This window comes from Ranitomeya variabilis, chromosome 2 (genome assembly GCF_051348905.1).
Source record: "Ranitomeya variabilis isolate aRanVar5 chromosome 2, aRanVar5.hap1, whole genome shotgun sequence".
In the NCBI taxonomy this organism is placed as follows: domain Eukaryota; kingdom Metazoa; phylum Chordata; class Amphibia; order Anura; family Dendrobatidae; genus Ranitomeya; species Ranitomeya variabilis.
The window spans coordinates 834,351,662-834,491,217 of record NC_135233.1 but is presented as its reverse complement, the minus strand read 5'-3'; the positions used below and the strand labels follow the sequence as shown (position 1 = coordinate 834,491,217).

At 45.3% G+C, this 139,556-nt stretch overlaps 3 protein-coding genes across 4 annotated transcripts; 1 reads left to right on the top strand and 2 right to left on the bottom strand.

Moving 5' to 3' along the window:
* Positions 1-30,242: 30,242 nt before the first annotated feature.
* Positions 30,243-31,844, bottom strand: LOC143809951 (uncharacterized). The gene is made up of 2 exons (XM_077292898.1): positions 31,544-31,844; positions 30,243-31,217 (listed from the first exon to the last, which is right to left on the bottom strand). The coding sequence occupies exons 1-2, from the start codon at positions 31,611-31,613 to the stop codon at positions 30,715-30,717; spliced, it is 573 nt and encodes a 190-aa protein (XP_077149013.1). The 5' UTR covers positions 31,614-31,844; the 3' UTR covers positions 30,243-30,714.
* Positions 31,845-33,898: 2,054 nt separating this feature from the next.
* On the bottom strand, positions 33,899-62,132 carry LOC143809950 (uncharacterized). Of its 2 annotated transcripts, XR_013222554.1 has the most exons (4): positions 61,901-62,132; positions 61,410-61,574; positions 56,996-57,169; positions 33,899-34,310 (listed from the first exon to the last, which is right to left on the bottom strand). XR_013222554.1 is itself a non-coding variant. In XM_077292897.1 (2 exons), exons 1-2 carry the CDS (start codon positions 61,968-61,970, stop codon positions 60,784-60,786), a joined length of 861 nt encoding a protein of 286 aa, XP_077149012.1. In that variant the 5' UTR covers positions 61,971-62,132; the 3' UTR covers positions 60,592-60,783. The 2 variants fall into 2 exon arrangements, 1 of the variants encoding a protein (XP_077149012.1); XM_077292897.1 differs by lacking the exons at positions 33,899-34,310; positions 56,996-57,169 and having other exon boundaries at positions 60,592-61,574.
* Positions 62,133-83,781: 21,649 nt separating this feature from the next.
* Positions 83,782-117,884, top strand: CLN8 (CLN8 transmembrane ER and ERGIC protein). The gene is made up of 3 exons (XM_077290066.1): positions 83,782-84,190; positions 107,592-108,226; positions 117,168-117,884. The coding sequence occupies exons 2-3, from the start codon at positions 107,681-107,683 to the stop codon at positions 117,483-117,485; spliced, it is 864 nt and encodes a 287-aa protein (XP_077146181.1). The 5' UTR covers positions 83,782-84,190; positions 107,592-107,680; the 3' UTR covers positions 117,486-117,884.
* Positions 117,885-139,556: the final 21,672 nt, after the last annotated feature.

The following is a 139,556-nucleotide window of genomic DNA, read 5'->3' as shown; positions in this document are numbered from 1 at the left end:
CTATAGTAGTTAGAAAACCCAAGGAACCGCTGAAGTGCTTTCAGGTTATCAGGACGTTCCCAATGCAGCACCGCTTGCACCTTAGCGGCGTCCATTTTAAAACCAGAAGCAGACACAATATAACCCAAGAACGGCAACTCTTGAGCAAAAAATACACATTTCTCAAGTTTAGCATACAGCTTATTCTCTCTCAGAAGCTCTAACACCTGCCTGACATGATCTAAATGAGCATCACGGTCGCAAGAATATATGAGGATGTCATCTAGGTACACGATAACGAATTTCCCCAAAACATCCGAGAACACATCATTGATGAAATGTTGGAACACTGCAGGTGCGTTAGTTAACCCAAAAGGCATCACCAAATTTTCAAAATGACCCTCAGGGGTATTAAAAGCCGTCTTCCACTCATCACCTTGACGGACTCTTATGAGGTTGTACGCCCCCCTGAGGTCAAGCTTGGTAAACCACTTAGCACCTGCCACCTGGTTGAACAAGTCAGGTATCAGTGGCATAGGGTATGGATCACGAACCGTAATCTGGTTCAACTCCCTGAAATCCAAACACGGGCGTAATCCGCCATCTTTCTTCTTCACGAAGAAGAACCCTGCTGCCACCGGCGAGGATGACGGCCTGATGTGCCCTTTGCTCAAACTTTCAGAAATGTAATCCTTGAGCGCTTGTCTCTCCGGACCGGAGATGTTGAACATCCTTGTTTTAGGCAACTTGGCCCCTGGTTTAAACCTGATAGAATAGTCATAGGAGCGGTGTGGCGGCAACTCTGAACAACCCTTCTCAGGGAACACATCCGCATAATCCTGAAGTGACTCAGGAACGCTTGAAGTCACAGCGGACACACGTGGCCAGGCAATTCTCCTGACAGAAAACACTCCACTGGATTATGTCCTGAGTTTTCCAGTCAATCACCGGGTTGTGTGTAGACAACCATGGAAAACCCAGAACCAATTGTGCCGGAAGACTCTTGAGCACCTTACATGTAACCTGCTCGAAATGAAGAACCCCAACGTGGAGTTTAACCTCAGCCACGAACTCAGTAATCTCCCCCTGTGGAAGAGGAGCAGAATTGATGGTGACCACACGGATAGGATGAGGCAGTTTTTCAATCTTAAAACCAGCAGTGCGCGCAAACTCCTCATCAATGAGATTTGTGGCGGAACCACTATCCACAAAAATAGTGATTGTTATCTCTCTGCCAGCGACAACAACTTTGGCAGGGAGCATGCACTGAGAAATCATCATGGAGGATATACATAAGCTCAGATTGGACTCCTCCACACCCTCTGAGCTCAGAAGTTTTCCGCCGTTGCGTTTTTCTTTAACAGCAGAGGACAGATATTAATAAAATGACCAGTTTTACCGCAGAAAAAACAGGCTCCCTGATTCCTGAGTACAGGGGTATGATTCTTAACATGTGACACCCCTGCGATTTGCATAGATTCCGTGGGCTCACCTGCAGCAACCTCACGTGAACCTAAACCTTCACCCACAGGCGGCGTCTCATGATTCCCCTGACGCAAACGGCGATCAATGCGGACAACAAGACTCATAGCGGAATCTAGTGAAGCAGGAGTCTCGTACATCAGGAGGGCTTTTTTAACCCTATTAGAAACTCCATGAACAAAGTGACTCCGCAATGCTGGCTCATTACACTGAGTGTCAACCGCCCAGCGGCGAAATTCAGAACAGTAATCCTCTGCAACACGCTCCCCCTGGCAAATAGTGCGCAACTTAGATTCTGCTGGAGCCATTCTGTCTGGATCATCGTAAATGTGTCCTAGACCAGAAAAGAAACTCTCCACTGAGTTAAATGCAACAGAATCAGATGGCAATGAAAATGCCCATGCTTGGGGATCCCCGCTCAATAATGACAACACCAGGCCCACACGTTGAGCCTCATTACCAGAGGAGATCGGGCGCATACGGAAATACAGTTTGCAAGCTTCACGAAAAGAAACAAATTTACTGCATTCCCCAGCAAATTTTTCAGGCAAAGGAAACTTGGGCTCATTATCTCCTCCTGTCGCTCCAGCCTGTATATTAGATATATTAGTCCCTGTTGCTGCACTGCTCCCTTCAACTCAGTGACCTGTAGGGACAGCGCCTCCAACTGGCGGGTTATGGAAGTCATGGGATCCATGACAAAACACAGAGAAGAGAAGAAAAAAGAACCCCTTTTTTTTGTTGTTGTTGTTAGGCCGATTATAATGTCATGGGGATACAAGGAGGGCGAGAGTTAATAACCCGGGCCCCTGCAATTTCCCTCAGACCAGGGAAACCCTGTCTGACCCTCTACCTGAAGTTTACACTGAAGGTGTGCATGTTCAGGCCTCCACCCTCACCCTGACTCCTGATTCAGCCCTAGACTGAACACCACCACCCACCACCCAGTGAATGCAATAGACCAATACCCACAGTTATAACAAACAAGGATAAAGGAAAATATACACCACGCCACAGTCAATCAGGAATACACTATAAAGGTGCAGGGCAAAATAAATACAAATATAGGAAGGAGTAAATAAGACAAAGGAAAATACACCACCAGCAACGATTCTCCAACAACCAGCTTTCCACTCTGGACCGAGATAACTACAGATAAGACAGAAGCTATAATCGGCGATGCCCAAAGATCAGGAGAACCATTTAAAGGAAATGGGCATGGCCCAGCTTCCAATCCGAGGATCAGATAAATTAACCCCGGAGCAGCCAGACAAAAACTAGCCGACGCGAATGAGCAAACAGTGGTAAAACGCGGAATTACCGCTGTCTGTCAGACGACCTGGTCTGGACAGTGTCCGACATGACACGTCGTGGTGTGTCTGGGCCTAGAGACCCTTATTCAAATCCACTCTGCATTTTCTTTCATCCTATGCCTGCACCTGCAGTATATGTGTTTGATACATAACTAGGTGGGATCTGTTCACTCTTACACTTGGTAGTCATAAGAGGACAGAAAAGGAAGTGCAGGTGGCAGATTCACTGCCACTGAAGTCAATGGGAGAGGGCGCTGCTATGGCACTTCCGCTCCTCTGACAGATTCTGACGGAATCTTACTTTTCTGCTGTGCCTTTTGGGCTTCCAGGACCATCTTTCTCCAGCAGCACCCTGCTTTTGGTGGGCTCCCACTGAGATGATAATGTATTAGATGTGACCTGCAGTCCCATGTAACTCCACTTATAATGCAGGGATTCTTTTGTGAGTACTGATAGCAGTGATGGCTCTTCTGGATCACACTGCTGCTGGTTGTGCATGTGTTGCTGTTCTGGGCTGGTGGGAGGAGTAAGGCACAATCAGTGAGAGAGGAGAGCAGACTAGATCTATATATTGCTGAGAATGACAGACTGCTACAAACCACAGGTCTTCAGCATGTTTGCAGTTTTGCACTAGGTCAGCTGTAAATCAGAAGTTGATCACACATCATGTGAGCATCCTCACCTTTCACCTCAAATATCATAGATCTGAAACATTGTGATGCTGCAATTGGCAATTTTCCATGTGGGCAATTTTCATGTGGGCAAATTTCCATGTTTGCAATTTTCCGTGTGGGCAATTTTCTGTGTGGGCATTTTTCCTGGGGGCATTTTTCATGTGGGCATTTTTCCTGTGGGCATTTTTCCTGTGGGCAATTTTCCTGTGGGCAATTTTCCTGTGGGCATTTTTCAGGGAACTGTATTCAGGGACCTGTCTAAAATAAGCCCCTAGAATACTGCCACCTCCGGTGAGGAGTGTTTGTGTGCTTCTCTGTGTGCGTGATCACTGACTGCCATCAGCTCAGCAGTTAGCCGTGTTCCCCTGTAACGCTAACAGGGCACAGCGAGTTCTTTTCTGTGTGACTCAGTGAAGTAACTGAGTTCACTTATACCGCCATATAGTGCCGTAATTTTCTAGCAGCAGGTTGTCTCCTGCATTGTGGACCCCAGGCTGCGAACGCACCAATTATAACATCCATATTAACTCGGTGCGTTCCGCCAGTCCTCACAGATACCTACCAATACTAATCCTATAGTTGGTAAAGGGTCAATAAAACACACATGTAGAATAAAGTATTATGATGAAATAAAACACCACACATTTTTCCCATTTTATTGTACGTTCATTCTTGCGACGCCCTCGTTCTCCTGGAAAAAAATAAACCAACAGTATACTCCCTGGTCCGACGCATTCCTTAATAACGAGTGTTCCACGACGAGTCCAGCTCTTCTACACCTGGATGCCTGACATCCAGACACAGCAGAGCTTGTAGATGATCACTGGAGATAACTCTCCAGCTATCACCTACATTCTAGCACTCACGGTCAGCTGACTGTGAGAACCAGCCCAGTGTGACCGGAGATAACCCCCGGTCACGTGCACGGCAGTTCTCGCGGTAAGTCAAGTTATCGCCGCGAGAACTGCAGTGGACGTGGACTTCTGGCGGTGTGACAGGTGAGAGATTATTTAACCCCTTAGTGACAGAGCCAATTTGGTACTTAATGACCGAGCCAATTTATACAATTCTGACCAGTGTCACTTTAAGAGGTTATAACTCTGAAACGCTTTATCGGATCCCGCTGATTCTGAGACTGTTTTTTCGTGACATATTGTACTTCAAGTTAGTGGTAACATTTCTTCGATATTACTTGCGATTATTAATGAAAAAAATGGAAATATGGCGAACATTTTTAAAATTTTGCAATTTTCAAACTTTGTATTTCTATGCCTTTAAATCAGAGAGATATGTCACAAAAAATAGTTAATAAATAACATTTCCCACATGTCTACTTTACATCAGCACAATTTTGGAAACAATTTTTTTTGTTTGTTAGGGTGTTATAAGGGTTAAAAGTTGACCAGCAATTTCTCATTTTTACAACACCATGTTTTTTTTAGGGACCACATCACCTTTGAAGTCATTTTGAGGGGTCTATATGATAGAAAATAACCAAGTGTGACACCATTCTAAAAACTGCACCCCTCAAGCTGCTCAAAACCACATTCAAGAAGTTTATTAACCCTTTACGTACTTCACAGGAACTGAAACAATGTGGAAGAAAAAAATGAACATTTAACTTTTTTTTGCAAACATTTTACTTCAGAACCATTTTTTTTTAATTTTCACAAGTGTAAAAACAGAAATTTAACCACAAATTTTGTTGTGCAATTTTTCCTGAGTACGCCGATACCCCATATGTGGAGGTAAACCACTGTTTGGGCGCACCGCAGAGCTTGGAAGTAAAGGAGCACCGTTTGACTGTTTCAATGCAGAATTGGCTGGAATTGAGATCAGACGCCATGTCGCGTTTGGAGAGCCCCTAATGTGCCTAAACAGTGGAAACCCCCCACAAGTGACACCATTTTGGAAACTAGACCCCTTAAGGAACTTATCTAGATGTGTGGTGAGCACTTTGAACCCCCAAGTGCTTCACAGCAGTTTATAACGTAGAGCCGTGAAAATAAAAAATCGCATTTGTTTTCACAAAAATGATTTTTTCGCCCACAAATTCTTATTTTCACAAGGGTAACAGGAGAAATTAGACCACAAAAGTTGTTGTGCAATTTCTCCTGAGTACGTCGATAACCCATATGTGGAGGTAAACCACTGTTTGGGCGCACCGCAGAGCTTGGAAGAGAAGGAGTGTCGTTTTACTTTTTCAATGTAGAATTGGCTGGAATTGAGATCGGACGCCATGTCACGTTTGGAGAGCCGCTGATGTGCCTAAACAATGGAGACCCCCCACAAATGACACCATTTTGGAAACTAAATCCCTTAAGGAACTTATCTAGATGTGTGGTGAGCACTTTAAACCCCCAGGTGCTTCACACAAGTTTATAACGTAGAGCCGTGAAAATAAAAAAATCACATTTTTTCTACAAAAATGATCTTTTTGCCTCCAAATTTTTATTTTACCAAGGGTAACAGGAGAAAATGGACCCCAGAAGTTGTTGTACAATTTGTCTTGAGTACGCCGACACCCCATATATGGGGGTAAACCACTGTTTGGGCGCATGGCTGAGCTCGGAAGCAAAGGAGCGCCATTTGACTTTTCAATGCAAAATTGACTGGAATTGAGATCGGACGCCATGTCGCGTTTGGAGAGCCCCTGATGTGCCTAAACAGTAGAAACCCCCCAAAAGTGACCCCATTTTGGAAACTAGACCCCCCATGGAACTTATCTAGATGTGTAGTGAGAACTTTGAATGCCCAAGTGCATCACAGAAGTTTATAATGCAGAGTAGTGAAAATAAAAAAAAAAATTTTTTTAAACAATAAAGATTTTTTAGCCCCCAAGTTTTTATTTTCACAAGGGTAACAAGAGAAATTGGACCCCAAAAGTTGTTGTCAATTTGTCCTGAGTATGCTGGTACCCCATATGTGGGGGTAAACCACTGTTTGGGCGCACGGCAGAGCTCGGAAGGGAAGGAGCGCCATTTTGGAATGCAGACTTTGATAGAATTGTCTGCGGGCGTTATGTTGCGTTTGCAGACCCCTAATTTACCTAAACAGTAGAAACCCCCAACAAGTGACCCCATTTTGGAAAATAGACCCCCCAAGGAACTTATCTAGATATGTGGTGAGAACTTTGAATGCCCAAGTGCGTACAGCAGAGCTCGGAAGGGAAGGAGCGCCATTTTGAAATGCAGGCTTTGATAGAATGGTCTGCGGGCGTTATGTTGCGTTTGCAGAGCCACTGATGTACCTAAACTGTAGAAACCCCCCACAAGTAACCAAATTTTGGAAACTAGACCCCCTAAGGAACTTATCTAGATATGTGGTGAGAACTTTGAATGCTCAAGTGCTTCACAGAAGTTTATAATGCAGAGTAGTGAAAATAAAAAAATATTTTTTTTTCCCACAAAAAAGATTTTTAGCCCCCAAGTTTTTATTTTCACAAGGGTAACAGGAGAAATTGGACCCCAAAAGTTGTTGTCCAATTTATCCCGAGTACGCTGATGCCCCATATGTGGGGGTAAACCACTGTTTGGGCGCACGGCAGAGCTCAGAAGGGAGGGAGCACCATTTGACTTTTTTAGCGCAAAATTGGCTGTCGTGTTTGGAGACCCCCTGATGTACCTAAACAGTGGAAACCCCCAAATTATAACTCCAACCCTAACTCCAACACACCCCTAACCCTAATCTTAACCCGATCCATAATCCTAATTACAACCCTAACGATAATCACAACCCTAACCCCAAAACAGCCCTAATCTCAACCCTAACCATAACACTAATCAAAACCCTAAATCCAACACACCCCTAACCCTAATCCCAACCCTAACCCTAATCCCAACCCTAATCCCAAACGTAACCCTAATCCCAACCCTAATCCCAAACGTAACCCTAATCCCAACCCTAATCCAAACCCTAATCCCAACTCTAACCCTAACTTTAGCCCCAACCCTAACCCTAACTTTAGCCCCAACCCTAACCATAACTTTAGCCCCGTCGTCACAAAAACATTTTTCTTTGTACGTCGCGTCCGCCATTTCCGCGCATGCGTGGCCGTAACTCTGCCCCCTCCTCCCCAGGACATAGACTGGGCAGCGGATGCGTTGAAAAACTGCATCCGCTGCCCACGTTGTGCACAATTTTCACAACGTGCGTCGGTACGTCGGGCCGACGCATTGCGACCGCCCCATACTGACGCAAGTGTGAAAGAAGCCTAAGGCTACTTTCACACTAGCGTCGTACTCGGCCCATCGCAGTGTGTCGGGCCGACGTACCGACGCTAGCGTTGTAAGCGCCGCACAACGGGTGCAGCGGATGCTGTTTTTTCAATGCATCTGCTGCCCCATTGTGAGGTGCGGGGAGGCGGGGGCGGAGTTCCAGCCGCGCATGCGTGGTCGGAAATGGCGGACACGTCGTACAAAAAAGTTACATGTAGCTTTTTTTGTGCCGACGGTCCGCCAAAGCACGACGCATCCGTCGCACGACGGATGCGACATGTGGCAATCCGTCGCAATGCGTCGCTAATGCAAGCCAATGGAGAAAAAACGCATCCTGCAAGCACTTTTGCAGGATGCGTTTTTTCTCCAACGACGCATTGCGACAGAAGCCAAAAAACGCTAGTGTGAAAGTAGCCTAACCCTAACCCTAGCCCTAACCCTAACCCTAAATTTAGCCCCAACCCTAACCCTAACCCTAACTCTAACCCTAGCCCTAACCCTATCCCTAACCCTAGCCCTAATTTTAGCCCCAACTCGTCTCTCCTGCCGGCCGGCAGATGGCAGCAGATGGCGGGCGCACTGCGCATGCGCCTGCCATGAGGAAAAAGCCGGCCGGCAGGAGGAGACGGAAGAGGACCCAGGGACACTGGGTGAGTATTATAGGGTCCCCGAATCCCCCTATTTCTCTGTCCTCTGATGTGCGATCACATCAGAGGACAGAGAATTACAGATCGCTTTTTTTTTTTTTTTTGCGGTCGTCGGTAAACTGTTAATTACCGGCGATCGCAAAACAGGAGTCGGTGCAAACCGACTCCGATCATGTTCTTTGGGGTCTCGGCTACCCCCGGCAGCCGAGACCCCAAAGATCTTCCGGGTGCCGGGCGGCGGGCGTACTGCGCGTGCGCCCGCCATTTTTTCCCCGGAAAAAAGATGGCGGCACCCATCGGGAGCCACGAGGAGCACCGGGGGAGATAGGTGAGTATTGGGGGGCTATCGGGGGCCATCGGGGACATTATTTCTCTGTCCTCCGATGTGCGATCACATCGGAGGACAGAGAAATTAAAAGGCAAATCGCGGGGTTTTTTTTGTTGCGACCGCCGGTAAACGGTTAATTACCGGCGATCGCAACTCGGGGGTCAGTAAAAACCCCCCGAATCATGTTCTCTGGGGTCTCGGCTACCCTCGACAACCGAGACCCCAGAGAAAATCCGACTCTGGGGGGCGCTATTCACTTTTTCCACAGCGCCGTTAATTAACGGCGCTGTGGTTTAAGTACCCTTAGCGGCCGCCGTTAAAAGGCGTATCGGCGGTCGTTAAGGGGTTAAATTAATAGACGTGTAGTAAGCTGCGGTTACGCAGTTACTACACATGTGACTAATCATTAGATGCAGTTTTACCACATCTAATTATTGTCTATGGGAAATTTACGGTGCGGAGATGGAGCGTCACCGCATTGTACACAGACATGCTGCGTTCTGAAAAGACACGCCGCATATCCGGATACGCAGGTTTGACGCCTGCGTCTTTTAGTGCATAATGGAGACGGGATTTCATGAAATCCCTTCCACTATGCTGTAACATCTGGACGCTGCGGGTTTGGCGCTGCGGCTGTACGCGTCAAAATCGCGGCGTTTCCTGACCGTGGAAACAAACCCTAATTCTCCCATGACATAATTCATGTCATTATAGTTATTATTCCTATAAAGGTAATTTATTTCATGTTTATTTATATATTCAATCTCCTTACTGTAGTATGTGTGAACGTGATAGGTCCTCTTTAACCCCTTAAGCCCCAAGGGTGGTTTGCACGTTTATGACCGGGCCAATTTTTACAATTCTGTCCCTTTATGAGGTTATAACTCTGGAATGCTTCAACGGATCTTATTAATTATGACATTGTTTTCTCGTGACATATTGTACTTCATGATAGTGGGAAAATATATTTGATATAACTTGCGTTTATTTGCAAAAAAAACGTTAATTTGTCGAAAATTTTGAAAATTTTGCAATTTTCCAACTTTTAATTTTTATGCCCTTAAACCACAGAGATATGTCACACAAAATACTTAATAAGTAACATTTCCCACATGTCTACTTTACAACAGCACAATTTTGGAAAAAAAAAATTTTGTTAGGGAGTTATAAGGGTTAAAAGTTGACCAGCAATTTCTCACTTTTACAACACCAATATTTTTTAGGGACCACATCACATCTGAAGTAATTTTGAGGGGTCTATATGATAGATAATTACCAAGTGTGACACCATTCTAAAAACTGCACCCCTCAAGGTGCTGAAAACCACATTTAAGAAGTTTATTAACCCTTCAGATGTTTCACAGGAAGTTTTGGAATGTTTAAAAAAAATGAACATTTAACTTTTTTTCACAAAAAATTTACTTCAGCTCCAATTTGTTTTATTTTACCAAGGGTAACAGGAGAAAATGGACCCCAAACTTTGTTGTACAATTTGTCCTGAGTACGCCGATACCCCATATGTGGGGTTAAACCACTGTTTGGGCGCATGGCAGAGCTCGGAAGGGAAGGAGCGCCGTTTGACTTTTCAGTGCAAAATTGACTGGAATTGAGATGGGATGCCATGTTGCGTTTGCAGAGCTCCTGATGTGCCTAAACATTGAAACCACCCCACAAGTGACACCATTTTGGAAAGTAGACCCCTTAAGGAACTTATCTAGATGTGTTGTAAGAGCTTTGAACCCCCAAGTGTTTCACTACAGTTTATAACGCAGAGCCGTGAAAATAAAAATTATTTTTTTTTTCACAAAAATGATATTTTAGCCCCCAGTTTTGTATCTTTCCAAGGGTAACAGGAGAAATTGGACCCCAAAAGTTGTTGTCCAATTTGTCCTGAGTACGCTGATACCCCATATGTGGGGGGGAACCACCATTTGGGCGCATGGCAGAGCTCGGAAGGGAAGGAGCGCCATTTGGAATGCAGACTTAAATGGATTGGTCTGCAGGCGTCACGTTGCATTTGCAGAGCCCCTGATGTCCCCAAACAGTAGAAACCCCCCACAAGTGACCCCATATTGGAAACTAGACCCCCCAAGGAACTTATCTAGATGTTTTGTGAGAACTTTGAAACCCCAAGTGTTTCACTACAGTTTATAACGCAGAGCAGTGAAAATAAAAAATCATTTTTTTTCCACAAAAATTATTTTTAGCCCTCAGTTTTGTATTTTCCCAAGGGTAACAGGAGAAATTGGACCCCAAAAGTTGTTGTCCAATTTATCCCGAGTACGCTGATACCTAATATGTGTGGGTAAACCCTTGTTTGGGCGCACGGGAGAGCTCGGAAGGGAAGGAGCACTGTTTTACTTTTTCAGTGCAGAATTGGCTGGAATTGAGATCGAACGCCATGTCGCGTTTGGAGATCCGCTGATGTGCCTAAACAGTGGCAACCCCCCAATTCTAACTGAAACTCTAACCCTGACACACCCCTAACCCTAATCCCAACCCTAATCCAAACTGTAAATGTAATCCAAACCCTAACCCTAACCCTAACTTTAGCCCCAACCCTAACCCTAACTTTAGCTCCAACCCTAACTGTAACCTTAACCCTAACTTTAGCCCCAACCCTAACTTTAGCCCCAACCCTAACTTTAGCCCTAACCCTAACTTTAGCCCCAACCCTAACTGTTGCCCTAACCCTAGCCCCAACCCTAGCCCCAACCCTAACCCTAACCCCAACCATAACCCTAGACCTAGCCCTAACCCTAATGGGAAAATGGAAATAAATACAGTTTTTTAATTTTATTATTTCTCCCTAACTAAGGGGGTGATGAAGGGGGGTTTGATTTACTATTCATAGCGGGTACTTTAGCTTATTTTTATGATTGGCAGCTGTCACACACTAAAAGATGCTTTTTATTGCAAAAAAAAGTTTTTACGTCTCTACATTTTGAGAGCTATAATTTTCTCTGTCCCCCATGACGGCACCACGGAGAGAGGGGATCCGCCCACCAAGGACAGGAAACCTACAGATAAAAAGGCGGTACCTCTCTCCCGCATCAGTTTGGTTTCCTGTCCTTGACGGGACCTGCAGCAGATCTTACCTCAGATCGTCGTTGGATTCCGGGGCCAGTCAGACCGGTTCAGGCAGCGGGGGTTCCCTGCCTCGGCTAGGCTGGGCCACCCGATGCGCCACCGCTGGGATCAGTAGGTCTCTAGGGTGAGCAGGGGACTGCAGCAGCAGCGCTGCGGCTCCTAGAGGAATCCTCACTGCGTGGGGGTTCCACATGGCACACACCCGCGAAAACCACGGTGAGGGGTCCCTCCATAAGGTGGTGCACGGCGCGACAATGCGCGCGTGAACAGCGCTCCAGGAAGCATCAAGCGGCATGGTGCCGCACTTCCGGGTTGGTAACGCGCATGCGCGGGTGCCGCAATGCCTGCTGGTCGAAGCAGGGCATTCTGGGCGGCGCAAAGCTTGCTGGGACGGCGCGGTGCATGCTGGGATTCGCGCATGCGCAAATCTAGCATCGGGGAGCGCGCGGGAACCGGCGCGCTGACTATTTAAATGAGTCCTGTCTCCCTGGCTAGTTGCTCTATTGGAGTACAGCCAGCGTTCCTCAGCAGCCATGAGTGACCCCGAATTGCAGGGCTCACCAGCGCAGCAAACGCAGGCACCGCAGCAGCAGCAGCAAAAACGCCGGCAGCAGGGGCAAGCTACCTCTCATGTCCAGCGGCGTGCAACTGGAGCACGGTCTGGATCTCAGCACAGCAAAAATTCTAGTGCTACATCCGGATCGAAGGAGCACCATACTGTCGATACGGACCATCCACAGCCGGTACTGAGGGTTCTCAGGTGGTGAGTGATCTCCGTGAATGCTCCGGCTAATAGAGCCTACCTTTCTTTTGTTGTTTTAGGGAAGGAAGAGCGCAGGGAAGTCCAAACATAGGATCTGCGCCCTTTGTAAAGAAGATTTACCTGCCTCCTGGGAAAAAAGATTATGTAAATCCTGTATGGAAGAGACTCTATGTGAAGGGCTTCCAGGGTTCGCCACAGAACTCAAAACATTAATTAAAACTCAGGTGGAAGATACCTTTAAGTCTCTCCAGGAGGGTAAAAAACGTAAAAAGATTAAACAAAATATCCCTATATCTGACTCTAGTCCCTCAGATAGTGGGGAGATTAGTTCAAATTCCTCCGATTCTTCTTCATCATCCTCTTCATCATCCTCTTCTCAGAGAGGTCGTAGTTGTTTCCCATTAGAAGAAACAGACTCCCTAATTAAAGCAGTCAGAAGTACCATGGGCCTCGCTGATTCCCACACTAAAAAATCAGTCCAAGACATCATGTTCGGTGGACTGGAGCAGAAAAAAAGAAGGGTGTTTCCCCTTAATGACAAAATACAAGCCTTAATAAATAAAGAATGGAAAAAACCTTTAAGAAAGGCCCTACTTACACCCAAAAGGAAATACCCTTTTGAAGACCCTGCATGCTCCTTTTGGGAAAAAGCACCTAAATTAGACGTGGCAATCGCTAAAGCGTCAAAAAAGTTTGCCCTACCTTTTGAAGACATGGGGGTCTTAAAGGATCCCATAGATAAAAAAGCGGATGCTTTCCTAAAAAGTTCCTGGGAAGCAGCAGGAGGGGGCCTAAAACCAGTGGTGTCCGCAGCTTGCACGTCCCGCTCCCTTATGGTGTGGCTTGACCAGCTGGAATCCCAGCTCAAAGATAAAGCATCCAGAGACAGTATACTGAATACCCTACCAGTAATGAAAGGGGCAGCCGCTTTTCTGGCCGATGCGTCGGCAGACTCAATCAGGCTTTCGGCCAGGTCAGCGGTGTTCTCCAATGCAGCCAGAAGAGCCCTCTGGCTCAAATGTTGGCCCGGAGACCTCCAAACAAAGGCTAAACTTTGTAATATTCCTTGTGAGGGAGAATTTCTTTTCGGCTCTACTCTGGATGATATTTTGGAAAAGGCAGGGGACAAAAAGAAGTCCTTTCCCGTCCTGCAATACCCATCTTATAAACGTCCTTTTCGGAGTAAAAAATTCTTCCGTAGGAAGCCACCTAGACCGCAGGACAGATGGGAAGACAAAAAGAATAAGAGCAAAGGGTTTATCTTCAACAAAAGCCCCACCGATCCCAAAAAACCATCACAATGAACTTTTGCCCCAGGTGGGAGGAAGATTGTCCCTCTTCCTTTCAGCCTGGGAAAAGATAACCAGCAGTGCCTGGATTCTGGATTTGGTACAGTCGGGACTAAAATTCAAATTTCTTACGTTCCCTCAGCCATCCTTCCTGGTGACATCCCAGAGAGCTTCTCCACAGGAGCGGATAGCTCTGGAACAGGAACTCACAACATTGTTAGACAAAGGGGTTCTTCTGGAGGTCCCCCCCCCCGAGAAAGAGGGAGAGGGTTCTACTCTCCGATTTTTCTCAGGAAAAAGCCAGACGGATCTTTCAGGTCGATTATCAATTTAAAAAATTTAAACAAACACCTGATTGTGGAACCTTTCAAAATGGAGACAATAAAGACAGCAGTCAAAATGTTGTTTCCGCATTGTTTCATGGTAGTGCTCGACCTAAAGGACGCATACTACCACGTCCCCATTCACAAAGACTTCCAAAAATTCCTCAGGGTGGCAATCGAAATAGGAGGGATGGTAAAGCACTACCAGTTTACAGCCCTACCATTTGGTCTCGCAATAGCCCCAAGGGTATTTACCAAATTGATAGCCGAAGTCATGGCAGACCTGAGGAAACAAAACACCCTAATCGTCCCATACCTGGACGATTTCCTGATAATGGGCAACTCTCCCCAACATTGCAAAAACCAGCTACAGTTAGTTATGGACTCTTTGGAAAGCTTGGGGTGGCTCCTGAATCTGAAGAAGTCCAAACTAATACCGAGTCAGATTCAGGAGTACCTGGGGATCACGTTGGATTCCATCTCCCAGGAATGTCGCCTACCCCAAGAAAAGATCCAAAAGGTGGTGGGGTTAGTGTCCAGGGCAAGAGAGCTTCCCTCTATATCACTTCGAGAGGCAATGTCTCTCCTCGGGTCCATGACGGCCTGCATTTCTGCCGTCCAATGGGCCCAGGCACATACAAGGGAGCTGCAATGGCAGACATTAGCGGAAGAAATTTTCCTGAAGGGAAATTTAGAAGGTCGGTTCACCTTCTCATTAAACACAATTCTCTCGCTAGATTGGTGGACAAAAGACAGCAACTTGGGCCGCGGTCTACCATGGGTGATTCCAGTGTCAAAGGTGGTAACCACAGACGCAAGTCCCTTCGGGTGGGGGGCTCACCTACACGATCTAGTGGTTCAGGGGACATGGTCAGACGACGTAAAAGAAGCATCCTCCAACATGAGGGAGTTACTGGCAGTAAAATTCGCTCTTACAGAATTCCAAAAACCCCTTCACTCACATCATGTAAGACTGTTTTCAGACAACAGAGTGGTAGTGGCCTACATAAACCATCAGGGGGGAACACACTCTCAACCACTGATGGAAGTCACACATTCAATCTTACAGATGGCCGAGGAAAATTTAGCATCTTTGACGGCACTTCACATAAAAGGGGTGGACAATGTCAAGGCAGACTACCTAAGTCGGGTCTGCCTAAAACAGGGGGAATGGGAACTGAACCAGTCCATATTCAATCGGATAACGGAGATGTGGGGGGTTCCGACAATAGATCTCTTCGCGAACAATCTAAATCGGAAGGTGACCCCCTTTTGTTCCATAAACCCAGCAGGGAACCCGGTGGCGCTGGATGCTTTCATGATTCCTTGGAAGCACAAGCTAGCATATGCGTTTCCCCCTATCACACTGATACCAGCTGTTCTGAGGAAAATAAGGGAGGACAGCGCCCGGGTGATATTGATTGCCCCTTACTGGCCGAAGAGAACTTGGTTTTCCTGGGCCAGAAGGATGTCCATAACAGACCCTTGGATACTCCCAGACCTGCCCAATCTCCTATTCCAAGGACCAGTAACACACCCGCAGGTAGCGAGGTTACACATGACAGCCTGGAATTTGAGAGGGGGTTACTGATAGAGAAAGGTTTTTCTCAAGGTCTAGTGTCAACCCTCTTAAAAAGTAGGAAATTAACAACTACTAGACAGTATGGTAAAATCTGGAAGAAATTCCTCTCTTCCTCAGGGGCAAAAATCTCCGAAGGAATCCCTCTCAAATTAGTGTTAGAATTTCTGCAAAATGGGCTGGAAAAAGGCCTAGCCACTAACACACTGAAGGTTCATATTGCCGCACTGGGGGCACTATTTAATTACAATCTAGCAAAGAATCGTTGGGTGTCCAGATTCATTAAGGCGGCAGAAAGATCTAGGCCTCTACCCTCACGTAGAGCCCCACAGTGGGACTTAAATCTAGTTCTTACGGCCCTCACCAAAGCACCCTTTGAGCCCTTAAAAGAACTTCCCTTAAAGATTCTATCCTTTAAGACCTCCCTTTTGGTAGCCCTCACTTCAGCCCGAAGAATTAGCGACATACAAGACTTGTCAGCCGGGCCACCCTTCACGCTAATATTGGAGGACAGGGTGGTGTTAAAAACTGATCCAGCATACTTACCAAAAGTGGCCTCCCGGTTCCATAGGTCCCAAGAGATCTCTCTTCCCTCCTTTTGTCCTAACCCTAAAAACGAGGGGGAAAAATCACTACACACATTGGATGTTAGAAGGTGTCTCATCCATTACCTGGAGGCTACTAGGGAGTGTAGAGAGGAAGGTTCTCTCTTTGTGTGTTTTCAGGGCCCTCGGAAAGGCAAGAAGGCCTCCAAGGGTACGTTGGCAAGGTGGATCAGAGATGCCATCAACCTTGCCTATACTTCAAGTGGGATGCCAGCTCCAGGGGAAGTTAAAGCTCATTCAACTAGGGCGATGGCGGCTTCCTGGGCAGAGAGAGCCGGAGCGACAATAGACCAGATATGTAGAGCTGCTACTTGGTCTTCACCCTCAACTTTCTTTAGGCACTATCGGTTGGACTTAAATTCTTCTTCAGACCTTACCTTTGGTAGAAGGGTTCTGGAAGCGGTAGTCCCTCCCTAATGTAGACAGTCTCTGCAATTCTCTCCGTGGTGCCGTCATGGGGGACAGAGAAAATAGTAGTTACTCACCGATAACGGTGTTTCTCTGAGCCCATGACGGCACCCGTACATTCCCTCCCTCACGCGTGGGTGTGCACACATTTATAATATTTAGTTATGTATATAATCTATAAGCACGCGGTATCTTTATTAAAGGTTTAGTAATGTAGTAACATTTGTGATCATTAACCTGATGTTCCCTTTATGCTCTGTAAACAAACTGATGCGGGAGAGAGGTACCGCCTTTTTATCTGTAGCTTTCCTGTCCTTGGTGGGTGGATCCCCTCTCTCCGTGGTGCCGTCATGGGCTCAGAGAAACACCGTTATCGGTGAGTAACTACTATTTTTCCATATTTTGGTCTACAGAGTCATGTGACGTCTTGCGTTTTGTGGGATGAGTTGATGTTTTTATTGGTAACTTTTTCGGGCACGTGACATCTTTTGATCGCTTTTTATTCTGATTTTTGTGAGGCTGAATTACCAAAAAACAGCTATTCATGAATTTCTCTTTGGGGGGGCGTTTATACCATTCCACGCTTGGTAAAATTGATAAAGCAGTTTTATTCTTCGGGTCAGTACGATTACAGAGATACCTCATTTATACAGTATCATTTTTTTATGTTTTGGCGCTTTAATACGATAAAAACTATTTTATAGAAAAAATAATTATTTTTGCATCGCTTTATTCTGAGGACTATAACTTTTTTTTATTTTTTCACTGATGATGCTGTATGGCAGCTCGTTATTTGCGGGACAAGATGACGTTTTCAGCGGTACCATGGTTATTTATATCCATCTTTTTGATCGCGTGTTATTCCACTTTTTGTTCAGCGGTATGATAATAAAGCGTTGTTTTTTGCCCCTTTTTTTTTTTTTACGTTGTTCACTGAAGGGGTTAACTAGTGGGTCAGTTTTATAGGTCGGGTCATTACGGACGCGGCGATACTAAATATGTGTACTTTAATTGTTTTTTTTTTATTTAGATACAGAAATGTATTTATGGGAACAATATATATATATATTTTTTTCTTTATTTAGGATTTTTTTTTTTTGTACACATGTGAAAATTTTTTTTACATTATCACATTGTCCCAGGGTGGACATCACTATATAGTGACAGATCGCTGATCTGACACTTTGCAGAGCACTGTGTCAGATCAGCGATCTGACGTGCACTGTTTCAGGCTTACAGGTGCCTGCTCTGAGCAGGCACTTGTAAGCCACCTCCCTGTGGGACCCGGTAGTAGCCACTCGGCCATTTTGGATTCGAGGCCTGCAGGGAGGAGACGCTAGGTACAAGGTGAGCACATCGCCTTGTACCGAGGGTCTCAGGGAAGCACAGCAGGGAGGCCCCTCCCTGCGCGATGCTTCCCTATACCGCCGCAACACTGCGATCATGTTTGATCGCAGTGTGCCGGGGGTTAATGTGCCGGGAGTGGTCCGTGAGCGCTCCTGGCACATAGTGCCGGATGTCAGCTGCGATAGTCAGCTGACACCCGACCACGATCGGCCGCGCTCCCCCCCCCGTGTGCGCGGCCGATCGCATATGACGTACTATCCCGTCACTGGTAATTAAGTCCTAGGTCACCTCAAAGGGATAGTACGTCATATGGGATTAAGTGGTTAAAGTACTGCTCCAACGCTGAAAAAACAAACCGCTGGAGTAAGTAAATAAAAATTAACTGATGTGGGGTGGGAAGTGTTATAGCATGTGGGCTGGTGGGATTTGTGTGGCAGGGCAGCTTTTTACTCCCAGTCCTTGGCCTGTATCACTGGTAATAGAAGGCTGCAGATAGATAGAGGGTGGAGGCATGTGAGTAGAGTTATCAATGGGTGTGATTGGTGCTGGCTTACTGGCTAGTGCAAAGCATCATGGAGCTTGTATTAATACAATGCAGGAAAGGGAAAGGAAGAGATGGATGTAAGCATCAGCGCTGCAGCCAGCGAAGAGAAAGTGCTGCTAACTACATGATAAAAGGTATATACTGCTAAAATAAGATTATAGATGTATTTAGTGTCACGTTCACGCCCTGACTGGTGGCCCCACTGTGCCACAAACCAGACTACCCTGGAAGGGGCGTGACTATGACAGCTGCCTGGGTTTTCACTGGAGCCTCTGATGGTGAGGTCAGGCTTGTGCAGCAGGCAGCTGCCAGGTGCTACTCCAGGGTGGTGTCTGGCTGTGGCTGCTGATCCCACTTGGGAGACAGGAACACCAGGATTGGTGCGGGCATCAGGCAGGAATGGCAGAAGAGCACGGCTGAAACTCAGACGAGTAGGCTGGCACGGCTGAGACACAGAGCTGGCAGAGTGTTGTGAATTCTGCTCTTGGGCTCCCTCCGGTGGTTATAAGTGGTAGCGCTGCTGTCTGTCTTTCACAGCAGTCATCAGGTGTGGCAACTTCGAACTGGGCTATTTAGTCTGGCTTCACCCTTTGGTCAGTGCCAGTTGTCCATTGTTCCTGGAGGATTCACATCCTTTCCTGGTCTCTCCTGCTTGCTGTGCAGTTCATCAAAGATAAGTTCTGGCTTGGCCTTTTGCTGTCCATATGCTGTGGACTTAATAGTTTAGTTCATTTTCATGTTTGTTTTGTCCAGCTTGGTCTGTGCAAGGATTTGTTCAGCCATGCTGGTATCTCTGGAGATGCAGATATACCCTCCATATCTTTAGTTAGATGTGGAGCTTTTGTATTTTTCTGTGGTGGATATTTTCTAGTATTTTAATACTGACCGCATAGTACTCTGTTCTTTCCTTTCTATCTAGCTAGTACGGCCTCCTTTGCTAAATCCTGATTTCAGTCTGCGTATGTTTTTTCCCTCTCCTCTCACAGTCAATATTTGTGGGGGGCTGTCTATCCTTTGGGGGTATTCTCTGAGGCAAGATAGTTTTCCCTTTTCTTATCTCTAGGGGTATTTAGATCTCCGGCTGTGACGAGGTGTCTAGGGAGTGTTGGGTACATCCCTCGGCTGCTTCTAGTTGCGGTGTTAAGTTCAGGGTCTGCGGTCAGTACAGGTCCCACCTTCTCCAGAGTGTTCCCCATGCTGCTCCTAGGCCACCATTTCATAACAGTACAACTGGCCAACAATGAGTTAACCGCATCTCAGAAGAAGGGAAAGAAAGTGCTGAGCCATTTTTTTTTTCTGTAGTCTGTTGTGTTTTTTTTCCCCTCTTTACCTCTGGGTGGCTCAGGAGTTTGGCGCTGACATGGATGTTCAGGGACTTGCTTCTCGTGTGGATCAACTTGCTGCTAGAGTACAGGGTATTTCTGATTATATCGTTCACACTCCGGTTTTAGAGCCTAGAATTCCAACTCCTGATCTGTTTTTTGGGGACAGGTCCAAATTTTTGAGCTTTAAAAATAACTGTAAACTGTTTTTTGCTCTGAATCCCCGTTCCTCTGGTGATCCCATCCAGCAGGTTAAAATTGTCATATCTCTGCTGCGTGGCGATCCTCAGGATTGGGCGTTTTCCCTGGAATCTGGGAATCCGGCCTTGCTTAATGTAGACACCTTTTTTCAGGCGCTTGGGTTATTGTATGATGAACCTAATTCTGTGGATCATGCTAAGAAAACCTTGTTGGCCCTGTGTCAGGGTCAAGAAGCGGCAGAATCGTATTGCCAGAAATTTAGAAAATGGTCTGTGCTGGCTAAATGGAATGAGGATCCTTTGGCGGCAATTTTCAGAAAGGGTCTTTCTGAATCCGTAAAAGATGTTATGGTGGGGTTCCCCACGCCTGCTGGTCTGAGTGATTCTATGTCTCTGGCCATTCAAATTGATCGGCGCTTGCGTGAGCGCAGAGTTGTGCACACTATGGCGTTGTCTTCCGAGCGGAGTCCTGAGCCTATGCAGTGTGATAGGATTGTGTCTAGAGCTGAACGACAAGGATTCAGACGTCTGAATAGGTTGTGTTTTTACTGCGGCGATTCTGCTCATGTTATTTCTGATTGCCCTAAGCGTGCCAAGAGAATCGCTAATTCCGTTACCATCAGTACTGTACAACCTAAATTTCTGTTATCTGTGACCCTGATCTGCTCATTATCGTCATTTTCTGTCATGGCATTTGTGGATTCAGGTGCCACTTTAAATTTAATGGACTGAGAATTTGCCAGACGTTGTGGTTTTCCCTTGCAGCCTTTGCAGAGTCCTATTCCTTTGAGGGGCATTGATGCTACACCATTGGCTAAAAATAAACCTCAGTTTTGGACACAGCTAACCATGTGCATGGTGCCAGCCCATCAGGAAGATTGTCGTTTTCTGGTGTTGCATAATTTGCATGATGCTATTGTGCTGGGGTTTCCATGGTTACAGGTGCATAATCCGGTGTTGGATTGGAAATCTATGTCTGTGGCTAGTTGGGGTTGTCAGGGGGTTCATGATGACGTTTCTTTGATGTCAATTTCCTCCTCCCCCTCTTCTGAAATTCCTGAGTTTTTGTCAGATTTCCAGGATGTTTTCGATGAGCCCAAATCCAGTTCCCTTCCACCGCATAGGGACTGTGATTGTGCTATTGACTTGATTCCAGGCTGTAAGTTCTCTAAGGGCCAACTTTTCAACCTGTCTGTGCCAGAATATGCCACCATGCGGAGTTATGTTAAGGAGTCTTTGGAGAAGGGGCATATTCGGCCATCTTCTTCTCCATTGGGAGCAGGTTTTTTTTTTGTTGCCAAGAAGGATGGCTCCTTGAGACCTTGATTATCGCCTCTTGAATAAGATCACGGTCAAATTCCAATACCCTTTGCCTTTGCTTTCTGATTTGTTTGCCAGGATTAAGGGGGCTAGTTGGTTTACTAAGATTGACCTTCGAGGGGCATATAATCTTGTTTGTATTAAGCAGGGTGACGAATGGAAAACTGCGTTTAATACGCCCGAGGGCCATTTTGAATATCTTGTGATGCCATTCGGACTCTCTAATGCTCCATCTGTGTTTCAGTCCTTCATGCATGATATATTTCGGAATTATCTTGATAAATTCATGATTGTATATTTGGATGATATTTTGATTTTTTCAGACGATTGGGAGTCTCATGTGAGACAAGTCAGGATGGTATTCCAGATCCTTCGTAATAATGCCTTGTTTGTGAAGGGGTCTAAGTGCCTCTTTGGAGTACAGAAGGTTTCTTTTTTGGGCTTCATTTTTTCTCCCTCATCTATAGAAATGGATCCGGTTAAGGTTCAGGCCATTCATGATTGGATCCAGCCCACATCCGTGAAGAGCCTTCAGAAATTTTTGGGCTTTGCTAATTTTTATCGCCGTTTCATTGCCAACTTCTCCAGTGTGGTTAAACCCCTGACCGATTTGATGAAGAAAGGCGCTGATGTGACGAATTGGTCCTCTGCGGCTGTTTCTGCCTTTCAGGAGCTTAAACGCCGATTTACTTCTGCCCCTGTGTTGCGTCAGCCGGATGTTTCTCTTCCTTTTCAGGTTGAGGTTGACGCTTCTGAGATTGGGGCAGGGGCCGTTTTGTCTCAGAGGAATTCTGATGGTTCCTTGATGAAACCGTGTGCCTTCTTTTCTCGAAAGTTTTCGCCTGCGGAACGTAATTATGATGTCGGCAATCGTGAGTTGTTGGCTATGAAGTGGGCATTTGAGGAGTGGCAACATTGGCTTGAGGGGGCCAAGCACCGTATTGTGGTCTTGACCGATCATAAGAATCTGATTTACCTCGAGTCTGCCAAACGGCTGAATCCTAGACAGGCCCGATGGTCCCTGTTTTTCTCCCGTTTCGATTTTGTGGTCTCGTATCTTCCGGGTTCTAAGAATATTAAGGCTGATGCCCTTTCTAGGAGCTTTCTGCCCGATTCTCCTGGGGTCCTTGAGCCGGTCGGTATTTTGAAGGAAGGGGTGATTCTTTCTGCCATCTCCCCTGATTTTCGACGGGTTCTTCAGGAATTTCAGGCTGATAAACCTGACCGCTGTCCAGTGGGGAAACTGTTTGTTCCTGACAGATGGACTAGTAAAGTGATTTCTGAGATTCATTGTTCAGTGTTGGCTGGCCATCCTGGGATTTTTGGTACCAGAGAATTGGTTGGTAGGTCCTTTTGGTGGCCTTCTTTGTCACGGGATGTGCGTTCCTTTGTGCAGTCCTGTGGGACTTGTGCGCGGGTCAAACCTTGTTGCTCCCGCGCCAGTGGGTTGCTTTTGCCTTTGCCGGTCCCTGAGAGGCCTTGGACGCATATTTCTATGGATTTTATTTCGGATCTTCCGGTTTCCCAGAGGATGTCGGTTATCTGGGTGGTTTGTGACCGGTTTTCTAAGATGGTTCATTTGGTACCTTTGTCTAAATTGCCTTCCTCTTCTGAGTTTGTTCCGTTGTTTTTTCAGCATGTGGTTCGTTTGCATGGCATTCCGGAGAATATTGTATCCGATAGAGGTTCCCAGTTTGTTTCTAGGTTTTGGCGGGCCTTTTGTGCTAGGCTGGGCATTGATTTGTCTTTTTCATCCGCATTTCATCCTCAGACAAATGGCCAAACCGAGCGAACTAATCAGACTTTGGAAACTTATTTGAGGTGCTTTGTGTCTGCTGATCAGGATGATTGGGTGGCTTTCTTGCCATTGGCCGAGTTTGCCCTTAATAATCGGGCTAGTTCTGCCACTTTGGTTTCACCCTTCTTTTGTAATTCTGGTTTTCATCCCCGTTTTTCTTCAAGGCAGGCTGAGCCTTCTGATTGTCCCGGGGTGGACTCTGTGGTTGACAGGTTGCAGCAAATTTGGGCTCATGTGGTGGACAATTTGGTATTGTCTCAGGAGGAGGCTCAGCATTTTGCTAACCGTCGTCGGTGTGTTGGTTCCCGGCTTCAGGTTGGAGATCTGGTCTGGTTGTCCTCCCGTCATGTTCCTATGAAGGTTTCTTCCCCTAAGTTCAAGCCTCGGTTTATTGGTCCTTATAGGATTTCTGAGATTATCAATCCTGTGTCTTTTCGTTTGGCCCTTCCAGCCTCTTTTTCCATCCATAATGTTTTTCATAGATCTTTGTTGCGGAAATATGTGGTGCCCGTGGTTCCCTCTGTTGATCCTCCTGCCCTGGTGTTGGTTGATGGAGAGTTGGAGTATGTGGTGGAGAAGATCTTGGATTCTCGTTTTTCAAGGCGGAGGCTTCAGTATCTTGTCAAGTGGAAGGGTTATGGCCAGGAGGATAATTCTTGGGTTGTTGCCTCCGATGTTCATGCTGACGATTTGGTTCGTGCCTTCCATTTGGCTCGTCCTGATTGGCCTGGGGGCTCTGGTGAGGGTTCGGTGACCCCTCCTCAAGGGGGGGTACTTTGTGAATTCTGCTCTTGGGCTCCCTCCGGTGGTTATAAGTGGTAGCGCTGCTGTCTGTCTTTCACAGCAGTCATCAGGTGTGGCCACTTCGGATTGGGCTATTTAGTCTGGCTTCACCCTTTGGTCAGTGCCAGTTGTCCATTGTTCCTGGAGGATTCACATCCTTTCCTGGTCTCTCCTGCTTGCTGTGCAGTTCATCAAAGATAAGTTCTGGCTTGGCCTTTTGCTGTCCATATGCTGTGGACTTAATAGTTCAGTTCATTTTCATGTTTGTTTTGTCCAGCTTGGTCTGTGCAAGGATTTGTTCAGCCATGCTGGTATCTCTGGAGATGCAGATATACCCTCCATATCTTTAGTTAGTTTTCCCTTTTCTTATCTCTAGGGGTATTTAGATCTCCGGCTGTGACGAGGTGTCTAGGGAGTGTTAGGTACATCCCTCGGCTGCTTCTAGTTGCGGTGTTAAGTTCAGGGTCTGCGGTCAGTACAGGTCCCACCTTCTCCAGAGTGTTCCCCATGCTGCTCCTAGGCCACCATATCATAACAGCAGAGACACGGCAGAGAACACAGGGCTGGCAGAGACACGGCAGAGAACACAGGGCTGGCAGAGACACAGCAGAGGACACAGGGCTGGCAGAGACACGGCAGAGGACACAGGGCTGGCAGGAACACAGGACTGGCAGGAACGGCAGGAAACACAGGACTGGCTAGGAAGGCAGCAACACAGGACTGGAAGGCATGGCAGGAACGGCAGGACTGGCAGGAACACTGGATTGGAAGGCACGGCAGAGAACACAGGACTGGTTGATGTGGTTTATGAAGGAACAGGTAGGGACCTGTTCACACTGGAGGTGCAGGTACGGATATGTAGTGTGGAGGAACAGGTAGGGATCTGTTCACACAAGAGGTGCAGGACAGGAAGCAAGCAGAAAGGAATGAGGTATGAAGGAACAGGTTGGGGCCTGTTCACACAGGAGATGTAGGTACGGAAACAAGCCAGAAGGAAAGGAGAATGAAGGAACAGGTTGGGACCCGTTCACACAGGAAGAGAACCGCAAGGCTGCTGATAGGAATGGTTGAGCAGCAAGAGAAAGTGTAGCAACTAAAGCTAAGCAGAGCAGAACCGCAAGGAATACGGAGAGGAGCTGCAGGGAGAGGTTTCTGCAGCAAAGCAGAGCGGAGCCACAAGGAATGTGGAGAGGAGCTGCTGCAAGGGATTACGGCAGCTACAGAAGCTAAGCAGAGTAGAAAGGAGCAGAACCGCAGGAGTGTGGAGCAGAGGTAAAGCCACAAAGGTACAGAGCAGGCAGAGCCGCAAGAGTGCGGAGTGTAAGCAAACTGAGAACACGAGGAAAGACACAGCAGGGAAGGAAGCCACAGACAAGGAGACCAAGATAAGACTAAGTTCAGACAAGGAAATGGAACAAGACAAGAAACAAGGACAAGGACACAGGGACCAAGATATTCTGCCTCCTGGAGGGCAGACAACAAGACCAAGGCAATGGCACAGAGAAAAGCCTCCAGAGAGGGAGTAACTCAGAGCAAGGCCTGGCAAACTCAGCAGCTAAACACAAACTGAGCTAACACATTGCACAGGCCCAGACTACTGGGTGGAGCTGAACTAAATACTGGAGGCCTCCCCAGCAATTGGTCAGGAAAAGATTAGACAGATGCACCTGATTCCTATAAGAACCAGAGAGTTCAGGCGCTGCCCCCCTATACACACAGCCATGAAGCATGCAGAGAGCAGAGACACAAAACATGGAGCTGGCATGAAACAGAAACCACATCATGACCTGGAGCAGTGGGTAAGATAGTGTGAGAGATGCGAGGCCATGCCGTGATGCCAGCAGAGTTGTTACAGTACCCCCCCTTTACGGCCTGTTGTGAATTCTGTTTGTGGGCTCCCCCGGTGGTGTTTTATGGTATTGCCACTTATTTGCCTTCTTCTATCCTTGATCACCTGTTGACACCCATTAGGGGAGTTTCCTATTTAAGGCTGCTTGGCTGCTGGTCCGATGCCGGCCAACAATGTATCAGTAGCATTCTGTTGCATTCTCCTGCCTCAAGATCCTGTTCAGCTAAGTTGAATTTTGTTTCTAGTTATTGCTATTTTTGTCCAGCTATTTGCAATGTGACTCTCTGTAGCTGGAAGCTCTCGTGGACTGAAATTGCCACTCCAGTGGCATGAGTTGTCACTGGAGTTTTAAAGTAATTTCAGGATGGTGTTTTTGAGTAGTGTTTTGAAGTGGACCGTGAAGTGACTCTTTCCTGTACTTCTGCTATCTAGTAAGCGGACCTCACTGTGCTAAATCTGCTGTTCATCCTACGTATGTCTTTTCCTCTTGACTCACCGTCAATATCTGTGGGGGACTGCTATCTCCTTTTGGGGTTCATCTCTGGAGGTAAGGCAGGCCTGTATATTCCTCTGATAGGGGTAGTTAGATCTCCGGCTGGCGCGTGGTGTCTAGGGCATCGTAGGAAACACTCCCCGGCTACTTCCAGTGTCGTGTCAGGTTCAGGTCACGGTCACTTTAGTTCCCATCACCCGAGAGCTAGTCCGTTGTTATTTTGATTTCCCTGCCATTGGGAAAATCATAACAACGGCCCCTCTTCTTCAAGCCCGCCAGAATAACTTGTAGAAGAAGGATAGGAGCACACATAGTCAGAGCCATCACAACATTCCTCTGGTAGAATGAGGTATATGAGACATTAGAGATCTCAGGTTGCCCAGTCTCTTTGAGTCCAGTAAGATCAGCTTCCCACTCAGAAGACACAAGGGACAGGACTTCTTTCACCTGGTTAACAGAAAGCAGGAACTTGGAAGCTTGCGATTCGACCACAACATAATCTGATTCTTTGGAAACTGAAGACACGTTCACTGGATCCAACTTAAGCCAATCATGACAAGAAAATTGAACCTCCTTTAGACTGGTGGAAAGCAGAGATGAGAACACTTCTGTCTTGGAATCTTCACCCAATCGCCAGATGGAAGCTGGAGGCATACATACAGGAAACATTTTCAGCCTGGAACCCTGAAAAAACTGGACCTCCTCTTCTGGATTAGAGGATGAGTAAGTCTCTGTCTTAATATCAAGTAGCCACTTGGAAGCAGAAGGCATACATTCAGGAAGCCCCATCAGCCTGTTACTCTGACAAAACTGGACCATCTCTTCCTCGGGATTGGTGAAGAACAGAGATACAAGAGCTTCTGCTTCAACTTCTTCATCCACCTGCCACATGGAGTCTGAAGGCATCTTTACAGGAAGCATCTTCTGCCCATAGTTGAGGAAAACTTTTAAGTGACAGGGATGTTCCTGGGAACAGGTCACTGCTATTGACACTGGAGGTGTGCGGAGAGGACGCCACTGCTTCCTTTACTTCAGTGAGGTCAGCACACCGTGATTCAATAGCCAGCAAATCAGATGGAGAGGATGTTAACACTGTAGACTGACCTTGCATTATAGGAACTAGAGACCTCTGGAGACTAGGTAGTTCAAAATGAAGCACCATGCTGGGTCTTCGGACCGGACAGGACAGTAGAGTACCCGGCTCGGAACGACCGATGGGCAAACTGGTCACCAAGTGAAAGACAGATTTCTTTACATATAATGCTCCGATTTGGAGCTGTAGTTGTCCCTTCGACACTGGACTGTTCATAAGTAGGACACGGCAATCACCAATCAACTTCACAGGATTCTGGAGCAGTGGAACAGGAACCACACTTAGACTCCGTCTGGTTTGCAGCTTGAACACATCTGCAGGACCGAAGCTCCCACAAGGCACTGGAACAGACACAGACTTTAGCGGAAGGGAGTTATTCTCACCAAGGGCAATCTCTCCTACTGGCCCGAGGTTTTGGAGCTTTAGATCCCCTGGACAAAGGCTATCCAGGTGTTCCTCACAACAGCAGCGACATAGTAAGCCCTTCTTACGACTGGTCTTAGACTGGTGGTTTGCCAGTCCACTCTTGACAGTCTTTTGGGTTCTGTTTGAGTAGCTGCTTTAGCGGGTAGAGGAACTGGAGGGTCACAGACGGTCATGGCTTGACGTGGAGGTTTCTTCACGGGTTTCACCCGTCTGGAGCGCCTCTCGGATCTAGATGGGGAAGACTTCACAGGAGCAGCAGGGCGAGGCTTGTCAAAGACTTTACGGAAGGCCACCAGGAAGGCCCCAAGACTTATGACGATAGGATCCCCTGCTTCCCAGAGGGGACAAATCCATAATAAAGCATCTCCTGCTAGGTAGGACATAATGTAACCCACCTTAAAGCGGTCAGAGGGGAAACAATCTGCATTCTGCAGGATGTAGTGCAAGCACTGTTCCAGGAAGCTTTGGCATTCTTCTGGATTCCCATAGAACATAGGCGGGTCTGCTGGGTCGTGCTCCTCCTCATAGGCCTGAAGTTGCTTGAATAGAGCATTAGAGACTATAATTGGGTCAGAAGTCTCTTCAAACTGAACCACCCTTGGTGGAACAAATTTTTCAGGTTCCTCATACGGGCAGCAAAAAAGTTCATCATGCTCTGCGAGCGGTAGGACATGGGATACAGCGGAGGCCATGGCCTGTGCAAACTGTCACGCTCATGCCCTGACTGGTGGGCGTGAGCTCGGGGGGTTTGTGGCCCCACTGTGCCACAAACCAGACTACCCTGGAAGGGGCGTGACTATGACAGCTGCCTGGGTTTTCACTGGAGCCTCTGATGGTGAGGTCAGGCTTGTGCAGCAGGCAGCTGCCAGGTGCTACTCCAGGGTGGTGTCTGGCTGTGGCTGCTGATCCCACTTGGGAGACAGGAACACCAGGATTGGTGCGGGCATCAGGCAGGACTGGCAGAAGAGCACGGCTGAAACTCAGACGAGTAGGCTGGCACGGCTGAGACACAGGGCTGGCAGAGACACGGCAGAGAACACAGGGCTGGCAGAGACACGGTAGAGAACACAGGGCTGGCAGAGACACGGCAGAGGACACAGGGCTGGCAGAGACACGCCAGAGGACACAGGGCTGGCAGAGACATGGCAGAGAACACAGGGCTGGCAGGAACACAGGACTGGCAGGAACGGCAGGAAACACAGGACTGGCTAGGACAGCAGGAACACAGGACTGGAAGGCATGGCAGGAACGGCAGGACTGGCAGGAACACTGGATTGGAAGGCACGGCAGAGAACACAGGACTAGTTGATGTGGTTTATGAAGGAACAGGTAGGGACCTGTTCACACTGGAGGTGCAGGTACGGATATGTAGTGTGGAGGAACAGGTAGGACCTGTTCACACAAGAGGTGCAGGAAAGGAAACAAGCAGAAAGGAATGAGGTATGAAGGAACAGGTTGGGGTCTGTTCACACAGGAGATGTAGGTACGGAAACAAGCCAGAAGGAAAGGAGAATGAAGGAACAGGTTGGGACCTGTTCACACAGAAAGAGAACCGCAAGGCTGCGGATAGGAATGGTTGAGCAGCAAGAGAAAGTGTAGCAACTACAGCTAAGCAGAGCAGAACCGCAAGGAATACGGAGAGGAGCTGCAGCGAGAGGTTTCTGCAGCAAAGCAGAGCGGAGCCACAAGGAATGTGGAGAGGAGCTGCTGCAAGGGATTACGGCAGCTACAGAAGCTAAGCAGAGTAGAAAGGAGCAGAATGGCAGGAGTGCGGAGCAGAGGTAAAGCCACAAAGGTATAGTGCAGGCAGAGCCGCAAGAGTGCGGAGTGTAAGCAAACTGAGAACACGAGGAAAGACACAGCAGGGAAGGAAGCCACAGACAAGGAGACCAAGATAAGACTAAGTTCAGAAAAGGAAATGGAACAAGACAAGAAACAAGGACAAGGACACAGGGACCAGGATATTCTGCCTCCTGGAGGGTGGACAACAAGACCAAGGCAATGGCACAGAGAAAAGCCTCCAGAGAGGGAGTAACTCAGAGCAAGGCCTGGCAAACTCAGCAGCTAAACACAAACTGAGCTAACACATTGCACAGGCCCAGACCACTGGGTGGAGCTACACTAAATACTGGGGGCCTCCTGGCAATTGGTCAGGAAAAGATTAGACAGATGCACCTGATTCCTATAAGAACCAGAGAGTTCAGGTGCCGGCCCCCTATACACACAGCCATGAAGCATGCAGAGAGCAGAGACACAAAACATGGAGCTGGCATGAAACAGAAACCACATCATGACCTGGAGCAGTGGGTAAGATAGTGTGAGAGATGCGAGGCCATGCTGTGATGCCAGCAGAGTTGTTACATTTAGAGGCAGATAACAACACGATTTACTAGAAAAAACAGTAACCGCTTAATAATCATACAATACATAGCTGTCTGAATTGACAGGCCACTGGAGTTTAGAGCAGGGCCTGACGATGGAGCTGCGCAGGTGAGTAACAGCACCCTGATCTTCATGTCCTTCCAGTAGCTTTCAAATGTACTTTTGGTGCTTTACGTGAAGCAGTTGTTCCGACAAAGAGGACACGTAGGGTTGGACTGGAGCCAAGTCAAGATGCAACACCGATGGTAGTTGTGGTTGCATGGGAGCATTGTCACCTGCTCCCCAGGCTCATACTCTGTTATACATATGACGCATGACCCAATGTCCTCCTTAGATGTTATAGTCCTAGTTGGGAAAGTGTCAACTTGCAGAGTTCTGCTGGGCTGAGAATGCCATCGTTCCTGAAAAGCAGAATTTTGTGCAGGTGGTGCTTGTGCCTGCACCTGTGGCATTGGTCTTCTCATTCCCTGTAGCCGAATGAGCATGTTGAGTATATATTGTTCACATTTGGTACCTCACTAAATCTGCCACGAGGTAGAATTAGATTTTCCAGTTCAAATTCAATGATGGTGTCTGCAGATCCAATTGTTTCATAGCCGTCATTCATGCAACTTTCTCTAGTTGTTCTGAATGGAGCTGGAAGCTCCCTGGTTGTGCCACTATGCAGGATGGTATCTGGCAGTTGGATTTCCAATGCAGTGGTGGTGGCTGAAGAATCACTTGCTTGTTCATCATCCCTGCTGCTGGGTCCTGTGATTCTTAAGGGTTCCAAAGGGACACGACCTTTTGGAGACCTACTTCTTCCAGTATTTCTTTCTTGTCTCCTATGATGTGGAGGGGCTCTGGCACATCTCCCTCTTCTCTCAGTGCCAGAGTTGCTGAACCTCTGTTGACCATCATTATTAGAGTGTCTTCCCTGATGTCGTTGAGATGACCTCAGTCTATGGACAATTGTTGCCTGACCTGCAATGACATTATAATTTAGTTAACAAAATCCCTTTTAGAAATTTGGGTGGGCCTTGGTATTACTATGTGGTTTACAGATATGGGAACTCTAACTAAAATTGTGTCAAACATGGGCTGAGGAAACCTGCTCAGTGCATGTCTTTTCTGAAGACATCACAAGACAGGGTTGGAACTGGGCATTTGGTAAATTAGCCCCCAAGGAATAAGGATAGAAGGCGGAGAATGCACTGAGACATTACCCAGCAAACCTCACGGATAACTCTACCTAGGAATGCTCAGATATGGGGAAAATATTGTTTTTCTACCCCAAATTGTTCACTTACCTTGATTTTGTGGTCGGCTCAACCATACTTCATTGTCCTCAATCAGCTGTCTTAGCTCTCGGGAACTCATGGCCTAGTTTCCGGAGGCTGAGATGATGGAGTAGTTGAGAACTAACTTCTCTGGTGGCACAGATATTATTGTGCAAAGATCAAAAAATAAGCAATGTAGGAAACACTAGATATGTAAAACAATCTAGAGTGCTTTCCAAAACCAACGTGATGTCTTAGCTTAAGCATAAACTCACAAAATGGCACTGAATCACTGTGCTCAGTGATTATCTATCCTTAGGACATTCTAGAATGCCATTGTGACATCACTTGTGAGTGTGACCTAAGAAGTGACTTTCATCCCTCATGATAGCTTTTTGACATCATGGCAGTCAGGCTTCAGTGCAGCTTGCTAACAATTGCTGAATTGCAGGGCTGAGAACTGTTCCTAACTGCACCATATTGTAATCCATGCTCTTATATATAAATTATGAATAGGAAATAAAATATTTTAATATTAACTGGCTCCAAGTTTGTACAAAGCAGATATTTCACCTATTGATATTATTGATATAAGGAATAATAAATGCTCTGCTATATATTATAAGTATATTAGTCATTAAATAAATGTGCAATTCCCCAGGTGACTCTTAAAATTCTTTATAAGTTATAACAGGGACTACATTATTTTCTATAATATCTTCTGCTGCATACGCAGTTCTCCAAAGCAACCTGTATCTGAATAGTAAGGCTATGTGCGCATGTTGCGGACTTGCTTGAGTAAAATTCTGCGTAGTTTCTGCCTCTCTAGGCAGAAAACGCAGTTGAAAATCCACGCGGATTTGATGCAGATTTTCATGCGGATTTTCTTGCGTTTTTGTAAATCCATAGAGCTAAATAAAAGATACATTATTAAAAAAAAAAAGAATTGTGATGTAATTTCCTTGTTCAACCTCCTCAGCCAGATACCCTCATTAATATTAAACAGAGACACCCACACACACCCACACCGACAATTACATAGAGACACACACACAAATAAAGAGACACACCCACAATTAAATAAAGACACACACAAACACACACAGTCACCAGGCTATGTAGGAGCATTAACATAATTAACATACATATGCTGTAACAAAACAGCAACTGTTATTAGGCTACATCCCCACGGTCAGTAATCGGCAGTGCTTTGGACTCAGCACATGTCCACTGTGTCCAAAGAGCACTGGCTTTTGAACGCAGGTATTCATTGAACCATGCAGAACAACCACTCCCTATATATTGGACGGGTGATATTTATCTTGCAGAGACTGAGTGTCTCCGCAAGATAAATACATAAATGTATACCGTGGCACAGCTGTGATGGTGCTCAAAAAGAGGTTCCCACACCAGAATAATAGTAGAATAACTTTTGCCACTCAACTTGTAGAATGGATGAATTTTATTAGCAGTCACAGGTAAACGTTTCGGTCAATACAGCTGACCTTCTTCAATTCACTGCAGAAATACAGATAAAACGTAAATATGAAATCAATACTTATGAGACTAATGACCATGAGTCTAACACCAAGAGGATAGTGTCAAAAAAATGTGCAAGGATGGTAAGGGATGGGGAAAGGAAAACTTGAGGAAAGAAACGGGAAAGGGAAAAAGGGCAAAAACATACCCAACTGCTCCTGAGGTGTCTGGGTGAACAACACCTATAATAATGACCAATGTGTATATTTCATAAGTAGCTAAAAGGGTAAGGTCTACAATAATCCAATGTAGAAATAACTTACATGGGAGATATTTAAAGAATTTATGACTCCCACCATGGATCATAAGAGGTCCTAAATGAGTCATAGAAAATAGCAGGATTACAGAGTCATGAAGGAGTAATGTAAAGTATCTAAAAAATGATACAAAGGTAGGATGACCAACCTATAGTTAAGCATTGGTCAGATGTGGCTCAATATGTGAGTCCAATCTTGATCTTATGTGAGGTACAGGTGTCTTTCATAAACAAGAATCTATAATAAGATCAAAAATTTATGATGGCCCTAAATATATTGAATAATAATGTCCCCCTCTGGTAACCTACCCTTTGTACATAATGTGCACCTCGATTTACATGTGAAGGCAATGAATAAGGTGGTGTGTTTTTTTCATAAAAACATGTATACACACCATATATAGTTGTGTGCAGCCCGGACCTAGATGGAGGACTAATTGGATATCATGACTATCTGTATGAGAAACGTTACTAAATAATGGTATCCACTAAAATAAGTAACTTCATTATTTCAAAAAGGGGTAGTAAGTGTCTTTTACCGGTGGTGGATAGTGGTGTCCACCGCTTGTTCCAGGGCAGTAAAGCAGCGTACCAGCGCCCTATTTGAGGGCTGGGGGTGGGATCAATGTTCCAGCCACAGCCAGGAAGTGCGTCACCGGAAGTGACACTACACCTTATTGTGCCGCTGTATGCGTTCCACAGGAATCAGGAAGTGGCATGGCAGTGCGTTCCACCGCTATCTGCCAGACACGATGGTTACCAAATGTCAATTAAGATGGCAAAAATGAAAGAAGGAGAAACTGAATGTGTGTGTGTGGAGTGGTGAAATACCACGGCTTTTATATGGGACATATAAACATGGAAAAAAAATTTTGGAGAAAAAATTAATTAAATGCAGGGCAGTGAGTAAAAGGTAAAAAAGGAAAAAAAGGGATGGGGATCCAAGAGGAAGGAGGATCAGGAAGTGAACAATTGCGTGACGTCATTTCAATATAGATGACTCTGTAAAGACAAAATAGCGTTTCAATACGTATATATGACCTGAAATCATGTGAACATATTGCTAGACAATATATTATGAACAACGAAAAAATCCCTTAACAATTTACTAATTCAGTATATATAAATAAGTCCACATAGCGCAATATAACATTACATCTTGACACATATCAAAGAAAGGACAACAGATCGTATTCCCTATTAAAACCCCTGGGTGATAGGGTCTCTAATTCATGTATCCAGAATGCTTCCCTCCTTTTGAGGGTCTGGATATGGTTACCTCCCAGTCTTGGTGGTGGGATCTGTTCAATCACTTGGAATTTTAGTTGGGGTATGGTGTGGCCCGCATTGATGAAGTGATAGGGTAAAGGTTGTAATTTATTATTGCATCTGATAGTAGACTTATGTTTACTTATACGGTCTTTGATGGGTTGAGTTGTATCCTCAATATAGAGGAGACCACAAGGGCACTTAATAGAATAGACCACATTAGGGTTGAGCGAAACGGATCGTTCATTTTCATAAGTCGCCGACTTTTGGCTAAGTCGGCGTCTCATGAAACCCAATCCGATCCCTGTGTGGGGTCGGCCATGCGGTACGCGACTTTCGCGCCAAAGTCGCGTTTCAATGACGCTAAAAGCGCCATTTCTCAGCCAATGAAGGTGGACGCAGAGTGTGGGCAGCGTGATGACATAGATCTCAGTCCCCACCATCTTAGAGAAGGGCATTGCAGTGATTGGCTTGCTTTCTGCCGCGTCACAGGGGCTATAAAGGGGCGTTCCCGCCGACCGCCATCTTACTGCTGCTGATCTGAGCATAGGGAGAGGTTGCTGCCGCTTCTTCAGAAGCAGGGATAGTGATAGGCAGGGTACATAAAGCTACAAACCGCTTGTGCTGTAGCGATTTCCACTGTCCAACACCACCTTTTGTTTGCAGGGACAGTGGAAGCTACATTTTTTTTTCCTCAGCGCTGTAGCTCATTGGGCTGCCCTAGAAGGCTCCCTGACCCTGATAGCTGCGTTGCTGTGTGTGTACGCCGCTGTGCAAACCAACTGCTTTTTTCAAAGCACAAATCCTGTTTTTCCTTCCTTTCTGCACAGCTATCTTGTGTGTTTGTCCACACTTTTGTGTGCAGCAGTCCTTTTTATAGCTGCCTGCCATACTTTTCTGAGATTACTGCAGGGAGATAAATATTGGCAAGTCTGCCTCTGTGCCATTGCTGTGGGTGGCATCTCTCTCTCATTGTGTGGCACCGAAAACCACTGTGTGATACTTGGCCATTTTTTTTTTTTTTTTTGCTAAATTCTCCCTTTCCCCCCAAAAAAAATAGCCGGGAGATAAATATTGGCAAGTCTGCCTCCGTGCCATTGCTGTGGGTGGCATCTCTCTCTCATTGTGTGCCACCGAAAAACACTGTGTGATACTTGGCCATTTTTTTTTGGGGGGGGTACATTCTCCCTTTTCAAAAAAAAATAATTAGTGGGAGATAAATATTGGCAAGTCTGCCTCTGTGCCAGTCCTGTGTGTGGCATCTGTCTCTCATTGTGTGCCACCGAAAAACACTGTGTGATACTTGGCCTTTTTTTTGTTTTTGGGTACATTCTCCCTTTTCAAAAAAAAATAATTAGTGGGAGATAAATATTGGCAAGTCTGCCTCCGTGCCAGTCCTGTGTGTGGCATCTGTCTCTCATTGTGTGCCACCGAAAACCAGTGTGTGATACTTGGCCTTTTTTTTTGGGGGGGGTACATTCTCCCTTTTCAAAAAAAAATAATTAGTGGGAGATAAATATTGGCAAGTCTGCCTCCGTGCCAGTCCTGTGTGTGGCATCTGTCTCTCATTGTGTGCCACCGAAAACCAGTGTGTGATACTTGGCCTTTTTTTTGGGGGGGGTACATTCTCCCTTTTCAAAAAAAAAATAATTAGTGGGAGATAAATATTGGCAAGTCTGCCTCCGTGCCAGTCCTGTGTGTGGCATCTGTCTCTCATTGTGTGCGCCACCGAAAACCACTGTGTAATACTGGGCCTTTTTTTTTGGGGGGGGGGTAAATTTTCCCTTTTGAAAAAAAAATTATTAGTGGGAGATAAATATTGGCAAGTCTGCTTGAGTGCTGCTCCTGTGTGTGCCATCTGTCTCAAATTATTGGGGCACAGAAAACCTAGTGTGTAACATTGGGCCTGATTTTCCTTTCAGTGTCAGGCACCTATAAAGGTATATATAAATCCTACAGAAGTTTGAGTTCACCTTATAAGTTGTTTTACAGTAACAAATAGCGTTACTTTGGTTACGTTTTGCAAACAATGAGGAAGTCTAGTGGAAGAGGTCGTGGCCGTGGGTGGTCATTGTCAGCTGGTAATAATGGTAGTGGTGGTGGAGCATCAGGTGGTCATGGTAAAAGCAGTACAGCACCTAAGTCTCGAGTTGTTGAGCCAAAAACATCGTCTGCCTACACAAGGCCTCGAACGCTCTCTTTTCTGGGAGTAGGAAAACCACTTTTGAAGCCGGAGCAGGAGGAACAAGTATTGGCTTTCATTGCTGACTCTGCCTCTAGCTCTTTCGCCTCCTCCTCGGAAAGTGCCAAATGTCAGAGCAGTGCATCGTCAGTGGATGCTCCCGGTCAGGAACAAGTCGCTTCCTTGTGTCCTTCACCCAGAACAACAGTGAAGGATGCATCAGTCGACACAACAGGTTACTCCATGGAGCTCTTTACACATACCGTTCCTGGGTTAGACAGTGAAACAGTTAACATGCCATGCCCATTAGAAGTTGAATCGGACATGGAGTGCACAGATGCACAGCCACAGCCAGATTACTATGCTGTTCCTTTGACTCAGACCAGAACATTGCCCTCGCAGTGTACTGAGCCAGAATAAAACCCAGCGGAGACTATGGTGCCCCGTCACGAACGCTATACCACCGGCTTACACGGTGACACAGACGAAGTTGCACACGACATAGAAGAGGAGGTCATAGATGACCCAGTTGTTGACCCCGATTGGCAGCCATTGGGGGAACAGGGTGCAGGCGGCAGTAGTTCTGAAGCGGAGGAGGAGGAGCCGCAGCAGGCATCAATATCACAACAGGCTCCATCTGCCGGGCCCGTATCTGGCCAAAAACGCGTGGCAAAACCAAAACCAGTTGGAGGACAGCGTGGCCATCCGGTTAATGAAGCTCAGTCTGCAATGCCTGAAAAGGTATCCGATAGTAGAAAGAGTGCAGTCTGGCATTTTTTTAAACAACATCCAAATGATCAGCGCAAAGTCATCTGTCAAAAATGTTCAACTACCTTAAGCAGAGGTCAGAATCTTAAAAGTCTAAATACAAGTTGCATGCATATACATTTATCCACCATGCACTTTCAAGCCTGGACTAACTACCAAACGTCCCTAAAGGTTGCAGCACCCTCGGCCAATGAAGCTAGTCAGCAACGCTACATCCCTTCCCTCACTGTAAACCCACCATTTCCCGCACCACCTGCAGTATCTGTGCAGCTTTCGTCGCCAGGCCAAAGCAGTCAGGGAATCACCAGGTTTGCAGTAGGAAACACTGCATGTAGGGCACCGGCAAGAATACCATCTCCAACCCTCTCTCACTCACCCATGTCCACCGGCACCACCGCTAGTTCCACGATCTCCAGCTCTCCAGTCCAGCTCACCCTACATGAGACTCTTGTTAGGAAAAGGAAGTACTCATCCTCGCATCCGCGTACACAGGGTTTGAACGCCCACATTGCTAGACTAATCTCATTAGAGATGATGCCCTACCGGTTAGTTGAAAGCGAAGCTTTCAAAGCGCTGATGGACTACGCTGTACCACGCTACGAGCTACCCAGTCGGCACTTCTTTTCTAGAAAAGCCATCCCAGCCCTCCAACAGCATGTTAAAGACCGCATCGTCCATGCACTCAGGCAGTCTGTGACTACAAAGGTGCACCTGACAACAGATGCATGGACCAGTAGGCATGGCCAGGGACGTTACGTGTCCATCACGGCACACTGGGTGAATGTGGTGGATGCAGGGTCCACAGGGGACAGCAATATTGGGACAGTTTTGCCTAGTCCACGGTCAAGGAAAGAGTTGGCTGTAGGCGTTCGCCCCCCCTCCTCCTCTTCCTCCTCCTCATGCAGAAGCGAGAGCTCGTCCACACACCGCAGTCGCACATCCACTCCATCCGCAGCTGCCACTGTTGCACACCAGGTGTGCGATTATGGGACAGCTAGTGGCAAGCGTCAGCAGGCTGTATTGGCAATGAAGTGTTTGGGTGACAACAGACACACCGCGGAAGTTCTGTCCGAGTTCTTGCAGAATGAAACTCAGTCATGGCTGGGCACTGTACATCTTGAGGCAGGCAAGGTTGTGAGTGATAACGGAAGGAATTTCATGGCTGCCATAGCCCTTTCCCAACTGAAACACATTCCTTGCCTGGCTCACACCTTAAACCTGGTGGTGCAGTGCTTCCTGAAAAGTTACCCGGGGTTACCCGACCTGCTCCTCAAAGTGCGCAGACTTTGCTCGCATATCCGCCGTTCGCCCGTACTCTCCAGCCGTATGCAGAACTATCAGCGGTCTTTGAACCTTCCCCAGCATCGCTTAATCATCGACATTTTAACAAGGTGGAACTCCACACTGCACATGCTTCAGAGACTGTGCGAACAGAGGCGTGCTGTTATGTTTTTGTGGGAGGATACACATACACGGGCAGGCAGTTGTATGGCAGACATGGAGTTGTCAGGTGTGCAGTGGTCGAAGCTACAAGACCTGTGTCAAGTCCTTCAGTGTTTTGAGGAATGCACACGGCTGGTTAGTGCAGACAACGCCATAATAAGCATGAGCATCCCCCTAATGCGTCTGCTGATGCAAAGTTTGACGCACATAAAGGAGCAGGCGTCTGCAGCCGGGGAAGAGGAAAGCCTTGATGACAGTCAGCCATTGTCTGGTCAGGGCCGTGTAGAGGACGCGGTAGCGGGCGAAGAGGAGGAGGTGGACGAGGAGGATGATGGGGATGAGTACTTTTTGAATGAGGAAGCTTCTCCTGGGCCAACAGAAATTAGTGGCGTAGCAAGGCCGGGTTCTGTTTTTTTTAAGGGAGACAAGTGACGTAGATTTGCCTGTAACAGCCCCTCCAACCAGCACAACCGCAGATTTGACAACTGGAACTTTGGCCCACATGGCGGATTATGCCTTACGTATCCTCAAAAGGGACACACGCATTATTAAAATGATGAGCGATGACGATTACTGGTTGGCCTGCATCCTTGACCCTCGCTATAAAGGCAAATTGCAAAATATTATGCCACATGAGAACCTCGAACAAATATTAGCAACCAAACAAGCTACTCTTGTAGACCGTTTGATTCAGGCATTCCCAGCACACAGCGCCGGTGATGGTTCTTACACAAGCTGCAGGGGGCTACATGGCAGAGGTGTTAGAGGTGCACAGATCAGAAGTGGCGTTGGACAGAGGGGTTTTCTGACCAGGTTGTGGAGTGATTTCGCAATGACCGCAGACAGGACAGGTACTGCAGCATCTATTCAAAGTGACAGGAGACAACATTTGTCCAGTATGGTTACAAACTATTTTTCTTCCCTTATCGATGTTCTCCCTCAACCGTCATTCCCATTTGATTACTGGGCATCAAAATTAGACACCTGGCCTGAATTGGCAGAATATGCGTTGCAGGAGCTTGCTTGCCCAGCAGCTAGTGTGCTATCAGAAAGAGTATTCAGTGCTGCTGGTTCAATATTAACCGAAAAAAGGACTCGTCTGGCTACCCAAAATGTGGATGATCTCACCTTCATTAAAATGAACCACTCCTGGATTTCAAATTATTTTGCCCCACCTTTCCCGGCTGACACCTAGCTTTCCTATAAAAAGGTCTTGCTTGTGGACTGGTCTTACTGAGTGTTCCAATCTCTTAATTTGCAGCAGCTGTTTGTCCAGCATACGACATGTTTACACCTCCCCCAATGGGAAAAATCCCCCCACGGGGCCGTTGTCTCGCCACTTGGCGCAAGCACCCGTTACAGTGCTGTTTGTCTGAAGAGGTGGGTGTGCCCGCTTTTGGTCGACGGCACTGCCACTGGGTCCCTCATAGTACAATGTAGTGTCTCTGGCGGTGGTGGTGCGCACCCAACATCAGACACACCGTTGTAACATGAGGGGCCCTGGGGCGGTACCGCCGGCCACAAGAGAGTTCCCCCCCCCAGCTCAAACTGTGCTCTACCACGTGCAAAATTATCTCGCACAGCTCCACCAATGTTTAGTCTATGCACTGACATCATTCAATGCCTGGCACTGACAAACAATACCAATTTGTTTGCATCTATGATGCTAGTTAATGTAGTCTGGGGCAGTGTCCTATATTGACACCAGTAAATACTAATTTACTGCCAAATTACTTTGTCATAAACTCTGCAGATGAGCCCACCCCTGTACCTAAGCATGCCACCCTTTTTTTACTTATAGTTGTTTTGTGAGACATTAACATTTTTATTTTTTTTTGGAGTACTAACTGTGTCAGACACTCCTTGCAATCCTCCTCCACTGACCGCAATGCTGCCTGCCTGTGTATCCATGTAACCGATGTAAAACTGCCATGAGCCTATTGTTTGTTATTTTAGGCCTTTGTTAGCCTGTCTGCGGTCCCTACTTCCATTACTCCTCCACTGACCACAATGCTGCCTGCCTGTGTATCCATGTAACCGATGTAAAACTGCCATGAGCCTATTGTTTGTTATTTTAGGCCTTTGTTAGCCTGTCTGCGGTCCCTACTTCCATTACTCCTCCTCCACTGACCACATGTCTTCCTGGAGCAGAACAATATTGTATCATACAATTATTAGGTTCTGTAGAAGGACGTAGATCTGGGGATTTATTATGATGGAATATAGGCTGAACTGGATGGACAAATGTCTTTTTTCGGCCTTACTAACTATGTTACTATGTTACTATGCTGCCTGCCTGTGTATCCATGTAACCGATGTAAAACTGCCATGAGCCTATTGTTTGTTATTTTAGGCCTTTGTTAGCCTGTCTGCGGTCCCTACTTGCATTACTCCTCCACTGACCACAATGCTGCCTGCCTGTGTATCCATGTAACCGATGTAAAACTGCCATGAGCCTATTGTTTGTTATTTTAGGCCTTTGTTAGGCTGTCTGCGGTCCCTACTTGCATTACTCCTCCACTGACCACAATGCTGCCTGCCTGTGTATCCATGTAACCGATGTAAAACTGCCATGAGCCTATTGTTTGTTATTTTAGGCCTTTGTTAGCCTGTCTGCGGTCCCTACTTCCATTACTCCTCCTCCACTGACCACAATGCTGCCTGTGCATCCATGTAACCGATTTAAAACTGCCATGAGCCTATTGTTTGTTATTTTAGGCCTTTGTTAGCCTGTCTGCGGTCCCTACTTCCATTACTCCTCCACTGACCACAATGCTGCCTGCCTGTGTATCCATGTAACCGATGTAAAACTGCCATGAGCCTATTGTTTGTTATTTTAGGCCTTTGTTAGCCTGTCTGCGGTCCCTACTTCCATTACTCCTCCTCCACTGACCACATGTCTTCCTGGAGCAGAACAATATTGTATCATACAATTATTAGGTTCTGTAGAAGGACGTAGATCTGGGGATTTATTATGATGGAATATAGGCTGAACTGGATGGACAAATGTCTTTTTTCGGCCTTACTAACTATGTTACTATGTTACTATGTTACTATGCTGCCTGCCTGTGTATCCATGTAACCGATGTAAAACTGCCATGAGCCTATTGTTTGTTATTTTAGGCCTTTGTTAGCCTGTCTGCGGTCCCTACTTGCATTACTCCTCCACTGACCACAATGCTGCCTGCCTGTGTATCCATGTAACCGATGTAAAACTGCCATGAGCCTATTGTTTGTTATTTTAGGCCTTTGTTAGGCTGTCTGCGGTCCCTACTTGCATTACTCCTCCACTGACCACAATGCTGCCTGCCTGTGTATCCATGTAACCGATGTAAAACTGCCATGAGCCTATTGTTTGTTATTTTAGGCCTTTGTTAGCCTGTCTGCGGTCCCTACTTCCATTACTCCTCCTCCACTGACCACAATGCTGCCTGTGCATCCATGTAACCGATTTAAAACTGCCATGAGCCTATTGTTTGTTATTTTAGGCCTTTGTTAGCCTGTCTGCGGTCCCTACTTCCATTACTCCTCCTCCACTGACCACAATGCTGCCTGCCTGTGTATCCATGTAACCGATGTAAAACTGCCATGAGCCTATTGTTTGTCATTTTAGGCCTTTGTTAGCCTGTCTGCGGTCCCTACTTCCATTACTCCTCCTCCACTGACCACAATGCTGCCTGCCTGTGTATCCATGTAACTGATGTAAAACTGCCATGAGCCTATTGTTTGTTATTTTAGGCCTTTGTTAGCCTGTCTGCGGTCCCTACTTCCATTACTCCTCCTCCACTGACCACAATGCTGCCTGTGCATCCATGTAACCGATTTAAAACTGCCATGAGCCTATTGTTTGTTATTTTAGGCCTTTGTTAGCCTGTCTGCGGTCCCTACTTCCATTACTCCTCCTCCACTGACCACAATGCTGCCTGCCTGTGTATCCATGTAACCGATGTAAAACTGCCATGAGCCTATTGTTTGTTATTTTAGGCCTTTGTTAGCCTGTCTGCGGTGCCTACTTCCATTACTCCTCCTCCACTGACCACAATGCTGCCTGCCTGTGTATCCATGTAACCGATGTAAAACTGCCATGAGCCTATTGTTTGTTATTTTAGGCCTTTGTTAGCCTGTCTGCGGTCCCTACTTGCATTACTCCTCCACTGACCACAATGCTGCCTGCCTGTGTATCCATGTAACCGATGTCAAACTGCCATGAGCCTATTGTTTGTTATTTTAGGCCTTTGTTAGCCTGTCTGCGGTCCCTACTTCCATTACTCCTCCTCCACTGACCACAATGCTGCCTGTGCATCCATGTAACCGATGTAAAACTGCCATGAGCCTATTGCTTGTTATTTTAGGCCTTTGTTAGCCTGTCTGCGGTCCCTATTTCCATTACTCCTCCTCCACTGACCACAATGCTGCCTGCCTGTGTATCCATGTAACCGATGTAAAACTGCCATGAGCCTATTGTTTGTTATTTTAGGCCTTTGTTAGCCTGTCTGCGGTCCCTACTTGCATTACTCCACTGACCACAATGCTGCCTGCCTGTGTATCCATGTAACTGATGTAAAACTGCCATGAGCCTATTGTTTGTTATTTTAGGCCTTTGTTAGCCTGTCTGCGGTCCCTACTTCCATTACTCGTCCTCCACTGACCACAATGCTGCCTGCCTGTGTATCCATGTAACCGATGTAAAACTGCCATGAGCCTATTGTTTGTTATTTTAGGCCTTTGTTAGGCTGTCTGCGGTCCCTACTTGCATTACTCCTCCACTGACCACAATGCTGCCTGCCTGTGTATCCATGTAACCGATGTAAAACTGCCATGAGCCTATTGTTTGTTATTTTAGGCCTTTGTTAGCCTGTCTGCGGTCCCTACTTCCATTACTCCTCCTCCACTGACCACAATGCTGCCTGTGCATCCATGTAACCGATTTAAAACTGCCATGAGCCTATTGTTTGTTATTTTAGGCCTTTGTTAGCCTGTCTGCGGTCCCTACTTCCATTACTCCTCCTCCACTGACCACAATGCTGCCTGCCTGTGTATCCATGTAACCGATGTAAAACTGCCATGAGCCTATTGTTTGTCATTTTAGGCCTTTGTTAGCCTGTCTGCGGTCCCTACTTCCATTACTCCTCCTCCACTGACCACAATGCTGCCTGCCTGTGTATCCATGTAACTGATGTAAAACTGCCATGAGCCTATTGTTTGTTATTTTAGGCCTTTGTTAGCCTGTCTGCGGTCCCTACTTCCATTACTCCTCCTCCACTGACCACAATGCTGCCTGTGCATCCATGTAACCGATTTAAAACTGCCATGAGCCTATTGTTTGTTATTTTAGGCCTTTGTTAGCCTGTCTGCGGTCCCTACTTCCATTACTCCTCCTCCACTGACCACAATGCTGCCTGCCTGTGTATCCATGTAACCGATGTAAAACTGCCATGAGCCTATTGTTTGTTATTTTAGGCCTTTGTTAGCCTGTCTGCGGTGCCTACTTCCATTACTCCTCCTCCACTGACCACAATGCTGCCTGCCTGTGTATCCATGTAACCAATGTAAAACTGCCATGAGCCTATTGTTTGTTATTTTAGGCCTTTGTTAGCCTGTCTGCGGTCCCTACTTCCATTACTCCTCCTCCACTGACCACAATGCTGCCTGTGCATCCATGTAACCAATGTAAAACTGCCATGAGCCTATTGTTTGTTATTTTAGGCCTTTGTTAGCCTGTCTGCGGTCCCTATTTCCATTACTCCTCCTCCACTGACCACAATGCTGCCTGCCTGTGTATCCATGTAACCGATGTAAAACTGCCATGAGCCTATTGTTTGTTATTTTAGGCCTTTGTTAGCCTGTCTGCGGTCCCTACTTGCATTACTCCTCCACTGACCACAATGCTGCCTGCCTGTGTATCCATGTAACCGATGTAAAACTGCCATGAGCCTATTGTTTGTTATTTTAGGCCTTTGTTAGCCTGTCTGCGATCCCTACTTGCATTACTCCTCCACTGACCACAATGCTGCCTGCCTGTGTATCCATGTAACCGATGTAAAACTGCCATGAGCCTATTGTTTGTTATTTTAGGCCTTTGTTAGCCTGTCTGCGGTCCCTACTTCCATTACTCCTCCTCCACTGACCACAATGCTGCCTGTGCATCCATGTAACCGATTTAAAACTGCCATGAGCCTATTGTTTGTTATTTTAGGCCTTTGTTAGCCTGTCTGCGGTCCCTACTTCCATTACTCCTCCTCCACTGACCACAATGCTGCCTGCCTGTGTATCCATGTAACCGATGTAAAACTGCCATGAGCCTATTGTTTGTTATTTTAGGCCTTTGTTAGCCTGTCTGCGGTCCCTACTTCCATTACTCCTCCTCCACTGACCACAATGCTGCCTGGCTGTGTATCCATGTAACTGATGTAAAACTGCCATGAGCCTATTGTTTGTTATTTTAGGCCTTTGTTAGCCTGTCTGCGGTCCCTACTTCCATTACTCCTCCTCCACTGACCACAATGCTGCCTGTGCATCCATGTAACCGATTTAAAACTGCCATGAGCCTATTGTTTGTTATTTTAGGCCTTTGTTAGCCTGTCTGCGGTCCCTACTTCCATTACTCCTCCTCCACTGACCACAATGCTGCCTGCCTGTGTATCCATGTAACCGATGTAAAACTGCCATGAGCCTATTGTTTGTTATTTTAGGCCTTTGTTAGCCTGTCTGCGGTGCCTACTTCCATTACTCCTTCTCCACTGACCACAATGCTGCCTGCCTGTGTATCCATGTAACCGATGTAAAACTGCCATGAGCCTATTGTTTGTTATTTTAGGCCTTTGTTAGCCTGTCTGCGGTCCCTACTTGCATTACTCCTCCACTGACCACAATGCTGCCTGCCTGTGTATCCATGTAACAGATGTAAAACTGCCATGAGCCTATTATTTGTTATTTTAGGCCTTTGTTAGCCTGTCTGCGGTCCCTACTTCCATTACTCCTCCTCCACTGACCACAATGCTGCCTGTGCATCCATGTAACCGATGTAAAACTGCCATGAGCCTATTGTTTGTTATTTTAGGCCTTTGTTAGCCTGTCTGCGGTCCCTATTTCCATTACTCCTCCTCCACTGACCACAATGCTGCCTGCCTGTGTATCCATGTAACCGATGTAAAACTGCAATGAGCCTATTGTTTGTTATTTTAGGCCTTTGTTAGCCTGTCTGCGGTCCCTACTTGCATTACTCCTCCACTGACCACAATGCTGCCTGCCTGTGTATCCATGTAACCGATGTAAAACTGCCATGAGCCTATTGTTTGTTATTTTAGGCCTTTGTTAGCCTGTCTGCGGTCCCTACTTCCATTACTCCTCCTCCACTGACCACAATGCTGCCTGTGCATCCATGTAACCAATGTAAAACTGCCATGAGCCTATTGTTTGTTATTTTAGGCCTTTGTTAGCCTGTCTGCGGTCCCTATTTCCATTACTCCTCCTCCACTGACCACAATGCTGCCTGCCTGTGTATCCATGTAACCGATGTAAAACTGCCATGAGCCTATTGTTTGTTATTTTAGGCCTTTGTTAGCCTGTCTGCGGTCCCTACTTGCATTACTCCTCCACTGACCACAATGCTGCCTGCCTGTGTATCCATGTAACCGATGTAAAACTGCCATGAGCCTATTGTTTGTTATTTTAGGCCTTTGTTAGCCTGTCTGCGGTCCCTACTTGCATTACTCCTCCACTGACCACAATGCTGCCTGCCTGTGTATCCATGTAACCGATGTAAAACTGCCATGAGCCTATTGTTTGTTATTTTAGGCCTTTGTTAGCCTGTCTGCGGTCCCTACTTCCATTACTCCTCCTCCACTGACCACAATGCTGCCTGTGCATCCATGTAACCGATTTAAAACTGCCATGAGCCTATTGTTTGTTATTTTAGGCCTTTGTTAGCCTGTCTGCGGTCCCTACTTCCATTAATCCTCCTCCACTGACCACAATGCTGCCTGCCTGTGTATCCATGTAACCGATGTAAAACTGCCATGAGCCTATTGTTTGTTATTTTAGGCCTTTGTTAGCTTGTCTGCGGTCCCTACTTCCATTACTCCTCCTCCACTGACCACAATGCTGCCTGCCTGTGTATCCATGTAACTGATGTAAAACTGCCATGAGCCTATTGTTTGTTATTTTAGGCCTTTGTTAGCCTGTCTGCGGTCCCTACTTCCATTACTCGTCCTCCACTGACCACAATGCTGCCTGCCTGTGTATCCATGTAACCGATGTAAAACTGCCATGAGCCTATTGTTTGTTATTTTAGGCCTTTGTTAGGCTGTCTGCGGTCCCTACTTGCATTACTCCTCCACTGACCACAATGCTGCCTGCCTGTGTATCCATGTAACTGATGTAAAACTGCCATGAGCCTATTGTTTGTTATTTTAGGCCTTTGTTAGCCTGTCTGCGGTCCCTACTTCCATTACTCCTCCTCCACTGACCTCAATGCTGCCTGTGCATCCATGTAACCGATTTAAAACTGCCATGAGCCTATTGTTTGTTATTTTAGGCCTTTGTTAGCCTGTCTGCGGTCCCTACTTCCATTACTCCTCCTCCACTGACCACAATGCTGCCTGCCTGTGTATCCATGTAACCGATGTAAAACTGCCATGAGCCTATTGTTTGTCATTTTAGGCCTTTGTTAGCCTGTCTGCGGTCCCTACTTCCATTACTCCTCCTCCACTGACCACAATGCTGCCTGCCTGTGTATCCATGTAACTGATGTAAAACTGCCATGAGCCTATTGTTTGTTATTTTAGGCCTTTGTTAGCCTGTCTGCGGTCCCTACTTCCATTACTCCTCCTCCACTGACCACAATGCTGCCTGTGCATCCATGTAACCGATTTAAAACTGCCATGAGCCTATTGTTTGTTATTTTAGGCCTTTGTTAGCCTGTCTGCGGTCCCTACTTCTATTACTCCTCCTCCACTGACCACAATGCTGCCTGCCTGTGTATCCATGTAACCGATGTAAAACTGCCATGAGCCTATTGTTTGTTATTTTAGGCCTTTGTTAGCCTGTCTGCGGTGCCTACTTCCATTACTCCTCCTCCACTGACCACAATGCTGCCTGCCTGTGTATCCATGTAACCGATGTAAAACTGCCATGAGCCTATTGTTTGTTATTTTAGGCCTTTGTTAGCCTGTCTGCGGTCCCTATTTCCATTACTCCTCCTCCACTGACCACAATGCTGCCTGCCTGTGTATCCATGTAACCGATGTAAAACTGCCATGAGCCTATTGTTTGTTATTTTAGGCCTTTGTTAGCCTGTCTGCGGTCCCTACTTGCATTACTCCTCCACTGACCACAATGCTGCCTGCCTGTGTATCCATGTAACCGATGTAAAACTGCCATGAGCCTATTGTTTGTTATTTTAGGCCTTTGTTAGCCTGTCTGCGGTCCCTACTTCCATTACTCCTCCTCCACTGACCACAATGCTGCCTGTGCATCCATGTAACCGATGTAAAACTGCCATGAGCCTATTGTTTGTTATTTTAGGCCTTTGTTAGCCTGTCTGCGGTCCCTATTTCCATTACTCCTCCTCCACTGACCACAATGCTGCCTGCCTGTGTATCCATGTAACCGATGTAAAACTGCCATGAGCCTATTGTTTGTTATTTTAGGCATTTGTTAGCCTGTCTGCGGTCCCTACTTCTATTACTCCTCCTCCACTGACCACAATGCTGCCTGCCTGTGTATCCATGTAACCGATGTAAAACTGCCATGAGCCTATTGTTTGTTATTTTAGGCCTTTGTTAGCCTGTCTGCGGTCCCTACTTCTATTACTCCTCCTCCACTGACCACAATGCTGCCTGCCTGTGTATCCATGTAACCGATGTAAAACTGCCATGAGCCTATTGTTTGTTATTTTAGGCCTTTGTTAGCCTGTCTGCGGTCCCTACTTGCATTACTCCTCCACTGGCCACAATGCTGCCTGCCTGTGTATCCATGTAACCGATGTAAAACTGCCATGAGCCTATTGTTTGTTATTTTAGGCCTTTGTTAGCCTGTCTGCGGTCCCTACTTGCATTACTCCTCCACTGACCACAATGCTGCCTGCCTGTGTATCCATGTAACCGATGTAAAACTGCCATGAGCCTATTGTTTGTTATTTTAGGCCTTTGTTAGCCTGTCTGCGGTCCCTACTTCCATTAGTCCTCCTCCACTGACCACAATGCTGCCTGTGTATCCATGTAACCGATGTAAAACTGCCATGAGCCTATTGTTTGTTATTTTAGGCCTTTGTTAGCCTGTCTGCGGTCCCTACTTCCATTACTCGTCCTCCACTGACCACAATGCTGCCTGCCTGTGTATCCATGTAACCGATGTAAAACTGCCATGAGCCTATTGTTTGTTATTTTAGGCCTTTGTTAGCCTGTCTGCGGTCCCTACTTGCATTACTCCTCCACTGACCACAATGCTGCCTGCCTGTGTATCCATGTAACCGATGTAAAACTGCCATGAGCCTATTGTTTGTTATTTTAGGCATTTGTTAGCCTGTCTGCGGTCCCTACTTCCATTACTCCTCCTCCACTGACCACAATGCTGCCTGTGCATCCATGTAACCGATTTAAAACTGCCATGAGCCTATTGTTTGTTATTTTAGGCCTTTGTTAGCTTGTCTGCGGTCCCTACTTCCATTACTCCTCCTCCACTGACCACAATGCTGCCTGTGCATCCATGTAACCGATTTAAAACTGCCATGAGCCTATTGTTTGTTATTTTAGGCCTTTGATAGCCTGTCTGCGGTCCCTACTTGCATTACTCCTCCACTGACCACACCAATGCTGCCCGTTTACCCCTGGAACCTATTTGACAGTGCATAGAGCCTATTTTTTTATTTTATTTAATATTAATAAAGCCATGATGGACTACGCTGTACCACGCTATGAGCTAACCAGTTGACAATTCTTTTGCGAGAAAAGCCATCCCACCCCTCCACCAGCATGTAAAAGACCGCATTGTCCATGCACTCTGTCAATCTGTGAGTCCAAAGGTACACCTGACAACAGACACATGGACCTGTAGGCATGGCCACGGAAGGTTACGTGTCCTTTGTGGCGCAATGGGTTAATGTATTGGATGCATGGTCCACACAGGGGACAGCCTGGTAAGTCTGTCTGCAGTCCCTAATTCAAGTTGTCCTCAAATGAATAAATCTGAGCTTCAACCTTCTGGCTCTCATTAAGTGCTGTTTTTTTAAAAAAAACTTGGTGTTTAGGGCCTACTAACGGTGTCTGCCCCTGCCTGGTTTTTGTCCTCAACTGAATAAAGCTGAGCTTCAACCTTCTGGCTTTCGGCCTATAGTATCAGATATTAAACTGCATTTGGCCTTCAACTTTGGTTACGGCCTACTAACGGTGTTTGCCCCTCCCTGGTGTTGCCCTCAACTGAATACAGCTGAGCTTCAACCTTCTGGCTTTCGGCCTATAGTATCATATATTAAACTGCATTTGGCCTTCAACTTTGGTTACAGCCTACTAACGGTGTCTGCCCCTCCCTGGTGTTGCCCTCAACTGAATACAGCTGAGCTTCAACCTTCTGGCTTTCGGCCTATAGTATCAGATATTAAACTGCAATTGGCCTTCAACTTTGGTTACGGCCTACTAACGGTGTCTGCCCCTCCCTGGTGTTGCCCTCAACTGAATACAGCTGAGCTTCAACCTTCTGGCTTTCGGCCTATAGTATCAGATATCAAACTGCATTCGGCCTTCAACTTAGGTTACGGCCTACTAACGGTGTCTGCCCCTCCCTGGTGTTGCCCTCAACTGAATACAGCTGAGCTATATATATATATATATATATTTTTTTTTTTAAGTGCTGGTTGGGGCCTAATAGCTCTGTTTGCTGCTCCCTGGTGTTTGCCCTCAACTGAATACAGCTGAGCTTCAACCTTCTGGCTCTCATTAAGTGCTGTTGTTTTTTTAAAAAAAAATTGGTGTTTAGGGCCTACTAACGGTGTCTGCCCCTGCCTGGTTTTTGTCCTCAACTGAATAAAGCTGAGCTTCCACCTTCTGGCTCTCATTAAGTGCTGTGTTTTTAAAAATTGGTGGTTAGGGCCTACTAACGGTGTCTGCCCCTCCATATTGTTTGTCCTCAACTGAATAAAGCTGAGCTTCAACCTTCTGGCTTTTGGCCTACAGTAGCAGATATTAAACTGCATTTGGCCTACTAGTGTGGTTGGGCCCTTAAAACAGTGTCTGCTGCTCTTGGGTTTGCTACTCCACTGAACAAAGCAATGCCGCCTGTTTAGTCCTGTTACCAATTTTGAACTGCATTTAGCCTACTTTATTCTTTGGCCCTATATCTGTTTCCTCCTCATCCTGCCCATTGCCCAGCCACTGCTAGATGAGTCTGCTGGTACATTGACCCAGACCACTACATTCCCCTTGCACTCTACACAGCCAGAATCTGACCCTGCTGAAAGTAAGGTTCCCCTTCCCGCATGTTATACCACCTTACACAGGGACAAAGAGGAAGGTGCAGATGAAAGTGCAGGTTCCTTCATCAGGTGGGGGGGCATACTCGTTGGCGACGTCACTGGCACAGGGCCCCTCAGAGTACGCAAAAGTGTCGCTGCTGGTGGGAGGCGCCCCCGCCGTGCAAACACACCGCTGTACTTTGAGGGGCCCTGTGCCAGTGCCAATGCGAACGAGTGGGCCCCCCCTGCTTGCTCAGGATCACAGCACTTGCAACGTTGAAATACTTACCTCTCCCTGCTCCACCGCCGTGACGTAGTCCACGTTTCCTGGGCCCACTAAAACCTTGAACCAGCCCTACCCCCCACAACTTTTGCCAAATGACCCCCAAGTTCCAATGCCCAACTATTATTATAAAGTTAATTAAGATTGACAAGCTTCAGAAACAAGAATGGATGTTTTTGGCATTAAAATGGGCACTGTAGGTGTTTTCCTGGCCTCCACTCACTGCCGACTATGCTTCCCCATTGACTTGCATTGGGTTTCGTGTTTCGGTCGATCCCCGACTTTTAGCGATAATCGGCCGACTGCACTCGACTCGACTCTGGACAAAGTCGGGTTTCACAAAACCCGACTCGACCTTAAAAATGAAAGTCGCTCAACCCTAGACCACATATGATGTGTCACACAAGTACTACAGGTCCTTCTCAAAAAATTAGCATATAGTGTTAAATTTCATTATTTACCATAATGTAATGATTACAATTAAACTTTCATATATTATAGATTCATTATCCACCAACTGAAATTTGTCAGGTCTTTTATTGTTTTAATACTGATGATTTTGGCATACAACTCCTGATAACCCAAAAAACCTGTCTCAATAAATTAGCATATTTCACCCGACCAATCAAATAAAAGTGTTTTTTAATACCAAACAAAAAAACCATCAAATAATAATGTTCAGTTATGCACTCAATACTTGGTCGGGAATCCTTTGGCAGAAATGACTGCTTCAATGCGGCATGGCATGGAGGCAATCAGCCTGTGACACTGCTGAGATGTTATGGAGGCCCAGGATGCTTCAATAGCGGCCTTAAGCTCATCCAGAGTGTTGGGTCTTGCGTCTCTCAACTTTCTCTTCACAATATCCCACAGATTCTCTATGGGGGTCAGGTCAGGAGAGTTGGCAGGCCAATTGAGCACAGTAATACCATGGTCAGTAAACCATTTACCAGTGGTTTTGGCACTGTGAGCAGGTGCCAGGTCGTGCTGAAAAATGAAATCTTCATCTCCATAAAGCATTTCAGCCGATGGAAGCATGAAGTGCTCCAAAATCTCCTGATAGCTAGCTGCATTGACCCTGCCCTTGATGAAACACAGTGGACCAACACCAGCAGCTGACATGGCACCCCACACCATCACTGACTGTGGGTACTTGACACTGGACTTCAGGCATTTTGGCATTTCCTTCTCCCCAGTCTTCCTCCAGACTCTGGCACCTTGATTTCCGAATGACATGCAAAATTTGCTTTCATCAGAAAAAAGTACTTTGGACCAATTAGCAACAGTCCAGTGCTGCTTCTCTGTAGCCCAGGTCAGGCGCTTCTGCCGCTGTTTATGGTTCAAAAGTGGCTTTACCTGGGGAATGCGGCACCTGTAGCCCATTTCCTGCACACGCCTGTGCACGGTGGCTCTGGATGTTTCCACACCAGACTCAGTCCACTGCTTCCTCAGGTTCCCCAAGGTCTGGAATCGGTCCTTCTCCACAATCTTCCTCAGGGTCCGGTCACCTCTTCTCGTTGTACAGCGTTTTCTGCCACATTGTTTCCTTCCAACAGACTTACCATTGAGGTGCCTTGATACAGCACTCTGGGAACAGCCTATTTGTTGAGAAATTTCTTTCTGGGTCTTACCCTCTTGCTTGAGGGTGTCAATGATGGCCTTCTTGACATCTGTCAGGTCGCTAGTCTTACCCATGATGGGGGTTTTGAGTAATGAACCAGGCAGGGAGTTTTTAAAAGCCTCAGGTATCTTTTGCATGTGTTTAGAGTTAATTAGTTGATTCAGAAGATTAGGGTAATCAGTCGTTTAGAGAACCTTTTCTTGATATGCTAATTTATTGAGACAGGTTTTTTGGGTTATCAGGAGTTGTATGCCAAAATCATCAGTATTAAAACAATAAAAGACCTGACAAATTTCAGTTGGTGGATAATGAATCTATAATATATGAAAGTTTAATTGTAATCATTACATTATGGTAAATAATGAAATTTAACACTATATGCTAATTTTTTGAGAAGGACCTGTATAATCTCTTTTCTTATATTGTTTCCCAGAATGTGGATGGTAGAAGTGATTCCCTTTCAAAACATTGCCACATAGATTACAATGTCAGCAAGGATAAGTGCCGGTCTTAGGATGAGATAAAAATCTCTGTCTGGAGAGTCGTGTTCCCGAACCGATGTCTGCTTTTATAAGGGTCTCAAATACTGCGAGGATGTTTATAGCAAGGTAGAACATTTTTTTTTGAAAATCAGGTATCTCAGGGTGTGCCTCCCTCAGGAGATTCCAATATTCTCTAATGGTGTGATGGAGGATATGGACATACGGGTGAAAAGTATGGACAAAAGGTACCCGTCCTGTAACTGGTTGTTTAAAAAACGTAGATGGTTGAAGAGCGTTATTTAATAAATCTGAAAGTTAACCTCGATCCCTGAACTTATGGAACATCTCACTCTTTCTCTCATTGTTTCTGATAGGATCTGTGACTATAAGTTCGATCCTCTGGAATTGAGAGCGTGGTATAGACTTTTTTGTGGATGATGGGTGGAGGCTCTGATAATGGAGCAGACTATTGCAGTCTGTGGGTTTTACATAGAGGTCTGTGCTAAGAACACAGTTATCGTCTTTTATCACCATGGTGTCTAGAAAGCTGACCTGGTGTGTGTTATTTGTGATGGGAAATTTAAGGCCAGGCCAAGCCTGGTTAAGTATGTTAAAGAAATCATCAAGGGTGTTTGACGGACTTGTCCATATACAAAAATTGTTGTCAATAAATCTTTTCCATGTAATGCAATGGGTTCTGAAGAGGGAGTTGGGATACACTATTTCATCCTCAAAAGTGGCCATGTACGTGTTCGCGTACTTGGGGCGCCATATTAGATCCCATTGCGGTCCCTTGTGCATGTAGGTAAAAAATGTCTTCAAGTAGGAATTAATTTCGAGTAAGGAGCACTGTTAAGGTACCTTCACACATAACGATTTCGTTAACGATATCGTTGCAACGTCACGCTTTTGGTGACATAGCAACGATCAAGCTTAACGATCTCGTTATGTGTGACAGCGACCAACGATCAGGCCCCTGCTGGGAGATCGTTGGTCGTAGGGAATGATGAGGACCTTTTTTTGGTCGCTGATCACCCGCTGTCATCGCTGGATCGGCGTGTGTGACGCCGATCCAGCGATGTGTTCACTTGTAACCAGGGTAAATATGTACTGTTTTTTTTTTTAACTTTTACAATGGTAAACAGGGTAAATATCGGGTTACTAAGCGCGGCCCTGCACTTAGTAACCTGATGTTTACCCTGGTTACCCAGGTGCTGCAGGGGGACTTCGGCATCGTTGAAGACAGTTTCAACGATGCCGAAGTCGTTCCCCTGATCATTGGTCGCTGGAGAGAGCTGTCTGTGTGACAGCTCCCCAGCGACCACTGTTGTGAACTCTGTTTTCAGGCTCCCTCTTGTGGTCACAGGTGGTATGGTTTGACTTTTGCTTTGGGCTCCCCCTGGTGGCCTTATTTGTTATCCTGCTGGTCAGCTGTCTCGTTATCCTCTGGGAGGTGCCTATATAGCTCTGTTTTACTTTCACTTGTTGCCGGCTGTCAATGTAATCAGTGCTACTCAGATTCCTTCTGACTACCTTGCTCCCAGTCCATCCAAGACAAGCTAAGTTTTGTTTGCTCATTTTTTGATCAGCAGTGTTTATCATGTTTTCTTGTCCAGCTTGCTAAAATGTGATTTCCTCGCTTGCTGGTTGCTCTAGTGGACTGAGTTTATCCCCACACACCGTTAGTTGGTGCGTGGGTTCTTGAAATCTCAGGATGGATATTTTGTAAGGGTTTTTTATTGATCGCATAGACCCCTGCTCTATTTTCTGCTTTCTAGTCCTAGTGGGCCTCTTTTGCTGAATCTGATTTCATCCCTATGTGTGTGCCTTCCTCTTACTTCACCGTTAATATTTGTTGGGGGCTTCTATATCTTTGGGGATTATTTCTCTGGAGGCAAGCGAGGTCTTTCTTTCTCTTTAGGGGTAGCTAGTTCCTCAGGCTGGCTCGAGACGTCTAGGAATTTTTTAGGCACGTTCACCGGCTACCTCTAGTTGTGTTGGATAGGTTCAGGTTTGCGATCAGTCCAGTTACCATCTCCCTAGAGCTTGTCCTAAGTTAAATCACTTGCTGGTCTATTTGTGATCCTCTGCCATTAAAGGATCATAACAGACCACACAACGACTTACCAACGATCACGGCCAGGTCATATCGCTGGTCGTGATCGTTGGTAAGTGAAGTGTAACGGTACCCTTAGTAATTCTAAATACCGATTATCTCGGTTGGAATCTAGTTCTGATTGGGTGAGTAAACGTCTCACGCATTCGATTCCCTGATTGTGTGGAATAGACGTATATAAATCTTTTACGTCAAAGGAAACTAATAAAGAATCCTTAGGAATAGTACCAGTGGTTTGAATTATTTTGAGAAACTCATTGGTATCTAATAGGAAAGATTGTGATTTCTGTGTCAAAGGAGTCAATATCTTCTCTAAGAAGATGGATATAGGAGATAGAATGGACTCTGTGGATGCAATAATGGGTCAACTCAGGGGACACTCTAGGCTTTAATGTACCTTGGGAAGCTTATAGAAGACTGGTATGGTGGAATTTGTCTTTGTAAGAAATTCTTTCGTTTTAGAGTCAATGACTCCTCCTAGTTCAAAGTAAGTAGTGAGAATAACGGTTATGGAGTCTCCGATATCCCTCGTAGGGTCATGTGTCAATTTAATGTAAACTGAATTGTCTCCTAGTTGACGATTGGCCTGTTTAATGTTATCTGCTCTGTCCATGACCACTATTGCTCCGCCTTTCTCGGCGGGTTTGATGATAATCTTACTGTCACTATGTAAGGACTGTAAAGCTTGAAACTCTATATTCGTTAGATTAGGGAAAAAGTGTAACTTGCCATTATCTGTGTCATGACGGAGTTTAGAGAAGGCCTTCTCCACAAACTCAATGAAGGATTCTACCTCATGGGAACCTGATGGTGGTCTATAGGAGCTTTTATTGCGGAGTCCCAATTGGCCAATGGAGATTAAATATTGACTTATAGATGGGGTGGGGCCCTGTGTACTATAATTTTTTGCAAAATGAGTTAACAATCTTATACGGCGGAAGAACCGTTGTAGCTCCATGTCAAGTCCAAAAGTACTAAACTTAAAGGAGGGACAGAAGGATAATCCCTTCTGAAGCAGATTGTTCTGCAATGCTAAGAGACCTTGAAGAAATATTGATGACTAACGAGCTTGTACCTGTGAGCGGGTCACTCTGTAGAAGTCTGGACTTCTTCCTTCGTTGGCTCTGGCAGGGTCTCTTCTTCTTGGGCGCCATTTGCGTTGGTCTAAAAAATGAGTTGAACCAGTGCAAATGTCCCTCCTGTCTGTATCAGAACCTCAGGTGGGTCATTAGATGAACGGTAATCAATCCTAGAGGAATAAGAACGAGGAAATGAGTTACTTCGCCAGTGGTACACTCGGTTATTATCGTAATCTTCAAGATCTCTTTGGAATTTGATCCTTTTCCTGTTTTCCGTATCTCTCTTGTGTTGATCAGTTACAGTCTTAATCTTGGTTTTTAGGGTACTCAACTCTTCCGCTGTGCTGGAAGAAGCTAATTGTGATTCAATATTTTTGATTGTATCACAAGAAGAAGCAATGGCACCCTTTAGGTGCTCAACAGTCAAAGTCATTAAATCAAATGAACACATTTAAAATCTGCTCAAATTTCTGGCAAAAAACAGAAGAGTCACTGAAGAGTGTTGGTTGTAATGGGACCCTCAATCCTCTTGGAATGCGGTTGACCCGAAGGTATTCGGATAATGTGGCGAAATGTAGTTCGAGATTACCGTTTTTTTTGCTTTGTAATACGCTCCGGATTATAAGACACAGAACAAATTTTGAGGAGAAAAATAGGAAAAAACATTTTTTAATAAATTGGTGGTGCTTATAATCCATGCCTCTTATTGCTTACCGGGGTGGTGGCTGCGGTGAAGCAGGGTCCCAGGGTCGCTGCTGGAGGAGGCAGGAGTGGAGCGTTGCTGCAGGCTGGGATGAGGAGTTGGGCAGGTGTTCTGTGCTGTGGGGGGCTCCTGTGCTGCAGTGGGGTTCCTGTGCTGCAGGTTGGCTCCTGTACTGCAGTGGTGTCTCTGGTGCTGCAGGGGTGTCTCCGGTGCTGCAGGGGTGTCTCCGGTGCTGTGGGGGGCTCTGCCGATATTTTGGGAAAGGCCAGAGCCCCCCAGCAGTTCGTCCATGCTTTCCTGTGAGATGGACTGCGGTAAAATGGCCGCCGGGAGGCGGCGCATGCACAGATAGAGATCTCGGCACCAAGATCTCGGGAGATGAGATTTCAGCGTCCTGAGTACGCTGATACCTCATATGTGGGGGGGGAACCAGCGTTTGGGAGCGTGGCAGAGCTCAGAAGGGAAGAAGCGCCGTTTGGAATGCAGACTTAGATGGAATGGTCTGCAGGCGTCACATTGCATTTGCAGAGCCCCTAATGTACCTTAACAGTAGAAACCCCCCACAAGTGACCCCATATTGTAAATTAGACCGTCAAGGAACTTATCTAGATGTTTTGTGAGAACTTTGAAACCCCAAGTGTTTCACTACAGTTTATAACGCAGAGCCGTGAAAATAAAAAATCTTTTTTTTCCACAAAAATTATTTTTTAGCCCTTAGTTTTGTATTTTCCCAAGGGTAACAGGAGAAATTTGACCCCAAAAGTTGTTGTCCAATTTGTCACGAATAGGTTGATACCCCATGTGTTGGGGTAAACCCCTGTTTGGGCGCACGGGAGAGCTCGGAAGTGAAGGAGCACTGTTTTACTTTTTCAGCGCAGAATTGGATGGAATTGAGATCGGACGCCATGTCGCGTTTGGAGATTCCCTGATGTGCCTAAACAGTGGAAACCCCCCAATTCTAACTGAAACCCTATTCCAAACACAACCCTAACCCTAATCCAAACGGTAACCTTAACCACACCCCTAACCCTGACACATCCCTAACCCTAATCCCAACTCTAATCCCAACTGTAAATGTAATCCAATCCCTAACCCTAACTTTAGCCCCAATCCTATCTTTAGCTCCAACCCTAACTGTAGCCCTAACCCTAACTTTAGCCCCACCCTAACCCTAACTTTAGCTCCAAACCTAACCCTAACTTTAGCCCTAACCCTAACTTTAGCCCTAACTGTTGCCCTAAAAATAATCCTATCCCCAACCCTAACCCTAGCCCTAACCCTAGCCCCAACTCTAATCCTAGCCCTAACTCTAACCCTAGCACCAACCCTAACCCTAGCCATAGCCCTAACCCTAACCCTAGCCCTAACCCTAACCCTAATGGAAAAATGGAAATAAATACATTTTCTTAATTTTATTATTTCTCCCTAAGGGGGTGATGAAGGGGGGTTTGATTTACTATTTATAGTGGGTACTTTAGCAGATTTTTATGATTGGCAGCTGTCACACACTAAAAGACACTTTTTATTGCAAACGATAGTTTTTGCGTCCCTACATTTTGAGAGCTATAATTTTTCCATATTTTGGTCCACAACGTCATGTGAAGTCTTGTTTTTTGCTGGACGAGTTGACGTTTTTATTGGTAACATTTTCGGGCACGTGACATTTTTTACCGCTTTTTATTCCGATTTTTGTGAGGCAGAATGACCAAAAACCAGCTATTCATGAATTTTTCTTTGGGGGGGCGTTTCTACCGTTCCACGTTTGGTAAAATTGATAAAGCAGTTTTATTCTTTGGGTCAGTACGATTACAGCGATACCTCATGTATATAATTTTTTTATGTTTTGGCACTTTTATAGGATAAAAACTTATTCTGCTTTATTCTGAGGACTATAACTTTTTTATTTTTGCGCTGATGATGCTGTATGGCAGCTAATTTTTTGTGGGAAAAGATGACGTTTTCAGCGGTACCATGGTTATTTATATCCGTCTTTTTGATCGCGTGTTATTCCACTTTTTGTTCGGCGGTATGATAATAAAATGTTTTTTGCTCCGTTTTTTTTTTTTACGGTGTTCTCTGAAGGGGTTAACTAGTGGGCCAGTTTTATAGGTCGGAACGTTACAGACGCTGTGATACTAAATATGTGTACTTTTATTGAAAGCCACCTCCCTGCAGGACCCGGAAGTAGCCCCGCGGCCATTTTGTATCCGGGGCCTGCAGGGAGGAGACACTCGGTACAAGGTGAGCACTTCACCTTGTACCGAGGGTCTCAGGGAAGAACGCAGGGAGCCCCCTCCCTGCCCGATGCTTCCCTATACCGCCGGAACACTGCGATCATGTTTGATCGCAGTGTGCCGGGAGCGGTCCGTGACTATGTGCCAGATGTCAGCTGCGATAGTCAGCTGGCACCCGGTCGATCGCATATGACGTACTATCCCATCACTGGGAATTAAGTCCCAGGTCACCTCGAAGGGATAGTATGTCATATGGGATTCAGGGGTTAAAGTACCACTGCAACGCTGAAAACAGAGACCGCTGGAGTAAGTAAATAAAAATTCACCGATGTGGGGTGGGAAGTGTTATAGCATGTGGGCTGGTGGGATTTGTGTGGCAGAGCAGCTTTTTAGTCCCAGTCCTTGGCCTGTATCACTGGTAATAGGAAGCTGCAGATAGATAGAGGGTGGAGGCATGTGAGTAGAGTTATCAATCGGTGTGATTGGTGCTGGCTTACTGGCCAGTGCAAAGCATCATGGAGCTTGTATTAATACAACGCAGGAACAGGAAAGGAAGAGATGAATGTAAGCATCAGCGTGCAGCCAGCAAAGAGAAAGCACTGCTAACCACATGATAAAAGGTATATACTACTAAAATAAGATTATAGATGTATTTAGAGGTAGATAACAACACGATTTACTAAAAAAAAACAAACAGTAACCTCTTAATAATCGGACAATACATAGCTGTCTGAATTGACAGGCCACTGGAGTTTAGAGCAGGGCCTGGCGATGGAGCTGCGCAGGTGAGTAACAGCACCCTGATCTTCATGTCCTTCCAGTAGCTTTCAATTGTACTTTTGCTGCTTTACGTGAAGCAGTTGTTCCGACAAAGAGGACATGTAGGGTTGGACTGGAGCCAAGTCAAGATGCAACTCTGATGGTAGTTGTGGTTGCACGGGAGCATTGTGACCTGCTCTCCAGTCTCATACTCTGTCATACATATGACGCATGACCCAATGTCCTCCGGAGATGTTATAGTCCTAGTTGGGAAATTGTCAACTTGCAGAGTTCTGCTGGGCTGAGAATGCCATCGTTCCTGAAAAGCAGAATTTTGTGCAGGTGGTGCTTGTGGCTCCACCTGTGGCATTGGTCTTCTCATTCCCTGCAGCCGAATGAGCATGTTGAGTATATTGTTCACATTCGGTACCTCACTAAATCTGCCGCGAGGTAGAATTAGATTTGCCAGTTCAAATTCAATGATGGTCTCTGCAGATCCACTTGTTTCTAGGCTGGCATTCATGCGACTTTCTCTAGTTGTTCTGAATGGAGCTGGAAGCTCCCTGGTTGTGCCACTATGCAGGATGGTATCTGGCAGTTGGATTTCCAATGCAGTGGTGGTGGCTGAAGAACCACTTGCTTGTTCATCATCCCTGCTGCTGGGTCCTGTGATTCTTAAGGGTTCCAAAGGGACACGACTTATTGGAGACTTACTTCTTCCAGTATTTCTTTCTTGTCTCCTATGATGTGGAGGGGCTCTGGCACATCTCCCTCTTCTCTCAGTGCCAGAGTTGCTGAACCTCTGTTGACCATCATTATTAGAGTGTCTTCCCTGATGTCGTTGAGATGACCTCAGTCTATGGACAATTGTTGCCTGACCTGCAATGACATTATAATTTAGTTAACAAAATCCCTTTTAGAAATTTGGGTGGGCCTTGGTATTACTATGTGGTTTACAGATACGGGAACTCTAACTAAAATTGTGTCAAACATGGGCTGAGGAAACTTGCTCAGTGCATGTCTTTTCTGAAGACATCACAAGACAGGGTTGGAACTGGGCATTTGGTAAATTAGCCCCCAAGGAATAAGGATAGAAGGCGGAGAATGCACTGAGACATTACCCAGCAAACCTCACGGATAACTCTACCTAGGAATGCTCAGATATGGGGAAAATATTGTTTTTCTACCCCAAATGGTTCACTTACCTTGATTTTGTGGTCGGCTCAACCATACTTCATTGTCCTCAATCAGCTGTCTTAGCTCTCGGGAACTCATGGCCTAGTTTCCGGAGGCTGAGATGATGGAGTAGTTGAGAACTAACTTCTCTGGTGGCACAGATATTATTGTGCAAAGATCAAAAAATAAGCAATGTAGGAAACACTAGATATGTAAAACAATCTAGAGTGCTTTCCAAAACCAATGTGATGTCTTAGCTTAAGCATAAACTCACAAAATGGCACTGAATCACTGTGCTCAGTGATTGTCTATCCGTAGGACATTCAAGAATGCCATTGTGACATCACTTGTGAGTGTGACCTCACCGTCTCCTAAGAAGTGACTTTCATCCCTCATGATAGCTTTTTGACATCATGGCAGTCAGGCTTCAGTGCAGCTTGCTAACAATTGCTGAATTGCAGGGCTGAGAACTGTTCCTAACTGCACCATATTGTAATCCATGCACTTATATATAAATTATGAATAGGAAATAAAATATTTTAATATTAACTGGCTCCAAGTTTGTACAAAGCAGATGTTTCACCTATTGATATTATTGATATAAGGAATAATAAATGCTCTGCTATATATTATAAGTATATTAGTCATTAAATAAATGTGCAATTCCCCAGGTGACTCTTAAAATTCTTTATAAGTTATAACAGGGACTACATTATTTTCTATAATATCTTCTGCTGCATACGCAGTTCTCCAAAGCAACCTGTATCTGAATAGTAAGGCTATGTGTGCATGTTGCGGACTTGCTTGAGTAAAATTCTGCGTAGTTTCTGCCTCTCTAGGCAGAAAACGCAGTTGAAAATCCACGCAGATTTGATGCAGATTTTCATGCGGATTTTCTTGCGTTTTTGTAAATCCATAGAGCTAAATAAAAGATACATTATTAAAAAAAAAAAGAATTGTGATGTAATTTCCTTGTTCAACCTCCTCAGCCAGATACCCTCATTAATATTAAATAGAGACACCCACACACACCCACACCAACAATTACATAGAGACACACACACAAATAAAGAGACACACCCACAATTAAATAAAGACACACACAAACACACACACACAGTCACCAGCCTATGTAGGAGCATTAACATAATTAACATACATATGCTGTAACAAAACAGCAACTGTTATTAGGCTACATCCCCACGGTCAGTAATCGGCAGTGCTTTGGACTCAGCACATGTCCACTGTGTCCAAAGAGCACTGGCTTTTGAACGCAGGTATTCATTGAACCATGCAGAACAACCACTCCCTATATATTGGACGGGTGATATTTATCTTGCAGAGACTGAGTGTCTCCGCAAGATAAATATATAAATGTATACCGTGGCACAGCTGTGATGGTGCTCAAAAAGAGGTTCCCACACCAGAATAATAGTAGAATAACTTTTGCCACTCAACTTGTAGAATGGATGAATTTTATTAGCAGTCACAGGTAAACGTTTCGGTCAATACAGCTGACCTTCTTCAATTCACTGCAGAAATACAGATAAAACGTAAATATGAAATCAATACTTATGAGACTAATGACCATGAGTCTAATACCAAGAGGATAGTGTCAAAAAAAATGTGCAAGGATGGTAAGGGATGGGGAAAGGAAAACTTGAGGAAAGAAACGGGAAAGGGAAAAAGGGCAAAAACATACCCAACTGCTCCTGAGGTGTCTGGGTGAACAACACCTATAATAATGACCAATGTGTATATTTCATAAGTAGCTAAAAGGGTAAGGTCTACAATAATCCAATGTAGAAATAACTTACATGGGAGATATTTAAAGAATTTATGACTCCCACCATGGATCATAAGAGGTCCTAAATGAGTCCTAGAAAATAGCAGGATTACAGAGTCATGAAGGAGTAATGTAAAGTATCTAAAAAAATGATACAAAGGTAGGATGACCAACCTATAGTTAAGCTTTGGTCAGAGGTGGCTCAATATGTGAGTCCAATCTTGATCTTATGTGAGGTACAGGTGTCTTTCATAAACAAGAATCTATAATAAGATAAAAAATTATTGATGGCCCTAAATATATTGAATAATAATGTCCCCCTCTGGTAACTTACCCTTTGTAGATAATGTGCACCTCGATTTACATGTGAAGGCAAGTAGATCTGTGCATCAGTATAATGGTGAGACCTAAAGTGAAAGTAAAAATAAGTGCTATATCACGAATAAAGTGGTGTGTTTTTCATAAAAACATGTATACACACCATATATAGTTGTGTGCAGCCCGGACCTAGATGGAGGACCAATTGGATATCACGACTATCTGTATGAGAAACGTTACTAAATAATGGTATCCACTAAAATAAGTAACTTCCTTATTTCAAAAAGGGGTAGTAAGTGTCTGTTGCCGGTGGTGGATAGTGGTGTCCTGCTGAACAAGATTGCGGTGTCCACCGCTTGTTCCAGGGCAGTAAAGCAGCGTACCAGCGCCCTATTTGAGGGCTGGGGAGGGATCAATATCTCAGCCACAGCCAGGAAGTGCGTCACCGGAAGTGACACTACACCTTATGGTGCCGCTGTATGCGTTCCACAGGAATCAGGAAGTGGCATGGCAGTGCGTTCCACCACTATCTGCCAGACACGATAATTACCAAATGTCAATTAAGATGGCAAAAATGAGAGAAGGAGAAAGTGAATGTGTGTGTGTGGAGTGGTGAAATACCACGGTTTTTATATGGGACGTATAAACATGGAAAAAAAAATTTTGGACAAAAAATTAATTAAATGCAGTGCAGTGATTAAAAGGTAAAAAAGGAAAAAAAGGGATGTCTGCTTTTATAAGGGGGTCTCGAATATTGCGAGGACGTTTATAGCAAGGTAGAAATTTATTTTTAAAATCAGGTATCTCAGGTTGTGCCTCCCTCAGGAGATTCCAATATTCTCTAATGGTGTGATGGAGGATATGGACATTCGGGTGAAAAGTATGGACGAAAGTTATCCATTTTGTAACTGGTTGATTAGACAACGTAGATGGTTGAATAGCGTTATTTAATAAATCTGAAAGGTAATCTCGCTCCCTGAACTTATGGAACATCTCACTCTTTCTCTCATTGTTTCTGATAGGATCTGTGACTATACGTTTGATCCTCTGGAATTGAGAGCGTGGTATAGACTTTTTTTGTGGATGATGGGTGGAGGCTCTGGTAATGGAGCAGACTATTGTAGTCTGTGGGTTTTACATAGAGGTCTGTGCTAAGAACACAGTTATCATCTTTTATCACCATGGTGTCTAGAAAGCTGACCTGGTGTGTGTCATTTGTGATGGTAAATTTAAGGCCAGGCCAAGCCTGGTTAAGTATGTTAAAGAAATCATCAAGGGTGTTTGACGGACCTGTCCATATACAAAAATTGTTGTCAATAAATCTTTTCCATGTAATGCAATTGGTTCTGAAGAGGGAGTTGGGATACACTATTTCATCCTCTAAAGTGGCCATGTACGTGTTCGCGTACTGGGGGCGCCACATTAGATCCCATTGCGGTCCCTTGTGCCTGTAGGTAAAAATTGTCTTCAAGTAGGAAGTAATTTCGAGTAAGGAGCACTGTAATTCTAAACACAGATTAACTAGGTTGGAATCTAGTTCTGATTGGGTGAGTAAACGTCTCACGCATTCGATTCCGATTGTGTGGAATAGACGTATAAATCTTTTCCGTCAAAGGAAACTAATAAAGAATCCTTAGGAATAGTACCAGTGGTTTGAATTATTTTGAGAAACTCACCGGTATCTAATAGGAAAGATTGTGATTTCTGTATCAAAGGAGTCAATATCTTCTCTAAGAAGATGGATATAGGAGATAGGATGGACTCTGTGGATGCAATAATGGGTCAACTCGGGGGACACTCTAGGCTTTTATGTACCTTGGGAAGCTTATAGAAGACTGGTATGGTGGAATTTGTCTTTGTAAGAAATTATTTCGCTTTAGAGTCAATGACTCCTAGTTCAAAGTAAGTAGTGAGAATAACGGTTATGGAGTCTCCGATATCTCTCGTAGGGTCATGTGTCAATTTAATGTACACTGAATTGTCTCCTAGTTGATGATTGGCCTGTTTAATGTTATCTGCTCTGTCCATGACCACTATTGTTCCGCCTTTCTCGGCGGGATTGATGATAATCTTATGGCACTATGTAAGGACTGTAAAACTTGAAAATCTATATTCGTTAGATTAGGGGAAAAGTGTAACTTGCCATTATCTGTGTCATGACGGAGTTTAGAGAAGGCCTTTTCCACAAACTCAATGAAGGATTCTACCTCATGGGAACCTGATGGTGGTCTATAGGAGCTTTTATTGCGGAGTCCAAATTGGCCAATGGAGATTAAATATTGACTTATAGATGGGGTGTGGCCCTGTGTATGATCATTTTTTGCAAAATGAGTTAGCAATCTTATACGGCGGAAGAACCGTTGAAGCTCCATGTCAAGTCCAAAAGTGCTAAACTTAAAGGAGGGACAGAAGGATAATCCCTAAGCAGATTGTGTTCTGCAATGCTAAGAGATATTGATGACTAACGACCTTGTACCTGTAAGCGCGTCACTCTGTAGAAGTCTGGACCTCTTCCTTCGTTGGCTCTGGCGGGGCCTCTTCTTCTTGGGCGCCGTTTGCGTTGTTCTAAAAAATGAGTTGAACCAGTGCAAAAGTCCCCCCTGTCTATATCAGAACCTCAGGTGGAAGGGTCATTAGATGAATGGTAATCAAACCTAGAGGAATCAGAATGAGGAAGAGTTACTTCGCCAGTGGTACACTCGGTTATTATCGTAATCTTCAAGATCTCTTTGGAATTTGATCCTTTTACTGTTTTCCATATCCCTCTTGTGTTGATCAGTTACAGTCTTAATCTTGGTTTTTAGGGTACTCAACTCTTCTGCTGTGCTGAAGAAGCTAATTGTGATTCAATATTTTTGATTGTATCACAAGAAGAAGCAATGGCACCCTTTAGGTGCTCAACAGTCAAAGTCATTAAATCAAATGAACACATTTAAAATCTGGTCAAATTTCTGGCAAAAAAACAGAAGAGTCACTGAAGAGTGTTGATCGTAATGGGACCCTCAATCCCCTTGGAATGCGGTTGACCTGAAGGTATTCGGATAATGTAACGAAATGTAGTTCGAGATTACCGTATTTTTCGCTTTGTAAGACGCTCCGGATTATAAGACGATGAGGAGAAAAATAGGAAAAAAAACATTTTTTAATATATTGGTGTTGCTTATAATCCATGCGTCTTATTGCTTACCGGGTGTGGTGGCTGTGGTGAAGCAGGGTCCCAGGGTCGCTGCTGGAGGAGGCAGGAGTGGAGCGTTGCTGCAGGCTGGGATGAGGGGGTGTGCAGGTGTCCTGTGCTGTGGGGGGCTCCTGTGCTGCAGGGGGGTTCCTGTGCTGCAGGTTGGCTCCTGTGCTGCAGAGGTGTCGCTGGTGCTGTAGGGGTGTCTCTGCTGCTGCGGGGGCTCTGCTGACATTTTGTTAAAGGCCAGAGCCCCCAGTTCATCCATGTTTTCCTGTGAAACGAACTCCAGTGAAATGGCCGCCGGGAGGCGGCACATGCACAGACAGAGATCTCGGCACCAAGATCTCCGGAGATGACATTTCAGCGTCACCCTGGGCAGCAGCGGACACCCTGGGCAGTGGCAGCAGCGGCGGCGGACACCCCCTCATCCCAGCTTGCAGCGGTAACGGTAAGAGCTTTCCAGCAAAGACAAAATTGTAATCAACCTCTACTTTTACTTGTTAACAGCTGGTTGGAGAATATTAAAACTTAACCTTTATTAGATCTATTAAAAGAGTATATAAAGTGCGGGAAAATAGTGCAAAAAAAAGTGCTTGTGCTTCAAACATAAGTGCAGCATAAAAACCAAACAAGTAACAATTTCACATACCACGTAACTCAATTAAAGAGCAATGGTTCCAGCCATCGTGCAGGGATACTAAGTCTGTTTCCTGCAAATCAAAGATCCCTCTTTTTTTGGTCTCCGTATGTTCAGTCACACCATAGAAATGCCACTATATTAAATACCCGCCTTGTAAATACAACAAAGCCACATAGAACAATAGGTAGATTGAAACCTCAAAAAAAGGACATAGTACCAAAATGTCAAAACTACTGTCAATTAGTTTATTCAAATTATAACAAAGGGTATTAAAATGGAGAAACTGACAAGAATAATACACAGTGCAAATCACTTAACAAGAACACATCAAATAGGGTACAGATCAACCATACTGGAGAGTAAACCTCAATGAGATGAGGTAAATACCAATACATATCCTAAGAGGTCCTAAGACCATGTAAAGTGCAAGAAAAAAGTGTCTCTAAGCATAAGTACCAGTGAAGAGATGATCCGTAGTTCCCCAGGACTCCAGCTATGCAAGCTCACAGTATCTCTATACCATACATGATATATTATCCCGGACTCCAGAATACATAGTACCTCCCACCCAGGGCAGGCATGTTCAGTATATGACACGAACGGGTATATTTCTTTAAAGCAAGATTTTTATACTCATCTGCAGGACCAGATATTTCAGCCGGTGCCTTTATCCGAGTATCAAGGCTCCCATATCGGGCATTGGTCTGTGTTTTGCCATGCCGTCCTAGCCTTTAAGCAGTTAATGTCTCCCTACGCGTTTCGTCTTTCAACTCATCAGGGGGGCGGCGACATCAAATCTATAACAAACGAGCATTGCTGAATTCATGATCTCCTTACTTGTCTTAAATAGACTCCATGCATATTCCCACATCGCGTGGTTCCGGACGCTGGCCGGTCACTTCCGGCATTCGAAATGCTCATGCGCCGGGACGTATACGTCACGTCCTGGACTTGGACCGCAAGCGGTGAGCGTTGGAGCGCTATCGTCATCTCCGGCTGCTAATCGCATGAGAAAATGTGTTGTACCACTGACGTATTGGTCATATGACCTCTGCCGGTACACAATAATGTGGCAGACAAAAAAATGCTGTCGCACTATTACATTCATCCAGGTGGGTGCTAATCCTTAGCCACCATAGAAGCTGTCTGAGAACTAAGTTCATATGTGCAGATTTCTTGAAACCCCTGAATAATATGCACCTTAACGGGATATTGGCCAAATTACTACGCTCATTCAGAGGTATCACAAAAAAGGGATATCACCTAATCACCTGATCAATGAGTTCGAGTAATTTCTAGGAGGTGAAAAATTATATACCCGTACAAACAATATTCGGAGTAGTGGTATAATGTTTGTACATACATATGCACAATCCATCATTCTTAGGGTGGTGGCCTTTTGGGCCACGACGGAACCTCCAAACCACGCATATCTCATACAAGAAGGATAGAAAGGGTGAATCCCTAAATAAAATCCCTCAGATACCCTGCCTATTCAAACCCTACCTACCGCGGAGGTTAGCACCCTAAGAACCTACGCAATGGCGCCCAATTGATGTAACTAGCTCGCGCCTGCGCACAGAGCCAGATTCCCAGCCCCGCAGTGTGAATACATCATAACACACTGTGGGGAGAGATCTGGGGCCTCTGCTGTGCGCAGATGCGATCTACTTACATCACTTGATATAAGTTCCAGGGCAGCGCACACAGCACATGCCTGAGAAATAATTGCAGATCATAGGCACGGGTGACGGGACAAGACAGAGAGGAGGCAGCGCACGGTGGGATGATGGACGGCTGCGAGGTGCTTGAGTCAGGGAGAAATCATACCTCCCTGACTCAATAGAGGTATGACACAAAATTTATAAGTGATTATTTCAGCATTCCTAGGATACTAAACATAAGAGCCACCTTCACAGAATGCAGCCTTAGTGCTGCTGAAGGTGGCTCTTTTATTTTAATACGCCCTGGGGGGGGTGACAGGTTCCCTTTAAAACAGGGAGAAGTGACAATGAGTGCCACATCACCGGAAGTACAGTTAGGTCCATATATATTTGGACAGAGACAACATTTTTCTAATTTTGGTTATAGACATTACCACAATGAATATTAAGCAAAACAGTTCAGATGCAGTTGAAGTTCAGACTTTCAGCTTTCATTTGAGGGTATCCACATTAAAATTGGATGAAGGGTTTAGGAGTTTCAGCTCTTTAACATGTGCCACCCTGTTTTTAAAGGGACCAAAAGTAATTGGACAATTGACTCCAAGTCTATTTCATGGACAGCTGTGGGCAATCCCTTTGTTATGTAATTCTCAATTAAGCAGATAAAAGGCCTGGAGTTGATTTGAGGTGTGGTGCTTGCATTTGGAAGGTTTTGCTGTGAAGTAAACATGCGGTCAAAGGAGCTCTCCGTGCAGGTGAAACAAGCCATCCTTAAGCTGCGAAAACAGAAAAAAACCATCCGAGAAATTGCTACCATATTAGGAGTGGCAAAATCTACAGTTTGGTACATCCTGAGAAAGAAAGAAAGCACAGGTGAACTCATCAATGCAAAAAGACCTGGGCGCCCACGGAAGACAACAGTGGTGGATGATCGCAGAATAATCTTCATGGTGAAGAGAAACCCCTTCACAACAGCCAACCAAGTGAATAACACTCTCCAGGAGGTAGGCGTATCAATACCCAAATCTACCATAAAGGGAAGACGGCATGAAAGTAAATATAGAGGGTTCACTGCACGGTGCAAGCCACTCATAAGCATCAAGAGTAAAAAGGCTAGACTGGACTTTGCTAAAAACCATCTAAAAAAGCCAGCACAGTTCTGGAAGAACATTCTTTGGACAGATGAAACCAAGATCAACCTCTACCAGAATGTTGGAAAGAGAAAAGTATGGCAAAGGCGTGGTACAGCTCATGATCCAAAGCATACCACATCATCTGTAAAACACGGCGGACGCAGTGTGATGGCTTGGGCATGCATGGCTGCCAGTGGCACTGGGTCACTAGTGTTTATTGATGATGTGACACAGGACAGAAGCAGCCGAATGAATTCTGAGGTCTTCAGAGCCATACTGTGTGCTCAGATCCAGCCAAATGCAGCCAAACTGATTGGTTGTCGTTTCATACTACAGATGGACAATGACCCAAAACATAAATCCAAAGCAATCCAGGAGTTTATTAAAGCAAAGAAGTGGAATATTCTTGAATGGCCAAGTCAGTCACCTGATCTCAACCCAATTGAGCATGCATTTCACTTGTTAAAGACTAAACTTCAGACAGAAAGGCCCACAAACAAACAGCAACTGAAAACCACCGCAGTGAAGGCCTGGCAGAGCATCAAAAAGGAGGAAACACAGCGTCTGGTGATGTCCATGAGTTCAAGACTTCAGGCAGTCATTGCCAACAAAGGGTTTTCAACCAAGTACTAAAAATGAACATTTTATTTTTAATTATTGAATCTGTCCAATTACTTTTGGTCCCTTTAAAAACAGGGTGGCATATGTTAAGGAGCTGAAACCCCTAAAATCTTCAACCAATTTTAATGTGGATACCCTCAAATGAAAGCTGAAAGTCTGAACTTCAACTGCATCTGAATTGTTTTGTTTAAAATTCATTGTGGTAATGTCTATAATCAAAATTAGAAAAATGTTGTCTCTGTCCAAATATATATGGACCTAACTGTATATGGTATTCCACAAAAATAGATGAAATTCAAACAACGTTAAATATCATTCTAATAGTGCGGTAACAAGTAGAAAAACACTCTAATCATTAATCATCAAGTGTGTAAGGGAGAAATAAGCTCCTCAAAAATAGTTCAAATTGACAATAACTGGAGAACAATATTAATAAGACCAAAGAGAATATGGACTGAATGGGAATATTGAAGGCAAGAAATCAGTACAAGACGAGAAGCAGTTTTCTATATAAACAGTGCTCTAGGTCAAAAGAAGATCCTAAATAATGTAATATATCCAGACCTGTCACATGCAAAAACCCTGTTTAAGATCGGCCCAAATATCAAAATTATTCTCATAAAGCAGACAGAGATGTTAAACTGATCTCAGAAAAATATGTAATGTAACCATATACAACCTGGTGGTGGGATGCAGCTAACCCCAATGCGTGTTTCGTGTCAGCTTCTTCGGTTTGTATCAGGGGGTAAGTCCTTTGCTGACAGTGCTGAATATCAAAGTATACTGAGTAGTGATGAGCGAAGCATTTCCGAGATTATTCTGCGGGAGCTCGGGTCTCCTCCTTTTAATTTTGGCTCTTTTTAGAGTGCCAATCAACATGCAGGGATTGTCTGCCATGCACTGTAATACCGCAGCCATCTTTCTTGTGGTATTACAGTGATTGGCTGGCTGCACAGTGTCATCAGGACTATAAGAGACCTGGCACTGCCCTGCTCGCCGCATTCTGCTTCAGACTCAGCTAGTGTATGGAGAGTTGCTGCTGAGATAGGGTTAGATTGTTACTTTTACTATTTAGTGTGGGTCTACTAGTATTCAATCCACAAATCCTGATAAACCAACAGTCCTTTTTAAGGCTAATTTGGGGGTACATAGATTGCAACTCTAGGTAGGCAGGGGAGTCTATGTGCACATATCCACATCAGTGCAAGGCCTGCAGGCATTGTGAGTATATAGATCTCCCTGCATACATCAAAAGGCTCCATTACTGTTTGCTGCTGCAAATTTTATATATACGTAGCTGCAGGTATCCGTGGCTATTTTTTTTGTTTTGCACCTTATACCTGCTAATTTTATTACAAAGCAGTCCATAGCCCCATTTTTCTACATTTATTTGCTTGGTCACACTGCAGACTACAGCCAGGTCATTTCAATAAAAGAGCGTGAAAATCGAACAATTTAATTTATTTTTTTTTGTCCCAGCCATCAGATGTGAGTGCGCAGAAAATTCTGGCCTTTTTTATTGGTACTATAGTATTTTTTGGAGTGTCTTACAACATTTTTGGACACCATTTTGCTGACCAAAAAATCTGTAGCGGTCCCAAAAATATTTAGTTACAGTTCTTATTTTTATAACTACTTATTGACACAAGGCCACATTTTGATCAGTCTGTTATCTCCATCCGACGCCTGGTCTATCTGTGGTCTCCAAATCCTTGCTTTTCAGGCATACATTCCAGTTTTTCGTCTGCTACCCTTGGTGTATACAGTATTTTGTGGTTAAAAAAATAAAAAAAAAGGCAGGCCACATATTGAAACAGTCTGCTATCTCCGTCAGATGCCTGGTCTATCTGTGGTGTCAAAATCCTTGCTTTTCAGGCATACATTCCAGTTTTTTGTCTGCTACCCTTGGTGTATACAGTATTTTGTGCTTCAAAAAATTTTAAAATATACAGGCCACATATTGAAAAAGTATGTTATCTCAGTCAGACGCCTGGTTTATCTGTGGTCTCCAAATCCTTGCTTTTCAGGCATACATTCCATTTTTTGTCTGCTACCCTTGGTGCATACAGTATTTTGTGGCTCAAAAATTTTTAAAATATACAGGCCACATATTGAAACAGTCTGTTATCTCAGTCAGACAACTGGTCTATCTGTGGTCTCCAAATCCTTTCTTTTCAGGCATACATTCCACTTTTTGGTCTGCTATCCTTGGTGTATACAGTATTTGATGGTTCAAAACATTTAAAAGAGACAGGCCACATATTGAAACAGTCTGTTATCTCAGTCAGATGCCTGGTCTATCTGTGGTCTCCAAATACTTGATTTTCAGGCATACTGATCACTTATAAGTTTTCTCAAAATTAATCCATTTGTATTGAACTTTTAAAATATTTCAGTAGTCCATTTAAAATGGGCAAGGCAAGGTATGGGGAAGTGGACGTGATGCTGATGGTGCATTCAGAGGACGAGGCCGTGGCCAAGCTGAAAGTGGGCCACAACAAAGACCCACATATGCTCTCTCGCTCTTCCTATCACAGTTTCTAGGGGACCACCACACACCACTATTGAAGCCAGAAAGTGTGAAACGGTTGTTGTTGGATAGTGGATAATGCTTCCAGTCACTTAGCCACCACCACCACGTCTTCCACGTGGTCAAGTCTGAGTAGCCGTTAGTGTGGACTGCATATTACACACGCTGATCCTCCTTCCTCCCACCATGTCAAGTGCCCTGAGACAACTGATCCCACACTTGGAGACGCTGAAGAGCTGTTCAGTTTTCTCTTTAAAGATTCCGGACTCTCGGCCCGTCAACTTGATGTGGGGCAAGATGAGATCGCATATAGCAATGCCCAAAGATTTGAGCAGCCACGGTCACAGGAAGGCGATGGTGGGAAAGTGTCACAAGAGGTGGACGATGATGAGACACAATTGCCAGAAAGTCAGGAGGAGGAGCAGGGTGCGGATGTGGAAGACGAGGTGGTGGATGACATAGTAACTGACCCACCCTGACAGGACGACATGCAGAGCAAGGACAGCAGCACACATGGGGAAGGAGGCATAGCACCTCAACAGGCAGGAAAAAGCAGTGTGGTGGCTGCAGACAGAAGGCGTGCATCCGTTCCCCGTAACACCAACATAACAGAAGTTGCCATTCCAACTGTTAGATCTTCCCGAGTCTGGTTATTTTTTAAAGAGTCTGCCGATAACCCCAAAGAGGCCATTTGCAGCACCTGCCATGCCCGCATCAGCATTGGTAGCAAAACTACCAGCCTGACCACCACCAGCATGATCAGGCACATGGCAGCAAAGCACCCGACTTTGTGGGCTGAACTCCAGGCTCCAGGAACACTGTCTGCAGGTGACACAACTGCTTCCACTGTTTTGCGCAGAAGCCAATCCCCAGTTCACGGTGCATGTGAAGATGCCTCGTGCCCTGCAACTGTTGTTGCCCACAGTCAACCAGCACCATCATCAAGCCCGCCCACATCCTTGTCCCAGTGCAGCCTTCAGTTGTCTATACCCCAGTCATTGGAACGCAAGCAGAAATACCCAGCCAACGCCACACAGGCCACGGTACTAAATTCTCTCATTTGCCTGCACAATTTTGCCTTTTAGGCTCGTTGAGACGGAAGCTTTCCGCAACTTGATGGCGGCAGCCGTCCTAAGATACTCGGTCCCCAGTCGCCACTATTTCTCCCGGTGTGCCGTAACGGTATTACACCAGCACGTGTCCCACAGCATTACCCATGCCTTCAGCAATGCTCTTACTGGGAAAGTCCAACTAACCATGGACACGTGGATAAGTGCTTGTGGGAAGGGATGGCACATCTCACTGATGGCACACTAGGATAACATAGTGGAAGCCAGGACCCAGTCAGACCTTGGGATGGAACACATCCTCCCGACACCGAGGACTGCGGGACCTACATCAATCAGGGTTGCCCCCACAGTCTACAGCTCCTGCACCTCCTCTTCAGCCTCCATCTCTGAAATGAGCACATCAGTCAAAAGCTGGAAGCACTGCCTCAGCCAAGCAGCAACAGGCTGTGCTGAAGCTAATCTGCTTAGATGACATCAGTCCGCAGTGGACTTTAACAGAGTCTCATATGACTGTATCTCCAGCGATCACCACTGAGAGTCCGATACATTCCAGCTGTGAGTATAGCACCTAGTGCCATTCATTTTTTCTTTTCTTGTGCATCTTTGTTTGGACTTATTCTCTGAATTGAGCACAGGTGCTGCATCACCAGGTTCAAAATGGATATTAGTCAAGAAGATAGCATGGACTCGGTCCCAGGCATTGCATTGGAGGATGGTTTACAGGCTGGCAGAGAGGGTGCGGGGGAGTTCTTTATGGATTGCAACCATAAAGATGAACTTACGCTAATAAGTACAAAAACATTGGAATCTAAAATATACTCTCTGGCTGAGAGAGAGATTAGATTATACTGGACTATTCAATCTCTTAAATCTTATACTGAGTGTGGACGCGTTCCTAGGGGACTACGTGTGTATAAAGAGATATCACAGTTTAGCGGTGACGAATCATTTCAAAAAGCCTGGGAAGAGATTCACCTGCAATGCTCCCAGAACCTTCTGGCATTAGTAATTACGCAGAATGAAAAAGAATATGCTTTATTGTGTGAGCAACTGGAGGGCGCTAAAAGTGAGCTGAGTTCACGCGTCATAGAAACCCAATTTAAGCTGTTTTTAAAAAAACTGAATAAAAAATTGGTTTTAATTCAGATCGAAACTAAACAGAAGAAAAAAGACAAGTTTTTGAGAGACAAAAATGATTTCGCTACAGGGCAGATATTTTCCTGGAACAAATTCGGCAAAAAGAGAAATTTTCAAAGAAATCCATCTTTTAAAAGGTATAATAAACGCAAAACGCAGAGAGACGGATGGGTAACAGATTCTGACTCCAGTGGGGTTGAAGAAATTGTGGATAATAGAGGAGCTTCTGTTATCCCCTCCCAGGATGACATCCCTTTAGACAAAAGATCCGACGTGGTGGACGAAAGAAAAAATCCACAAAAGAAACGCAAGCAAGTCTCCTGGAGGAAGTAACAACCGAGAGTAATGAGCTGCAAGTAATAAATCTCTCCAGAAGAATCCTGACTCATGAGCAGAAACATGTACTATCATTAGGTCTGAACTTTTGCGTCCCTGAAGAGTTTAATTTCACAGATTTCAGGGTTGATTTATTTAAAGCCACAAGAAAACTACACCTAAAAAAATTCTTTGCGGGTAATAAAGAGAAAAGAACCTCTATTGACACCTCGACTGATAGTCCTGCCCATATTGGGAGCTTAGGCTTCATGGCTTATCCGCCTAGTGACCCGAAGGACATTGAAGATGCATGGCTTCTTGCTGGCTTGAATGAATCAACCACAAATGATCCAAAGACTACTATAGAAATTGGTCCATTAATAGAACCTTTTACTGGAGGCATTAAGTCAACTTTTATGCCCCCTACCTCTCCAGGAAATGTTGTCGATTTGTTCCAGGACATGGTTATAAAAGATGTGGAAGCCATTCTTTATTGTCCCCCTAAAAATAATTTATCCAAGAAGGAGGAGAATGCGATATATGAAATGCAGCAATGGAATGATACCATCATAAGGAAAGCGGACAAGGGTGGCAATATAGTCATCCTTGACAAATCATATTATATTGAGGAGGCGATGTCTCAATTGAACGATACATGTACTTATATCTCACTGGATTTCAATCCCATCTTGAAATTCAAGGAGAAATTGAGAAAATTATTAAATAAATTTGTAGTAAAGGGAGTTTTATCGAAAAATAAAGCAGAAAAATTATTTCCTGAACATTCAACGATTCCTAATTGGTACAGTCTGCCTAAGATTCATAAGCATGCCACTAAACCGCCCGGAAGACCAATCATATCCGGTATTGGCTCCTTAACGGAACCCTTGTCCAAATTCTTGGATTGGTTACTCAAACCCTTGCTGCATAAAATTCCCTCCTTTATTAAAGATTCGGGTGACTTTTTACTGGCACTGCGCACTTTAGATTGGCAACCCACTTTTTCACTAGCATCGATTGACATTGTCAATTTGTATACACGAATCCCCCACAATAAAGGCATCGAAGCGATTCGTACGATTTTACAGAATTGTAACAAGGATCAGGACTTCATTGACTTTGTCACTGAAAGCCTGGACTTTGTTTTAACACATAACGCATTTAGGTTTATTAATAGATGGTTTTTACAACGCACCGGAACCGCAATGGGGACGCCGGTCGCGTGTGTATTTGCAAATTTATTTTTGGCAGCATTTGAGGAGAAATACATAACTTCAGTTGGTAATCCTTTTTTGCGGTTTATTCGAGCATATCATAGGTTTGCTGACGATGTCTTTATTGTGTGGGATGGTTCAGGATTGGACTTTGAGAACTTTGTGTCCTACCTTAATAATAATAATAATGACAATATGCAATTTACTGCCTGTTTCGGAGGATTGTCGTTGGAGTTTCTTGACGTTAAAATTGATGTAGTAGAAGGGAAAATTAACACAAGTGTATACAAAAAACCTACAGCGACAAACAGCTTGCTGCATTTTAATAGCGCACACCCCTTTCACACAAAACATAGCATACCGTATAGCCAGATGGTTAGGTATAGGAAAATTACCAACAATGAGGATGCTTTTATTAAACAAATAACTGAACTCAAAACTAACTTTTTGAAAAGAAATTATCCCCCTAAAATTTTGGATATGGCGGAAAATAGAGTGAGGAAATTAGTTCAGGAGGATTTACTTAAAAGGCGCAAAAAAACAAAAAATTTCCCTAATAACGGTGCCAATGACAAATTTGTATTTACATTCACACATAGCCCAATGAATAAAGCAATCTATGCGGCTATCCATAAAAACTGGCATATATTACAATCCGATAGGGAACTTGCTGCTTTGACAGTAAACCACCCGATTTTTGCCTATAAACGCACAAAAAACCTGGGGGATCTTCTTGTTAAAAATCGTCTATCAGCTAATGACAATTCCAATTGGTTGAGGAAACTACAACCTGTAGGTAACCACAAATGTGGAAATTGTAGTTATTGTCAGTTTAGACTAATAGATAACCCTATTCGCATTGGTTCTATCTGCCACACGGTCCACCAATTGATAACATGTAAAACACGTTATGTAGTCTATATAATCATGTGTCCGTGTCACTTTTTCTATATTGGTAAGACCATTCGTCCGTTATTTCATAGATTCAGAGAGCATTACAATTCGGTTGCATCAGGGAAAGGCTGTGCTCGCTTTATAAAACATATACGCGATGTACACAGCGCTGATCCAAACATACTGCGGTTTGCAGGTTTGGAAATCGTAAAAAATCCTCCTAATGGGGGCGATCGTGACAAGAAACTCTTGCAATGCGAGGCGAGGTGGATCATTGAAACTAACGCGCAGGGCGCTATAGGATTGAACGATAAACTGGATATGTCCATTTTTCTTTAAAATGAGAATTTTGAAATAAGAATTTGCCGACTGTATTTATGTGTATACTATAAATATATATTTCTAATGTACTTGTTAGCGTAATTTGGTGCACGCATCCAAATGTGTTTTTAAACGGTATCACCTGTTCACATCATGATGTTTAGTTCCCTATATAGGAATGTGATGTTTCTAATTCACGCACCTGGACCCGTGGAAGCGCGCAGGCGCGAAACGGCCGTCGTCCTCTTGCCTCCCCTTGCACTCCCTTCCTTGCCAAGCCGCCTCTCCACCGCATGTCTATGAGCAAATGCTCTGAATAAAGGACACCCTTTGTACAGCATTACTGGGTGAGTGCCACTTATTTTTTCTTTATTCCTCTGGATCCACATTGCTTATGAAGTTGAGCACCACCCCAAAGCTATTATTTATTGCATGCCGCAGTGGACTTTAACAGAGTCTCATATGACTGTATCTCCAGCGATCACCACTGAGAGTCCGATACATTCCAGCTGTGAGTATAGCACCTAGTGCCATTCATTTTTTCTTTTCTTGTGCTTAGATGACATACCGCACAATGCTGAAGAGTTGTGGACAGCGCTGAAAGAGCAGTCAGATTTTTGGATGACACCGCTGAACCTACAGCCAGGCATGGTCATGTGTGACAATGGCCAGAACCTGGTGGCAGCTCTGAGGCAAGGTGAGATCACACATGTACTTTGCCTGGTCCATGTGCTTAACCTCGTCGTTCAACGTTTTCTAAAAAGCTACCCAGAGCTGCCGGATCTGCTAGTGAAAGTACGCCGCCTGTCTGCCCATTTTAGAAAGTCAGCTACAGATTCAGCCGCCCTTGCCGTGCTTCAGCAGCGTTTGCATCTTCCGCCTCACCGACTGGTGTGTGATGTTCCCACACATAGGAACTCTACACTGCATATGTTGGAAAGGATTTGTGAGCAGAAGAGGGCAGTTGTTGACTATCAGCATCAACAAGGCCATCGTTATTCAGTTCAGACTCAACACCTAAAACCTCAGGAGTGGACATGGATGTCAGACATATGTACCATCCTCAAAAACTTTGAGGACTGAACCAAGATGGTGAGCGGCGATCACGCCATAATTAGTGTCACCATCCCACTTCTCTGTATTCTGAAAATCTCTCTGCTGACAATTAAAGAGGATGCATTGCAGGCGGAGCACGAGGACATGGAGCAAGAAACTAATAAGGATGATTACACTCAGCCCAGCCTTATGTCATCCCAATGTAGAGACAATGAGGAGGAAGAATAGGAGCTACTTTCATGCGCTAAAGATGGTACTACAAGCACAGCTGTCATACCATCTGTTTAGCGTGGATGGCTTAGGACAGGGAGGAGGAGGATGAGGAGGACAGCATGATCAGTCGTCCTGTTTAAAAATTGTACCCCCCATGGGGAAAGGTTTGTCTGCCCATGCACTTAGTGTATGGGCATTACAAGTCTAGGAGACCTTATCCTTTAAATTGGGCCTAGTTTTTAATAAGGACTTCCTCAACGTCTCATCATCCACCACCACTAGATCACCAGGGTTAACATGTTCCTTTCTGTTACTGCCAATTTTTGGGCAAGGGTGTCTACGATCCCCATAAAATATTATTAAAAAATGTTCCCCACATGGGGAAATGTTTGTCAGTCCATGCACTTAGTGCATGGGCATTACAAGTCTAGGAGACCCGCTCCTTTAAATTGGGCGTAGTTTTTAATAAGGTCTTCCTCAATGTCTCATCATCCACCGCCACTAGATCACCAGGGTTAACTTGTTCCGAGCTGCTACAGCCAGTCAATTTTTTGGAAGGGTTGTCTATGATCCCCATAAAATATTTTTAAAAAATGTACCACCATGGGGAAATGTTTCTCAGCCTATGCACTTAGTGTATGGGTATTACGAGTCTAGGAGACCCACTCCTTTGTAATTGGACAGTTTTTTTTATGAGGCCCTCCTCCATGTTTCTTCCAAGGGGGGATTGAGGTGCGTGTAAATTTGGGTCAAGGCGGCCCTTGCATTCAATGCATAAGAAAACAGTATGGGATTACAAAATGAATAATGGGAAGTGGATTTTCCTGTGGCCATCCAGTATCTGGGTTCAAAGGCTTCTTGGGGTGCATATGACTTGGTAGCAGGGCAGGCCTTGCATTCAATGCAACATTTTTTCAGGAAGCCCTCCTGTACCTCTCGTGAAAGGGGTATTGGGGGGCATCATAATTCTTAGCAGCCCAGCCGCTCACTGCATAGGCAATATCAGCATAGGAGACCCACTGTTTAATAATGGCCCTTTAATCTGTACCAGTGTCAGCACCAGTACGAGCAGGTCCGACCACTGCGATCTTCTCTACGGGACTCAGAAGTGACGGTTGTACACAGATGCTTTCCCCAGTGCTGCCTTCTCATTGGTCCGCTCACCGGGGACGATTCTCAGGGCTCGTCTCCTATCGGTGGAGACGCTTTCGCAAACTCCACTATCATTACAGAGGTGAGGGCGCTGTCCGTCATGCTTATCAGTAGCAGTGCTGCACAGTGCAGACATGATGCTCCATACCTCCCAACTTTTGAAGATGGGAAAGAGGGACAAAGTTTGCGGCGCGCTTTGCGCGCCGCGGCAAATTTTAGGCCACGCCTCTGACCACACCCATTCATAATTAGTCACACCCATATCCACATCCCAACCACACCCATTTAGCACTGCTGATCACACTGTTTCATATACAATAATTATAAACAAAAAAATATGGCCACACAGTGCCCCATACTGTATAATGGCCACACATGATGCTCCATACTGTATAATGAACACACATGATGCTCCATACTGTATGACCGCACATGATGCTCCATACTGTATAATGACCGCACATGATGCTCCATACTGTATAATGACCCCACATGATGCTCCATACTGTATAATGGCCGCACATGATGCTCCATACTGTATAATGAACACACATGATGCTCCATACTGTATGACCGCAAATGATGCTCCATACTGTATAATGACCGCACATGATGCTCCAGACTGTATAATGACCGCACATGATGCTCCATACTGTATAATGACCCCACATGATGCTCCATACTGTATAATGACCGCACATGATGCTCCATACTGTATAATGACCGCACATGATGCTCCATACTGTATGACCGCAAATGATGCTCCATACTGTATAATGACCGCACATGATGCTCCAGACTGTATAATGACCGCACATGATGCTCCAGACTGTATAATGACCGCACATGATGCTCCAGACTGTATAATGACCGCACATGATGCTCCATACTGTATAATGGCCACACATAATGCTCCATACTGTATAATGACCGCACATGATGCTCCATACTGTATAATGACCGCACATGATGCTCCATATTGTATAATGACCACACATGATGCTCCATACTGTATAATGACATACAGGCACGCAGCTCACACACAGGCACGCAGCTCACACGCACGCAGCTCACAAACACATGCAGCTTTGACACAAATGCATCACACACGCAGCCATCACACACACACGCAGCCATCACACACACACACACGCAGCCATCACACACACACACACGCAGCCATCACACACACACACGCAGCCATCACACACACACACACACGCAGCCATCACACACACATGCAGCCATCACACACACACGCAGACATCACACACGCAGCCATCACACACACACACACACACGCAGCCATCACACACACACGCAGCCATCACACACACGCAGCCATCACACACACACAGCCATCACACACACACAGCCATCACACACACACAGCCATCACACACACACAGCCATCACACACACACAGCCATCACACACACGCAGCCATCACACACACACGCAGCCATCACACACACATGCAGCCATCACACACACACGCAGACATCACACACGCAGCCATCACACACACACACACGCAGCCATCACACACACACGCAGCCATCACACACACGCAGCCATCACACACACACAGCCATCACACACACACAGCCATCACACACACACAGCCATCACACACACACAGCCATCACACACACACAGCCATCACACACACGCAGCCATCACACACACACGCAGCCATCACACACACACGCAGCCATCACACACACGCAGCCATCACACACACGCAGCCATCACACACACGCAGCCATCACACACACGCAGCCATCACACACACACACGCAGCCATCACACACACACGCAGCCATCACACACAGCCATCACACACACACACGCAGCCATCACACACACACACACACGCGCAGCCATCACACATGCAGCCATCACACACACACGCAGCCATCACACACACACACGCAGCCATCACACACACACACGCAGCCATCACACACACACGCAGCCATCACACACACACACGCAGCCATCACACACACACACACGCAGCCATCACACACACACACACGCAGCCATCACACACACACAGCCATCACACACACACACGCAGCCATCACACACACGCAGCCATCACACACACACACACGCAGCCATCACACACACACAGCCATCACACACACACACCCAGCCATCACACACACACACACGCAGCCATCACACACATCACACACACACAATCTCCTCTGTGATGCAGGGGCGGCTGATGTCCATGTGCAGCTCTCTGCTGAAGTCTTCAGTCTCCTGCTCACAGCTCTGCACTATCCCGGCACCTCCCCCGTCTCTCCTTCTCTGCCGGGATAGCAGCTAAGAGCAGAAGCCGGAGCTCCGTGCACACACAGCCAGAGGTAGTGAATCGCTGACCTTTCTTCTTGATTGCTGCAGGCTCTCTCCTTCAGCGTGGCAGCGCCGCACAGGGGGCGGGAGGGGGGGGGGGTGTTGCGCGGGCGGTCAGGAGGCAGCTTTTATATAAAAAAAAAAAAAAACAGGCTCTCTCTACGTCCCGGAAGTGGGCGGGGCTTCACCGGCGGCCGCAAATTCGGGATTTTAAATGCCCGAAGCGGGACAGCGGGACCCCGGTGCCAAAGCGGGACTGTCCCGCTGAAATCGGGACGGTTGGGAGGTATGATGCTCTGTAGTTGGCGTGTGCAGTGTTAATACAGAAAAAAGACACGTGCACAGAGCGCCTCCTAGTGGGCGCCATGGCATCAGTCAGGTCCGTCACCGCGCATCTACCAGGAGTTTGTCCCCGCTCAGACACAACGTGACCAGTGTTGTTATCGTTGTGTGCAGCTGTTCCCTGTGGCGCCTTATATATGCGGGCCGTGAGGTGAAGTAACATGCCGTGCTGAGGTGAAGACACAGACGGCGCTGCAGCCCCTTGTCAGATAATGGTACGGTCCCCCAGTCACGTGGTGAAGCGTCCTGTGAAGGCAGGAAGTTCTAGCGGCTGCTGATCACGTGACGCTGTGCGGTGCGGAGCAGCGCGGTGATATCTGCAGGCTGTCAGTGTGGAATGTGAGCGCGCTGTGCACTGCAGCCTCCTGGTGAGTAGCAATGATATATATCTATATGATAGTGTGTGCTCGTAATGATATCTATATGATAGATATATATATATATATATATATATATATATATATATATATATATATCTATATCTGATAGTGTGTGCTAGTAATGATATATATATGTTACAGTGTATGCTAGTAATGATATCTATATATATAATTGTCTAAGGGTTTTTCCGTCCGTCCGTCTGTCTGTCTGTCTCTGTCTGTCTGTCTGTCTGTCCTGGAAATCCCGCCTCTCTGATTGGTCGAGGCCGCCAGGCCTCGACCAATCAGAGACGGGCACAGCATGGCGACGATGATGTCATAATGGAAATCCCGTGTCGGGGGTCTGTGCCGCCAAGCTAACGTTCTCCAGTAGGGGGGGACACATCGGGGGTCTGTGCCGCCAAGCTGACGTTCTCCAGTAGGGGGGGACACATCGGGGGTCTGTGCCGCCAAGCTGACGTTCTCCAGTAGGGGGGGACACATCGGGGGTCTGTGCCGCCAAGCTGACGTTCTCCAGTAGGGGGGGACACATCGGGGGTCTGTGCCGCCAAGCTGACGTTCTCCAGTAGGGGGGGACACATCGGGGGTCTGTGCCGCCAGGCTCACGTTCTCCAGTAGGGGGGAACCCATCGGGGGTCTGTGCCGCCAGGCTGACGTTCTCCAGTAGAGGGGGACACATTGGGGGTCTCTGCTGCCAGGCTGACGTTCTCCAGTAGGGGGGGGGGGGACACATCAGGGGTTTGTGCCGCCAGGATGAAGTCCTCCAGTAGGGGGGGACACATCGGGGGTCACAGTCAGTGACCGAATAGCACAAGCTCCTGACCCAGACTGGTTTACAGCCTGTAACTAGCAGGTGACACTGGATATTGCTGTAAGGACTTGTTCCCACAACCATATTGCTGGTCTGAATACTGTCCATGGAAAATAACGGCCAGTGCTTGGACCCATGTTATTCGATGGGGCAGTGCAGATGGTTTTCACTGCCTGAATCTGAGTGTGAAATAAATTGCAGCACAAGCTATTGTCTTCCATATGTTGGCTGAGACTCGCCCATTCAAGTGGATGTGTGTGTGTGTTAAAGGGAACCTGTCCCCGGGAATAACACTATTAGCCTGCAGATATGGGGTTATGACGCTGTCCGGCGCCTGCACGCAGCTGAATGCAGCGAAGAGGAAATGATCTTTATTCTCCTCACCAGCATTCTGTTAGTTATGGGCCGGCACCGGTTCAGTCACTGCTGAGTATACAGAGCGGCCCCTGTAACCGCATCCCCGGCCCGGACTGACATTTTACAGAAAAAAAACCCCGGATGCCTTAACACAGCCACAGTATAGCGCCTTATTGTTTTTATGGCTACATTGCAGTTCTGTAACATGGGAAACTGTCGATGATGAGTGTCTGCTGCAGGAAATAAAAGCTTTGTATACGTAGAGCACAAGTGAGAAAACCTCGTCCTAATCTGCTGGATGAGGCTGAATGATTGTGGCTTTTCCCACGTGTGTGACCCTCGCCTTCTTTCTGCACTGAGAACAGAGAAGTGAAGCTGTTACTGTGTAGATCGTTATATCATGAGGTTCCTGACAGTCAGCAGCCTCGGGTGTCTGCCAGTCACGGGTCATGTGCAGTTCCTATTCTGCCACATCCGTGTGTGGCCCCATCAGCTGAGTGTTGTGTCCGATGGAAACTGTTGGGGCCCGTTCCTAAACTAGTAAAGGGTTGCAGTGATTTGTGGCCCCATCTGTGCCTGGAGTGCTCAGGTGAGCCGTCGCCACTAATATCTGCAGACTTTAGAAGTGGCCGCTGGGGGGTTTAGTTTGTTATTAAAGATACGGAGGATGTGCTCATAAACACAGAAATAATGCCCAGTGATGGCAGTAAGATGACTGCTGATTTATTGAAATGGTCTTTGTTGTCTATGGACAGCAATCAAGGCTGGGAAAATGAGAGCGGCTCTGAGAAAGCAGCAAAAACATGGTTTAACTTTAGGGTAAGTTCACACTGGGCGTTTTTGCTGTGTTATTTTATGCTAATTTTCAGCTGATTTTTACAGTACCAGCAAAGCCTATGAGATTTCAGAAATCTCATACACACATTGGGTTTTTGTGTGATCAGTATTTTGTGCGTTGCTGTGTTTTTTGGACATGGGGCATGTCACTTCTTTCATTGTTTTTTTTTTTCAGTGTTTTCCACCCATTGACTTGAATGGATGGTAAAAAAAATGCTGCAAGTACCCAGGTTGACTTTTCTTGCAGCGTATTTGCTGCATTAAAGTTAAGGACAGCCGGATGTGACCTCACACTCGGCTCTGCTACATCTAGATGGCAGGCTGCATGATGCGTCCATGCAGCCTGTCATCCAGAAGAGCGGACCTGAACCCCATTCACTTGAATGGGGGGTCCGACATTACAGTGTTTGACACACTGTCATATGCATGACAGCACGACAAACGCCTTTTCTGACTGGCGGGGAAATTGTCCCCGCCGGTCAGAGAGCCGCGGTTCCCGCGCTGACAGCGGGAGCATTCAGCTGCGATCAGTGGTATAAACTTTACTTCCTGTCATTGGTGTCAGCTGATGGGACTACTGCTCCCATCATCTGACACCTACAGCCGCTAATTACAGTGAGACAAGGAGTGGCTGTGCGCCCCCAGCTGTCAGCTTCAGTAAGGCTAGTTATCAAGAATAGGGGTCCTCACACTTTTTTTTTTAATTATTTAAATAAATATAAAAAAAACAGCGTGGGGTCCCCTTCATTTTTGACAACCAGCCTTGCTAAAGCTCACAGCTGGGGGCTGGTTTTCTCAGGCTGGTAAGGGGCCATTGATATAGGCCCCCTCCAGTCTAAAAATAGCAGCCTGCAGCTGCCCAGAAAAAGCGCATCTATTAGATGCGCCAATTCTGGCGCTTTGCCCGGCTCTTCCCACTTGTCTTGTAGCAGTTGCAAGCGGGGAAATGAGGGGCTAATGTCACCTTCCTCTTGTAAGGTGACATTAACCCCTTCATGACCCAGCCTATTTTGGCCTTAATGACCTTGCCATTTTTTGCAATTCTGACCAGTGTCCCCTTGAGGTAATAATTCAGGAACGCTTCAACGGATCCTAGCGATTCTGAGATTGTTTTTTCGTGACATATTGGGCTTCATGTTAGTGGTAAATTTAGGTCGATAATTTCTGAGTTTATTTGTGAAAAAAACGGAAATTTGGCGAAAAATTTGAAAATTTTGCAATTTTCACATTTTGAATTTTTATTCTGTTAAACCAGAGAGTTATGTGACACAAAATAGTTAATAAATAACATTTCCCACATGTCTACTTTACATCAGCACAATTTTGGAAACAAATTTTTTTTTTTTTGCTAGGAAGTTATAAGGGTTAAAATTTGACCAGTGATTTCTCATTTTTACAACAAAATTTACAAAACCATTTTTTTTAGGGACCACCTCACATTTGAAGTCAGTTTGAGGGTTCTATATGGCTGAAAATACCCAAAAGTGACACCATTCTAAAAACTGCACCCCTCAAGGTGCTCAAAACCACATTCAAGAAGTTTATTAACCCTTCAGGTGTTTCACAGCAGCAGAAACAACATGGAGGGGAAAAATTAACATTTAACTTTTTAGTCACAAAAATGATCTTTTCGCAACAATTTTTTTATTTTCCCAAGGGTAAAAGGAGAAACTGGACCACGAATGTTGTTGTCCAATTTGTCCTGAGTACGCTGATACCTCATATGTGGGGGTAAACCACTGTTTGGGCGCACGGCAGGGCTCGGAAGGGAAGGAGCGCCATTTGACTTTTTGAATGAAAAATTGGCTCCAATCTTTAGCAGACACCATGTCGCGTTTGGAGAGCCCCCGTGTGCCTAAACATTGGAGCTCCCCCACAAGTGACCCCATTTTGGAAACTAGACCCCCCAAGGAACTTATCTAGAAGCATAGTGAGCACTTTAAACCCCCAGGTGCTTCACAAATTAATCCGTAAAAATGAACAAGTACTTTTTTTTCACACAAAATTTCTTTTAGCCTCAATTTTTTCATTTTCACATGGGCAACAGGATAAAATGGATCCTAAAATTTGTTGGGCAATTTCTCCTGAGTACGCCGATACCTCATATGTGGGGGTAAACCACTGTTTGGGTGCACGGCAAGGCTCGGAAGGGAAGGCGCGCCATTTGACTTTTTGAATGGAAAATTAGCTCCAATCGTTAGCGGACACCATGTCGCGTTTGGAGAGCCCCTGTGTGCCTAAACATTGGAGCTCCCCTACAAGTGACCCCATTTTGGAAACTAGACCCCCCCAAGGAACTAATCTAGATGCATAGTGAGCACTTAAAACCCCCAGGTGCTTCACAGAAGTTTATAACGCAGAGCCATGAAAATAAAAAAATATTTTTCTTTCCTCAAAAATGATTTTTAGCCCGGAGTTTTTTATTTTCCCAAGGATAATAGGAGAAATTGGACCCCAAATGTTGTTGTCCAGTTTGTCCTGAGTACGATGATACCCCATATGTGGGGGTAAACCACTGTTTGGGCGCACGGCAGGGCTCGGAAGGGAAGGCACGCCATTTGGCTTTTTGAATGGAAAATTAGCTTCAATCATTAGCGGACACCATGTCGCGTTTGGAGAGCCCCTGTGTGCCTAAACATTAGAGCTCCCGCACAAGTGACCCCATTTTGGAAACTAGACCTCCCAAGGAACTAATCTAGATGTGTGGTGAGCACTTTGAACCCCCAAGTGCTTCACAGAAGTTTATAACGCAGAGCCGTGAAAATATTAAATGTGTTTTCTTTCTTCAAAAATATTTTTTTAGCCCAGAATTTTTTAATTTTCCCAAGGGTAACAGGAAAAATTTGACCCCAAAAGTTGTTGTCCAGTTTCTCCTGAGTACGCTGATACCCCATATGTGGGGGTAAACCACTGTTTGGGCACATGCCGGGGCTCGGAAGGGAAGTAGTGACGATTTGGAATGCAGACTTTGATGGAATGGTCTGCGGGAATCATGTTACGTTTGCAGAGCCCCTGATGTGCCTAAACAGTAGAAACCCCCCACAAGTGACCCCATTTTGGAAACTAGACCCCCAAGGAACTTATCTAGATGTGTGGTGAGCACGTTCAACCCCCAAGTGCTTCACAGAAGTTTACAACGCAGAGCCGTGAAAATAAAAAATCATTTTTCTTTCCTCAAAAAAGATGTTTTAGCAAGCAATTGTTTATTTTCACAAGGGTAACAGGAGAAATTGGACCCCAATATTTGTTGCCCAGTTTGTTGTGAGTATGCTGGTACCCCATATGTGGGGGTAAACCACTGTTTGGGCACACGTCAGGGCTCGGAAGGGAAGTAGTGACATTTGAAATGCAGACTTTGATGGAATGGTCTGTGGGCGTCACGTTGCATTTGCAGAGCCCCTGATGTGCCTAAACAGTAGAAACACCCCACAAGTGACCCCATTTTGGAAACTAGACCCCAAAAGGATCTTATCTAGATGTGTGGTGAGCACTTTCAACCCCCAAGTGCTTCACATAAGTTTATAACGTAGAGCCGTGAAAATAAAAAATAATTGTTCTTTCCTCAAAAATTATGTTTTAGCAAGTAATTTTTTATTTTTGCAAGGGTAACAGGAGAAATTGGACCCCAATAGTTGTTGCCCAGTTTGTCCTGAGTACGCTGGTATCCCAAATGTGGGGGTAAACCACTGTTTGGGCGCACGTCGGAGCTTGGAAGGGAGGGCACACCATTTGACTTTTTGAACGCAAGATTGGCTGGAATCAATGGTGGCGCCATGTTGCGTTTGGAGACCCCTGATGTGCCTAAACAGTGGAAACCCCTCAATTCTAACTTCAACACTAACCCCAACACACCCCTAACCCTAATCCCAACTGTAGCCATAACCCTAATCACAACCCTAACCCCAACACACCCCTAACCCCAACACACCCGTAACCCTAAATCCAACCCTAACCCTAATCCTAACCCTAATCCCAACCCTACCCACAACTGTAACCCCAACACAACCCTAACCCTATCCTTAACCCTAACCACAAGCCTAATCTTAACCCTATTTCCAACCCTAGCCCCAATTCCAACCCTAAGGGTACCGTCTCACATAACGATTTACCAACGATCACGACCAGCGATACGACCTGGCCGTGATCGTTGGAAAGTCGTTGTGTGGTCGCTGGGGAGCTGTCACACAGACCGCTCTCCAGCGACCAACGATGCCAAGGTCCCGGGTAACCAGGCTAAACATCGGGTTACTAAGCGCAGGGCCGCGCTTAGTAACCCGATGTTTACCGTGGTTACCAGCGTAAAAGTAAAAAAAACAAACCGTACATACTCACATTTCGGTGTCCTTCAGGTCCCTTGCCGTCTGCTTCCCGCTCTGACTGAGTGCCGCCGTACAGTGAGAGCAGAGCGCAGCGGTGACGTCACTGCTGTGCTGTGCTCTCACTTTCCGGCCGGCAGACAGTCAGAGCGGGAAGCAGACGGCAAGGGACCTGAAGGACACCGAAATGTGAGTATGTACGTTTTTTTTTTTTTTTACTTTTACGCTGGTAACCACGGTAAACATCGGGTTACTAAGTGCGGCCCTGCGCTTAGTAACCCGATGTTTACCCTGGTTACAAGCGAACGCATCGCTGGATTGCTGTCACAACGATCCAGCGATGACAGCGGGAGATCCAGCGACGAAAGAAAGTTCCAAACGATCTGCTACGACGTACGATTCTCAGCAGGGTCCCTGATCGCTGCTGCGTGTCAGACACAGCGATATCGTATGGATATCGCTGGAACGTCACGGATCGTACCGTCGTAGCGATCAAAGTGCCACTGTGAGACGGTACCCTAACTCTAATTCCAACCCTAACCCTAAGGCTATGTGCCCACTTTGCGGATTCGTGAGATTTTTCCGCACCATTTTTGAAAAATCCGCAGGTAAAAGGCACTGCATTTTACCTACGGATTTACAGCGGATTTCCAGTGTTTTTTTGTGCGGATTTCACCTGCGGATTCCTATTGAGGAACAGGTGTAAAACGCTGCGGAATCCGCACAAAATTGACATGCTGCGGAAAATACAACACAGCGTTTCCGCACGGTATTTTCCGCACCATGGGCACAGCGGATTTGGTTTTCCATAGGTGTACATGGTACTGTAAACCTGATGGAAAACTGCTACGAATTCGCAGCGGCCAATCCGCTGCGGATCCGCGGCAATTTGCTGCGGATTCGCAGCCAAATCCGCACTGTGTGCACATGCCCTAACCCTAACCCTACCCCTAATTCTAACCCTAATTCTAACCCTAGTTCTAACCCTAACCCTAGTAGAAAAAAAAAATATATATATATTTTATTTATTTTTATTATTGTCCCTATGGGGGTGATAAAGGGGGGTCATTTACTATTTTTTTTATTTTGATCACTGTGATAGGCTATATCGCAGTGATCAAAATACATCTGAAACTAATCTGCCAGCCAGCATGCGCCCGCCATTTTGGAAGATGGCGGCGCCCATGGAGAAGCCGGACGGACATCGGGAGGCCCGGTAAGTATTAAGGGGGGGTGATCGGATCACGGGGGGGGGGACCGGAGCACAGGGAGGGGGGACCGGAGCACGGGGGGAGCGGACAGGAGGACGGAGGAGCGGACAGGACGACTTAGGGGGGCGGACCACGTAACGGAGCACTGGGGGGGCGATCGGTGGGGTGGGGGGGGGACAGATTAGGTTTTCCAGCCATGGCCGATGATATTGCAGCATCGGCCATGGCTGGATTGTAATATTTCACCGTTTTTTGGGGTGAAATATTACAAATCGCTCTGATTGGCTGTTGAAAGTGAAACTGCCAATCAGAGCGATCATAGCCACGAGGGGGTGAAGCCACCCCCCCCTGGGCTGAAGCACCACTCCCCCTGTTCCTGGAGATCGGGTGAAATTGGAGTTAACCCTTTCACCCGATCTGCAGGAGCGCGATCCCTTCATGACGCATACGCTGCGTCACAGGTCGGATTGGCACCGACTTTCATGACGCAGCGTATGCGTCAAAGGTCGGGAAGGGGTTAAACCGGCTTAGTAATGGAGGTGTCAATAAGACACCTATCCATTACTAATCATATAGTAGTTAAAGGGTTAAATAAACACACACCGTAAGAAAAAAGTATTTTAATGAAATAAATCACCTCACAGTTTTGCCATCTTTTTTAGTCTGCCATTCCAAGTGAAGCCCTCGATCTCCTGAAATAAAAATAATAAACCAACCCAAATACTCCCTGGTCAGACGCTTTTGAACATAACGAGTGTCCCACACAGTAATCCATATCTGGGGAGATAAGTTTACTACCGGGAGTGCTGCTAATGCGACCATCCCCGCTGTAAGCTGCTGATGAATAAGGAGAATCTGACGGCGTTGCTTCAGTGACCGGGGGTGACGACACCGAGCCTGTGCTCCCTCACAGCCTGACCTGAGGTAACCTCTGCACCGTGGGAAAATGCCAGTGAAGAGGTTACTACAGGTAATCTATCTATTCATCCTATGGCTGCCGTCACACTAGCAGTATTTGGTCAGTATTTGACATCAGTATTTGCAAGCCAAAACCTTGTCTCATGTTGGAGTATTTTCCTGTCGCCAAGTCTGCAGATTGCGGAACAGTCTCTATAACCTTATGGCGATTGGGACAGGAAAATTCTCCGTGAGACAAGGTGGATTTTTCTCTTGGAATCCATGTCCCCTTCTGCTTTGAATGAGCAGCTCAATTTCATGAGTTTCATTTAATATAGAGCTGTATTCACAAGGTCCTAAATGATAAGAAATAACTGGTGGTCTGTATAGGTCTTTCATAAGACCACAGTGTGGTTTCCACTCATTTAGTGGAATGATATTAATATGGTTCTTTCAGAGTTAACCCCACTGACCCAGCGGTGGTGAGAGGAAAAAATGCACTATTTTGTGATGTAATATAGACCCTCGCATAGAGGGGTTGCCAATTTGTCACCGCTAATTCCTGTTATCTATAATTATATATTTTGTATATGCTGCCCTTAATCTTTTTCTGGCCTGCACCTATAAATAGGTTATCAATGATGAAAATACAATATTGTGCCGCCTAATGTTTTAGAAATCCTCTGGTAATGAGGATATATTTTTTTCAGCACATGTTATTTATTGCGGCTGCGCGTGATGGAATGCATTTGTGTCCCATTGCATGTTAGTATGGCGCCGCCCCTAGTATTTTCTTGGGCGAATAGACTTTTCCTTCAGATTGCCAAGTGCGATTGCGCACAATGGAACGTATGGCGCCGCCCCTAGTATTTTATCTCTGGCTGGAACACATATGCTCCTCATGTGCCGGAGGTCCGGTAACGTTATCGGATTTACAATACGTCCTATCCGGTCCGGAGATACGCTCTCCATGGCGGCAATGCATATTTAAACAGGAAGTCGGACGGACGCGGCTCACTGTAGCTGCCTCCTGTCGGGAGAAGCCCCTTTTTGTTCCCCTGATGAACCCTGACTTACTATCCTGGGGGAAACGTGTCGGGATGGGCAACTAATCCTGGTGAGAACATCCTTATTATTTCTGTGACCATCTATGGATTTATTGTTTCCCTGCATTGTTTCGATATATGACTGAGGAGTATATTTATTTTTTGAGCATATTTTGTGTTATTTGGACATGTCGCTGCTGCTAATTCTTGGCAGTTAAATTCCTAAATAATTGTGGTTATGTCTGAATGAAAACTAACCCATGAGGATATAACTGTAACTACCTGTTAATTTAGAGGAATACGTTCCCTTTTTCAGTCTATAATATTGCTCACAATTGCACCTCAGTTACAAACCATCAGGATCTATATAATTAAGAGCCCTGAAATAATTTAGTATATTTAACCAAAAAGAATATACCTATGCAGGTTTTATTGATTTAGTACTTCAAACACCTTAGCACTTTAGATATACTGGTGTTGGTGTTTCTTTGTTAGGCCCCCTTAGGGTCTCAAGGGAGCGCTGCCGTTGAGTGGGGGCGCCATGTCGAACTTAGGGTGCCAATCTCCGCGGTAAGGTAGGGTGAGTAAGGGGAAGATCACCCCCTCACCATTTTTATCTCTATCCTTTTAGTGTTAAGATTACATTGTTAAGATTAACCATTTGTCTCCTGACCCTAATTTAAGGGAAATTTTACCTAATATTAAGTTACATTTTAGGGGTATTTTTTTTTTTTTTAGTTCTTGGTTGATATACCGTATTTTTTGGCATATAAGACGCACTTTTCCCCCCCCCAAAAAAGGGGGGGAAATGGGGGGTGCGTCTTATATGCGCAATGCAGGCTTACCGTGGACCGTGGTGGCAGAGGTGCGGCGGCAGAGGTGTGGAGATGAGGAGGCGCAGTGAGCGGGGTCCCTTTCCCCGGTGAGGTGATGCAGCAGCCCGGTAATGCAGCAGAGCTGGGTGAATCCTGTTGTTATCGGTGCGTGCGGCCATCTTCCTGAGGCCGCGCGTGCGCAGATGGAGGTCTCTGCTGCCCGGGGCTTCAGGAAAATGGCCGCGGGATGCCGCGCGTGCGCAGATGGGGATCGCAGCGGCCATTTTCCTGAAGCCGAGTTCGCATCTCGGCTTCAGGAAAATGGCCGCCGCGATCCCCATCGCGGCTATTTTCCTGAAGCCCCGGGCAGCAGAGACCTCCATCTGCGCACGCGCGGCCTCAGGAAGATGGCCGCGCGCACCGATAACAACAGGATTCACCCGGCTCTGCTGCATTACCGGGCTGCTGCATCACCTCACCGGGGAAAGGGACCCCGCTCACTGCGCCTCCTCATCTCCACACCTCTGCCACCGCGGTAACAACAGGATTCACCCGGCTCTGCTGCATTACCGGGCTGCTGCATCACCTCACCGGGGAAAGGGACCCCGCTCACTGCGCCTCCTCATCTCCACACCTCTGCCACCGTGGTAACAACAGGATTCACCCGGCTCTGCTGCATTACCGGGCTGCTGCATCACCTCACCGGGGAAAGGGACCCCGCTCACTGCGCCTCCTCATCTCCACACCTCTGCCACCGCGGTAACAACAGGATTCACCCGGCTCTGCTGCATTACCGGGCTGCTGCATCACCTCACCGGGGAAAGGGACCCCGCTCACTGCGCCTCCTCATCTCCACACCTCTGCCACCGCGGTAACAACAGGATTCACCCGGCTCTGCTGCATTACCGGGCTGCTGCATCACCTCACCGGGGAAAGGGACCCCGCTCACTGCGCCTCCTCATCTCCACACCTCTGCCACCGCGGTAACAACAGGATTCACCCGGCTCTGCTGCATTACCGGGCTGCTGCATCACCTCACCGGGGAAAGGGACCCCGCTCACTGCGCCTCCTCATCTCCACACCTCTGCCACCGCGGTAACAACAGGATTCACCCGGCTCTGCTGCATTACTGGGCTGCTGCATCACCTCACCGGGGAAAGGGACCCCTCTCACGCCATACCTCTCACTGTGCCTCCTCATCCCAGCACCTCTGTCGGTAACCACTGCTGCCACCCTCCCATGGACACCAGGCCGTGGCATCGCCCACCTAAGCAGAAAGGGACCCTGCTCAGGTGCACGCCGTACCGCCTCACCCCACCTCTGCCGACACCATGCCTCCTGTGACCCTGCTCTGCCACCACCAGCCCACAGGTAAGATACTGTAAATTCGGACAATAAGACGGACCCCCATCTTATAAAAAAATATTTTTTTCTGCAATTTTCACCCCAAATTTGGGGTGCGTCTTATGGTCCGGTGCGTCTTATATGCCGAAAAATACGGTACTGCACAGACATCAAGGAGGAACAGTGTACCATTAGCATTATCGGAACAGGAGCTGTCAGCTGCCTCAGGAGCTGTGATTAATTCCACGGATAAGATAAGAAGGAGCTGCAGGTCTGCAGTGAACTTGTGTAGGGGGGGGTGAAGGAATCATGTAATCTGGGTGAGAGAGACTGGTGGGGAGAGAGACAGTAACTGCTGGTGATAGTAGATCACAGGGCAGTCACACACAAAATAGCACTGCTCTGTGATGTTACTCTTCATCCTGCCCCAGGGATACTAGACCACCCAAAAGGGGAGGGAAATGGTGATGTCGGCAGTTACTGCCCCAACTTTGCTGCTAACAGTAAAGCTGGTAAGTCTTACTATAGCTGCTTGAGGTCTAAAACTGAAAATGCTCCACCTAGTGGTAAATATATATTTGTAAGAAAATATATAATAATTTTCATATAGAAATGTTTGCAAACAGTGCAAATATTGCATTAATATTTTTCTCCAGTCACCTTCCACGACGGCATACAGAGGTTGCCTCTTTGCCCTAATGGGGAACAGGAAATACGGAGAGGTTAAAAGGCCCTCCCACCTCCCACTCACCAGTGTCTTTCCTGTTCCCCATGGAACGCAGAGAGGTGCCATGTGCTGTGGTGGCCGGTGACCGCAGGACCTGACTAGGCTTTGCCTAACTAAGCCGGGCAACATGGGTCGTGTCTCACCTCCCCGCCTTGTGCTGCTCCCGTCGCGCCGCTCTGCAGTGTCCTTGGGACCGTTTCCTGGCCTTCCCGCACCCCCCTAGAGTGTAAAGCAGGACAGTGATCCCGACCGGAGTCCTCCCTGAGCTCTCTGGTCTCCTCTCCCTCTGCGCGCTCTGCCGGTGACCTGGAAGTGATCGCGCATCACTTCCGGTCTCTTCTGCCGCCCAGTGCAGCACTTCCGCCGGTGGCGCCTCGTGCAGGACGCCGTTCCTCCACCCAGGACCATGGAGGGGAGGAGGGAATCGATTTTCGCTGGGGGCAGGGGCCTGCTGTCTAGCATAAAACCTGTCTGAAAACGTCGCAGGTAAGACTGTCCTGATATGGAAGGCAATACCTGCCCTGCGCCTGCAGAGCCCAGCGCTGCCCCTGCCACAGTAAGTGTTGCAGGGACGGGGGTCCTTAGATAGATTACCTAGGGGGATCTTATTATTTCTGACACTCTCTCCCCCTCTCGTTACAGGGAGACAAGTCTACCCCTAAGACCTCTATTAAAAAGAAATATGCCATCTGCAATATTAAATTGCCCCCATTATGGGAGAAAAAACTCTGCAGATCATGTACTGACAAAATAGTCAGAGCAGAGCAACCTTTCCTATTGGAAGAAATCCGCTCGCTAGTCAAGCAAGAGGTGCAATCTTCCCTGGCGGCCTTTACCCCTCCACCCCCACCACCACTTTCTCCAGCAAAGAAAAGAAAAATTCAGGATGAGGATTCTGAGTCTGAATCAGACCTCTCCTATGCCTCATCCTCGGGTAGACGGGAGGAACCTATGTCCCTTATGACCTCTGAAACCATAAGATATGTTTTCTTCAGATTGGATTGAGGATTTAGTATCTGCCGTACGCAGTACTATGGGGCTGGAGGAGGAGTCAGAACCACAGTCCATACAGGACCAGATGTTTGGTGGAATAACTAAGGGGAAACGTGTAGGATTTCCAGTACACTCTAATATAACTGATATAATTAACCAAGAGTGGGAACTGCCAGAAAAACGCTTCAGTATTCCCTCTGAGATGAAGCACAGATTCCCCTTAGAAGGAGATTCGGCCAAATGGAATGTCCCCCAAGGTCGACCATCAAGTGGCAAGAGTGGCTAAAAGAACGGCTCTTCAATTTGAAGACTCCTCGCAATTAAAAGATCCAATGGACAGAAAATTCGAAAGTCTATTGAAAAAATCTTGGGAGACTTCTACGGTAGCCCTTAAAGCCAATATTGCTTCAACTTGTGTAGCTAGAGCCCTTTTCCGCTGGTTAGGGGAACTGGAATCCCATATATCACAGGGTACTTCTAGGGGCGAATTGCTGGATTCTCTACCCAGTCTTCTTAGAGCTACTGGTTTCTTGGCGGATGCCTCTATGGAGACCGTCAGAGTTGCTGCCAGATCATTAGTGCAAACTAATTCAGCTAGAAGAGCTCTTTGGCTCAAGATGTGGTCTGGCGATATCACCTACAAGGCCAAATTATGCGCCATACCATTTAAAGGTGACTACGTTTTTGGGCCTTCCCTAGATGACATCTTGGAAAAGGCAACTGATAAGAAAAAAGCTCTTCCAGAACAAAAAGCTCCTAAGAAAATTTTTTCGTCCCTTTCAGCCCCAAACCTCTCAAAGAGGAAAAGGCAAGTCTGGAAGGTGGAGCTATCCGAAGGGGGGGGGGAAATTATCCTTATCCCTCAACAGCAACAGCAGTCCCAGCAGGAAAAGCGGTGACTTCGACCCGGTGGGGGGGGGGGGGGGGGGGGGAGACTCTCAAATTTTTTCTTTCAGTGGCAAAATATCACCAATTGCCCCTGGGTCCTCAATGTCATCAAAGAGGGCCTTCTAATAGAGTTCATCTCCTCCCCTCCACGGGGTCTAATAATAGTAATAATAATAATCTTTTTTTTATATATATATATATATATATATATATATATATATATATATATATATATATATATATATATATATATATATATATATATATATATATATATATATATGTCACCTCCCTTCCCTCTTTAAGAGACCAGACAATATTGAAAGCGGGCCTCAGGGATCTAAAAATATCAAATGTGATATCTCAGATTCCGGAATCAGAGAGAGATCTGGGACATTACTCCCGTCTATTTCTGGTACCCAAACCTTCGGGCGAGTCCTGTATTATCATAAATCTGAAAGGTCTCAACCAGCATGTGAAATACGAAGATTCAAAATGGAATCAGTAAGAACTGCCATCCCTTTGATAAGCCCTCACTCATTCATGGCGACTAGCGATCTGAAAGATGCATACTTTCATATCCTGATTCACCCAAAACATCGAAAGTATCTCAAGTTTGCGATACAAAGGGAACATCTGATAGAGCATTATCAGTTCAATGTCCTTCCTTTTGGAATCTCCTCTGCACCAAGAGTATTTTCCAAGATAATGGTGGAAGTAGTCTCCTTTATCCGGATGCAAGGCGTCTGTATAGTACCTTATCTAGACGACCTACTGATAGTAGCTTCCACCAAAGTGATCCTGGAGTCTTATGTCTCAAACTCTCAATATTCTGACTTCTCTTGGGTGGGTCCCGAATCTGAATAAATCACAGCTACGGCCCACCAAATCCAGGAGATTCCTGGGAGTCCTCCTAAACTCCGTAAGGCAAATGTCCTTCCTTCCTTCCAGAAGACCATCGCCTAACCTTGATATCAAAGTTCAGGGCTTTCAGAGATATGAGATCCGCCCGCCCCCCCCCCCCCTACGATCAGGGAAGGCATGTCACTCCTAGGATCCATGACAGCCTGCATCCAATCGGTGCCCTGGGCTCAGGCCCACTCCAGAATTCTTCAGGCACACATTCTGCAGAATTGGAACGGTCATCCCAGTTCTTTAAACAAAAGGCTATACACGCCTGGTCGTGTCAAAGCCTCCCTGGCATGATGGATAAATCCGAAAAACCTACAAAAAGGGGTCAATTGGACTCAAGTCCCATTGGCTACAATTACAACAGATGCCAGCAAGAGAGGCTGGGGGACCATGATAAACCATACCCCTTTCCAAGGTCTCTGGGACCGGGCAACAAGCAAAAAGTCATCCAACTACAGAGAACTAAAAGCTGTAGAGGAAGCCCTTCTAGTAGGGGGTCAGCTTATCAGGGGACATCATGTTCGAGTATATTCGGACAATATGACTGCGGTTGCTCACATCAGACACCAGAGCAGTTCAAAGAACAACAACTTAAAGAATATATCTACCCGACTATGCTCCTGGGCAGAAAGACATCTACTATCTCTGACGGCAATTCACCTGAAAGGCTCGTCCAACATCCAGGCAGTCTATCTGAGTCACCAGGATGTACAGCCGGGAGAATGGTGTTTGAGCAACCGAAACTTCAAGATGCTTGTAAACAGGTGGGGTCTTCTGGAAATCGACCTCTTCGCATCCCGCCAAAACACGAAAGTCGAAGCCTTCTTCTCCCTAAGCCCCAGGGACGGCTCCAGAGGGGTGAATGCTCTAGTCCAGAGATGGAACTTTCGCCTGGCCTATGCGTCTCCACCAATCCCAATATTGGCAAAGGTCTTACGGAAAATCCGAGAAGAACACCAACTATATTGGTAGCCCCGTTGTGGCCAAAAAGGAGCTGGTACAACCTGATCGTGGACTTACAGGTAGACGGCCTTTTCCAGTTTCCGGTAGAACACGACCTTCTTTCACAGGGACCAAATCATCTCCTAGATTCTCACAAATGGAATCTGGTGGCATGGTTACTGAAGCCCAGGTGCTGAGAGCTAAAGGACTATCAGACTCAGTGGTTTCTACACTTCAAAAATCAAGGAAACCGGTAACCAATGCCATATACAATAAAGTTTGGAAGAAATTTTCATCTTTCTGTCTTCCTGAAATTCCAGATCCCTTAAATCCAAATTTATCACAAATTCTAGATTTCCTACAAAAAGGCTTAGAAATAGGCCTCAGGCCTAGCACCTTTAAAAGTCCAAGTCTCCGCCCTCAGTTCTATCTTTGACCAGGATCTGGCAAATCATCGCTGGATTAAGAGGTTCATGACATCAGCTTCTAGGATGAATCCTAAAACACAAATAACGGTGCCCCTATGGGACCTTAATCTGGAATTACAGGGGCTTACAGGTCCACCCTTTGAGCTGTTATCCTCCTGTTCTCCTAAAAATCTTATTTACAAAACAATTTTTCTGGTGGCCATAACCTCAGCAAGAAGTGTAGGAGAACTACAGGCCCTCTCAATGAGACAGCCCTATTTGTTCATTAGAGATGACTATAGTACTGCGTCTCGACCCTTCTTTTCTTACAAAGGTTGTGTCAGAATTCCACCGCTCCCAGGAAATTATTCTACCTTCTTTTTGCCAAAATCCAGCAAATCCAAAAGAAAGATTTCATACTCTGGACGTCAGACGCATTGTATTATTCTACCTAGAGCAAACCAGCTCTTATAGACTTGATCAAAATCTATTTGTCCATCCCTCAGGACAAAATAAAGGGAAAAAAGTAGCAAAGAGTACTATTGCTAATTGGATTAAGAAAGCTATAGTGGAAGCATATCTCGCTCAAAACAAGACACCCCCAGTGGGTATTAAGGCCCACTCGACCAGATCTACTTCAGTCTCCTGGGCAGAAAGAGCAGGTGCATCAGCAGAACAAATCTGCAGGGCAGCTACATGGTCTTCATTACATACCTTCTTCAAACATTATAAATTGGACATAATGCCCAACAAGGAATTAGTCTTCGGCCGGAAAGTTCTCCAGGCCGTTGTCCCTCCCTAACACCAAATTAGTTGGTATTCCTCTGTACGCCTCGTGGAAGGTGACTAGAGAAAATAGAATTAGACTTACCGGTAATTCGGTTTCTAGGAACCTTCCACGACGGCGCTAGTTCCCTCCCTATACTCCTGGATTTAAATCTGGGAATCAATAGGAGACATGGTTTACATTCAGTAAATCCATGCAGAATAGTAAGACAAATAGATGTGTGTGATCAATACAATTAGTATAGTGTGCGTGCAAATTAAGGGACATGTATGTATTTAATAAAAGATTATTTTCAGGGGGAAAAAATGGTGTGGGCTCCCGTGCAATTTTCTGCGCCAGAGAGGGAAAGCCAGTGACTGGGGGCAGATATTAATAGCCTAGGAAGGGGCCATGTTTATTGCCCCCCCCCCCCCAGCCACCCCAGAAAAGGCGCATCTCTAAGATGCACCGATTCTGGCACTTAGCCTCTCTATTCCCACTGCCCTGTAGTGGTGACATATTGGGGGTTGATGTCACCTTTGTATTGTAAGGTGACATCAAGCCTGGCTTTTAGTAATGGAGAGGTGTCAATAAGACACCTATCCATTAGTAATCCTATAGTTGGTAAAGGGTTAAATAAAGAGACAGCCAGAATCGAAGTATTTTAATTAAATAAAATACTAAACAGTTTAATTATTTTATTGTTACTGCTAATCCATGCGACACCCTCGATCTCCTGTAATAAATGAAAAAATAACAAACCAACAATTTACTATACCCGTCGAGCGTTCCGTCCCACGCCGTAATCCATATCTAGGGGATATACTGTTTTCATCTGGGAGCGGTGCTAATGCGACAGCCCCCGGATGTAAACTGCTGATGAATGAATGAGAAGCTGCCGGCGGCAGCATCAGTGACTAGCGCTGACGTCACTGATGCTGCGCTGACTCACAGCCTGACTGGCGGTGAGCTGATCTTTAATAGCATGGGAAGCTCCATGTGTATACCCCCTTCCCAGGCTATAAACATCTGCCCCCAGTCGTGGTTTTTCCCTCTGCTGGTTTTGAAAATTGCGTGGGAACCCACGCCATTTTTTTAACTTATCGTTTATTAATTAAAAACATGTCCAGTAATTTACACACACTGTACTAATTGTATTTGTCACTGACATCTATATATCTACCTGTTCTATATGTATTTACTGTATGTAATCCACCTCTTCTATCCTATCCTGTCGGCTCCAGCAGTGCTTTTATAGAAGGTGGCAAATTAATTACCAGCTTTTCTTCTATCTCTCTTTCTATGTAATATAAATACATATTCACTGCTCAAAAAAATAAAGGGAACACTAAAATCCCACATCCTAGATATCACTGAATGAAATATTCCAGTTGTAAATCTTTTTATTCATTACATAGTGGCGACCGCACTCGCCACAGCTAAACAAAACCTACTTCTCATCTCTCATATCCTCCCTGTCTCACAACCCTAAACAGTTATTCAACACCTTCAATTCTCTCCTCCGTCCCCCAGCACCTCCTCCCTCCTCACTTATCTCTGCTGAAGACTTTGCCTCATTCTTCAAGCAGAAGATTGATAACATCAGAGACAGTTTTGGTCAACAAGCCCCAGAGCCCTTCCTCCCAACTTCCCTACCCTCCACCTCCAAAACCAACTACTCCACCATTACAGAAGATCAACTCGCCACTCTACTCTCAAGATCGCATCTCACCACCTGTGCACTTGACCCGCTCCCATCCCACCTCATCCCAAACCTCACCACAATCTTCATCCCAACCCTAACCCATCTCTTCAACCTATCACTAACAACTGGTGTTTTCCCCTCAAGCTTTAAACATGCCTCCATCACACCTATCCTCAAAAAGCCCTCTCTTGACCCATCCTCTGTATCTAGCTATCGCCATATATCACTTCTCCCCTATGCCTCAAAACTACTGGAACAACACGTCTACCTTGAACTGTCCTCCCATCTCTCTTCTTGCTCCCTCTTTGACCGCTTACAATCTGGCTTCCGGTCACACCATTCCACTGAAACTGCGCTAACTAAGGTCACCAATGACCTCTTAACCGCCAAGAGCAAGCGACACTACTCTGTTCTCCTCCTCCTCGACCTGTCGGCTGCCTTTGACACAGTGGACCATTCCCTATTATTACAGACCCTCTCATCCCTTGGCATCACAGACTTGGCCCTATCCTGGATCTCATCATACCTAACAGACCGGACATTCAGCGTCTCCCACTCACACACCACCTCCTCACCTCGCCCCCTCTGTCGGAGTCCCACAAGGTTCAGTCCTTGGGCCCCTGCTCTTCTCCATTTACACCTTTGGCCTGGGACAGCTCATAGAATCTCATGGCTTTCAGTATCACCTCTATGCTGATGACACACAGATCTACATCTCTGGACCAGATATCACCTCCCTACTAACCAGAATCCCTCAATGTCTGTCCACTATTTCATCCTTCTTCTCCGCTAGATTTCTGAAACTTAACATGGACAAAACAGAATTCATCATCTTTCCCCCATCTCACGTGACCCCCCCCAACGAACCTATCCATTACAGTAAATGGCTGCCCACTCTCCCCAGTCCCACAAGCTCGCTGCCTCGGGGTTATCCTTGATGCTGATCTCTCCTTCAAACCACATATCCAAGCCCTTTCCACTTCCTGCCGACTTCAACTCAAAAATATTGCACGAATCCGTTCATTCCTCAACCAAGAATCTGCAAAAACCCTAGTCCATGCCCTCATCATCTCTCGCCTTGACTACTGCAACCTCCTGCTCTGTGGCCTCCCCTCAAACACTCTCGCACCCCTCCAATCTATTCTAAACTCTGCTGCCCGACTAATCCACCTGTCCCCACGCTATTCTCCGGCCTCTCCCCTCTGTCAATCCCTTCACTGGCTCCCCATTGCCCAGAGACTCCAGTACAAAACCCTAACCATGACGTACAAAGCCATCCACAACCTGTCTCCTCCTTACATCTGTGACCTCATCTCCCGGTACTTTCCTACACGCAACCTCCGATCCTCACAAGATCTCCTTCTCTACTCCCCTCTTATCTCCTCTTCCCACAATCGTATACAAGATTTCTCTCGCGTATCACCTCTACTCTGGAACCCTCTACCACAACACATCAGACTCTCGCCCACCATCGAAACCTTCAAAAAGAATCTGAAGACCCACCTCTTTCGACAAGCCTACAACCTGCAGTAACCACCGATCGACCAAACATCTGCATGACCAGCTCTACCCTCACCTACTGTATCCTCACCCATCCCTTGTAGATTGTGAGCCTTCGCGGGCAGGGTCCTCTCTCCTACTGTACCAGTTATGACTTGTATTGTTCAAGATTATTGTACTTGTTTTTATGTATACCCCTCCTCACTTGTAAAGCGCCATGGAATAAATGGCGCTATAACAATAAATAATAATAATAATAATGTGTTGAGAACAATAAAACCTAATAAAAATGATCAACGTAAATCACAACTAATATCCCACGGAGATCTGAGGTTGGAATGATGCTCAAAATCAAAGTGGAAAATGAAGTTACAGGCTGATACAACTTCAGTGGAAATGCCTCAAGACAAGGAAATGATGCTCAGTAGTGTGTGTGGCCTCCACGTGCCTATATGACCTCCCTACAACGCCTGGGCATGCTCCTGATAAGGCGGCGGATGGTCTCCTGAGGGATCTCCTCCCAGACCTGGACTAAAGCATCTGCCAACTCCTGGACAGTCTGGTGCAACATGACGTTGGAGGATGGTGTGAGACATGATGTCCCAGATGTGTTCAATCGGATTCAGGTCTGGGGACTGGGCAGACCATTCCATAGCATCAATGCCTTCATCTTGCAGGAACTGCTGACACACTCCAGCCACATGAGGTCTGGCAGTGTCCTGCATTAGGAGGAACCCAGGGCCAACTGCACCGGCATATGGTCTCAGGCTACAACCCCCTGGCAAAAACTATGGAATCACGGCCATGGAGGATGTTCATTCAGTTGTTTAATTTTGTAGAAAAGAAGCGGATCACAGACATGGCACAAAACTAAAGTCATTTCAAATGGCAACTTTCTGGCTTTAAGAAACACTAAAAGAAATCAAGAACAAAGAATGTGGCAGTCAGTAATGGTTGTGTGTTGTTTTTTTTGTGTGTGTTTTTTTAACCAAGCATAGGGGAAAAATTATGGAATCACTCAATTCTGAGGAAAAAATTATGGAATCATGAAAAACAAAAAACACTCCAAAACATCACTAGTATTTTGTTGCACCACCTCTGGCTTTTATAACAGCTTGCAGTCTCTGAGGCATGGACTTAATGAGTGTCAAACAGTACTCTTCATCAATCTGGCTTCAACTTTCTCTGACTTCTGTTGCCAGATCAGCTTTTCAGGTTGGAGCCTTGTGATAGACCATTTTCTTCAACTTCCACCAGTAGCTTAGCTACCAGGGGCAGAGTGTGCGGTCCCCCTGGGCCCGGAGCTCAGAGGGGGGCCACCCGGAGCTACGCTACTGTAACTGTATCAGTGTGCTCAGTGGCAGAGCAGGGAGAATCGATCGGCCGTTATGGGGTCCCAGACCAGGCGAGGGGGGGGCCCGGTGCCAGCAGTGGGCCCCCCGCCCATCACCGCAAGGTCAGCTGCATCTGCATTTAGCCGATACAGCTGACCGCATTGATGAGGGAAGGAGCGCGCAGTGCTCCGTCTCCCATCACCCCCGCCTGCGGTGCGGAGGTGAGCAGGAGCAGCACAGGAAGAAGAGAGGTATTTATTTTTCTTCATGGGGGTGCTGCCTTATACTACAGAGTCTGCCTGGGGAAGGGGGGTGCTGCCTTATACTACAGGGTCTGCCTGTGGGGAGGGGGCTGCCTTATACTACAGAGTCTGCCTGTGTGTGTGTGTGGGGGGGGGGGGGGGGAGTGCTGCCTTACAGAGTCTGCCTGTGGGGAGGGGTGCTGCCTTATACTACAGAGTCTGCCTGTGGGAAGGGGCTGCTTTATACTGCAGAGTCTGCATGGAGAAGGGGGGGGGGGGGTGCTGCCTTATACTACAGAGTCTGCCGGTGAGGTTGCTGCCTAAGGCTACGTTCACATTTGCGCCTTTAGGCGCAGCATGGTCGACGCATGCATCATGCGCCCCTATCTTTAACATGGGGGGGGCGCATGGACATGCGCCGGTATGCGTTGTACTGCGTTTTACGACGCATGCGTCATATAGACACACAAGACAGGGCGCAGGGGACGCTACATGTTGCAGTTTTCCTGCGTCCTAATTTTTTTAAAAAACGCATGCGTCGCACTTGCGTCGTAAATGCGCCAAAAAACCCCATTAGGGTCTATGGAAAACGCATAGGGCGCAAGTGCCTGCGTCATCCTGCGTTGTTCGATGCATGCATCTTTTGATAAAAAAAAAGTGAAGTGTCAATTTCATGTAACGTTGGACGCATGCGTCACAAAACACTGCGTTGTGCATGCGTTTTGCCTTGCGTCGCCGACGCTGCGCCCAACAACGCAAATGTGAACGTAGCCTTATACTACAGTCTGCCTATGGGGTGCTGCCTTATACTAGAGGGTCTGCCTATGGGGGTGTTGTCTTATACTAGGGAAAAAAAAATTTGTGGGAGCTGATAAAGACAAAATTATAGCTCTGGATTAAGTGACAAAGTTTAGAAGCTTCGACTAGGGATGATCCAATATCTTTGGATAAGTGCTTATGCGAATAGCTGTATCGAGAACCTTGATACTGGAGCGCTCCCGATAATCAGCTTTTCGGTGCCAAAGCCTGTTTGTTGGGCCCTCCATGCATGTGTTGTGACTGTCACACAGCCGTGACACATGCAGCTACCGCAGCGGACACCTGGTTATCGGGAGCGCTCCAGTTATCCAGGTTACTGATGCAGCTATTCGGATAAGCACTTATCCAAAGCTATTCGATCATCCCTAGTTTCAACCCCACCAGGGTCTTTTCGCTAAGTCGCTGCAAAGAGAAGAGGATAACATACGTGGAGATATACATGAGAATTTTGAAGCCTAATATAGCGGTGTTGTGATTACCCAAGTGGTCCTTTCTTTATCAATACTTTTATGTTTTGCAGGTAATGCTGACATGTACAATCCGGACTATGTATAAGAAGATGCCAGTATTCATGTAGAAAGTACATATACGACTCGTTCTTCCTGCAAGATGGCTGCTCCTCGTGATCTCATATCTGCCCTGAGCAGTTTAGACTTTGATTTGGACTATTCATCATGGAACGTCCGCCTGAATCTGATAGCAGGAGGATTCCTATCTTATGCAGGCATTTTTGCATTTGGTCACCTTGCATCTATTGTGCTTTTTGCCACTTACAGATCACTGCCTACCAAAGAGAAAGTATTTTGGAACCTTGCGGCTACAAGGGCAGTATTCGGGGTCCAGTGCATTGTGGCTGGGCTAAATGCACTACTTATTGACCCAGTTCTCCCTGCTGATCAGATCACGGGTCAGCAGGGGTGGGCTGCTTTTACCATGTTGATAGCAATTGGGTTCTTTACATTTGAAAATCTTGTTCTTCACACATCTAATTTTGTGTTCTGGACATTTGACATCTTTTTGGCTGTCCACCACTTTTTTGCTTTTCTAGGATATTTTGGTGCTGTCATCTGTAGCACGGGGCATTATATGCCCATGGTCACTTTATTATTAGAGATGAGTACTCCATTCACCTGTATTTCATGGATGCTGCTAAAGGTAAGAATACTTTGTCCCATAAACCAAAAATGTTCTCCTTTCTACGGGACATGTCTGATGGCTTGGACTCCTATGATCATAATGGATATTCCAGAATCCCCATGCATGACCATGAGTTTGTTCAAATCAACTGCACAGTAATACAGATTAAGCCAAAACTGTCGGATGCCCGTTACTGGTGTAGTGGATACCACAGCGGTCATTAGAGCTGGTGCAAATCGATGTGTAGGACCAGTCCATTGACCCCGCCAGCAATCTAGGATTACTGGACAGGATTCCTATGAACCACCTGCCAGCATCGCGGCTTTTCTTTTGATTGCCTGGTATGTATCTCATACTATGACATTGCGCCAGGCTGGCTATTCTAAAGACTATCTAGGAATGCTGTCAGTTAGGTCTCCCTTCCAGTGCCCACAGATTACTGATCTAGCCGTTTGGACTGGGTTCTTCAATATCGATTTGCATCAGCTCTAATAACCACTGTAGCATCCACTACCCCAGTCAATTAAGGACATGTGTCACTGTTGGCTCAATAATGTGTATTAAAGGGAACCTGTCAGCAGGATTGTGCACAGTAACCTACACACAGTGTCAGGTCGGCGCTGTTATACTGATTACAATGATACCTTGGTTGATTAAATCCGTCTTATGGTTGTTGTGTAATCTTTATTTGTAGTTTGCAGTTAATGAGATTCTTGTGTTCCGTGCCGGCCTGTGGGGGTCTTCATGTGGGGCTCTGCTTACATATTCATACTGATGGCTTATGACAGGTGAGTGATCCCTCAGTGATCAGCCCCCTAAAAAAAAAAAAAAATGTTGCATCTCAGCGATCTGATTCTACCGCACAGGCTCTGCCGGTGCCATTTTGCAAGGGGGGGGGGGGGGTTATTTCGGTCTCCACCAAGATGGCAGCGCCTGCGCAGTAGCGTCTATTGGATTGCTGAGATGCAACTGTGTAGGCAGCGCCATTTTGAGACAGAATTTTTTTTTTTTTCCAGAATAAATGTATATCAATAAATTAATTAAATGCATGTTATACATATGATCATGCTGCAGACGCTGCCTGCCTGCTGAATGTGATATTTTTTTTTTCTCCCCCCAATACATATTATATTAAGTATATAAAATAGGTGGCAGGTCACCTCTAACCAGACCACCACGTGAAGGGCCCCCCTCCCTCCCCTGATGGGCCCGCTCCAAAGCACAAGAGTCTCATTAACTGAAAATACAGATTAAACCATAACCAGAAAACGGATTTCGTCAACCAAGGTAACGTTTTAATACGTTTAACGGCACCAACCTGGCTATGTCTGTTGGTTACTCTGCACAATCCTGCTGACAGGTTCCCTTTAAAGGGAACTTGTCACCCCCAACATCGAAGGTGAGCTAAGCCCACCGGCATCAGGGGCTTATGTACAGCATTCTGGAAAGCTGTAGATAAGCCCCAGATGTATCCTAAAAGATGAGAAAAAGAGGTTACATTATACTCACCCAGGGGCGGTCCGGGAACTCCCATCTTCATATGATGACGTCCTCTTCTTGTCTTCACGCTCCGGCGCAGGCGTACTTTTGTCTGCCCTGTTGAGGGCAGAGCAAAGTACTGCAGTGCGCAGGCTCCGGGCCTCTCTGACCTTTCCCGGCGCCTGCGCACTGCAGTACTTTTTGCTCTGCCCTCAACAGACAAAGTACGCCTGCACCGGAGCTGCAGTGTGTAGACAAGAAGAGGTCGTCATCATAAGAAGATGGGAGGCGCCTGACCGCGACACCCATCGGATCGGACCGCCCGCCCAGGTGAGTATAATGTAACCTTTTTTTCTCATCTTTCAGGATACATCGGGTGCTTATCTACGGCATTACAGAATGCTGTAGATAAGCCCCTGATGCCGGTGGGCTTAGCTCATCTTCGATTTTGGGGGTGACAGGTTCCCTTTAAGTGTGAAAGAGAATAGGAAATCAGGAAAGGGGCAAGCACTTTTTCACACAACTTTAAGTAGAATAAAACCCTGTAATATAACTGATACAGAAGTAAGCAGGCTAGTGACATCACATGTGGAAGGGACAGGTGTCCTGCATACAGGTCCTTCTCAAAAAATTAGCATATAGTGTAAAATTTCATTATTTACCATAATGTAATGATTACAATTAAACTTTCATATATTATAGATTCATTATCCACCAACTGAAATTTGTCAGGTCTTTTATTGTTTTAATACTGATGATTTTGGTATACAACTCCTGATAACCCAAAAAACCTGTCTCAATAAATTAGCATATTTCACCCGTCCAATCAAATAAGTGTTTTTTAATAACAAACAAAAAAAACATCAAATAATAATGTTCAGTTATGCACTCAATACTTGGTCGGGAATCCTTTGGCAGAAATGACTGCTTCAATGCGGCGTGGCATGGAGGCAATCAGCCTGTGACACTGCTGAGATGTTATGGAGGCCCAGGATGCTTCAATAGCGGCCTTAAGCTCATCCAGAGTGTTGGGTCTTGCGTCTCTCAACTTTCTCTTCACAATATCCCACAGATTCTCTATGGGGTTCAGGTCAGGAGAGTTGGCAGGCCAATTGAGCACAGTAATACCATGGTCAGTAAACCATTTACCAGTGGTTTTGGCACTGTGAGCAGGTGCCAGGTCGTGCTGAAAAATGAAATCTTCATCTCCATAAAGCATTTCAGCCGATGGAAGCATGAAGTGCTCCAAAATCTCCTGATAGCTAGCTGCATTGACCCTGCCCTTGATGAAACACAGTGGACCAACACCAGCAGCTGACATGGCACCCCACACCATCACTGACTGTGGGTACTTGACACTGGACTTCAGGCATTTTGGCATTTCCTTCTCCCCAGTCTTCCTCCAGACTCTGGCACCTTGATTTCCGAATGACATGCAAAATTTAGCAACAGTCCAGTGCTGCTTCTCTGTAGCCCAGGTCAGGCGCTTCTGCCGCTGTTTATGGTTCAAAAGTGGCTTTACCTGGGGAATGCGGCACCTGTAGCCCATTTCCTGCACACGCCTGTGCACGGTGGCTCTGGATGTTTCCACACCAGACTCAGTCCACTGCTTCCTCAGGTTCCCCAAGGTCTGGAATCGGTCCTTCTCCACAATCTTCCTCAGGGTCCGGTCACCTCTTCTCGTTGTACAGCGTTTTCTGCCACATTGTTTCCTTCCAACAGACTTACCATTGAGGTGCCTTGATACAGCACTCTGGGAACAGCCTATTTGTTGAGAAATTTCTTTCTGGGTCTTACCCTCTTGCTTGAGGGTGTCAATGATGGCCTTCTTGACATCTGTTAGGTCGCTAGTCTTACCCATGATGGGGGTTTTGAGTAATGAACCAGGCAGGGAGTTTTTAAAAGCCTCAGGTATCTTTTGCATGTGTTTAGAGTTAATTAGTTGATTCAGAAGATTAGGGTAATAGGTCGTTTAGAGAACCTTTTCTTGATATGCTAATTTATTGAGACAGGTTTTTTGGGTTATCAGGAGTTGTATGCCAAAATCATCAGTATTAAAACAATAAAAGACCTGACAAATTTCAGTTGGTGGATAATGAATCTATAATATATGAAAGTTTAATTGTAATCATTACATTATGGTAAATAATGAAATTTTACACTATATGCTAATTTTTTGAGAAGGACCTGTATATCCTATGTTTAAAGTCCTAATGAACAGGACAGGTGTCATGGGTTTACCGCAACAGAGGAGCCAGGAGACCGCCTGCGTCTTATTTCACTTACTCCTGCACTGATTAAAGCACTTCACCTTCATAATAAACGGTGCAGGTTTCTTTTAGCAGTGAAGGCGTTAATCTGCTCAGTTCAGAGCTCTTGGAAGTTTTCTTGCATTAAGGTTCTCAGCTGTTCACGGTTAGCCACTCTCATCTCCTATATAATCTGGGCCCTGGCAAGCACTCGTTTTCCAGAGTTGGCTCATGCTGCATGTTTAACCCCTTCATGACCTGGGGTATTTTCGTTTTTGTTTTTCGCTATCCTCCTTCCCAGAGCCATAACCTTTTTTTATTTTTCCGTCAATATGGCCATGTGAGGGCTAATTTTTTTGCGGGACGAGTTGTAGTTTTGAACGACACCATTGGTTTTACCATGTTGTGTACTACAAAAAGGGGAAAAAAATTCCAAGTGTGGTGAAATGGCAAAAAAAGTGCAATCACACACTTGTTTTTTGTTTGGCTTTTTTTGCTAGGTTCACTAAATGCTAAACCTGACCTGCCATTATGATTCTCCAGGTCATTACGAGTTCATAGACACCAAACATGTCTAGGTTCTTCATCTAAGTGGTGAAAAAAAAATTCTGCAATTTTCCGATGCCCCGTAGCGCCTCCATTTTTCATGATCTGGGGTTGGGTGAGGGCTTATTTTTTTGCGCGCCGAGCTGACGTTTTTTAATGATACCACTTTTGTCCAGATATGTTCTTTTGATCGCCTGTATTGCAATGTCGCGGCTACCAAAAAAACCGTAATTCTGGCGTTTTGACTTTTTTTTTTTTTTTTTATCGCTACGCCGTTTAGCGATCAGATTAATCCTTTTTTTTATTGGTAGATCAGGCGATTTTGAACATGATACCAAATATGTGTAGGTTTGATATTTTTTTTTTATTTTTTTTTGTTTTGAATGGGGCAAAAGGGGGTGCGTTGAACTTGATCGCCTCTATGTAGCTGAATTGCTGAGCGCATCCACAGGGTGGCGCTCATAGCAATCCAGCATCCACAACCATAGAGGTCTTCAGGAGACCTCTGGTTGTCATGCCGATGCGCCGACGACCTCCATCACGTGACTGGGGTCACCTGTGCGCGCATTTCCGGCCAGATGGCCGGAAGCACTTCTTAAATGCTGCTGTCAGTTTGACTGCGGCATTTAACTAGTTAATAGGCGTGGGCGGATTGCGATTCCACCCGCGCCTATTGCGGGCACATGTCAGCTGTTCAAAACAGCTGACATGTCCCGGCTTTGATGCGGGCTCACCGCTGGAGCCCACATCAAAGCGGGGATTCTGCCATCGGACATCCTATTCCTTCCGATGGCAGAAAGGGGTTAATATATGGTGATTGGAGGTTGCTGTTTCAGAAGGCATTTGGTGGATTTATCTGAGACTATTGCTAGATTTTGTTTTTTTGTTTTTTTTACTTTGGTTTGACCCCATCCTCCACTCCCTAGTGAATACCTATGTTTGTGTGATTGGTATTTTTCCTTTATCCCTGTAAGTAAGTATTGCTTATAAATCTTTTTTTTTTTTTTTTTTTTGTTAACCCCTTCATGACCCAGCCTATTTTGGCCTTAATGACCTTGCCGTTTTTTGCAATTCTGACCAGTGTCCCTTTATGAGGTAATAACTCAGGAACGCTTCAACGGATCCTAGCGATTCTGAGATTGTTTTTTCGTGACATATTGGGCTTCATGTTAGTGGTAAATTTAGGTCGATAATTTCTGAGTTTATTTGTGAAAAAAACGGAAATTTGGCAATTTTTTTTGAAAATTTCGCAATTTTCACATTTTGAATTTTTATTCTGTTAAACCAGAGAGTTATGTGACCCAAAATAGTTAATAAATAACATTTCCCACATGTCTACTTTACATCAGCACAATTTTGGAAACACATTTTTTTTTTGCTAGGAAGTTATAAGGGTTAAAATTTGACCAGTGATTTCTCATTTTTACAACAAAATTTACAAAACCATTTTTTTTAGGGACCACCTCACATTTGAAGTCAGTTTGAGGGTTCTATATGGCTGAAAATACCCAAAAGTGACACCATTCTAAAAACTGCACCCCTCAAGGTGCTCAAAACCACATTCAAGAAGTTTATTAACCCTTCAGGTGTTTCACAGCAGCAGAAGCAACATGGAAGTAAAAAGTGAACATTTAACTTTTTAGTCACAAAAATGATCTTTTAGCAACAATTTTTTTATTTTCCCAAGGGTAAAAGGAGAAACTGGACCACGAACGTTGTTGTCCAATTTGTCCTGAGTACGCTGATACCTCATATGGGGGGGTAAACCACTGTTTGGGCGCACGGCAGGGCTCGGAAGGGAAGGAGCGCCATTTGACTTTTTGAATGGAAAATTATCTCCATCGCTAGCAGACACCATGTCACGTTTGGAGAGCCCCCGTGTGCCTAAACATTGGAGCTCCCCCACAAGTGACCCCATTTTGGAAACTAGACCCCCCAAGGAACTTATCTAGATGCATAGTGAGCACTTTAAACCCTTAGGTGCTTCACAAATGTATCCGTAAAAATGAAAGTGTTTTTTTTCACACAAAATTTCTTTTAGCCTCAATTTTTTCATTTTCACATGGGCAGCAGGATAAAATGGATCCTATAATTTGTTGGGCAATTTCTCCTGAGTACGCCGATATCTCATATGTGGGGGTAAACCACTGTTTGGGTGCACGGCAAGGCTCGGAAAGGGAGGCGTGCCATTTGACTTTTTGAATGGAAAATTAGCTCCAATCGTTAGCGGACACCATGTCGCGTTTGGAGAGCCCCTGTGTGCCTAAACATTGGAGCTCCCCTACAAGTGACCCCATTTTGGAAACTAGACCCCCCAAGGAACTTATCTAGATGCATAGTGAGCACTTATAACCCCCAGGTGCTTCACAGAAGTTTATAACGCAGAGCCGTGAAAATAAAAAAATAATTTTTCTTTCCTCCAAAAATGATTTTTAGCCCAGAATTTTTTATTTTCCCAAGGGTAATAGGAGAAATTGGCCCCAAATGTTGTTGTCCAGTTTGTCCTGAGTACGATGATACCCCATATGTGGGGGTAAACCACTGTTTGGGCACATGCCGGGGCTCGGAAGGGAAGTAGTGACGTTTTGGAATGCAGACTTTGATGGAATGGTCTGCGGGCATCATGTAATGTTTGCAGAGCCCCTGATATGCCTAAACAGTAGAAACACCCCACAAGTGACCCCATTTTGGAAACTAGACCCCCGAAGGAACTTACCTAGATGTGTGGTGAGCACTTTCAACCCCCAAGTGCTTCACAGAAGTTTATAACGCAGAGCCGTGAAAATAAAAAATAATTGTTCTTTCCTCAAAAATTATGTCTTAGCAAGTAATTTTTTATTTTTGCAAGGGTAACAGGAGAAATTGGACCCCAACAGTTGTTGCCCAGTTTGTCCTGAGTACGCTGGTACCCCAAATGTGGGGGTAAACCACTGTTTGGGCGCACGTCGGGGCTTGGAAGGGAGGGCGCACCATTTGACTTTTTGAACGCAAGATTGGCTGGAATCAATGGTGGCGCCATGTTGCGTTTGGAGACCCCTGATGTGCCTAAACAGTGGAAACCCCTCAATTCTAACTTCAACACTAACCCCAACACACCCCTAATCCTAATCCCAACTGTAGCCATAACCCTAATCACACCCCTAACCACAACCCTAACCCCAACACACCCGTAACTCTAATTCCAACCCTAACCCTAAGGCTATGTGCCCACGTTGAGGATTCGTGTGAGATTTTTCCGCACGATTTTTGAAAAATCTGCAGGTAAAAGGCACTGCGTTTTACCTGCGGATTTACCGCGGATTTCCAGTGTGTTTTTATGCAGATTTCACCTGCGGATTCCTATTGAGGAACAGGTGTAAAACGCTGCGGAATCCGCACAAAGAATTGACATGCTGCGGAAAATACAACGCAGCGTTTCTGCACGGAATTTTCCGCACCATGGGCACAGCGGATTTGGTTCTCCATAGGTGTACATGGTACTGTAAACCTGATGGAAAACTGCTACGAATTCGCAGCGGCCAATCCGCTGCGGATCCGCGGCCAATCCGCTGCAGATCCGCTGCCAAATCCGCACTGTGTGCACATGCCATAACCCTAACCCTACCTAGTTCTAACCCTAGTTGATACCCTAACCCTAGTGGAAAAAGAAAAAAAAATATTTTCTTTATTTTATTATTGTCCCTACCTATGGGGGTGATAAAGGGGGGGGTTTATTTATAATTTTTTTTATTTTGATCGCTGTGATAGAACCTACCACAGCGATCAAAACGTACTTGTAACGAATCTGCCGGCCGGCAGATTCGGCGGGCGCACTGAGCATGCGCCCGCCATTTTGGAAGATGGCGGCGCCCATGGAGAAGACGGACCGACATCGGGAGCCTCGGTAAGTATAAGGGGGGGAGATCGGGGCACGGGGGGGTGGCATAGGAGCAGGGGGGGAGCGGACAGGAGGACGGGGGAGCGGAGCACAAGACGGAGGGGAGCGGAGTACAGATCGGTGGCTTGGGGGGGCGATCGGTGGGGTGGGGGGGTCACATAAGTGTTTCCAGCCATGGCCGATGATATTGCAGCATCGGCCATGGCTGGATTGTAATATTTCACCAGTTTTTTAGGTGAAATATTACAAATCGCTCTGATTGGCAGTTTCACTTTCAACAGCCAATCAGAGCGATCGTAGCCACGGGGGGGGGGGGGGGGGGTGAAGCCACCCCCCCCTGGGCTGAAGTACCACTCCCCCTGTCCCTGCAGATCGGATGAAATTGGAGTTAACCCTTTCACCCGATCTGCAGGGACGTGATCATTCCATGACGCCACATAGGCGTCATGGGTCGGATTGGCACCGACTTTCATGACGCCTATGTGGCGTCAAAGGTCGGGAAGGGGTTAACCCAATGACAGTAGGAGATATGCAAATGATTCATTGCAAGATCAGACCCCACACAGTTTGTTTGTAGTCCATCATAGTCGAGTAACATAACCTGCAAGTATTAATAATATCTGCATGGGAGCTAAACTTGCAAAAAAGGTGATAACTTTGAATATTTGTGCACTCTTATGTAGTGTAATTGCTGAAGTGTAAATATTAGTGTACCTACCAGAGTAGAGGTCACTATATGGCTATAGTGTACTTTCTGGCTAATTTTACATGCATTTTAATGTATATTTCCTTTTACTTCTCCTTTTAGGCGGGTTGGTCACAGACGTTATTTTGGAAGGTGAATCAGTGGGTTATGATTCACATGTTCCATTGCCGTATGGTCCTAACCTATCATATGTGGTGGGTAACTCTTTCCAACTGGGATCGCCTGCTGAGCTCTGTGAACGTGCTGTACGTAGCTTTCTTCTGCGTTGGACTCTCTCTAGTTACACTAATACTAAACCCCTATTGGACCTATAAGAAAACCCAACAGCTGCTGACACCTGTTGACTGGAACTTTGAATCAATATCCAAACCATCTTCAAGGGCTAGAAATGGCAGAAACGGCATAAAGAAGAGTGATTAGTGCGCTGTTAAGATGGCCACACTTATTGCTCTCTGGAAAGATTAAAAAGAACAGTGTTTTCTTCTGTACAGAACTATCCTTTTGATAGGTCTGAAAAAAAAGTTATATATATATATATTTACAAAATTATTTGACTATGGAAAATGTAAACCTAGACTTGCAAATTGTGCTTACATGGTATTTACTCTGAGTTAATCTAGACTATGTATTCTAATTTCTGCAGCACAGTTACACTTTTTTTTTTTTTTTGTTTATGGGGAAAAAAACTTTCTACAAGGTTCAAATATAGCACTTAGCAGTTTTTTTTTCTCTCTGAATAATAATGCTACTAAAGTACAAACTTTTGAATAAGAAAACAAGTGAGTCGGCACCATTAAAAAATAATAAGAAAAAAATAAAGATGACATGACCACGATGAGCTTTTTCTTATTCAGTAAAGGTATATCATACAGCTATATAACATTATAATATAATGTGTGGGTTTTTTTTTTTTTTTTTTCTTTTTTATGGGAACATGTTAATCTAATTTAATGATGTTGTTCACCAGCTTTTTGCAATGTAGCACTGTAGTGCATGGGTATTACTTTCTGGTTTGGGTCTTTTGGAAATACTCGCTCAGTATTTTAAAGCTTGCACAAAAGCAATGCTAATCTTACAGCTCTGACAGCACTGCCCTAGTTTGTATGTATGAATGTGAAAATGGTGTACATATAACCCTATTTAATTCCTTAGCCACCTTAGGATTATCCCTATAAGTTAGCGTCCCCTGACAAGTCGATCAGGTATCTTGCTGCAAGGCCCACTAAGTGTAGCTGGCAATACAAGGGGTGGAGGGAGGGGGATGAAGTGTTCTCCTATAATTTTGTCTCTTTTGGGCATAAAAGTACCATATTTTCCGGCGTATAAGACGACCCCCCAACTTTACCAGTTAAAATATAAAATCTTCTTAAAAGTTGGGGGTCTTCTTATACACCGTATGTCATCTTATAGGGCCGGTGAATATGTGCCTTTTGGGGGGGGGGAGTGATCCTGATGACGACGAGGGGGCGTCTCACAGGAAAGTGAGTATCCCCCATTACCTTATCGTAGCGCTGAAGCGTGGGGGTCTCTGTGCTGGGTGCGGCGGCTGCTGTGCTGTGGTGCGGCGGCTCCTCTTCTGCAGTGTGGGGCCTCTGTGCTGTGGGGTGGCGGCGGCGGCGTATGTTTATGCAGTCGGGGCTCCTCCGGCATCTCCTTAAAGCCTGGAGGCCCCGCCGGCAACTCCATGCGGGGGCCTCCGGGAAAATGGCCGCTGCTCAGATTCAGATCTCGTCCCGAGATCTCGGGAGACGAGATCTGAATCTGAGCAGTGGCCATTTTCCCGGAGGCAGCTCAATAGGTGCGATGCGGTGGCCTCCGGGAAAATGGCCGCTGGGGGCTGCGCATGCTCAGATTCAGATCTCGTCCCGAAATCTCGGGACACGAGATCTGAATCTGAGCAGCGGCCATTTTCCCGGAGGCCACCGCATTGAACCGATGGAGTTGCCGGCGGGGCCTCCAGGCTTTAATGAGATGCCGGAGGAGCCCCGACTGCATGAAGATACTCCGCCGCCGCCCCACAGCACCAGAGGCCCCACACTGCAGAAGATGAGCCGCCGCCCCACAGCACCGCAGCCGCCGCCCCACAGCACAGCAGCCGCCGCTCCCAGCACAGCAGCCGCCGCTCCCAGCACAGAGACCCCACGCTGCAGCGCTACGATAAGGTAATGGGGGATACTCACTTTCCTGTGAGACGCCCCCTCGTCGTCATCAGGACCACTCCCCCCACCCACCATATACACCCGGCGTACAAGACGATTCCCGGCGTATAAGACGACCCCCGACTTTTAAGAAGATTTTCAGGGGTTAAAAAGTCGTCTTATACGCCGGAAAATACGGTATTTACATCAATCCTACCAAAGAGCAAGTGATGCAGATCCCAATGAAATGTATTGGCTGGCTGTGTAGTGTACAGAAATGCCAGACCCTGCAGAGAATTATTCTGACTTCTCACTTTAGAAAAATTAGGTGAATTCAATTTGTCATTTATTTCTATTTTCCCAGATTACTAGCCAAAGCCGATCACTCCAGTTCTAATGTAAGTGCATCAGCGGTGGCGCTTTCCATCCTCTGTTACAGCTACTAGAGGGACGTGCTCCTCTGTTCTGTGTTTAAGTAAATGCCTACAGTGTGCTAATGTTACAGCTTTATCTGGGTATGAACTCTTCAACTGTACTATAGTCTGATAAACTGGCTGGAGTGTAATTTATGAATGTGCCAAAACATTTATAAAGGGAGACTCGTATAGAAAGTGTTAACTATAGTATAACTTTATAGACTGTTTATGCAATCTAAAATGTCAATGAGACCTGCAGCCATTCCAAAATGCTCAATACTAAAGCTGGCCAAACTGCAGCCACGCGGGCACATTCGTCCATTTGGCTGTTCCTATCTGGCTCTGGGATCGAGGTAGCTAAAGGGTTACAAGAAGTTGCCTCATTGTACAGTGGCCACTATCAACTATCTGCAACTTAGTACTTGTGAGTGTAAACTGGAGGCCATTATACTGAGTCTGCAGGGCAGTGGAGAGTTCATGCTGCATTGAGAGGAGCAAGGTCCAGCTACATATACATATATCATTTTAAGTCAGAATAAAATGAGCTGAATGATTTTCTAAATCAGCAGTAACTAAATGGTTTTGATTAGCTGCTATTGCTGAAATGGCATGTTACAAGCCCTGTTGTAAGATGTATTCGTAGTAACAGCAAGTCAACATACTAAAGTGTGTTTTTTCCTATCGCCATGACAGCACCCATTATGAGAGAGGGGATCCACCCACCATCAGGACAGGAACCAACAGGTTAAAAAGGGCGGTCCTCCTCGCCTCTCCAGTTTGGGTTCCTGTCCTGCACGGGAGCCTGCAGGTTGAAGACTCACCTAGGTCCATCAGCCTCTGCGTGGTCTCTGTGGGAACGGCAGAGACGGGGGCACTGGAAGCAGCGTCAGGGGTGTACTGCGCTCAGACCCCTCCTCGACTGGGAACAAGTATGTCGCGATCCCAGGGGCCGGGGAATGCCACCCTGAGTCGCGTGTGCGCAGCGCTGCTCCGGCGCTCATCTAGGGAAGACAAAGTGCTCGTGACCCGGAAGTAGTTGCAGGTACTCCCGGCGGAGGCCGGGGAGGAGGCGCACGGCATTTCTTAAAACAGAGCAGGTGAGCAGTGTGCGGCGAGATGTCCTCCTGGGGGACGTAGAGCACCTTCAGGTGGAGGTGCCTGAGCAGCACAGAAAGAGCGGTAGCAGCCGTTCAAGAAGCCGCAGCGGTGTAGTACGGGGGCAGCAGCGTTCGAACGCCCCAGCGTTACGTGACAATTCACCTCCTCCGGAACCGGTACTCCTTTGATCAGCCTTTGGTGAGTGTGTGATCTACACCTGGTAGCTGATTTCTTTCGTTTCTTGTGCTTTGTTATAGGTTAAAAAGACAACAAAAACCAAACACAAGCAGTGTGCATTATGCACAGTACCCTTACCAGACAGCTATGTTAACCCCTTAATCCCGTATGACGTACTATCCCGTCAAGGTGACCTGGGACTTAATTCCCGGTGACGGGATAGTACGTCATACGCGATCGGCCACGCTCACGGGGGGAGCGCGGCCGATCGCGGCCGGGTGTCAGCTGCCTATCGCAGCTGACATCCGGCACTATGTGCCAGGAGCGGTCACGGACCGCCCCCGGCACATTAACCCCCGGCACACCGCGATCAAACATGATCGCAGTGTACCGGCGGTATAGGGAAGCATCGCGCAGGGAGGGGTCTCCCTGCGGGCTTCCCTGAGAGCCCCGGAGCAATGCGATGTGATTGCGTTGCTCCGAGGGTCTCCTACCTCCTTCCTCCCTGCAGGTCCCGGATCCAAGATGGCCGCGGCATCCGGGTCCTGCAGGGAGAAAGGTGGCTTACCGAGCGCCTGCTCAGAGCAGACGCTGGTAAGCCTGCACCGATGTAAGTGAGATCGGTGATCTGACAGAGTGCTGTGCACACTATCAGATCATCGATCTGTGATGTCCCCCCCTGGGACAAAGTAAAAAAGTAAAAAAAAAATTTTTCCACATGTGTAAAAAAAAAAAAAAAAAAATTCCTAAATAAATAATAATAAAAATATATATATTATTCCCATAAATACATTTCTTTATCTAAATAAAAAAAACAAAACAATAAAAGTACACATATTTAGTATCGCCGCATCCGTAACGACCCAACCTATAAAACTGCCCCACTAGTTAACCCCTTCAGTAAACACCGTAAGAAAAAAAAAAAAAAACGAGGCAAAAAACAACGCTTTATTACCATACCGCCGAACAAAAAGTGGAATAACACGCGATCAAAAAGACTGATATAAATAATCATGGTGCCGCTGAAAACGTCATCTTGTCCCGCAAAAAACAAGCCACCATACAGCATCATCAGCAAAAAAATAAAAAAGTTATAGTCCTGAGAATAAAGCGATACCAAAATAATTATTTTTTCTATAAAATAGTTTTTATCGTATAAAAGCGCCAAAACATAAAAAAATAGTATAAATGAGATATCGCTGTAATCGTACTGACCCGTCGAATAAAACTGCTTTATTAATTTTACCAAACGCGGAACGGTATAAACGCCTCTCCCAAAAGAAATTCATGAATAGCAGGTTTTTGGTCATTCTGCCTCACAAAAATCGGAATAAAAAGTGATAAAAAACGGTCACGTGTCCGAAAATGTTACCAATAAAAACGTCAACTCGTCCCGCAAAAAACAAGACCTCACATGACTCTGTGGAGCAAAATGTGGAAAAATTATAGGTCTCAAAATGTGGAGACGCAAAAACTTTTTTGCTATAAAAAGCGTCTTTTAGTGTGTGACAGCTGCCAATCATAAAAATCCGATATAAAAAACGCTATAAAAGTAAATCAAACCCTCCTTCATCACCCCCTTAGTTAGGGGAAAAATAATAAAATTAAAAAAATGTATTTATTTCCATTTTCCCATTAGGGTTAGGGCTAGAGTTAGGGTTAGGGCTAGGGTTCGGGTTGGGGCTAAAGTTAGGGTTAGGGCTAGGGTTAGGGCTAGGGTTGGAGGTAAAGTTAGGGTTAGGGTTGGGGCTAAAGTTAGGGTTAGGGTTTGAATTACATTTACGGTTTGGATTAGGGTTGGGATTAGAATTATGGGTGTCAGGGCTAGGGGTGTGGTTAGGGTTACCGTTGGGATTAGGGGTAGGGGTGTGTTTGGGTTAGGGTTTCAGGTAGAATTGGGGAGTTTCCACTGTCCAGGCACATCAGGGGCTCTCCAAACGCGACATGGCGTCCAATCTCAATTCCAGCCAATTCTGCGTTGAAAAAGTAAAACAGTGCTCCCCTTCCCTTCCGAGCTCTCCCGTGCGCCCAAAAAGGGGTTTACCCCAACATATGGGTTATCAGCGTACTCGGGACAAATTGAACAACAACTTCTGGGGTCCAAGTTCTCTTGTTATCCTTGGGAAAATTAAAAATTTGGGGGGCTAAAAATCATTTTTGTGAGAAAAAAAAGATGTTTTATTTTCACGGCTCTGCGTTATAAACTGTAGTGAAACACTTGGGGGTTCAAAGTTCTCACAACACATCTAGATAAGTTCCTTTGGAGGTCTAGTTTCCAATATGGGGTCACTTGTGGGGGGTTTGTACTGTTTGGGTACATCAGGGGCTCTGCAAATGCAACGTGACGGCTGCTGACCAATCCATTTAAGTCTGCATTTCAAATGGCGCTCCTTCCCTTCCGAGCTCTGTCATGCGCCCAAACAGTGGTTCCCCCCCACATATTGGGTATCAGCGTACTCAGGACAAATTGGACAACAAATTTTGGGGTCCAATTTATTCTGTTACCCTTGTAAAAATACAAAGCTGGGGGCTAAAAAATCATTTTTGTGAAAAAAAAAATATATATATATTTTCACGGCTCTGCGTTATAATCTGTAGTGAAACACTTGGGGGTTCAAAGCTCTCAAAACACATCTAGATAAGTTCCTTAGGGGGTCTACTTTCAAAAATGGTGTCACTTGTAGGGGGTTTCAGTGTTTAGGCACATGAGGGGCTCTCCAAACGCAACATGGCGTCTCATCTCAATTCCAGTCAATTTTGCATTGAAAAGTCAAATGGCGCTCCTTCCCTTCCAAGCTCTGCTATGCGCCCAAACAATGGTTTACACCCACATATGGGGTATCGGCGTACTCAGGACAAATTGCACAACATTTTTTGTGGTCCAATTTCTTCTCTTACCCTTGGGAAAATAAAAAATTGGGGGCGAAAAGATAATTTTTGTGAAAAAATATGATTTTTTATTTTTACGACTCTGCATTATAAACTTCTGTGAAGCACTTGGTGGGTCAAAGTGCTCACCACACATCTAGATAAGTTCCTTAGGGGGTTTACTTTCCAAAATGGTGTCACTTGTAGGGGGTTTCAATGTTTAGGCACATCAGGGGCTCTCCAAATGCAACATGGCGTCCCATCTCAATTCCAGTCAATTTTGCATTGAAAAGTCAAATGGCGCTCCTTTCCTTCCGAGCTCTGCCATGCGCCCAAACAGTGGTTTACCCCCACATATGGGGTATCAGCGTACTCAGGACAAATTGTACAACAACTTTGGGGGTCCATTTTCTCCTGTTACCCTTGGTAAAATAAAACAAATTGGAGCTGAAATAAATTTTGTGTGAAAAAAAGTTAAATGTTCATTTTTATTTAAACATTCCAAAAATTCCTGTGAAACACCTGAAGGGTTAATAAACTTCTTGAATGTGGTTTTGAGCACCTTGAGGGGTGCAGTTTTTAGAATGGTGTCACACTTGGTTATTTTCTATCATATAGACCCCTCAAAATGACTTCAAATGAGATGTGGTCCCTAAAAAAAAATGGTGTTGTAAAAATGAGTAATTGCTGGTCAACTTTTAACCCTTAACTCCCTAACAAAAAAAAATTTTGGTTCCAAAATTGTGCTGATGTAAAGTAGACATGTGGGAAATGTTACTTATTAAGTATTTTGCGTGACATATGTATGTCATTTAAGGGCATAAAAATTCAAAGTTGGAAAATTGCAAAATTTTCAAAATTTTTGCCAAATTTCCGTTTTTTTCACAAATAAACGCAAGTTATATCGAATAAATTTTACCACTAACATGAAGTACAATATGTCACGAGAAAACAATGTCAGAATCGCCAAGATCCGTCAAAGCGTTCCAGAGTTATAGCCTCATAAAGGGACAGTGGTCAGAATTGTAAAAATTGGCCCGGTCATTAACGTGCAAACCACCCTCGGGGCTTAAGGGGTTAAAAAGCTTTGTCAGGCGTGTATTTGCTGTACTTTTAGAGGAAGAAGCTCCCCTGCATAGATCAGACTTAAGAGCGGTTATTAGGGAAGAAATCAAATGTTCCCTGAAAAGCAGACGGCATGAAAAACCTAGTGTGGGCTTATCGTCTGATTCCAGCCCATCTCTACAAGAGGGTGAATGTTCAGACCCTTCATCATCATCCTCTTCGGATGAAGAGGGAAGACCATGCTTTTCTGTAGAAAATATGGATGTATTAGTGAAGGCGGTTCGCACGACCATGGGGGTTGCAAATAATAAGGAACCCAGATCCACCCAGGATATCATGTTTGCGGGGTTATGTCAGAAAAATTGCAAATATTTTCCGGTGGTAGACACAGTTAAAGATCTTGTTAGGTGTGAATGGGATAAACAGGATAAGGGGTTATTACCATCATCCGCAAAAAGGAGATACCACTTTGATGATGAACTTTTGTCTCAGTGGGTAGAAGTCCCTAAGGTGGACGCAGCTGTGGCTTCCACATCAAAGTCAGCCACTCTACCACTGGAGGATGTAGGCCTTCTTAAGGATCAATCTAAGGCTACTTTCACACTAGCGTCGTGCACTGCACATCGCCATGCGACGTTGCGGCGCAACGACGCTAGCAGTGAAAGCGCCGCACAACGGGGGCAGCGGATGCTGTTTTTCAATGCATCCGCTGCCCCATTGTGAGTTGCGGGGAGGCTGGGGCGGAGTTCCGGCCGCGCATGCGCGGTCGGAAATGCTGCAGGTGAAGCACCAAAAAACGTTACATGCAACATTTTTTGGTGGCGACGCAACCGTCACACGACGACGGCAATGCGTCGGTAATAAAAGTTTATGGAGAAAAAACGCATCCTGCAAGCACTTTTGCAGGATGCGTTTTTTTTCTGCAAGACGACGCATAGCGACGTGCAGTGCACGACGCTAGTGTGAAAGTAGCCTTACAGAAAAGCGGATATGTTCTTAAAGAAGGTATGGGAGTCGTCATCCGGAGCATTTAAGCCTGCAATCGCTAGTACCTGTACTGCCAGATTTATTATGGTCTGGGTAAATCAGTTGGAGGACCAGCTAAAAGCTAAGGTCCCTAGAGATAAACTGCTGGACTCTCTATCTCAAATTCGTGAAGGGGTAGCGTACTTTGCCGGATGCATCAGTAGACTCTTTAAAGTTAGCAGCCAGATCGGCAGGTCTTTCGAATGCTGCCCGGCGGGCTCTCTGGCTTAAGATTTGGAAGGGTGATGCTCAAGACAGAGCAAAATGTACTATTCCATGCAGGGGTGAGTACTTATTTGGTCCTGTGCTGGATGATATCCTTGCAAAAGCAGAGGATAGGAAAAAGGGATTTCCTAAAGTATTTAATCCTACTTTCAGAAATGCCTTCAGAAGACGTATGCCTTTCCGGAGGGCTTATTCAGACCGAGATTGGGAACCGGCGGAGCCAAAGAAAAAAAAAGGTGCATATTTCGGTGGCTCTTTATCATCGAGACGCAGACACAACTACAGATAAAACAGACCTCCCAGTGGGTGATAGATTAAAATATTTCTTTGACCAATGGGCCAAGATAACATCCAGTAGCTGGATCTTGGGTATAGTTGCATCAGGATTGAAATTAGAATTTCGTGAAATACCTCTGAGTTATGTATTGACTACTCTTAATTCTTCGGACCAACAGCAGGCCTTAGAAATAGAAATTCAGCAGTTGAGAAAAAAAGAAGTTATTGTAGAAGTACCAAAGGATCAAGAAAGGGAGGGATTTTATTCTCCTTTATTTTTGATTTTCAAGCCTGATGGATCCTTTAGGACCATCATAAATTTGCGAAAATTAAATAAATTTCTACAATATAGTGCCTTTAAAACGGAGTACATTAGGTTGACAACTAAACTTCTATTTCCCTGGTGTTACTTGTCTGTGCTGGATCTAAAAGATGCCTACTACCATCTACCCATTTACAAGGATCACCAGCAGTTCCTCAGAATGGCAGTGTGGCTAAACGATCAGGTTAGGCATTTTCAGTTTACGGCAATGCCTTCTGGCCCATCTATGGCCCCGAGGGTATTTACTAAGATGATTGCAGAAGTTATGGCCCATGTCAGAGAAAAAGATACCCTACTTGGACGATTTCCTGATAATTGGAATTTTGGCTATCCAATGTAAGGCCCGCTTAAACTGTATAATATCATCTCTGCAGGACCTTGGTTGGTTGATCTACCTAAAGAAATCAAAGCTGGAACCCTCAACTCGTCCAGTTTTCCTCGGTATTCTTCTAAACTCGGAAGATCAGTTTGTTTTTTTTCTTCTGGTAGAAAACATAAGGATTATTCACAAGGTCACGGCAGTGAGAAAAAATCCAGATATAACTTTTAAGAGACTCAATGTCCCTGCTGGGGTCATTGACATCATGTATACCGGCTGTTCGATGGGCTCAATCCCATACCCGTTTACTACAATCCAAGATCCTCGAGGCAGAAAGGAAGCTTCAAGGTCGTTTAAATGGGAAACTCCGGCTATCAACCGCCACTCTCTACGACCTAAAGTGGTGGCTGGACATGTACCATTTGTCAAAGGGGGTTCAATGGGGAATCATACCGGACAACAGTCATGACCGATGCCAGCCCATTGGGTTGGGGAGCTCACATGGGGGACGTTCTGGCCCAAGGGTGGTGGTCAATCCTGGAATCCCAAAGTTCTTCAAATTTGAAAGGACTCGCAGCAGTCAAATATGCGTTCCTTCACTTACTACAGTACCTGCGGGGTTCACATGTACAGGTGCAGACCGACAATATGACAGTAGTGGCCTACCTCAACCATCAAGGGGGGGGGGACAAGATCACAATCTCTAATGTTCACCACTGCAGAGATACTTGCTTTAGCCGAAGCTCACTTCCTTTCCTTTTCAGCAGTTCACATAAAAGGGAACTCAATGTGGAAGCAACCAACTATCTCAGCCGACATTACCTACGCCAGGGGGAATGGTCTCTGGACCGTCAAATATTCAAACAGTCAGGCTCTGGGGGTTACCAGTCATAGACCTGTTTGCTACAAGGAGAAACAGGCAGGTCAGGAAGTTTGCATCGCTTCATGTGGCAGACAGACCATGCATAGTAGATTCCCTTCAAGTCTGTTGGGATTTCACTCTAGCATATGCTTTCCCCCCCCAATGTGCTTGATTCCTCGAGTTCTCAGGAAGATCAGGGAAGAGAAGGCGAGAGTAGTTCTAATTGCCCCCTTCTGGCCGCGGAGACCATTGTTTTCGCTACTCAGTGATGTCAGTAACCGATCCTTGGGTGTTATCTGTGAGTCCGGGGCTCCTTTCTCAAGGTCCATTTCGTCATCCCAATATGGAGGATCTTCATTTGACGGCGTGGAATATGAGAGGGAGTTGCTAAAACGGAGAGGATTTTCAGAGGCCTTAATATCTACTTTGCTAAATAGCCGAAAAGAGGTTACTACCAAAATTTATTCTAAGGTCTGGAAAAAATGTCTTACATTTCATCAGCACCCCCCTAAGAGACCATGTTCCAATTCAGGCTATTCTAGAATTCTTGCAGAAGGGCCGAGAATTGGGGTTGGCAGTTAATACTCTTAGGGTTCGAGTGTCACAAAGGGTTCTATCGCCAGATGGATCAGGGATGCGATATGTCTTGCCTATTCTGCCAAGGGGGAAACGGCATCAAGGCCCACTCCACTTGAGCTATGGCCTCATCCTGGGCAGAGAAAGCGGATGTTCCCATTGATATAATATGTAAGTCAGCAACGTGGTCATCTCCTTCCACCTTTTATAAGCACTACCGTCTTGATCTATCATCCAATTCCAGCCTAGACTTTGGGTGTTCAGTACTTAGTGCTGTGGTCCCTCCCAGATGAATAGTCTCTGAAAGTCTCTCGTAATGGGTGCTGTCGTGGCGATAGGAAAACCGGTTGTTACTTACCGGTAATAGGATTTTACAGAGTCCACGACAGCACCCACACATTCCCTCCCCATAGTTAATCACTGGTTTCCCGCACTCTTTGGAAGGTGTGCTTTTCAGATTTCACGCTTTGGGGGTGATGGTATTTAGTGGTGTTTAAAGAATAATTATCATGTACTAATTCAGTGACGGTATCCTTTGTACTCTGGAACACAGACTGGAGAAGCGAGGGGGACCGCCCCTTTTTAACCTGTAGGTTCCTATTCTGATGGTGGGCGGATCCCCTCTCTCGTAATGGGTGCTGTCGTGGACTCTGTAAAATCCTATTACCGGTAAGTAACAACCGGTATATTTATTTCCCTTTTCCGTTGTGGAGATATTTAGGTTATTATTCACCTGGGCATTACCAGAGGTATGACACTGAGGGCGTGTACTTCCTACACTGTATGAGGATAACCAATCATAAGCCAGAAGCATCAATTCGCCCTCATTTCCTCACTGATATACAGTAGCGCTGAATCATGTATAACTACAAACCTTTGCAGATTTCATCTCATGGTAGTCAGTGTGGGGGGAGGGGGAGAGCTGATGAGACGTGGAAGGGTTTGTAATGATAAATAACTTGGCTCTACTGCATCTCTACACAGCTGTAGAGATCCACGAGAAGAGGAAGGCTTTTTTTTTTCCCTATGACGCTGGCTGCTTATGATTGGTCAATCTCATACACGGTAAGAAGTACATTCCCCATAGACAAATCTCTGATAATGGCCACGTGTCTTGCCTTTGTTTCCATTAGACAACAGTTGTTTGTTTTCACGGCATCCCTTTTATTGAGACATATCAACCCTATTCTTTTTAGATTATTGTATGACAACTCAGTAAGGTGACCATTATTAATATGATGGCTCAGGCTAGTCTAGTACTGATAAACCTGTCTTGTTGAAGTCATTCAGATTGTGCGATTTTTCACACTGAAACTGGTCCATGGAAACCTGATAGATTTTATGCTGCCATACGGAACATGTGTTTGATTTTCATAGATGGAAGCTCCAATCATGATGGCTAAGTATCTCTAATAAAGTGGCCATTTGGAATAGATTGAGTAGTGTGGCATTTGGGGTCCCAGATGGGTGAGTCTCAAGAGGAATTGACATGACTGTATAACATGGATACCTATTCACTCGATTGGGTGCATTTAGTACTTTATTTCCTTCTCCGAATCGGTTGATCTTACGCTGAACGGATTGCTGGTACTTCTATGTGTTTTAAAAAACAACACAAAAATGCTTTACAATAGTACAACCCCTTTATAATATAACGTAGTTTTGCATAACCTAGATATTACAGAAATTGATTTGCAAAGGCATAGATTATAAGTATTAAAACGCTTTTATTAAGTGTTTTGTATGTCCATTAAACAACTAATGAAATGAAATCAGTGTTTTAAGACTTAGATATTTTCAGAATTGAAAACCTAGAAGTGTGAATAGTTTGTGTTAGTAATGACACAGATCAACAACATTAAGTATGTCAAGATCTTCACTTCACCCTTTTTCCCTTATTTTGTATTGACGTTTTATGTGAGAGCCATTCGTTTAAAACTGGTTTCCGTTGCTATTGTAAAGCTTGCATTGTATAGAGATATTTTTGGAAAAAAAAGCAATACTTAAGGGTTGTCCACTACTTGGGGTCAAACGTGGGCGATATCCATTTCAATAAAATAGCGTATCCTCCGGCGCCAATCCTGGCCTTTACATGAGGTTGTGTCATTTGAGCCCTTTGCCCAATCAGCACTGGCATCACTGTGCCCACCTTCGGACAGATCGATCATCATGGGGAAGTCAGAACAGCCGCAGTGCTCACTTCCTGTTGATGAGCAATTTGTCTGATTGGATGCAGGGCTCACGTGAACATCAGCTTCACATGAGGGCTGACACTGCTGGAATAGCACCGGAGGTGAGTATAGGTGTATTTATTTTAACTGAGCCAAACGTGAGGAGTGAGAAGGGGCCGGCCAAGTAGGAGAACCCCCTTTTAACACTAGTATCTGCTATTGGGGCCAGAAGTGATGCCTGTCCATCCACTGAAACCACTAATTGAATCTTTTACCCTTTTTGTTAACTTTACAAAGACCAGAAAATCTCTTTAACTTTTGAGGAAAAATGTTGTTGAAATTAAGGATACAATAATTGTATGTCAGTGTTCTGAACACTGTTCTGAGACTACAGATTAAGCCGAGTGAACGTATCTTGCTAGTATTGATGACCTGTTCAGGTGTGTACTGGCTATGGACAGTAGTTCTGTCACACATTCCTCCTTTTTAAAGGAATCTGTCACCAGGAGTTAGACACTTTATCTGAGAGCAGAATGATGTGGGACAGAGACCCTGATTGCAATGATGTGTCACTTACTGGGCTGCTTGCTGTGATTTTGATGATCTCTTGCTGATAAGTGATTTTATCATTGTAGGACTAGTAAACCTGATGCCAGATAGTCTAACCTTTTATTTCTGCCTATGTACAATGTACACAAAGCTGTCGGTGTGGTGAGCAGGGCTACAAGTCGCAACGATCAGAGAACTGGCAGATCTGCAGTAAATAAAACCCATTTTTATCAAACTGCAGCGCATGTGCCATCCCCTGTCTTCCCTGGCGGTGTTAGTGCTTTTCTACAAGGCTTCCTCAAGTGATCATCTGTGATGTCTTGTGACAAAGGATCCCAAGCAGTGGAAGGATGGGGTGAGATGCTGCCACCGTGTACAGATGCTAATTAACATGACAGGTGAGAAGATTATTGTTCATTGGTAAGACGAGGTATATTAGGTTGGATGATGCCACCCCGATGAAGTTTTCCATGAAATGCGCTTTGGAGTAGACGCCATCCCTGAAGGAACAGATATTTTCCTTGTGATAACTCTGACATTTTTTTTTCCATTGATGCACTTTTGTCCCAGCTGGTGCTTGTTGAAATATTCATTCACTGGCTAAGCTATTTTTGAATTTGGGATACTTTTTCATTGTATTCATTATTACTTTGCCCTAATTCCCTTTTGTCTTTAATTATGGCCTTATTTAAAACAAGTTTTCAAATTGTAGCAGTTGCTGGTGTGTATTTTTCATAATTTTCTTGTATATTATGTTTTAACCTTTTTATAAAAATGTCTTAATTACTACAATATCTCATCATCGTGTTGTACACTAGCACCTACTATCTTTTTGCTTTTTCACCACTCTGGGGTCTGCTCTGTATCTACTTGTTTATTATAATCAAGGTCATCACTACTTATTGATAACTATTTGCACACCTATGTACAGTTATTTCTATATATATATATATTTTTTAGCTTTTATGTCTGTTTTCTCTGATGCCTCCTTTTCCATTGCCTCACTTATTAAACATTTTTATTCATTTTCTGCTTTAATAAAGTTTTAATACTTTTTTGTGTCATGTTTACTTAATGCATGTTATTTGTTGATGGGGTATACACTATTGCTACATTATTTATTGCACATAGTGATATATTAATTAGGCATGCATTCATATCTTTTTTTTCAGTCACCACGGCACCACTAGAGAGAGGATCTGCATTTCAAGGACAGGAAACCTTTAAGATAAAAAAAAAAAGTCTCCTTTCTCAGTATCAGTTGGTTTCCTGTCCTTGATGGGGAACCATCAGTAAAAAAGATGGCAGTGAAGAGGATTCCCAGCCCTGGGTCGGCCGGGGTGTGGCAGGGCATTCTGTCTACTGCGGCCGGTACCAGAGGGAGCTGAAAGCGCTGCAGAGGTCACCACAGGGATATACTCCCTGAGTGGGCATGATTGTGGAAATAGAATGGTCTTTGCTTGGTACCTGTTAGCCACAAACCCCCGGGCAATACCGCAGGATGCCTGCAGGGGGGAGAAAAGCAAAAGCAATGAAGTACTCCCAGCCCTGGGCCGCGAGGCATTGGCTCTGGTGGCATCGGAAGAGGCAGGAGGTGCCATGAAGGTCTCATCGGCTTACGTCCCCGAGCCCGTTGGCCATTCGGCCGGAAGCGTGAGGCCCCCTGAAGTCGCATCTGGTCGATGCGCTTACCAACATGTGACTTCTACAAATGGGCTGTGCGCAGCGGCCGGCGGTCCACAAGTGGAACGGAGCTATATAATCTAAAATGTATATACACCAATCTATACACATTATATAGGTGATACTGTGACTGCTGTATATATGTTATGTAGACGCCACTGCAGTTATACACAGCAGTCTATACTACAGCAACTGCTGTGTATAATTGCAGTATCGGATATATAATGTATACAGAATGCTGTATATGCAATATATAGGGAATACTGTGCAGTATCGCCTATATAATGTATATAGAGCTGTCTGTATAAATCATATATAGGTGATACTGCAACTTACAGTGGGGCAAAAAAGTATTTAGTCAGTCAGCAATAGTGCAAGTTCCACCACTTAAAAAGATGAGAGGCGTCTGTAATTTACATCATAGGTAGACCTCATCTATGGGAGACAAACTGAGAAAAAAAAATCCAGAAAATCACATTGTCTGTTTTTTGATCATTTTATTTGCATATTATGGTGGAAAATAATTATTTGGTCAGAAACAAACAATCAAGATTTCTGGCTCTCACAGACCTGTAACTTCTTCTTTAAGAGTCTCCTCTTTCCCCCACTCATTACCTGTAGTAATGGCACCTGTTTAAACTTGTTATCAGTATAAAAAGACACCTGTGCACACCCTCAAACAGTCTGACTCCAAACTCCACTATGGTGAAGACCAAAGAGCTGTCAAAGGACACCAGAAACAAAATTGTAGCCCTGCACCAGGCTGGGAAGACTGAATCTGCAATAGCCAACCAGCTTGGAGTGAAGAAATCAACAGTGGGAGCAATAATTAGAAAATGGAAGACATTCAAGACCACTGATAATCTCCCTCAATCTGGGGCTCCACGCAAAATCCCACCCCGTGGGGTCAGAATGATCACAAGAACGGTGAGCAAAAATCCCAGAACCACGCGGGGGGACCTAGTGAATGAACTGCAGAGAGCTGGGACCAATGTAACAAGGCCTACCATAAGTAACACACTACGCCACCATGGACTCAGATCCTGCAGTGCCAGACGTGTCCCACTGCTTAAGCCAGTACATGTCCGGGCCCGTCTGAAGTTTGCTAGAGAGCATTTGGATGATCCAGAGGAGTTTTGGGAGAATGTCCTATGGTCTGATGAAACCAAACTGGAACTGTTTGGTAGAAACACAACTTGTCGTGTTTGGAGGAAAAAGAATACTGAGTTGCATCCATCAAACACCATACCTACTGTAAAGCATGGTGGTGGAAACATCATGCTTTGGGGCTGTTTCTCTGCAAAGGGGCCAGGACGACTGACCCGGGTACATGAAAGAATGAATGGGGCCATGTATCGTGAGATTTTGAGTGCAAACCTCCTTCCATCAGCAAGGGCATTGAAGTTGAAACGTGGCTGGGTCTTTCAACATGACAATGATCCAAAGCACACCGCCAGGGCAACGAAGGAGTGGCTTCGTAAGAAGCATTTCAAGGTCCTGGAGTGGCTTAGCCAGTCTCCAGATCTCAACCCTATAGAAAACCTTTGGAGGGAGTTGAAAGTCCGTGTTGACAAGCGAAAAGCCAAAAACATCACTGCTCTAGAGGAGATCTGCATGGAGGAATGGGCCAAAATACCAACAACAGTGTGTGGCAACCTTGTGAAGACTTACAGAAAACGTTTGACCTCTGTCATTGCCAACAAAGGCTATATTACAAAGTATTGAGATGAAATTTTGTTTCTGACCAAATACTTATTTTCCACCATAAAATGCAAATAAAATGATCAAAAAACAGACAATGTGATTTTCTGGATTTTTTTTTATCTCAGTTTGTCTCCCATAGTTGAGGTCTACTTATGATGTAAATTACAGACGCCTCTCATCTTTTTAAGTGGTGGAACTTGCACTATTGCTGAATGACTAAATACTTTTTTGCCCCTCTGTATATATACAGTATATGGATGATACTGCAATTATATAAATCAGTAGCAGTATTGCCTACATATTGTATATAGAGCAGTCTGTATACAATATATAGGTGATACTGCTGTATATACATTATATAAATTATACTGTGACTATACACAACATTTGCAGTATCACCTATATAATGTATGTACAGTAGTCTCATTGTGATATATATTTAGCAGTCGTGGTGTCTCCTATATGATGTATGCATCATAATATAGCATAATACTGTCTTAATTATAATGTAGAGTTGTGTGTATATATAGTGTAGAGCTGTTCATATAGTAGGGTGCTGTGTATATAGTATACAGTGTGGAATCCACACTGTACATACTGCCACAGCTCTACACTATTTTGTATATTCACCGCTCCATTCTATATTCCTTACCACAGTATACAGTGTGGAACTGTGTACAATGTGTATACTCCTGTATACATGGGGTAAATATAAGTATCTGCTCTAAGTGTGTCTGTGTATATGAACATAAGAAGCACTCCAATTAATTGTGGAAAGTGGTGAACTCTTTATTAGCCCATGTGACGATATTTCTGATCCATAACAGATCATTTCTCTGCTATGGAATTAAAATGTTACCTCCTGGGCCAATAGAGTCCGACACTTTTCTCTTATGTAATCGGTGTGCTGATTTATTTTCTTTTTATAAATCCCTTTTTTTAAGGGCGTGTCCTAAAAGCATTTCACCCACTGGTTAATATTTGGTGGTGCTCAGTTAGGACACACATATCAAGGCCGACATCACCACCCAGCGCAAGCGGGCAAGTGCCGGGGTACACAAACTGTCGGGGACATGGCATGCTATTGGGCTCGTAAGAAAGTGGGGCCCTGATGCCAGCACCGACACAGTTGAAAGCAATGATGAGTGAGCGAGCCATCCGCTAATGCTCCCTCTCCCATCATTCCCCCTCTGCATCTGAGCTCTGTGACGTCTTAGCGCAGAGGGAACAATGATGTTACTACAGCGCATCCTCTGTGCCGAGGATCAGAATACACTGGGGAAACCAGAACAGCAGGGAACGGGGGAGAACTATTATATACGGCCCATTATGCTGTATGGAGTAGTATATAGGGCCCATTATACTGTATGGAGTAATATATGGGGCCCATTATACTGTATGAAATAATATATGGGGCCCATTAGACTGTATGAAGTAATATATGGGGCTCTTAATACTGCATGGTGCATTATGTGGGCTCATTATACTGTATGGATGACTAAGTTGCCCATAATACTGTATGGAGGTCTGTGTGGTGCCCATAATATTGTATGGAGGACTATACGGTGCCCATAATACTGTATGGAGGACTATATGGTGCCCTTAATAATGTATAGAGGACTATATGATGCCCATAATCCTGTATAGAGTACTATATGGTGCCCAAAATACTGTATGGAGGACTGTGATGCCCATAATACTGTATGGAGGACTATGTGGTCCCAAATTTGGAAGTTCTATCTTCTGGATAGGGGATGACTTTCTGTTTGTTGTGGATCTGACCTCTGGGACCCCCGTGATACTGGGAAATGTATTTTGAAGAGCGCAATGCAAATGGAGCTGTGGTTGATCATATGCACTGTGGTGCCATTCACATGTGGCTCTTCAAATAACTCTTTTAAGTGGTGAGGGGATGACAAAGTATAGTAAAAATTCACTCATCGGGGGTGATTAGTGTTAGAGTATATGGACTCGTTGGGTTTGTGTGGCAGGGCTGCTTTTTTATCCAAGTCTGGCCCTGTCAGGGGCTCTCTAAACACAACATGACAGCCGCAGACCATTCCATCAAAGTCTGCGTTCCAAAATGTCACGCCTTAATTTCTGAGCCCTGCCATGCGCCCAAAAATTGTGCTAATGTAGACATGTGGAAAATTTTATTTATTAACTGTTTTGTGTGGCATAACTCTGATTTTAAAGGGCATAAAATTAAAAGTTTGAAAATTGCTAATTTTTCGCCAAATTTGTTTTTTTTTCTTTCACAAATAAACGTAAGTCATATTGAATAAATTTAACACTATCAAGTACAATATTTCACGAAAAAACAAACTCAGAATCAGTGGGATCTGTTGAAGCGTCCCAGAGTTATTGCCACATAAAGTGACACTGGTCAGAATTGTAAAGTTTGGCCTGATCATGAAGGTGTAAACAGCCTTGGGGGATAAAGGGGTTAATGTGTGTGTTGCAGTTGATGTTAGAAGTAACATTTAGATGCGACAAACCATGTTTCTGAATGTATCACCAAACCTAATAGGATGGGGGGGTTAACAGTAATCTTGACATTAGATGTTTACCTTGAAATCTTCAGCAGTGTGAGCACCAAAGGAAAAAGTCTGATGGTGACAGATGCGGTCACTGTACGTCTATTTGAAATGATCTTGTTGATGAAAAAGCAAATATTTGCCATGCTACTTTCAGATATTTGACATGTTGTTCCATCGTGCTGTAAATAACTTAATTTACGATCATCAAGTTGATTCATGAACTTATCAAAAATATCTATATCCTAAGGAGCACATTGCACGTTGCTTTGTCCTTGAGAGAGATAGTACACAATTTTCTTGGTCTCTTTCGAGTAAATCTCCCTGTGCTGCTTTAGCATCAAAGAATATTTGATTCAACTTGATCTTTGAACCTCAGCTTTTTATTTGACTTATTTGAAAAAATAAATCAACTTTTTTGACTTTCTTTTTTATTTTTAAATATAAGCAGTTTGTGTTATTTAATTGACTTCTGCTTCTCTTTCCCTTCAGTCTCTTCAAGAGCTTTCTTTAACTTTCCCGTCTAACTTCTTTGAATTGTTCATTTGTATTTTGACTTTTACAGCTTTGGCTCCTTCAGCTTCTTTGTATTTTTTTCTTCTTTAATCTTTTTACTTCTTTGACATTCGCCTTTTTTACATAAATTTTTGTATTTTAGGCTACTTTCACACTAGCGTTTTTTGCAATACGTCACAATGCGTCGTTTTGGCGAAAAAACGCATCCTGCAAAAGTGCTTGACTAACATTAGCGACGCATTTGTGACGCATTGCCACACGTCGCAACCGTCGTGCGACGGTTGCGCCGTGTTGTGGCGGACCGTCGGCTGCAAAAAAGTTCCATGTAACGTTTTTTGCCGCCGACGGACCGCCATTTCCGACCGCGCATGCGCAGCCGGAACTCCGCCCCCACTTCCCCGCACCTCACAATGGGGCAGCGGATGCGCTGGAAAAATGCATCCGCTGCCCCCATTGTGCGGCGCAAACAACGCTAGCGTCGGTAACCTCGGCCCGACGCACTGCGACGGGCCGAGCCCGACGCTAGTGTGAAAGTAGCCTAAGTGTTTTTTTTTAGCACCCTAAAATTCTCTCTTCTTTGAATCTTTCAACTTTAAAAAAAAATAAATGATTTGAACTGTACTTCTTTGACACTATTGACCTCAATACTGTACTTCTTTTTCACCTTTTTAAACTGCTCTGACTTTGACAAATTTTACTAAATTCTTTTACATTTTCAGTTTCTTTAACGTTTCTTTTGTAACTTTTACTTTTTTGTATCCTTTTATTTCTTCAAACTTTTCTTTTGTCTTTGTTAAATTTGTCCTCTGAGTTTTTAAAATGTCAGTTAATTGACTTGCTTCTTTGGTAACTGTTCTTATTCCTTCAACTTCAACATTTTTCACTATTTCAGCATTTTACATCATCTTTGACTTTTATCAATTTTTTTCTTTGACTTATTTTTTTTACTTCTTTTTTTACTTAATACTTCGATATTTGACTTAGACTGCTTTGACTTAGACATCAACTCCTGTTTGACTTTTACTTCAACTGCATTGACCTACTTGAATTCTCAACCTTTGTTTTTGACATTGTATTTAACGTTGACTTCTTTTAATTCTGACTTATTAGAATTCATGTTTTTTTTAATTTAATGTTCTGCTTATTCAGGTTTTTAGATTTTCTTTTTTTTTCTTATTCTGAAATTGAAAGAATAAGTAAAGCCAACAAGTCAAAAAGTTGAACATGTCAGAAAATAATCAAAAGTCAAATAATTTAATTGTAAACATTGAAAGTAATAGTAGCCAAAGAAGTTAAACCATTCACAGCATTTGCTGTACCTATACGACTAATGACATATAGGTACATTATGGTGATCATGCGTGGCGCAGGTGCTGTGCATGTGCGATCGTCGCCGGGAGCTTGCAACATTTAGGAGGCTATGTGAGGAGGCTCACTCTCCCTTCCAATTGACACCCGTGACGTCATTGCGAGAGCCTGGTGGTAGTCATGACAACCTCCTCTATCAGCTATGGTGGCCTGTTAGACCATGTCAGGAGAATAGTATAAGAGGTGCTCTGTCAGTATAACTGACAGGTGTAATGCATTGCAATGCTGGTGCATTGAAATTCATTATACCAGTGATCAGAGTAAGAAAAGTTAGTCTCATACAGGGAAACATACAGTAAAAAAAAAATTGTGTTATATATATATATATATATATATAATATATATATATATATATATATATATATATATATATATATATATATATATATATACCTATAAATACATATATTTATGTAAAACTACAAAGAGTACACATATTTGGTATAGCCGAGTATGGAACGTCCTGATCTCTGAAACTGTCAGACTGGCTAACCCCTTCAGTGAACACTGTAAAAAAAACAAACAAAAAGCTATGGTTTTTCATTATATCGCCAACAAAAGTGGAATAACACGCAATCAAAAAGTCAAAAGTAAA

What these genes read in the sequence shown, in the direction of transcription:
- LOC143809951 (XM_077292898.1), bottom strand. Translation starts at nt 31,613, where the DNA reads ATGAGTTCCCGAGAGCTAAGACAGCTGATTGAGGACAATGAAGTATGG. An exon ending in GAGCCGACCACAAAATCAAG is followed by an intron (nt 31,218 to 31,543) that starts GTAAGTGAACAA and finishes ATGTCATTGCAG; the next exon opens with GTCAGGCAACAATTGTCCAT.
- LOC143809950 (XM_077292897.1), bottom strand. Translation starts at nt 61,970, where the DNA reads ATGAGTTCCCGAGAGCTAAGACAGCTGATTGAGGACAATGAAGTATGG. An exon ending in GAGCCGACCACAAAATCAAG is followed by an intron (nt 61,575 to 61,900) that starts GTAAGTGAACCA and finishes ATGTCATTGCAG; the next exon opens with GTCAGGCAACAATTGTCCAT.
- CLN8 (XM_077290066.1), top strand. Translation starts at nt 107,681, where the DNA reads ATGGCTGCTCCTCGTGATCTCATATCTGCCCTGAGCAGTTTAGACTTT. An exon ending in TTTCATGGATGCTGCTAAAG is followed by an intron (nt 108,227 to 117,167) that starts GTAAGAATACTT and finishes TTCTCCTTTTAG; the next exon opens with GCGGGTTGGTCACAGACGTT.